This window comes from Diadema setosum, chromosome 11 (assembly GCF_964275005.1).
Source record: "Diadema setosum chromosome 11, eeDiaSeto1, whole genome shotgun sequence".
NCBI lineage: Eukaryota > Metazoa > Echinodermata > Echinoidea > Diadematoida > Diadematidae > Diadema > Diadema setosum.
In genome coordinates, this window is record NC_092695.1 from 17,792,418 (window position 1) to 17,936,596 (window position 144,179).

At 38.9% G+C, this 144,179-nt stretch overlaps 7 protein-coding genes across 8 annotated transcripts in view; 4 read left to right on the forward strand and 3 right to left on the reverse strand.

Annotated features, from left to right (window-relative positions):
* Positions 1 to 1,105, forward strand: part of LOC140234646 (small ubiquitin-related modifier 3-like) — a 9,743-nt gene extending 8,638 nt beyond the window's left edge. Inside the window, exon 5 of the mRNA XM_072314679.1 lies at positions 1 to 1,105. This exon is cut by the window's left edge and continues 2,163 nt beyond it. The gene's annotated coding sequence lies outside the window, so the exon portion shown is untranslated.
* A 1,847-nt stretch (positions 1,106 to 2,952) lies between these two features.
* Positions 2,953 to 7,174, reverse strand: LOC140235079 (uncharacterized). Of its 2 annotated transcripts, none has more exons than XM_072315116.1 (3): positions 7,070 to 7,174; positions 6,185 to 6,376; positions 2,953 to 4,616 (listed from the first exon to the last, which is right to left on the reverse strand). In XM_072315116.1, exons 2-3 carry the CDS (start codon positions 6,271 to 6,273, stop codon positions 4,301 to 4,303), a joined length of 405 nt encoding a protein of 134 aa, XP_072171217.1. In that variant the 5' UTR covers positions 6,274 to 6,376; positions 7,070 to 7,174; the 3' UTR covers positions 2,953 to 4,300. The 2 variants fall into 2 exon arrangements, with proteins under 2 accessions (XP_072171217.1, XP_072171218.1); XM_072315117.1 differs by having other exon boundaries at positions 6,185 to 6,389; positions 7,070 to 7,141.
* A 28,129-nt stretch (positions 7,175 to 35,303) lies between these two features.
* On the forward strand, positions 35,304 to 45,698 carry LOC140235326 (medium-chain acyl-CoA ligase ACSF2, mitochondrial-like). The gene is made up of 8 exons (XM_072315351.1): positions 35,304 to 35,409; positions 36,192 to 36,340; positions 41,286 to 41,454; positions 42,138 to 42,242; positions 42,845 to 42,996; positions 44,334 to 44,475; positions 44,822 to 44,932; positions 45,579 to 45,698. Exons 1-8 carry the CDS (start codon positions 35,389 to 35,391, stop codon positions 45,696 to 45,698), a joined length of 969 nt encoding a protein of 322 aa, XP_072171452.1. The 5' UTR covers positions 35,304 to 35,388.
* A 7,909-nt stretch (positions 45,699 to 53,607) lies between these two features.
* On the reverse strand, positions 53,608 to 81,696 carry LOC140235327 (medium-chain acyl-CoA ligase ACSF2, mitochondrial-like). Its single transcript, XM_072315352.1, has 11 exons — positions 81,688 to 81,696; positions 78,964 to 79,082; positions 77,861 to 78,026; positions 61,869 to 61,964; positions 61,197 to 61,345; positions 60,318 to 60,486; positions 58,958 to 59,065; positions 56,640 to 56,791; positions 55,605 to 55,746; positions 54,759 to 54,869; positions 53,608 to 53,727 (listed from the first exon to the last, which is right to left on the reverse strand). Exons 1-11 carry the CDS (start codon positions 81,694 to 81,696, stop codon positions 53,608 to 53,610), a joined length of 1,341 nt encoding a protein of 446 aa, XP_072171453.1.
* A 15,749-nt stretch (positions 81,697 to 97,445) lies between these two features.
* On the reverse strand, positions 97,446 to 114,707 carry LOC140235328 (medium-chain acyl-CoA ligase ACSF2, mitochondrial-like). Its single transcript, XM_072315353.1, has 13 exons — positions 114,694 to 114,707; positions 112,981 to 113,161; positions 111,110 to 111,292; positions 109,238 to 109,356; positions 108,279 to 108,447; positions 105,899 to 105,994; positions 102,891 to 103,039; positions 102,418 to 102,586; positions 101,936 to 102,043; positions 100,911 to 101,062; positions 99,906 to 100,047; positions 97,973 to 98,083; positions 97,446 to 97,568 (listed from the first exon to the last, which is right to left on the reverse strand). Exons 1-13 carry the CDS (start codon positions 114,705 to 114,707, stop codon positions 97,446 to 97,448), a joined length of 1,716 nt encoding a protein of 571 aa, XP_072171454.1.
* A 9,381-nt stretch (positions 114,708 to 124,088) lies between these two features.
* Positions 124,089 to 125,435, forward strand: LOC140235152 (lengsin-like). The gene has a single exon (XM_072315188.1). It carries the CDS (start codon positions 124,089 to 124,091, stop codon positions 125,433 to 125,435), a length of 1,347 nt encoding a protein of 448 aa, XP_072171289.1.
* Positions 125,436 to 132,369: 6,934 nt separating this feature from the next.
* On the forward strand, positions 132,370 to 135,298 carry LOC140235133 (lengsin-like). Its single transcript, XM_072315172.1, has 2 exons — positions 132,370 to 132,397; positions 133,913 to 135,298. The coding sequence occupies exon 2, from the start codon at positions 133,952 to 133,954 to the stop codon at positions 135,296 to 135,298; it is 1,347 nt and encodes a 448-aa protein (XP_072171273.1). The 5' UTR covers positions 132,370 to 132,397; positions 133,913 to 133,951.
* The last annotated feature ends 8,881 nt before the right edge of the window (positions 135,299 to 144,179 follow it).

The following is a 144,179-nucleotide window of genomic DNA, read 5'->3' on the forward strand; positions in this document are numbered from 1 at the left end:
CAGTGGTCACAGTTAGTGTAATTCTGATAAAACTGAAGTTATGCACCAAGTTGTGTGAAATTATTTTGGCCTATTGATTGTATATGTGCCGTTTTCCATAAGTTGCACATTGTATATGCAGAGAGTCGTTGAGAAAGAAGAAGAAAAACGATGTAACATATTTTACATATCATAACATAATGAAACTGTAATAAGTACCGTAGATTTCATGTACAATCAATATCTACCTTTGTTGCTTTGTAGGTATTTGCAATTACTTGACAATGCACATATTATGAATAGACGTACAATACACTTGCAACATTTGGCAATTTTTTTTTTTTTTCCCCTCTCATGAGACTATGACTTCATTTAAGCGAGGGTAAGTAATGCGTAGCACATACACAGTTTGACATTTTGCCTGGTTTAGTGATGCATTTATGTTGTATACGTGTTGTCATATTTGTAGAAGAGCTCCCCCACTAGGGAAGAAATAATGTTTTGAAAATTCGGGAGAGTCATGTAATTCTGCTCTGAGATTTTTCTTCATAGTGAATGCAACACCCCTTTCATCAGTCCATTCGTACCCCCTGCAGAGCTGCCAAGTCACCTGATTCTGCAGGGGGTGCCCTGTACAGAATTAGCTGCATCTTTGTTTCCTCATGAAAGAATATTACAGCCTCCCCCATATAGGAGTGATTTTTGTCAGTTGACATACATGTAGCACATAAGAATCTCCCCGATTGTTCTTTGGCATCTCTCTGATTTCGACATGTTAATGGTGGCAGCTGTGCCTCGTGATCGATGCAGAGAAGTACAGTAGCTCATCAAAGGAATATCAAGCCTATTGCAAAGAAACAATAAATTTTATCATAGTCACTTGTAGCAAACAATAGATAAAAAAACAAAGACCAATAACAACAAGTCAATTGGTATTTTTTGTTGTTGTTTGGAGACAATCTCTTATTCTCAGTAGAGTCTGTGCAGTATTGATTCAGTCATTAAAATGAGTCCAGTTTGTGTTCACATGAAATTAAGTCAACTGACCAAGTTAGAATAGTTTTGTGTATTTTAGTTTAGAAAACTATTGTTGCATGTTCTAATAAAGTGAAATTCTGTATTTTAATCGTTCCAAACAAAGATGTTTTAGTGTTCAGAGGTCTAGATGTCTACTCTCTCCATAGAATGAATTGTGAGAGGAGAGTATTATATGCATGTTTTGGCGTTTATGTTTATGTCAGTGCGTGTGTGTTGTGTGTGTGTGTGCATGTGTGTGTGTGTGTGTGTGTATGCGTGTGTGTGTATGTGTGTGTGTATGTGTGTGTCTCGGGCTACCTTGTGCGGGTATCACAATCAGCATGAGCCAACAAGCCTTGGGCTACTACATGGATGACGGCAAGGGTATGAGCAGTGATATTGGTGATGCTGTATTTATTTTAACATCTACAAAACATTTCCACGTAGGGATCTGTGGCTAAAAAAGGTGCTTTGAGTGAAACGTGGCGGTAAATTTGATCAATGATGCTTGATTTGTGAAGCAAGACGTACAACTTGTTGAATGGAACTTGATTTTTATTTTTAATTGTAACATAAATACGAACAAGACCAATTCATGCTTGAACAGATGTACACATATTAAGCAGCCCCCCTCTTTTTTTCTTGTGGACCTACATGTCACGATTACAAAATTATAAATATACAACATGTATAACTCATATAAAGCGAGAAACTGAGAAATATGAAGTCTGCTTGATGCTGGGGGAGGCTTCATGAAAAAATACATTAGAAGTGCATTTATTCCTTTCTTGACTTTACAAAAGAATACAAACGGTCTCCCTGACTTGATAGTTACGTGTACATCCTGTTGAGATGCGTGCAACAAGAAAAACACAAGTACATTTACATGTATCTTAGTAGCCTTCTGGAATGTCTCCAATTCTGTGTGAGTCTTGACAGCCCTGCACTGCCTGCAGATAGATAATGGGATACACTTTCAAAAACAGAAACAAACAAACAAACAAACAAGCAAGCAAGCAAACAAACAAACAAACTGATTTTTGCATTACGTTAGACCTTTCTTTCTTTTCTTCTCTTTTTTTATGCCTCCTGTCATTTAGCAGCATATCTCCGGAATTTACATTATTATGTGCAAAGACAGTGAAATAAACTGAACAAACATATCGGTGCTCGATTTTGTTGCGCATCGTAGAGGAAGTCCATCGACTGACTAATTTCCTTTGTATTGACCATTTCATTGACTTTCAGTCATTTACTTCAATCGACTGAAAACAAAACATTCACATGCCTTGTCATTGTCGTCATAAATTATTAGGAAAGTATGTATCTTGTTCCACGTTTAGCGTCAAAACTGCTGATTAGATTTTGATTTTTTGTTTTTGTTTTATCACAAGCAAATACATTGTAAATGCTTTATCACATGACATCGTACACTGAGATATTAAGACGGCGATAATGATGATGGTTTTCTCGTTGAACTTCGCACTCGTGCCTTCACCAGAGCATCATTATTACATGTAGCCGTAACAGTAGCAGTCTCTATAGGTACTGTACGTATATACATCAGCCAGTATTACTGTCAATTGTACAAAGCTTTATAATAATCACATGGGGAGAAACACGAGCGCTGTCATTTTAACAGAACAGAGACCATATTGTGACCTGTTGTGAGAGGCACGCTTACCCATGGTCTTTCTTGTTCGACAGAGGTTTATAATACAAATACATGTACTGCCATATACTAGCAAGCCTACTACTACTACTAACCTATTACTACTTTATAGGCCCTATTACTACTATACTACACGCGTACTACTATTACTACTACTGCTGATGCTGCTGCTACTACTATATACTACTACTACTACTACTACTACTACTACTACTACTACTACTACTACTACTACTACAAATACTACTACTACTACTACTACTACTACTACTACTACTACTACTACTACTCACTACTAATACTACTCATGCTGATACTACACCACGTCCTCTACCTTTACTAAAAATGTAGTAGGCCTATTGATAGTACGAAATCCAAGGACTGCCGAACCCGGTAAAGAGTAGGGGAATGGCTTGGACCCCCCCCCCCACCCCTTTAAGAAAATGGCTGTAAAAAAAAAAAGGAAGAAAAAAGTACATCTCAAATTAGGATGACCCTTTAAAATCTAACCTTGTCGTGGATTTAGTACTGAGATATTCCCCTCCTCCAATATCCCTCTTTGGCTGGCCGGTCAGCCCCGAATATTCAAAACGTTTAAAAACCAAAAGACATCTGTACTCGAACAACTCCATCCCCCTCCCTCTTCAGTAGGAGCGTATACATGTAGTTGGGCGGTAACGGGCGGCAAACCAGCCCAGACTGGTGTAACGTTTTGTATCCATCACTTCGTGGTGATAGGCATTATAGATGTTGGGACTTTCTTCATGGATGTCCTGCGTCATTTCCAAAGGTGGATAGAAGTGCAGTAACAATCCCTGACACGCACGTTTGCATTGGGCACACTATAGTTTGTCTGATCCGTCAGATATTGTGATGATTCGTGGATGGGCTTGACAGATTGGTACATTGTATGTGACTATAAGTCTGCTTGTTGAGGAATCTAAAGAATCAATGTTTGGACGGCAAGTAGATGTAACCCCCACCCCCCCCCCCCCCCCCGACCCCGATCTGTCGGCGTTGCGGGATCTTGAGATCAGTTTTCTGTCTCAAGAGTGAAGGGTCATGGCCAAGGCATAACTTCCACAAACGAAGGGTTCATGTATGCGCAAATTGGTTTCCCTGAATCAACTCTGCCTAGATGCATATTAACAGAATATACGTGATTTTAAAGCGAAAAAAAAACCCACAAAACAACACACACACACACACACAAAAAAAAAAACACACACCAAAAACTTAAAGCAAAAGTGCTGTAAGGGCACCATCCTTCTCAGGAACTGTAATGCATTCAAAAGAGAGAAACAGTGAATGCGCGAATGAATAGATGTAGGCCTACTTGTGTAAATAGTTTGATAGATACAATGTACATTGATAGGCAGATAAATAGATAAATAATTTATACATTATATAAACGAATAAACATACATGCAACAAATTGAATTGTAAATCAAAATATGAGTTGCGTGATGGACGATAGTCACATCGTTCCCAGAGCAGAATGTGTTCATCTTTCATCGCAGGGGATCCCCCGAGATCATGCTAACCACGCCCCTATAAAAGGCAACAATGAACATGACATACATCGCAAGAATGACAACCTGCTCGCACCACGCGAGTGTCCGGTGAACCTCTTCAGATTTCGGATTCCAGTTCAGAGTCTCTCTTCCGGCGCTTCTGCTCGAGGTTTTCCCCGCCAGTGTAGCCGGCAACCGTCGCTGATGTCGGCGCTTTCGTGGCGCAGCTCCGCGCCAGCGGCGTTCGAAGGGGAAAGCAGCGTTCCACCACCTCTCCGGCGGGTTTCCATGGTGGTCGACGGTCTGGAAAATCGCCATACTCGTCTCCCACCGAGCAGACGACGAAGTCCCTGTCCTCGGACAGACGTAGAGGGCGTTTACCCCGCCTAGGGTGGAGATGAGGCGCCCACTTGTTGAAAAGCATCGACTCAAACCTTTGGGATATGAGGACATAAATTTGACAAGACAATTTGTCAACTTACTGTATCACAATCTTATCAACACCGTTATCATCATCAATCATAATCATCATCGTCTTTACATCCATTGTTCATATTAGCAGTGTCACCTTCGCTATAATTTTCTGCTATGGGATAGTTCTCATTCCAAAGTGACATATTTGAAAACACAAAAAGAAGAAAAACAGCAGCAGCAGCAACAACAACAACAATGAAACGAAACAAACAGCCAGGAACAATAAAATGCCTAAGAAATGAGCAAAGAATAAATAGGCGAGAGCAACCATTTTAGATCATTGATTTATGTTTTACCGTGGGAAAGGCATTTAGTGAATAGATAAACATTAGAATTGCCTGTTTGAAAATAGTTGTTGTTGTTATTTTAAAGGAAGAAAGAAGAGATAAAGAAAATTTGAAAATAGATCACAGCATTTTTTTTTTGAGCATTGACATGTTACATGACATAATGACAATCTATTTTTACCCTCCTGATCTGGTGAAAGCCCTAATGTGTAATTTTCAATTTTAGAAAGTTATGTTGATAATGATTATAACCTCTTGTCTTTCCGTATGACTGTGATATTAAATAAGCTGTGATTTACCCCGGATGCATAATATAAAAATCATAAAAGCTGCTTCACTTTATAGGCAGGTCAGGCCCCTTGGAAGATTTGTATAATAATTCTGCTTGCCACTCAAACTCGCATATAAAAGGAGTATATTTATCGAAATTCACACGGAAGGACGTAATTGTTGTGAAGTTCAACCGATTCCGTAGTCTGTCAATCTAAGGATAATGCTCTCCGAGTTCAAGTTGACCCCTCGCCCCCCCCCCCCAAAAAAAAAATCAAAGTCAAGTCAAACATACGGAATTAAGAGAGGAAGTTACACTAGTGAGTTACATAAAGCGCAGATAAACTTTAAATAGAATAAAAAAAGCGATACTGAACATGAACAAAATGCATATAGAAATCTATTCAAATTATAGATAGGGTGATCTATAATAACATCGATTTTTTTTGTTTTTGTTTTTTGCAAAATTAATGAATTCAACTTAATTCTATTCGTAGAATTGGATTTCACATTAAAGTGATGGTATAGTTTTTGTTGAGACGAGGATTCAGGTTCTAACTCTGCGAAATAAAACACTTATAGGACTATTTGAAATAGTAAAGCGCATAGATATACAATGAGCATAGATCTACAATTATTCTTAGAGAAATTCAAAGTTTACTTGAAAAAAAAAAACGGTTTTGAAATGGCTGAGATATCCAAAAACAAAGCAAACAAAGTGGTCCTAGTAATAAGTTAGGGTGGGTCCTTATAGGACTTCTTTGTTTTGGAGTATCTCAGCAATTTGAAAACCGATTTTCATGAAATAAACTTTTAATTTCTCTTAGAATTGTATGCTCTTTAATATTTCATATAGACCAATAAGTAGTGTTTAATTATTCGCAATAAGTTGAAACCTAAATCCCCATTTCAACCAAAACTATACTATCCCTTTAAGTTTATATATGGCTGTGTATACGTCCAAACCTCACCTGTTTCCAATGCCTAAACTTTCTTTAATCGCCCGCTCTTGACAGGCCATACAGCTTTCCAAATACAAGTTGATATCGTCTCCACCCATATAGGATCGAGTATGTTTGATCGCCCTCTCTTATTATGGTAAGCTCAGCAGCTCTTTCAGGAGGGAACGTCGCTGATTAAGGCATGGTTATGGTACGGTACGACTGCAATGGTACACTCAGGTTGAGGATAATATAGAAAGAGCGAAAGAAAGGGGGGACAAAGAGATAGTGGTTAGATTTATATGATACAGGACGTATTCCGACATTTACAGCAACTGTTTATCCCCTTCTTTCAAAAAGTATAGATATAATAGTAAAACCACCATGCGCTGTTTATGAGCCTAGCATGCACTGATATGGTGTGAGCATGCACTACAGTGAACTGCTGGGAGGACATACTACAGGCTATAGAGTTCTATGAACAGTCCTAATTATCAATAGACTACGTGTGCAGCGAATAACTGCTTTTGCCCTCTAGCGGAGCTGAAGATGCTGCATCTCTTCCAACATTAGACAATAATATCATCAATTGGCAATAAAGATCTTGCAGTAAACGTCTAATAATCACGAACATAATAAAATTCATGAAAATACATAGAGCTACACTACAGATGAATATAATCAGCGTCATAAAAATGACCAAAACGTTGTACCCTCGGTATGATGGAAAAGTTATGATGAAGGTAACCCCTAGAATCTATATGACGTACGATTTGTGAAAAAAAAAAAGGACAGCGAGTTGTACGCGCTTTGATGCTTTTATGATAACTCCAAAGAAAGCGATCTTCCTTTTAAAACCTTTACGGAAATCATTTACACAGCGGTAGAGAGGTAGACAGTGGAGTTTGTACTCACCATGCAAAATTCCAATAACGGAGTTTCCATCAATAGCGGATCACAGTTGTTGCCATTTCATCTAAACCGATCGCAGAGTGACTATCAAACTGTAGATGAACGAAAATGACAATATAAATAAAAGGCGCGCATTTCCTCACAGATCAATTTATTTGCGCATAGCAACGTCTGCGCGACCGCACGCTGAAAGCTGTCTTCTGACACGCGTACAGCTAGGTAGCGCATCCCTTTTTTTTTTGGCTTTATTTGCTTTCTGTGACGTCATAGGAAACACTTGACAAGCGTCTGTAAAATGCTAGCTCACAATCTCATGTCCTACAAAATGCTGATGTTGCTTCTTGAACTCTCAGTGGCTTTTGAACTTGACATTGTTTCAGCGCCATCTGTGGGATCATTTCGAAACCGTCTAATGGTTGATCACAGGGGCTAGTTTTTTTCGTCAAATTTTCTATGTGCTTGTAAATATCTGTAAATAAATTGTATTATAATGTAAATAGCACCAGTCTGCAAGAATCTTCACCGAAGGAGGCAGACTTAATCAGAAGAAGAAGGATTGATGAGATGCATGAATACAAAACATGAACCCCATCCCACCGCAAAGCAAAGAAGAAAAAAGTCATGACGTAACATTCATTTGTCTAGAAATTAGCTCACGGGGTTTAGTCAAATGCGTACGCGGGCGCACGGCGCAAGTTTCCTATAGAGACCTTTATGCACCTTTAAGGCACAGAACTCGTACAGTTCTGTGCTTTAAGGTCACGGAAGTTCGCCTTAAAAACTTGCTCTCGGTAATTGATCGTTCTGTTAAGAAGGTGCATCGCATTCTGTTACGATTTCGTCATAATGTGATCTACTCGGCAAAGAATGAACCCAGTTTGGACGTTAGGGCACCTACGGGTCCCTTCACTTCAAGGGAAATTCCATCCCGATAGCTCCCGATGCTGTTGCTCTCAATGAAAACAGAGCATTCAGAGAAATGGATCAGAGAAAATGAAGGAAACCAACAATAAAAAACAAAACAAAACAAAAAAAAAATTTCTCCTGAGAAAACATTTCTCCAGGTCTGTTCTTGAGTAATGAGTTTCTTTCCAAAAGAGATAGAATGTAAATTACTGTTCCCAACTGGAATCGCAAAGGCTTAATAATGAATCCTTTGGAAAAGTCTACAGGTGTGAGAAGTCAAATGAAAAAGTGTGCGAGTCATTGCAGGTCTCCTCTTTCTTCTGGTGTAGCGCCCTCACATTCGACATATTCGACGTTTGTTTAACTGCCAACATCTCGGGAGTTGTCCAAACTTCGAGGTTGTCCAAAGGTCGACTCGTTAGTTGTCTGGGATCACGTCAAGAAATAATACAAACAAGGTATATTTGGAGTGGGCATGGCTCTCCTGTTGCTGACGAGTGTGTCTAAGTTGTTATTACGGCGAAATGGAGGTGTTGTGCTTAGTGCGACTCGGCCATGTCTTCTGCGGATCGGCCTTGGGAACCCAGAGAAAGACAGGTATAGGTAACCACGGGACAAAAAATAATGTTTATGAGTGTTCAGTATCATAGATTACGTATAGATTACGTGTGTATGCACTTCGGTGAGTGTGTGTTTCTGATAAGTTTGGCTCCGCGTCGGGGCTGGGGATGAAACCAGAAACTAACGCAAGGTGGCCTATGGATTGCTCACTGCGTTTTCACAATAAATTTGTGTACACAGTACGGTAAAGGCCAAGCGCCTCCTAATCGATATCGTGCAAAACATCCATCAAAAACACAGAAAGTTGAACCTTATCGCCTTGAACTCCACTAAATTATTTTAGGGAAAATGTCAGTTTATGTTCGTGCTTACTTGAATAAGCAGAGTAATATATAAAGAGGCAAGTAAACGGTTAAAAAGATGAGATATTCAATAGGCATCGAACTGAAAGCAATTCATGTTCTTACGAATCATACTATTGGTCTCAATCACGCGTGGAAATTGAATGTGTTGCTGATGTCATCGCTGGATACAAATCATCAGTAAACATTTCCCGAGTACCGCAGTTCACCTTCCACACATTCTTGTATAGACCAAGGTATTACCCAAGACTAAACATAACGAACCTGGGAATCTTTGGGGGATCTCCAGGAGGGCATGTTGTCCATTTGTATATTCCGTCTAATTGAGCTATAATAGCCACAAAGTTTGTAGTAAATTAAAATTGACCATCAATTAATATTCAAAAAAAAAGAAGATCAAGTGTGAAAATTGGTCCCCAGTTTGATCCCAAACCCGAGGGGGCCCACACTTGGATCTGCCGTAAACAAACTTGAAAGTAGGGCCTACATATACTATTAACATGGCCCACTATATAAAGTATTTTTTAGTTAGGTTTTCCACCACCATTACCAAATCTGAACCTCCGAGTCATAAGATCGTCACAATTTATATTGAAATGCAATTGATTTCTGCTTAACTCATTATAACGCATATAGGCACCATATCAAACGCTCAATGAACAATAATAATCTCTTAACTGACAACACACTCATGTACCAAGTAGAAATTTGCTCTGACACACGAGACAACATTGAGCTGAATAGCAGCTATTCATTACAATATAAAGATATTATTATGATACCTATGATATATCGTTTGGGATAGGTACATGTATAGTTATCACATTTCATCTTTCCATAAAATTTGAATTTTGAGTTGGTGGATTAACAAGATGATACAAGCAAAGCCTGTGCGAAAGAGTCAAACTGAAACAAAATGAGAGGGCAATCTTTGGAAAAAACTTTTTTTGATCATCGCTGTTATATCTATTGTGTGATGCCTATGTCACATGAAAAGTAAAGGAAATAATAAATAAACCATTACAGAGCCATTCACAAACGTAATTTCTTCATATTTTGTTCCTTCAGCAAATTACAGCCAAGAAAACTCCATTATATTATCCACCGGTATTATTGTTAATTGAAATTGGAACAAAAAAACAAACAAACAAACAAACAAACAAACTAGAAATGTCGCTATGGCGACTGGTATGCCTCCGCCATAATGCATGATTCTCCTAATAGGTCTATAGTACATGTGGACAATGTGTGATTACATTTTCACAAAATTGGCAAAATATTAAAATGACATGTTTGTCACAAATGTATCGAATGTTCACCTTCCTTGACCTATGTTTAATTGGATGAATAGGAGAGCATGTATTTGGGGATTTAAGAACTTTGACTTGACTTTGACCCTTTCATAAGTTTACGCACTTATTTAATTTTCAAGGTATGGAGAAAAAGTGCAATTTCTGTATTGAACAGTAAAGTGTTATCATTTTCATCTGGCCTTTGATTCATAAGAGAATCACTGTCAGACAGAACATACACAAATATGTACTATTTCAAGACAACTTGAGAAACTTCCCAGATATGGAGAAAGAAGTAAGTTCAGCACTTTCACTTGATCTTTGACCTTTTGACCTTTGACCTTCTTAGCAAAAAAAAAAAAAAAATCCCAGAGAATCTCTAGTGGGTTATACATGCATACATCAAATTTTAAAAAATAATCCTGCTGGCATTGCATAAATTTCCTTTATTCTCTTTGCGGATGACTCAAATTTATTTTTTTCGCACAATAATCCTCTTACTCTTGTAAATACAATAAACTCTGAATTAGAAAATGTCGCCCAATGGATAAAGGCAAATAAATTATCTCTCAATCTTCAAAAAACAAAATATATGTTTTTTAGCAACTCTATAGAAAAACCACCTGTTGACGTTTTTGATGGGACTCCACTGGAAATTGTTTCCCATATTACATTTCTGGGAATAACAGTTGATAATAAGCTTTCATGGAAATTCCATATTGATAGTATATGTAAAATTATTTCAAGAAATATTGGTTTAATCAACAAGGTTAAATTTTGTCTTCCTTTGTCGTCCCTTATTACATTATATTCATCTCTCATATTGCCGTACTTAAATTATGGTATTCTTGCTTGGGCAAATACATATCAAACATTCTTAGATAAATTACTTTTATTACAAAAGAAGTCACTCCGTATTATATGTCATACTGCATTTCTGTCTCATACCGACCCGTTATTTTTTGAAAACAAACTATTGAAAATCAAGGATTTGTATCTGTATAACCTAGGACAATTTATGTTTAATTATGAAAAAAAAAATCTTCCAAATATATTTGAAACAATGTTTCCAAGAAATCAGTCCGTTCACAATTACCCAACAAGGCGTTCGAATGAGTTTCATTTGCCCTTTTTCAGAACTCTGCTGGCTCAGAACACCTTTATTTACGATGGGCCAAAGTTTTGGAACTCACTTCCTAATTATATTGTAACAGCACGAACTTTGAATTCTTTCAAGAATAAATTGAAATTATTTTTATTGAAATCTTATAACATATTACCGGACTAGGTTTGTTTCATTAACTCAATTAAGTTATCACTTATCTTATATATATATATATATATATATATATATGCATTAATCATTACATATCAACTATTTTCTATCATGAGAGTAAAATAACCTGTCGAATATAAGTTCTCCTTAAATATGACAGTCATCGAACAATGCATCATTGTGTCTATTCTTTGTTTTCTTTGTTTTCAATATGTCCGCTCTTTTGTATAAGTTTTTCGGGTATATGTACCAATCCTTTTATTCACAATATCATTCAAGGGTGCGTCTTATTACTCCTATACATCCTGGAAATCTGTTTGCTTGTGTCCACGATGGCGTGTGTTGCAGTTTCATTTTCTTTTGTTTCCCTTTTCTCTTTTTTTCGTTCTTTCCTGTTATTTCATTTCATGTCAGTTGACATTGGTTTCTTTGATTTTGTTTCATATATTTGTTTGTAGTTTCATGAAGCCATTATTTGCTTTTTATGTATTTCTGAGGGTCCCATATCGTACAAGCTTGGCTTTTTAGTGGGACCCTCCATTTCCATTCCATCAGTGTAATATGCATATGTATATACCTTATAAATGCAATTATGTCGTTAATCATCATCACATGTATCTTGTTGATGTACGTTTATCGAAATTACTACAAATTTGTTTTGTTTATGCATTGAACATAATTTCTCCTGTTTATTTAATGGAAATGAAGTTGAACTTGAACTTGAACATAAATATAAGGAAAATAGTAAAATTTTGAAGTATTGCCCTTGACCTTTGACCCCTGACCTTTGACCCCATGAACCCCAAATTCAATAGATAACCACTGCCAGTCAGTACATGCATATATATACTTTGTTCCATAAAAATACCTTGAACAATTTCCAAGATACAGAGAAAAAAGTGAAATTTTAACATTTTAATTGACCATTTGACCTTAATCGGGTAATACATGTATACACTAAGTTTCAAGAAAATATCTTCAGGCATTGCATAGATACGAGGGAAATAGTGAAATTTTAAGCATTTGACCTTGACCTTTTGACCTTTGACCTTGAGCATGTGCACCTAAAAGTTGATAGGCACAACTTCATCCCCTAATGCACATACATGCAAAGTTTCATTAGGATACCTCAAAAGGTTTTGATAGTTACCCTGTCCACAAAATTCATTACGGACGGACGGAAGGACGGACGGAAGGACGGACGGAATGACGGACGGACGGACAACCCGAAAACATAATGCCTCCGGCACCACTTCGTGGCGGAGGCATAAAAAAAAAACACGGAAAATCTGACTGACATTGTTGTTAGTTTACGGTTGCCATGGCAAACAGATATATCGGACATAGCTAAATTATATATCAAAATGTTTGCAATAAGATTTTAGAAGAAAAGTCACTAAATTTGGTTGAAATTGAGTGGAGTATGTAGGATTGGCAAATGAAAATATGGTAGGAGGCACAGTGTGCCCCCCCCCGCACTTGGGCTTTAATCAAAGGTTTAACACAGTTAATCTGTGGGACTCTGACGTGTTTTTGCATCTGGGATTCAAAGGCTGTTAATTAATACATGCGAAAAAAAGAAATACAGCTGTAACTGATCCAACGTATGATAAGTCCGTGAGAAGTTTAGTCAACACCGTTTTGATCCTCTTGAGATATTGGATGCATTGAATTAAAAAAAAAATGTTTTGTCCATTAAACACGTGATCTACATGTATGTTGCCTCTCCCAATAGAATGTTCACATTCTTCGATACAATGTTTACCTAAATACCAAACAACCTGAAAAAACCTTCATTTTGCTTTGTCTGCAAGAGGTACATTGTAAACTTTATGATTATTTATAAACAGAAGAGGAAAAGGAAAACATGCGTCAGATCTATGTTGTTGTAGTTAATAAGTTGTATACATTTTCAATATCGTACGGCTTTCTCAAATTGGTGGAATGACATTATCTTATTTGAGATGATAGGGGTAAACTGGCAACAACACCCCAATTTCTGTGGCAATTAAATCCGCTTGGAGTAAAAGATAAGCATAAAAACATGGCTTACTTATACAAAATTTTTCATTTACGATACGAACGTCAACAATGCGATTAATCTTCCTGACTATATTTGGTATTAATCACAACGTCACCACACTTTGTCACGGAAAAGTCCACCCAAATATGTGCGTGGATTAATGCAGCAATTCGGTTTGAGAGTTGGACAATCCGTTGAAAAGTCATGAATTTTTAAAGTTACTGGATGAGAAGACTACAACAGTTTGTGACGTCACTGCAGGAACGATAAAAAGAAAACAGAGTCCAACATATTTTCATATTTCTAGCAAAAAAAAAAAAAAAAAACCCACTTGACTTATACCTCTTTTCAAAAAGCAGTGGGAACGATATTACCCGTAAAATGTGTCAGCAATAAGTCGAGGAAAATTAATGTGTGCTTTTCATTAAAAAAAAAAAATGTTTTCTCTCTATGTCTTGCCTTAGACTCTCACAGCACAGATCAGCCTCAGGTCTGAGCTACTATAGGGCTGGTCACGAAGGTTTTGATCGTCTTTCGCAAAAGACGATTGCTGACGTCTTGGAAAAGACTACGGAGGCGCATCCCGATCGCGAGTTCGTGGTGTTCTCCGCAGACCAGGCTCGACGGACCTTCCGACAGTTCAAAGATGAGGTAATCTAAATATGGACCCTATATCTTTGTTTGCATCTCTTTTAATTAATTTTTTTGCTTGAACTCGTTCTTCAAGCGCTTGTGCGTTTAGCACAATGGTATATAATACTATTTTACACGGATGTATAACAAAACGTCCGAAAGCAATCATTTTAAGAAACACAATTTGATCTTCCTCTTCCTTCTCATTTTTCTCGGTCCACTACATAGGTAATCTCCTCCTGTTTTTCATTCCACGCTTACTTTACCCTTCCTCTTTCTCTCGTCTAGTTTTTATTACTGTGTCTGTATGTGTGTAGGCCTACTTCGTCTCTGTCTTCCTTTACCTTTTTTGTCTCGTTTTTATCTGTTTTAATAACTAGACATCTTTTTTTTTTGGATGAGGGGATACAGGCTACAAGCTCTGCTTTATAGCAATTCCCTCCATTTCCAACCGTTTTTTCTTTACTAATGTCATGATATTTACGAAACTGTATCACTGTATCACATAGTTTGTTTTTCATTGCCTTCATATCAGTTTAAGATAATGTTATTTTTACCTCCCTTATGGAAAGAACACAGTGTTTCACCACACTATGTAACACAGTGTGGCACACAGTGTCTAACACAGTGAGGAACACAATATGTAAAACAGTGTCGAACACATGTGTTTAATATGTGATTTGGGACGTGTGGTTACACTGTGTATTTACCACAGCGTGAAACACAGCGTCACCACACTGCAACATAGCGTTACCACATGGTCCAAAACACATATTAAATACACTGTGAATCAAACCACAGTCTCACACACTGTGTCCACAGGGTTATAACCACATAGTCCATTTTACTGTGGTAGTAAACACATAATCCACTACACTTTGTTATTCACTACATAGCCTACCACACTACGGTATTCACCACATAATAATAATAATAATAATAATAGTGAGACTCTTATAAAGCGCACATTTCTACCTAAAAAAGATACTCAAGGCGCTACAGAACAGAGTACATATTGTGTCACGTTACAACAGTATCACAGAAACTAAGACAATAAACCAACAAACAATAGGCCTATATACGTACACATACTATACATACAGGTATACAATATTGTTAATCTAAATTGAAAATATATGTCTTGAGATTCTTTTTGAAACCATCAATGGAAGATGCTTCTCTAAGAGATTTTGGTAGGCCATTCCATAGTTTTGAGCCCATATATGAAAAAGCCCGATCCCCCCAATTATGCTTGATTCGAGGTACCTGTAATTTTAGCGAGTTTGATGAACGGAGATTACATAGTCTACCACACAGTGGTAGTCACCACATAGTTCACCACACTATGGTATTCACCACACAGTCTACCACACTGTGGCAGTCACCACATATTCCACCACAGTACATTGTGATAGTCACCACCATAGTCATCAGGTGTATCAGTACACATGACACCACATAGTCATCAGGGTTATCAATATTTGTAATGCATGAAGGCACCGTTACTGACTAGATAACACTGTTATTGAATATGAAATTACCTTTTCATAACAAAAATTATGACATTGGGTATAACACAACATTATTAGACAATAGTGCAAAGGAAATCCCATCATAAATACTTCGAATTTAGAAGTATTTTATGAATTTTCTAAAATTTAGGTTGCTTTTTATGAATATTCAGGAGCTATGCAAAAATCTGTACCGCAGGAATACCACAGGAATACCACAGGAATACCACAGAAATACCACATGAAGTATCACATGCTATACCCCAGCACTCCCATTTAATAGGTAATACTGTAGGAGTATAGGACAGGTTAAGTACTGCTTAAATTAATTGTCATATTTCACAGCATAACTTACCTTTTAATGAGATTCTGGAATATGCGTTCTGTTTTGTTTTTGCTTTGTTTTTTTATTCCAGTTGGTACTACTAAGTATGTGGTACTGCTGTTGTATAGCATGTCAAGCAAAAAAAAAAAAGAACCACAAGAATATCCTGTGACATTTTTCTGTAATTAAAGTGTACAAGAAAGCAATTGTAAACACAGTATGAATCCATGCTACTGAATATTCTCGGCACACTACGAGAAGAAATTATTGTGTGCAAGTAACGGGCAATGAAATGGCATTTGTACATGGTTTTGGAAGATGATTGTGATGCCTTTGCTCTCATTAAGTATGTAGAGCATGATGGCCCACTTGTAAAGAATAGAGACAGGGAGAGCCATGCTGATGCTGGACACATCAGAGTAGTGAAACGTGTGACCAATAGATTGTATGCAATACCTCCTGGTGAAATCGTAGGAAAGCATGTGATTTTTGAGAGAAAAAGGGAAGTTATAACATGTCACTTTTTGTTCTCTTTCCACAACTACAGATAACCCTGGTATTACATCATTTCTAGTGTTTGATGTTATGCATCCGTAAACAGTATTAACGCAACTCTAAATGCATGATTTATTCATCTGAGGGTTAAATAAATGACATGTATAGGTCATATTCTCAACTGAAATTAGAAAAATGTATAAGTATTGAACATTCGCAACTACTGTGTACTTATTGTGTTGTATATTGTCTAGCCATAAGTCATTGGTTTCTTACTTTATTGGATAGTAAGACCAGTTAAGTGGCTTTACAAACTTGATTAAAACTCTGGGGAGTACATGTAATCTGATACATAAATATACATTTATTAATAAACTACAATACTTGAATCCTTTGACCACACTGGTAAAATGCTCCCCCCCACCATTAGAACCAGAAATAGCCTGGTTTTATAATGATTAACATGCCATGTGGTAGTACAAGATCTGAAATCCCATACTGACAATACTATAGCAAAGGTCAATATACACCACAGTGTGGTAAACATGAGTCATTGTGTGTCAAAGTAGTAGATGTTTAAAAAAAAAAAGTTTACGCTTTTGATTGTGAATAACTGAAAACCCATGAAAATATAACTTTCCACAAATTTACACAGTAGGTAGCTAATATAGGCATAGAATCTTGTTGTATGCTATTTCCTGAAATATTTTGAAACAGTACCCACCAAAATTGTGCGTTTTTCAACGGCTACCTAGTGTGTAAGCTTGAGGAAAGTTAATTTCATTATTTTTTAGTTATTCAAAAAAAGATGTAGTGGTTTTTTTTTTTCCTGAACATCTAGTAAGTGGATATTATTGTGTTAAATCAATTGTGATCCGCTACAACAAAAGGTTCCTAAAGTCGCTGACGGCTGAGCCGAGAAAATCGAGTTTGAAGTCACATCATCAAAATTGGTCGAAACCAGTGAATTTCTGTTTTTGGCATAATTTTGTAGTCTAATTTTTGGCCTACAATCTGCCGAATTTCGAAGCTAAATGATAAAAGGAAAGGCAAGAGATCAGCGTTTTTCTAAGCCATGATTTTCCGACTTTCAACGAAACAGAAATGTGTCCGAAGATTTGGATTTAGCGCCCCAGCTAGACTCCGCCCCAAGCAACGAAAGAGTGATCTTATTGGTCAGTGCGTGGCATCCTGATTACTGATTGGTCGTGCTTAGAACGCTGGCGCTAAGCTTGAATGAACATCGCGGAAGTCGCAAGGAGCATGTCTGCTAATATCAAGCGGTGAAAACTGTCTTGCCTCCCCTTGATCATGATAGCGTCGGAAGGAAAACTTTGAAGGCGTTTTTCTTGAAACTCTGATTTCCTCACCCACTTGACATGCGCTGATAAAATCATCGATATCTCCGCAACCGAGTACTTTTATGAGTTGTGGTATATATGAAATCAAAGAAGAAGAGTAAGGAAATAATGTGATGTCAGTTTCAGAAAGATGTCCTATGCCGACTTTCGGATCCTTTTGTTGTAGCGGGTCACAATTATCTGAAATCCCACTGTGTAACAACATTAAGGGCACAGGAGTACACATATTTCAATATATACCACACAGTGTGTTTAGTATGCCAAGTATGTGGAGATGATGTAGGTGAATGATCTGAAACCCACAAAGTGACAACACCGAGCACAGGGTTTACACATAGTTCAATATATACCACACTGTGGTAAGCACAAGTCACAGTGTCCGGTATACCAAGTCTGTGTAGATTATATGGTAAATAAATGATCTGAAATCCCACAGTATGACAACACTATCAACACAGTGTTTCCACATAGTTCAAAATACACCACACTGTGTCAAACATGATTCACAGTGTGTTTAGTATTTCATCTATGTGGGGATTGTGTGGTAAACCACTTAAACTGAAATACCAGACTGTGGTAGCATTATGAACACAGGGCTTACACATACAATGTAGTTCGATACATACCACACTGTGGTATATGTGTGCCACTCTGTGTTCAGTATGCCAATAATGTGGTTCACTATGTGATCTGAAATCTCACACCGTGACAACGCTGTGACCACATGGTTAGCACATTGTTTACACATAGTCAACTATGTGAACACACTGTCGTAACGCTATACCACACTGTGGTATATGTGTGCCACTCTGTGTTCGGTATGCCAATTATGTGGTACACTATGTGATCTCAAATACCACACTGTGACAACGCTGTGACCACGTGTTTAACACATTGTTTACACATAGTCAACTATGTGAACACACTGTGGTAACACTGTGTTTGTTCCATAAGGGCTTCATTATCATTTGACGTCTATGTACAGCTGTGGGCGGGATGAAATCGTCATGTGTGTTTGCATGGATGTCTGTCCTTAGATCGAGGTATATTACATCCACCCTCTGGTTGATTTTAACATTGATTATAAAATCATAGTGCCTTTACAAAAGAACCATTATGACGCTGCATGATCGCCCCATACGGTTTTAAATGGCATTCTCAGTTGCAGAGGAACAAAAGGAGACCGCTAGCGTTACGAGTAATCTTTTGCTCGATGAAAAGTTTACTCAATGAAAAGAAAAAAAAAAAGATATAAATCTTCGACGCTTTTGTGATATTCCGATTCTGAAAACATCTGATCACACAATACATTATAGAGTACACGTTCAAGTTGATGCGTATACAATGCTTGGGATGTGAATTCCATTAGGTTAGCAATCATAATCATGCCCATGCATGAACAGCGTTTACGGTCACTACACTTATTTTCAGACATTCTCGCATTGTTCAAGGCTGATGGGGGGGGGGGGAGGTTGCATTACATAGTATTGCGTACCCCTTTCCTTTGCAAACAAACCGAGAAAGGTAACCTGTCGATATTCATTATGAACAACATGAAAACGGGTTTAGGAGCGAGGCGAGTTAACAATGCAGTCACACACAGACTACAGACACCTTTAGGGCTCCTTGCGAAAAAGCTTTCATATTTTCATCTATTCATCTATCTATCTATCTATCTATCTATCTAATATAATATCTATTTATCTGTCTACCTATCTATCTATTTATCTATCTACTATTTATCTATCATAGGGAGGGAGTTGGAGAATCAGAAAGTCATGATAACTCTAAATGTCATGATAACTAAAAGTCATGATAACTCTAAAAGAACTCTAAGATATTGTCAACGTTACCGATGACATTGAGGAAGCCTTCGAAAAGGGCTACAAGGCAGGCGTGATCTTAGTGGACCTCACAGCTGCTTACGACACGGTATGGCACCAGGGTCTTACCCTGAAGCTACTTCACACCGTTCCTGACCGTCATCTCGTGCGGTTTATCTGCAATGTCATCTCTAACCGCAGCTTTAAAGCCCCCTCACACCTGAGCGAATAGGGGGACGAAGGGGGACGAATGGGGAAAACGCACGAAATGCGCGCGAATTCAACGATTTCAAATAAAATTGCCTTCAAATCATCCGATTATAAACTAAAGTCAAATATGATTAACGAACGGTAAGCGAAGGATAAATATGACATGCGAAGGATAGCGATTTTTCGGTTCACTTCTCTGAGTAAATTGCGGCCAAAGGCGAGCGAAGGGTTGATATGACCCGATAACACGAACGAACAATGAGCAATGATTTGATATGGCGTGCGATTGGAAACGAAGACAAAAGAATATAGATCAGGCGTTCTCGTACGTGTGTGTGCGCTCCTCGGGGAGTATAAAAGCGACCAGGTCAGTCCAGATTTCAGTGCGGCCAGAGAAATCATCTCCGCAACATTTACATTTAAAGGACGTCAAAGATAAACAGTAAAATCAGCCGGAAGATTCCAGTATTTTTGGCACTGTAAATATTAATGTTTTTTTTTTCGCAAAAATTGTGCGAGTACGTGGAACACTGTAAAAACATCGGTGTTAGATTTAACACCATGGGTGTTAAATCTAACACCGATCAAACTTCAATAGAGGACCACACCCACAGGTGTAGAAAATGCACTGTGATGGTGTTGAAAAGTGTTCACTTGACACTTGTGGTGTTAATTTGACACTGTACCTCGTGTTATTTTGACACTGTACTGGTGTTAATTCAAAAATGACACCACGGTGTTGATTTGATATTTGTTGGTGTTAATATCAATGGTTTAACACCCGTCCAGCTTCAATAAGAGACCACACCAGCTGGTGTTACTGTGGTGTAAATTTATTTTCACATTTTTTTCAAAAATCTAGTACTTTAATGTAAAATTCTTGATCGTCTTGTTTAAATTAAAAATCAACAAGAAGTGCAGTTACTAAGAAACTCTTCAAAAACAGTTTTATATTTGGAAATGACACCCGGAGGTGTTAATTTAACACCATAAATGAGCACCGAAAATTTAACACCAGCTCGGTGTTCACTATTTAACACCGGACTTTTTGCAGTGAAGGTGATAGTCATCACGATGACGAGCTGGGTAGATATGAAAAGAGTTATTTCTTATGAACATAAGTGCGAAAATGTCAGGAAGCTCATCAATTGAAAATTTATACATAAAAATACCAACATTATAATGAAACAAATTTTTATATAGTTTGTATTTTTTGCAAGAGATTTTAAAAAGTACAGTTATGAATATTTTATGATAATCAGTGGCACATAAATCTGTAACGCTGGATGCATCTGGAAGGGATATAGGTTAGGGCGGTCCGCGGACTACAGTTATTTAGTTAACTTGCCCAATGCCTGGCAGCCCTGTCAGGTGCATTCAGTGTTACGGTATTTTTGTGTTATTGTATTGATTGATTGTTTTGAGCTTTGTAATTGATTATGTATTGCACGTTTCCTGCCAAATAAAATAATAATGATAATAATAATAATAATAATAATAATAATAATAATAATAATAATAATAATGATAATAATAATAATGAAATCAATCAGTTTCAGATTTTTGCTTCTACACAAAAGATCATTTGTGTGAAATAAATATCCAATATTATTAATTATTCTTAAAGCACAATTTTGAAGAAGAAAAAGGGTATCAAGCAAAAACTGAAATGAATTGCCCCAATTGCTATCATTTAACAAAAAAAAAAAATAGATATTGAAACAGTAACAATGGAGGTGAGGTGATAACAAATCTGACGTACCCCTAAACTGACTCGACCTACCCCCTTTCCCCTATTGTATCATACCTACCACCAACATCGCACGAGATAAATTTGTAGTCACTGTCCACTATAGCCAACAGGATTATACTAAAAAGCCCATGTAGTTGCAGCATAGCGAGCCGGACAGAGGAGGCTTTCTGATGGCCACATGCTTGCCATCAATAGCTGCCACACAGTGGGGAAAATTCCACGGCTTGTAGAATCCACCTCCAGCAAGTTGTTTCCACCCATCAGGGGTTGAAGGGGCTGTCATGACTTCATCTGCATACTCGTCACATATGGCCTGACACACTTCCCTGGCCACTACACATAGGGCGTTTTCAGGCACCCTCCACCCGTACTGCATGCAAGTGGCATGTCAGAGTACTTGGTGCCAGACACAAGATGATGGAGAGTAGCTGCCAACTTGAGACCTTCTTCCAGCGGCTCCCTGTACCAGGTGTACTGCCTCCTGATTCTTCCTCTGACCCTCTCCAGGATTTCATCGTAGAGTTCAGGGGGCATGCAGAGAAATTTCTTGAAAGTCGAAGGGTCTTCTCTTCGGAGCTCAACCAAGTCGTAGATTCCAAAAGCCCTTCTTCTGGCAGGGTTCAGCCACGTCCTTCTCCAGATACGACGTCGTCTGAAGCCTCGTCTCCATCTGAAGCGGCCTCTGATGAACTGGTGTAGGTTCAGCAGTTTGTATAATATCATTCTGAGCCATTGCCAGCAAATATTGGACTCTGAGGCGGGCTGCATCTTCCATTTTTCTGAAGATACTTTGAAACTTTCAGGTGGAATGTTTATAAAAATATATGAGTTGCGTGGTGAGTGGCTGGTCACATAGAGCAGCTCAGCATTCGCCAATTTTTTCGTCAGGTCATTCGCTCGTATTCGTATCACTTCGCAATCCATAGTTTGTCATAGTATCTCTTAGACTTGCCTTCGTGTATGCATCGCCTTTCAAATTTAGTAAAAGTCAATCTTAGTTTCCCTTCGCATAGAAGATGGCAAGCGAAAATACGTTTGTCATAGTATCTTCGTTTCTATGCGCAAGTCATAGTTAGTCATCGTGTTGCTTCGTTTAGAGTTCTTTCGAGATCGGTCCACCTTGGCAAAAGCGCGATGAGGGACTATGCGTGACAATAGCACACGAACGATAAACGAACGATTACCGCAGACTAAATAAGAGACGCGAATGACAGACGATTTTTCAATTCGTCGGGAAATTTTAAACATGTTCAAAAATCCCGTGCGAATTTGAATAATCGCAACTGTTAGTTCAGAAGGTGTACGAACCCAAACACGAAGGGTAAATATGACTTACTATCAATTACCATTGAAAACGATTTTTCCAAAAATGCCTTTCGCCAGCCATCGCAAGTCATATTTCAGGCAATTCGCTCAGGTGTGAGGGGGCCTTTATATGCTGAAGACAAGCGATGGGCAGGTCAGCCGATTGCGCCGTCTAAAAAATGGGGTCCCCCAGGGCTCAGTTCTGGCTCCAACACTCTTCAACATCTACCTCAGTGATCTCCCCTCAACCTCATCGTCCAAGTACGCCTATGCAGATGACCTTGCACTCCTGTACTCTGGCAGAAACTGGAAAACGGTTGAGAACACACTGTCAAATGACATGGATGCTCTCGCCAAGTATCTGAGGACATGGAGACTAAGACTGAGCTACGCAAAAACCACTGCGACACCCTTTACCTTGAACACAAAGGAAGCTCAAAGACAGCTTACAGTCAAGCTGGATGGCTCAACACTCCCGAACAACCCCACCCCGACTTACCTCGGGGTGAAACTGGATAGGCAACTCACCTTCAAACAGCACATCGAGGCACTACGTGGCAAAGTGACATCAAGGAACAACCTTTTACGCCGCCTTGCTGGTTCTTCCTGGGGAGCCCACACAAGCACTCTCCGAACAGGTGCCCTCGCACTCGTCTATAGTGCTGCAGAATATGCTGCCCCAGCCAGTGGCGTATCTAGGGGGGGCAAGGGGGGCACGTGCCCCGGGCGCCACTCCTTGGTGGCGCAAAAAAACGGGAAAAAAAAACGAAGAAGAAGAAGAAAAAAAAAGCGAAGAAAAAGAAGAAGGAAAAAAAAAAGAAAAGGAGAAGAAGAAGAAGAAGAAGAAGAAAAAAAAAAACCTCGCCCGGAAGGGGGGGGGGGAGGGAGAATGGTGGGGGGGGGGGCAGAAAACCAACTCAAACAAGATAAAAACAAAACATGATGATGACGCGGACAAAATGACAATGTTTATTGTGTTCACACAAAAATTCCATGTTCTGTGAGCTGAAATACAAAAATTTTCGGCTCGCTCGCTGCGCTCGCTCGCCAAAATTTATATAAAAAGGAAGGTAAGAACAAAACGTGAAGATGACAAAATGACAGTGTCTATTGTGTTCACACATATCATTTTATATTTAGCAGGCAAAATGTTTCACGGAGCAGCGGCTGCAATTTCGTTCTGAAGCGATCACCAATTGGATCAAAAGAAGGCGCCAACGGTTTCGAACATACGGGGGGGGGGGGGGGGCGCAAAAACCCCCGAATCAAACAAGATAACAACAAAACGTAATGATGACGCGGAAATATACAAATTTCGGCTCACTCGCTCGTACTAATTCAGAGTATTTTTTTCAAGTCCTCATTTTGTTGGTATAAATCGTATGATCTATAAGGCCGTCACTATATCTTGATTAGAATTGTAAGATTTAATAAGCAAAAAATGACAAGAGTTTCATGATTCGTAAGCTAAAATACAAAAAAATTCTGCTCGCTCGTTGCGCTCGCTCGCCAAAATTTGTATAAAAAAAGAGAAAAAGATAAGAACAAAACGTGACGATGACGCGGACAAAATGATAATGTCTATTGTGTTCACTCATGTCATTTTATATTTAGCAGGAAAAATGTTACACGGAGCAGCGACTGCAATTTCATTCGTTCTGAAGCGATCGCCGATTGGATCAAAAGAGGACGCCAACGGTTTCGAACATACGGGGGAGGGGGGCGCAAAAAAAAATCAAAAAAGATAAGAAAAAAACGTAATGATGACGCAGAAATATACAAATATCGGCTCACTCGCTCGTACTAATTTAGAGAATTTTTTCAAGTCCTCAGTTTGTTGGTATAAATCGTTATCTATAAGGTCGTCACTATAATTGTGAGATTTAATAAGCAAAAAATGACAAGAATTCCATGTTTTGTAAGCTGAAATACAAAAATTTTCGGCTCGCTCGCTGCGCTCGCTCGCCAGAATTTATATAAAAAAAGATAAGAACAATACGTGATGATGACGAGGACATACAGAAATTTCAGCTCAATCGCGCGCACTAATTTAGAGTATTTTTTAAAGTCCTCAGTTTTTTGGTATAAATCGTTATCTATAAGGCCGTCACTATATGTTGATTAGAATTGTAAGATTTGGTAAGCAAAAAATGACAAGAATTCCATGTTTTGTAAGCTGAAATACAAAAGTTTTCGGCTCGCTCGCTGCGCTCGCTCGCCAAAATCTATCAAAATTCATTATATTTAAATCACCCTCAAAAGGTCCCTTTTAAGTGCTTGAAAAAGCATCATGTGGACTTTGTTTAAGTCCCTACCGGGATGGTGGTGGGGTTGAACACTTTTTCAGAAATTAGGGGCGCAATTTTCGTGCTTGCCCCGGGCGCCGTTTTCCCTAGATACGCCACTGGCCCCAGCATGGTGTAGGAGTTCCCATGTCAACAAACTGGATGCTGCTCTCAACGACACCATGAGAATAGTCAACGGTTGCCTACGACCAACCCCAGTGAAATACCTCCCTGTCCTCTCTGGAATTGCCCCACCTGCACTCCGTAGAGAACACCACATGGCCATTCTGGTGAAGAAGGCTCTTCCAGACACCTCACACCTCCTACATGCTCGCGTCCAGAGCCCAAAACCTCACCCGCCAACGCCTACGCTCTCGTCGACCCTTCAGCCGTCATGCAAAATCACTAGGAACCTCCAACTTCAACCTTATGGAGAAATGGCAACATGATTGGCAAGAGACAACAAAGCCCACACAGTTCACCATCCATGGCATAACCATCCCACCAGGAGCTGATCTCCCTCGTAGAGAGTGGGTCACCCTGAACCGCCTCCGCACTGGAGTAGGTCGCTTCGGGGCCAACATGCATCGCTGGGGCCTCAGTTCCTCAGCAGCTTGTCTGTGTGGTGCACCTGAGCAGACAGCGGACCACATCCTGCTCGAATGTACCGAGCTCGGACCACCTCTAGGATCCCACACTAACCTGACCAACCCATGCCCAGCAATAATTATTGTGGAATGGCTGCGGCACCTCCAAGACGTAGCATAGCAGCAGGTCTCATACGCAAGAAGAAGAGAAGGCTTCGTTTGCATCTTGTATATAGCTGGAATTCGCTTTGCTGACAGGAGCTGTTGTATAGTCAGGTAAACCTCGGTCAAACATCGGGGTTATCACGAACAGAAAACATAATACAAGGGTAGTGCGCTTAAACTATCTATGGAGTGATGATCAAAATCTGGACCCTCCAATGATATCCCTTCTAGATGATTACATTACTGGATAATATGAACTTGGTTCATGATCTTTGCCAATTTCGGATTTCAATATTTTTTTCAGCTTTTGCCAGGTGGACCAGGCCTCCGAGACCAGAATTAACCAGAACCTTATATACCCACTGCGTCTGGGAACACGTACGTTGGGTCCAAAGTCTAATATTCGATCCTAAATCTAGGTCACGAAGTGTTCGGAATATAATGGGGAGGGAGGTATAGAAATTCTACCTTTTGTTCTGCCTCTCTGTTTGCAAGTTCAACTCACAAGACCTGAATACTTGAATTTCAATGCAAAACCAGAACACTATTATCATGGGAGAGAAATGTCGGCGACAATTTATTCCTTGTAATTTGTTTAAGCATGCAACAAACAAATGTTTTTATGCAACTTTTGAAATGAATTAAACTGAATTGCTGAAACTGCACTAGTCTTACACTCGAGACATAGTGAACAGTTTCAGCACGTTTGTTTTCATTATTTCACTTGACATCTATACAATATACTAAGTACCCCAATATATACAAACACGCAAGATACAAAGTATGATATAAAGCGGGTCATGATTATAACTGAAAGTGTGTCGGCATTTTATGTACATAAAAGACAATTCTCTATAACATGTGAAATATGAAGGAACGTCAAAAGCAAAACTTGTAACCGCAGGTTCCAGGAAAAAAATACTAATATAAATTTGCTTTGCAGTGGAGATAGGGCACAAAGTACTAATGAGGAAACTATATGAAAGCTAAAATAGCAAGGTATAAAGGGCACAAGAAGTAAAAGAAAGGAGAAAGAAAAAGAAAAAAAAAAACAAAAGAAAAAGCATAAGAACTGAGTGAAAAAATATAGTAATATAGCATAAAATACCCAAGTATAGGAGCATGATTATCTAGAATCTAGTTCATAACGAGTTCAAAGTATGAGTAGTATAAGTGTAATGATTACTAAGGAGCATAGAAACGCTGGAACCAGAGGTAAAGCAAGCGTATTACACTGCAAATTGATCCACCCTGCATTGAAAGAGGATAATGTAAAATTACATGTTAAATGATTCTAATCAGGCAATATAGATACTCATTAAGTAGCATTAATTGGATGAGGCAGAAGAAACTACATAAGCGTATAATAGGAAAATGCTATATAGCTGTCTGAACCATCATGCGGCGGTCGAGGCACGTATACCGCAGTCAGTCTCAGAGAAGTATACCCGGACCATGAATTGAATAGACCTACACACAGAGGTATGCAGCTTGTGCATAATACTTATAGGCCTATATCATGTATATGGAACAAAATAATGTGTGCATTGTTTGTTTTCATATAGAGCCTACAATGTACTAGAAAAAAAACTGAACCAACTGTATTGCTTAGCAGATGTGCAAGTGGAAGAATTTGTCATTCGCCCATAAAATTATAGTGTACATGGTGTATGTAGTGGTCACAGCAATGCCATACGTGCAGCAATTACCATTAGAAAACGCATGAATTTCTGAGCAGGCTGATGACATGAATGTAACGCATTATAAACAAGGCTCTAAAGTCTATACTTGGTATAGCACAGATGTCACCTCCGGCAAAAAGAATTGATTAATTGATTAAATTTATTGCCACTTCATGGAGTGAAACGCCCTGATCAGCAAAGCTGGTTTCCATAGGGGTCCGCATACATGCATAAATAACAGTAAAGTGCAAAAAAAAAAAAAAAAAATACAGCTTAAATAAAAACAAATCATGTATACACAACAATGTCATATAGAGTGACACAAGACACAAAGAACAAGCTTAGATTCAAACGTAAAATACATATAACACAGCTATATATGGCATAGCAGTTCACATTTTCAATAATAGATTGAAAATTTTGATTCCATTACAATCCCCTAACATAAACAAATAATATATAATACACTGCATACCATTACATGAATATAGATTTAAAAGTACATCAAACAGCAATAAGTAAAAATCACGCAGCAAGTATACAACAACAGACAATAAACCTTTCAAAAGACATGATACTAAATTAATCTGAATAAAGCAAAATACACATAATAACAACAAAATTTCAGTTTAACATCTGAGCAATCATGAAATAAAAACGTAATAAATCAAACATAGTTATGGAGCAATAAAATATTTTCAGTTACAGATTACGTATCGCTTAAATGCCTCAAATGACATGGACGAAGTTACCGATCTTTTAATCTTGTTCCACAGTTTAGTGCCTCTATAGTAATATTATGCGTACCTATATACGCTTGCAGTAATTGCTTTAGGAAGCTTCAGTTGAAAATAGCCAGATCGTGTACTGTAACTTAAGTGTCACGAGGAATAAAGAGTTAACTGATGCACGGGGACCAATCTGCCTGACGGCTCTGCAAAGAGAATAAGCTAATATTGTTTGGACCTCAAAGGTCAAGATGTAGACAAGTCGTTTGTGACATTTCTTAGGGAACGGTTTTGGAGAACCTGTAATTAATCACAGTCTACGTTGCAATAGTTAGAATGTGACTATCATAGATTTATAGAAGAACAACAAAACACGGAAATCAGTCATATTACGTGCTCTAAGAAGATATTTTTCTTAATGAAGGTAATCAACGTGGACGTTCCATTGCAGATTCTCATCTATCACTACTCCCAGATACAATGTATTTACATGTATCGGTTCCCTGAATTACATAATATTATTATCAATGAGTACATTCATAGTCCTGGCATTTGGTTCAATTTTCTTTAGACGTAATGGTGTACGAAGAAATATAAGTTCACACTTGTTCTCATTCAGGAATAGTTGGTTATCCAATAACCACAGTGCGATATACCGAAACAAGGTCTTCATTAATTAACCGTTTAACAATGTCATCGGATTTCTTTGCAGAACAAAATAAACAAGGGTCATATTCGCGAAGTGACAATTCACTATACTTAACAGCAGAAGGCAATTCATTCACTTTGATAAGGAAAAGAGGACAGGTACAAACAGGACTCCCTGTGGTACACCACAGTTTATACTTTCCTTATCTGAAACCAAGGTACATTGTGACCGGTTCGACAGATAATTTTCAAACCATCTTACAGCATTTTCATCAGAACCATTCTTTTTTAATTTTTGAGTCAATATACAATGTTTTACTGTGTCAAAAGCCTTTTTTTTAAATATATCATTACTACCTCAACAATATTACCAGAGTCAATGGTATAAAACCACTTTTCTGTTGCATTTAACAATGCCTCTTGGGTGGAGTGCTTCGGACGAAAGCCAAATTGTTTATCTGTAAGAAAGTGGTTTTCAATCAGTAAGTCTGAAGTTGGTCATAAGCAACTTTCTCTATGATCTTGGCAAAAATCGGGGTAACAGAAATAGGTCTATAATTGCTAATGTTACCACTGCTGCCTCCCTTGTAAACAGGTGTAACACGAGCCTCCATCCATTCATCCAGTATTGTGCCCTTTTGTATTGCGGATTGGTTTATCAAAAAAGTTTGGTTTATCAAAAAGATTGGTTCTAAATCTTATAGTATGCAGCTATTCAAATTCATGAAATTCTTCCGTCGAGACGCTATAAGGATTAGAACCAACACTTGCTGTCGGGCGAAAGCTCGGTGGTCTAGTGGAGATGATGCCTGTTCGGTGATCGTGAGGTCGTAGGTTCGAATCCTGCTCGAGGATGTACGCCCATGATTTTTTATCATGGCTACTACTAAAACACTGATCAATTCAGTGCTTACTTACGTCGATGTAGGGCAATTTGTCAATCAGTTGCAAACTGGAGATTGTGTTGCACCAAACAATATGTGCACATAATAATCATCAAGAGCGCCAAGCGCAAGGTGACGTCCACTTGCGGGACCGCCTTGTCGCAGCAATTATTTTTTATTTTATTTATTACAATTATATATTTATTTCTTATTTTAATCATTTTTCATTTTTGAAATCTACTAGTTATTTGATGAAACTTGAGTTGGGCGGGAGAAACACTGCTAGAGCTTGAGAAATTCAAACTCAAGTGGGAGCGAGCGAGAGATTTTGAGAAAATGGCCTTAAAGCAAGAGAGCTGGATTCTCTGTGAACAGTGATGTATTGTTGAATTTCTTTTGTTTTGTTTTGTTGAGAGCTTCATTGAATGGAAACTAAATCATTTTATTGTATATTATCATACATTATTAATGGTCAAAGTCAATACGTTTTCTATGTACAGAATCGATATATATGACAATGTTGTCAATAATTCAACGTTGCAATAGCTTTTGCCCATCAACAGTTGCTGCTTGTAAAGTCTCAGTTGAATCTTATACACTTTGTTATAAATACATATTGTTTCGTGTGTGTTGGAAGGTTGACCGCCTCGCCCTCGGCCTGGTTCGCATCGGGGTACGCCACGGAGACCGGGTGGGAATCTGGGGACCCAACACCCTGGAGTGGCTACACACACAGTATGCTGTGGCGTCCATAGGCGCCATCTTGGTCAATATCAACCCGGCTTGTCGGCCAGCTGAACTTCGACAAATGGCATCTCAGGTATCATGGAAAAGGGTTGGACAGAACTGCAGCAATTAATGAACAAGTCTGTCTTTAATCAGTCTGGATCCCGGCGTGTTACTTATTGCAAACCTGTTATAGATTACACTAATTGCAGCAACGGCAACTATGCGAATTAAAGTGCAAATCATAACATGATCAAGTTGAGGTTGATTATAAGGATAAAACCTTGACGAACGGAATCGTTCATATTTTCATCAAAATCGTACGAGAATTTAGAGAGTCTCCGAATTTGAAACTACAGTTGTTTTCACGAGACACTATTAGCGCAATCACACGTAGAGAATTGTATAGGAGAGGTGATAATGCCATGCATCACCAAACATATCGACCATCTTTGAAAATCAGTGAATATGTTAACGGCATGCAGCTAGACTACACCGGTCCCGCCGATTAGGAAATGTATGATTCCAACCGATTTTATTGTTTCATGGAAACGTGTTGAATTCAAGAATTTCATCACAGTTTTCTTTATGTCCGATTTCGAAGAAACCTCTGATTAATTATACTGTATTGATTTAAGTCAAAGTGAACAAGGTGCGGAATTCCACTCCAGTGCAAATGAAGCAATTGTTATATTCGTGATTATTTCGATGTGAGTAATACATTCAAATAAACTGAAGCTGTAAAAAAGTCGTAATTACGCAGTGCGATCAGAGAACTACATGTATCACATGCATAAAATACAAAAATAAACGTTTACAATTTACGTTAACGTTTACGGTATACTACCAACTTGAGTGAGAATGTATGCACCAGGAATCATAACGATATGGTGATCATTTCAAAATAAAAAGTATTCCCTCAGCTAATAACAGCACTCGGTAATCGTATTAACATAAGTCTAGATCTATGTACGTGACTTTTTAAATTCTCTTCGTGTTCTATCTCCATATTATGATTCCTTTAAGCCTACAACTTTTTACCATAGCATTCACTTTAACATAATCACTTCTTGTAGGCTGGAGTACAGACCATCGTCTCAGCATCATCGTACAAGACGCAAGAATACTATGACATCATGGCTGAAGTCGTTCCAGAAATATCATCCGCTACCCCAGGGAAAATACGGAGTCAAGAGTATATCCTCCCCTATACCTCTCCATCTCCCTTCTAGCTCTTTACCTCTTCTCTCTCTCTCTCTCTCTTTCGTTCTCTTTTTGTTATTCGTTTAAGAAGAACGTATTGACGATACCCGCGGCAACGAGTAACGATGCTCGCAATTGCCTTGATGACAATTGCCTTACTGCGGCGTTATGTTTACGTGCATAAAATGTCCTATTTGAATAGGAATGGCGACTACAAGAAGAATTTGCACTTTCGCAAAACCGGGGTTTAGGTAGAGCGGGAAATAGCTCCATCAATTCTAATCCCGTATCACTGTTTGCTCAAATCTATGCTTCATTCCTCACGAGTGCTGTCTAAGTAATATGTCATACGGGTTCATTAATTCTAACAACTCCATAGATATTTTTTACATAAAAAAATATGGACATTAAGTTCACCCAGATAGCCTCTAATTCACCGGTCTCAGAATTTTTGTATTCTGCTCGTCGTAAAAAGACAAGGCAATAGTGCTTTTCATTATAGTGTAATTTCAAGGGGCGGATCCAGGAATTCCGTAAAGGAATAACAAAACTAAAAAAAAAAAAAGGGGGGGGGGGACACGCATCCCCATTTTTTCTTTTTATTTCTTTTGTTTTGACAAAAAAAAAATAAAGAGGCTGGCGTGCGCCCAATGCGTCCTCCTCTGGATCCGCCACTGATGTTATTGTTCTAAGTTACAGAAAGTTCTTCAAAAGACATCTAGTTTGTTCTGTAAACGCTTTCAAAGATGTATACCATGTCAAATCTCTCAGATGCGATAACGTAATGACAGATGTACACAATTTATAAGCTTAATCTTGATTCGGAAAATGTGACCAAAATTTACGATTTTTTTTTCCTTTTGCGGGAGGGGTTCATGGCATCATCATCATTTTCATATATTTTTTTATCATATTTTATTTTCCATTCTTATACGGCTGAAGTTTCATAACATTTGTAAGTTTGTAAGTAAAGGATCGTGACTATTCGAATTCATGAAATTCTTCCATCGAGAGGTTTTTATGCAACTGATTGACAAACTGCCCTACATCGACGTAAATAAGCACTGAATTGATCAGGGTTGTATAGCCATGATAATTACGCAGTACCCGCTGCATGCTATAATGATTACAACCAACACTTGCTGTCTGGCGGGAGCTCGGTGGTCCAGTAGAGATGACGCCTGTCCGGAAATCAGGAGGTCGTAGGTTCGAATCCTGCTCGAGTACGTATATACGCCCACGATTCCTTTTATCATGGCTACTTTTACAACACTGATCAATTCAGTGCTTATTTACGTCGAGGTAGGGCAATTTGTCAATTAGGTGCATAAAGTATTATGACTGTATAATGTCTTTATAGATCGACATGGCAATGATACATGGATTATTCTTCTGTATTTTTCTATAGATTGCCTGATTTGCGGAGCGTGATCATGTACGGAGGAGAGAAGCGTCCTGGCACTTACGTCATGGATGACGTAATGTCTGTGGGGTCCGACCAGGAGACCAAGATACTTAGAGAGTGTCGGAGTGTCAGTCGATGCAGCGATCCGAGCAACATCATATTTACATCGGTACATTACTTTAAAATGTTCCCTTATAATAATTATATTTTGTGAATGGAATTGTGTAGTAGCTTGATGGTTGCTGTAGGGGGAGGTGAGAGTGTCTCTCCCACATCGATCCCGATTTTTGTACAGTATGAATGATCCGCCCGTATGTATGTTGCAAATATAAGTTGAATAAACACGAGATGCTGGTAAAAATTCATGGATTACCAGGCGGATCATGAGTTGTTCTCCACCAGTCACTAGGAGTTTTTGCAGTTATTTACAGTACTCTCTTTTGGTAGTGGGTCAACAGTGTAATGCGTCACTTTCCCCATTGGTAGTAATTAAAGAACAGAAGGCGAAAGTGGAAAATAACATTGTTCAGTAGTAGCTGGTCGCGTTTCACTTCTGGATCCAGTTGGTCCAAACCCAGGCAGAACCCGTCTCTGCTGCAGCTCTGCAAACATGCATCCTTATTCTCTCCGCTTGTAAAACCCAAATCATGAAACCACTTATGCAATGATCGAGCGACAAACCCGCGACAGCCAACCTCAAATGGAAAACAAGAGACCTTCTAACCTCTGAACACTCTGCTGCCAGCTCAGAATATCTTGTAATAGTCAATATTGTCCTCCCGTGGAACAGTCAGTTCTCCAAGATCGAGCACCCCCTTGACCGACTTAGCCCACAATACTATATCTGGACACAGATGTGTGAGCACCACATACTGTGGGAAACCGTATCCTTCCCGTCCAGATCAGCTTTGACCTGCCAGTCGCCAGCTGATGACAGGATCGATGCTATAGGGTGACTGTTTCTTGGTATCACTCTTGGCTTTGCCCATTGCTAAACAAAATCTATCTGGAGCCTAGCAACACCAGAGATACCATTTATGGAATTGGGGCTAGTCATTCTCTTTAGTCTCTATATAAATGATCTCCAAGACTCGATCGTGCCTCCATTTGTACATCCAAGACTGAACTCGCAGACACTCAGAATACGCTGGAGGATTCCTCTTCCTCAACACCAACACATTTGTTAGGTCCATTGTACCACTTGTGAAGGTTGACTGGAGTGGAAAAAAAAGCTCATGACTTGATTGAACAAGGAAAGAGTTTCGGAGTGGCTCCATTTGCCATAATACAGATCATGTCAAGTTCTTGGGTTCTGATGAATGTATAAGCAGGGAGGCATGCCCCCCTGGTAATGAGTGTGGTGGTCAATCTCCTGCATGTTTGTTAGGTCTATGGTATGTGCAGGGAGGTGCCTGGTATGTGTAAGTGCAGGGAGGTGAGACATCACCTTCTAAAAATACGTAACACAAGACAATGGAATCTGCCCCGGCCGTCCCGGTCCGAGCAGTAAATCAGTCGGTTAGTGGTCGGGTTGCCGGTCATCCTGGGGGGAGGCCCGAATATTGGTAGTTCACGATACATCATAGTGGATACCCGCGGGTCAGCACATTTTAATTTAACTGTGACTGTGTTATTTTGTTATTTTTCTTTTTCTTCTTTTTTTTTCTCTCTTTTGTTTCTTTCTTATGTCTTATTTTTCAGTGCTTTTGTTGCGTCAAGTGTGTTTATACCTATTTTTGTACATATGTTATTATTGTTCAATAAAAACATTAAAAAAAAAGTTCTTGGGTTCTACTGCTGCTCTGGCTAATCTCTTCTCCTCCTCAGCCTCTCGAATCTCCTGCAAGACAGGGCCACATTGCTCCTTGACTGAAGCTGTTGACCACCTCTTGAACGAAACAACCTGTTTGGGTTGCATCATTTATTTCCTTTTACTGTAATGCCCACACACTTACATACCCTTTGTGTGTGTGCGTGTGTCTGGGTGTGTGTCTGTGTGCGCGTGTGCGTGCGCGTATAATTATGAATGACTAACACAGATCTATGCCCTCCTCCCTCCATGCATCTCATCCAGCTTCTCTTTTTGCGTTGTATATAGGGTACCACCGGACTGCCTAAGGGTGCTACACTGACACATTACAACGCTGTGAACAGTGTGTATCATTTGGGACGAATGTTGCAATTTGACAAGTTTGTGAGTTCCTCTACTTCATTTTCTGTTTTCTGTCGTCCAAATATTTCCTTTGTCGAAATTTCACATTAAAGTTAGCACAACGACATGGATTCCAATTTACTCCATCAAAAATTTTTTCGTCCTGTGTTACCCATTGAGTCCTAATCATAAACGTCATCTCAAGTAAACGAAGTATAAATTGGAGCATAGAAAGAATAAGACTTCAATAATGAATAATTTGTATCTAATTTCATAAACACTTTTACCTTCTTCATGGCGTAAAAATGTCACTTGATTCTTTTACATCACTGATTAACACTATACTTGAATGACTTGTTCGAACCACGCCGATTGTTTTTACATGCCATTTTTATTTATTTGTTTTTTTGTTTGTTTGTTTCCCCACTCATTTTCCCCCGTCGCTTTATACTTACATTTCACGACGCTCATGTTCAGTAATTACTGTATTTACGAATTACCTTATTATTGTTGAGCAGGCATATTTGCAGTTTGTAATATTTATGCACGCATCGACTTCATGATACTAGTAATTTGAGAAGTCTCACTCGTACCACGAAAGTACACCTTTGCCAGGCAGTGAGAATGATAAACTGAAAAAATAAAAACATCAGGAATCACGAGAAAACAATGAGGACCTACTGCTTCATTGTGTCTTTATCTTGGCCAGGCCATGTAATGAGGTGTTTATTCTACACGATGACACTCGCATTACTATAGATTGACTTTGAAAGAGAAAAATCCACAACTTGCCATTTCCCTTCTTTGTTTCAAAACCATGCAAGGCTCATACAGCATGCTGCACTGTCCCCTTTACCCACCTTCTTGGTACCATGATGACGTCACTATGTCATGTGACCTTCGGTGTGCACTCTGTGGTTCCGTCACCAGGCTTTGACCCAGAGGCGACGATCAAGGCGATTGACGACAAAAGGTTCGATTTGCTGTGCCGTTCCATCGTAGCTCTTCACTGCACATCAATTAAGAATCCGTGGATACTGAATTTCAACAAAATATATTCGTTGTATTCGGTTTGAATGATAATAATGATAATAATAATAATAATAATAATAATAATAATAATAACAATAATAATAATGATAATAAAAATAATACCATTTTTTCAAGCGCTTAGGGTTTACTCTAACAGTGCAAATACACATACCACTTACTGTAGTACCTTTCAACAAAGATTTTGTTTACAAAACTATCAATTACCACTTGTAACTGTAAGTACAATCAATTCAACTCAACTCTTCCCAAGAACTGAATTGGATCGGTGGCGAAAACGTTATGCTGTGCAGCCTGTGCAAGCGATATACCTTTATCACAACAGCTTTAGCACACCACGTCATGGGTAGGTCCTGACTTGACCAACAGCCCTACCTCTGCTCGTTCCGCCGTTTCACCTGCTAACTTTGTTTTTTGTTTGTTTTTTATTGTTCCATATTCCACATTTCAAGAAATACATAAAATATAAACATCACAATACAAAAGCCTGGATGAATTGTCAAGTACAGCTTATAAGACAATAAAACATGTGAAATATGAGGAATCTACATAGAAGCATTGCTTGTAGGGTGTAGATTCCCAGATGCGGATGTGAGATTATTTCTTACTTGGTATATGTAATTAAAGGAATGACAATTTGTGAATTGGAGAAATATAATCGCCAAAAAGTAAAAAGAAAAAGAAAAAAACAAAGAAAACAATGTCCGCGGCACAAGACTTCTTGAGAGTTGCGTGATCACCCGAGCGAGGTACAAGTCAGATGCAGTGTACAATAGCAGAGATACCAAATGTGTACAAAGGAAGTTCAGGAGATAATACATGTACAGAAATCACGAGCGAGGCACATGTTACATAATCGATAATGTCAGTAATGTGAAGCATGATCAGAGAATGTCGAGGAGGATTGAAGAATAGCTATAGATATGAATTCAGAAAAACTAGTTTAAGTTTATGCTTAAATGAATAGAGAGACTGGGATTGGATTATTTCTCTATCCAACTCATTCCAAAATTTAGGTCCTGTAGTGGTTATTGTTTTTAAAGCAGATACGGTCCGTACAGGAGAAAGATGAAAAGAATCTTTTTGTCTAGTAGGGTAAGAATGAACTTCAGTATTTTTGACGAACATCGAAGAAAACACATCAGGGAGACCACCTGAGTTTAACTGATACATAAATGACCCGATATTGAAATGATATAAATCCTGGATTTTAAGTGTTCTACTGGAAAAGAATAAGACATTAGTGTGTTCCAAAAATGTGGCGAAGTTAATTATCCGTATAGCTCTTTTCTGTATCAGTAATAAAGAATTGAGTCTAGTTGTACAGCAGTTTCCCCATGCCAGGATTCCATAACCTATATAAGGCAAAAATAGAGTAGAATACAATGAATGGAGAACATGTTTAGGAAAATACTGTTTTAACTTATACATAACACCTACATTTTTGGATAGTAATTTACGCAATGAATCAACATGAACTTTCCATGTCAACTTACAATCAATATAAAGACCAAGGAATTTTATATATTCCACCTGGTTCAATTCCACGTCGTTAACAACCAACTTACCCGGTAAAATATTGATTATATTGCTAAAAACCATAAATTTTGTCTTGGTCAAATTCAATGACAATTTATTAGCCTTAATCCACTTAGATACTGATTTTAATTCAGTATTAATGGTATTCAGTAAAACATGAGGGTTTCGATTTGAGTAAAAAATGCTGGTGTCATCGGCAAAAAGTAGAAAATAGAGCAGAGAGGACGAACTGCGAAAGTCATTCATATAAAGAATAAACAATAAAGGACCTAAAAGGGATCTAAAGGACCTAAAAGGGAACTGTGTCTCCCTTAAAGGTGCAAAGTCCTGTACTGACCTTCACTTTACCTATCAAACACCATCACAATAACTTCAACATTGCTCTGCATCATACCTCATTGCTAATCTGATCCTACCATTCAATTTCACCATATGGGTCGGACATCTTCCACCGCGACCACCCTACCCAATGCTCTCTTTCTGAACACTCCTACTCGAAGAGCCTCTGTAACATACTCATTTTTATATCCAAAGTGTTCAAAGTATCAACACTCGTAGCAATACATCACCACGATGGCGACTGTCCTCGATCCGCGACGGCGAAGTCGACTTGCTGCTCTCCTATAATGTCGTCGGTATTCGGAGTGCTGTTCCACGGGCGCGAGGCGTTGAGACTGCCAGCTCGACGGATGACTTCTAGGGAGCTCTTCATCGTTATAGGTACCGCGGTCATCTCCTGTCTTACTCCAGCCTATTAACCCGTGTCATCAGTGGCGCCTCAAAGTTACAAATGTAGGACTGCTGTTACAAACTCGCTGCTACAACTCTGGCAGCGTTGGTATCAGGGTCCAGAGAGTCAAACCATTTCTCTCGGGTTGCAGTGACTGGCATGCCCTGGTAGTCTGCCTCTAAACTTCCAGTCGAGATACAGGCTCAATACGTTATGAAATACAAAACTATCAGGCAGGTTTATGGCTGGTCTACGACGCACAACTGTCTTCTCCGGCAGCTGTCAAGGATGTGGCAATGATCACTACTAGTCTACTACTGTCTGTAAAGTTTGAACTTCAGGGTCCTGTTTCATTAAGCTGTTCATAAAGTTGCCCACGGCTTAACGAACGACTTATATGGCAAATCAAGTGGGTTTCCTAATCATTGTTAATTTCGATAGCTAAAGTTGAAATTTGCAGATGATGATAAGCATTTTTACATGTTAAAACACACGTATTTAGTTGAAAGCGTGTTTTTGCCCCAATTTATATGAAATATTGACGTGCAGTTAAAACGTAAGGGAAAAAATGGGCACACATATTTGCACTTTATATTCCTATCGTTCGTAAAGTCATGCGTAACTTTACTAACAGCTTTATGAAATAGGGCCAAGAACTCTCGTTTTAGACGTACAAAAGAAATGGATTCCTCATTCTTTTCATCCGTGGACATGTTGTGTACTCGACGCATCTTATTTGACATTCATATAATTATTATGTCCACGTTCTCTCTATGGATACGCACTCGAGTGAACTTGTTGCCTCTCCATGGATGAGGGAACTAAAAAAAAAAAAGCACCATTAATGGCCGTTACGACACCTGTTCCCTGCTTCATTCCAGTAATTTTTCCTGTCGCCACCTTTCCTATTACAAAACAGAGGCAAAAAGGGCAAATTTCTCCTCCCAAACAAATGAGTTGAGTTGAGTTGAGTTGAGTTTATTAACAACATACATGTGGATATGATAACATGATAACATGAAATTCTATAGGGTAAGATACAATAACATGAAAAATTTTTATGAGAATACAATGCTTTTGTACAAGGTTCTTACAGCTATGCAAGCATATATTTTACACACTTATATTTATCTTACATTAGAATACATGTGGTGTAATAGATTTAGTTTCGTTGTGATACATTTATCACTGAAAAGGCAAAGAGTATGAATAAGTATGTAATGTAGAAATATGCATAGACAAAGGTTCTGAAAAAAAAATAGAAAAACAGAAGATAATGTTGTTAAAGGGGGAACCAAAAGTTAGCACAAGTGCTAGTCGAGAATGGATCTCCCATTATAGCTACATGTACATTTATTTAAGCTGCTTATTGCAAGGTCTACTCTTTTAAAGTAACTGTACTATAAAAGTACATTAAACTAAGCACTGAGTATTCTTTTCTTCACTAAACTTCATTTAACAAGTGCTTTTTTAGGTTTCTTCGAAATGAAGATCTTGTTCTTTCCTCCTGAATATTTTTGGGCAAACTATTCCAAAACTTTGACCCGACAAAAGATATAGAAAATGTACCATGTGTCGTTTTACATTAAATAAATACAATCTCATTCTCACTGTAACACGGTTTAGCTGGCATTATCGAGAATTTGTCATGTTTTCAGAATCAGGATTTTTTTAAATTTTTTTATTTTTATTTAATTTTTTTTACTGATGTCTGTATGCATGAAATGGAAAAAGAATGTTGTGAGGCTTATAGCTTTATAGTGCCTGATTTTTCATGTAGACCAATTCGGTTTGGGTAGTGCTTTTAATGGTAATTTCTAACTGGTGGCTTCAAGACGTATGCTAAGATGATTTATGCACTGACATAGCAACGCACCTGGCTCATTTCATAAGCCATTGAAAGTGTTTTTGATCTTCTATGGAAGCCCCCAGTTATGGCCGCCATAAGGTACAGTGCTCTGAAGTCGGATTCATCTATAGTCAGCCGCATATGATGATGGTCCCCTGCATTTCATTTTTATCATTTCCTATTGCTTCCTTTTATATATAATATTCGTTCTTGAAAAAAAAAATGTATGTATGATCCAAACGTTACGAATATTAGCTCTGTAAATGACTATGTAAGTATTTTGTTGATTTGTTGATTTGTATTGATTTTGAAATGCAGAAATAAAAACTGAACTGAACTGAACTGATATCTTTGCCAGATAAATATAATCTCTTCATGTTATTTCCTTATGTCTGAAGCTGTGTAGATGTTACAAAATTTTTGTGCTAATTCGGCATCCTTTTCCTTTCCTTCTATCCCTTTTCCTTTTCATCTTCTTTGTGTTTTCTCCGCCTATAATCATTTTCTTAATTTTTTCATATCTTCACTCCTCACTTCGACTTTTTGCAGGTCTTTCTCTTTAATCTCCAAGTGATCTGCCCCCTCCCGGCCTCTCCCATCTCTCTCTCTCTATCTCTCTCTCTATCTATCTATCTATCTATCTATCTATCTATCTATCCATCTATACATCTAGAAGATTATGTCATGCACTTATCTATCTATCTATTTGTATATACATTCATGTCTGCACATGTACGTCCTCCCACATAGGTGCACTCTAATCTATGGCACTCCAGCAATGTACGTAGCACTCTTCAGTCACGAAGCGATCACCCGACGAGACGTGTCGGGTGTCAGGACAATGATAATTGGCGCCTCCCCAACTCCACCCGAACTCATTCACCAGGCCAAGGGCATTTTAAGACCCGAAGAAATCGTGGTGAGTGGAAGAAAAATGAGCATTGACTCTTCAAGTGCCCAATAGGTGCCTACTCGCCTAAAAACTTACGGGGAATTATTATAAGAGCCTTCTCTTCTGTTGCTCCACGTCTGTGGAACTCTCTTACCAATTCAACTTCGGAATTGTAGCAACCTTTACCTTAATCTCAGGGGCGGATCCAGGAATTCCTGAAAGGGGAGGCGCCTTTAGGAAATGAAAGGGGGCGCATGTGCCCTCACCCCCATTTTCCCTTTTATTTTCTTGTTTTTACCAAAAAAAAAAAAAAAAAAAAAAGAGGGGGCGCGTGCCCAGTGCGCCCCTCTGAATCCGCCACTGAATCTGAACCGTATGATTTTTTTTTCCAGCAGCTTTATAAATGATTAATATGTGACATAATATTGTGGGAGCCGAGCACCTTTAAATGATCCATAGATAAATGTCGCTGTAGAAATGCTGTGCATCATCAGGACTATCATGATGGCAAGTTCGGCATTTCATTTCGTGACCTTTCATTACAAGTTCTTCCAGTCCAGATTTACTTTTTTTTTTTTTTACCACGATTATTTTGGCTTCATCTAACAGCAGGCGATGAGCTAGTGATTTGCCATCATCGTTGATAGCAGTTCTGACTATCCAGTTGATCAGTAACTGTTGGTTGTTTTGTTTTCTTTTTCCTATTTTAGACCGCTTATGGCATAACCGAGACATGTGGGGTCTCGATAAGTAGACCCGATGACCCGGAAGAGAAACGTATCTACACCGTTGGAAAGGTGTTGCCACACGTAGAGGTGTGTACTTCAGTTATTTGAATACATAAATTATGTTCATACTTGTACTTACTTCCTTGTAGGATTGTAGTTAGTATTTATGATATGTTCGATAAACATAATGTATATATCGGTGTAGAATACAGGTAATATATTAATAGGTTATGTATTCTATATAATATTATGTTCCCTCTCTTTCTCAGGCAAATTGTTTTATTGTTTCGTTTGACTATTAGGCCCTACTACTATTTATTGCTCACAATGGGACTACATTCTACAAGCTAGGCTTTTTTTAGCGATTCCCTCCATTTCCGAAATCTTCTCCTTGATACGATTCAGTTACAGTTTGCCTATGTATTTCCATAAACTAGGTTTTGTTCTATTGTAAAAAAAAAAAAAAAAAATAGGAGCTGCATTGATTTCGCTTTAATATACAAAAGTCACATTGTACTCATTTTTTTTTTTGTACACTGTATATACAAATGTTATATTGTACTCTATACTTTTGTCGGAAATGAAATGAAATAAAATGAAATTGGTTTACCGATGATGATGCGAGCAAGGAGCAAGCCATCACACATCCAACAGTTTAATATTCTTTTTCATGTTACACATACATGTAGGTGAAGATTGTAGACCTCGATTCCAGAGAGATCGTCCCACTGGGTTCCAAGGGAGAAATATGCATCAGGGGCTACAACGTGATGAAGGGATACTGGGGACAGGAGGAGAAAACTAGAGAGGTTATTGACTCCGACAATTGGTATCTAACAGGGTAAGAACAAGATGTCAATCGTTCACTTATAAGAAAACTGTGACTCGGATGGTCGGTCATGGGTCTTGTGTATTACCTTCAATATTCTGGGGAAATATAAAATGAATTGTAAGACAAAAGATGATGAAGCTCTAAAAGGGTTATCACGTGTACCCTTCGAAGACAAATTGTAGCTTTGAAAAGGTATCATCAAGTTAGAAGTAATATCTTCCGTGCAAAGCAGCGAACGAAGTAGTCATTTTGCTAAGGTATTCTTTGTTTATTATGAATGCTCTTGTGACGATAATGATACACCACCCGACGACTGTGTTTGTGAACAGTTAAGTTTGATATAGAATGTCCACGGACACTTGAAAATTTGAAATTTTGAAAAATAAAAATAAATAAAAAATAAAAAATTTGAAAAATAATCACTTATGTTTCTTTCTTGCAATACAATGTATGATTACTTTAGGTCCTCAATTGTTATAATCTTTTTATTTCACTATGTTCTACTTACCTTATTTTCTGTTACAAAATGAAGTGAAACATATGTTTTTTGTTGAAAAATGAAATAAACTTTGAACTTTGAACTTTGAACTTTGAAAATAAGGTATCTTGAGAATACTGGTCAGTAAATGGGTATTTAGTATCCAGCTTTTGTGAATCAAAACTGTATATGGGTTAGTGAAATACCGGTTAGTGATTGGCTAAACACAGTCACGTGATGGAGGCACATTGGTTATATTCGCCCATGGGCAGAACATTTTTGTAATGTTTTCCAATGGGGAACATTTTCACGTAACAAAATGACAAACGATACCAAACGATTGAACGATCATAATTATTTTTAACGCAATCGATAGGATAAATTTGCCTATTCCATACAATGTGAAAAAGCAGATGACCGATTATTGTAATGCATACGAAAGTGTGATATTTTGACTAACCCCTGTAATGTAGCAGATGATGAACTTTTGTTGTCGGGAACATGTACCAAACGTTCCACCCTCAGGATTTGAAATGCTATTTCGGGAGGTTATATTATGTCCCTCGACTTCGTCTCGGGACTTGTAACCTCCCTCAATAGCATTTCAAACCCTTCGGGATGAACATTCGGTTATGTTCCCTCCCCAGCCAGTCATCATCTATATAATGTTTAAACTGTATGTTTAAACTGAGAGTGATGATACCGCATATGAATAATATGAGGATAACACACGTTGTAATATAAAATCCATAGTAATTTATGGACAGATACGAATGCTAATCATTTAAAAAAAAGGGGGGAAATCGATGATTATGTCGGGGAGTGACCAGGAAATAAAGAGTAAAAGAAGTTTGTTTGCCACCACCAGGGACATCGGTACACTTGACAAAGATGGCTACTGCCAAATCGTAGGTCGCAGCAAGGAAATGATCAACCGAGGTGGAGTGAAAGTCTTTCCGTCAGAGGTCGAAGATATTCTTGTAAAGCATCCAAAAGTCGCTGCAGCGCAGGTGAGATGTTCCATGTATATTTGACCAGTATGCACACAATATAGGGCCTACTGTTTTTACCATTTATCCCGTGAAAACTTACACGCACACACGCACATACACACAATAGCAATAGATTCAGGTTCTAAGTACATAAGGCCTATAACATGTCCTTTTATTTTGCTGATAGCGCTTGATGACGATCAGTTTAGTTCTAACACCCAGAAGGACTCGATAGCTCCCAACGATATTGCGCCATCACCCTTTCACATCATGCAATTAACATGGTTGTTACAGCGATATAGGACTCCATTTTCGACTAGTCTTAGTGGTTTAGTGTACCATACTGCTTTGATATCCATCACAGGTAATTGGTGTTCCGCACAAGAACTACGGAGAAGCTGTGTGTGCAGTGTTAATACTGAAGGCTGGAATGGAAACTACAGCGGAAGAGGTCAAGACGTTTTGCAAAGGAAAGGTACGACCTTGTCTTAAAACATGACCTTGATATAGCTGGATGTCGCGGCCATGTGCGGTGTACATATTCTTTCTGAAGGGGATAGGGATGGTTCATATTATCATGCATTGAACACTGATATTACGATTATTGCTATCAGACAGAAGTCTATCAGCGATGATTTTTTTTTTCTGTATTTGTTGACTGTTAATTTGATAACAAATCGATCCTTTGACCCCTGCCCTTGTGTTCTTTTCCAACAAAGACCTCTCTCTCTGCCTCTCTCTTCCTCTCTTTCTTTTTCTCTCTTTCACCATTGTCATGTTTACAAAGCGATATGATCGATTGCTTTCAGTCGCATGTAGCCTTCTTCCCAGATAGAAATGAAGACAAGAGGACGAGGGAATAGAGCCTGTAGAAAAGCCTGTAAAAAAAGAAAAAAGAGAATTACTAAATACGAAGGGGTGGAAAGAGAGAGAGGAGATTGACAGTGAAAAAAAAAATAGGGAGGATGAATTTCACAAGCATTAGACAGTGATGCTTCAGTGGAAATAAAGAGGAAACTACGTTACTGAATAAGTCATTGTGAATTGCATCTTGCGTCTGTGCAACGAACTTTCACTTTTACAATGCCGATTGATGCATGTCGCTTTTACTGTCTTGTCAGATTTCATACTACAAGATACCGACCTACGTCAGATTCGTGGAGGCATATCCGATGACAGCTTCAGGAAAAGTACAAAAAAATCAACTGCAAGAAGAACTAAAGGACATCGCGCTGGATTGAATCAGGATAGACCTGTCAAATCTTTTCGATCATCACAGTAAAATTCATTACGAAGGCCTTACAGAAAGCAATAAAATAATTTCTTCAGCGCTGCATGACATGCTCTGCGCTAGACAAAGTCGGCACTCGCCGCCATTTTTTTTACAAGCTGTGTAACGAAAATGGTGGTCCATTCATGACTAATGTTCTGTCAGACTTCTGTAGTAAGATATGACAAGAACTTTCAGAGACAAACGAAAGAACGAGCCCCTTCAAGAAGACGTTGAAGTGTTAACAGTTCATAGACTCCACCAGTCATAAATGAATTACGGAAAAAACAAAAACATTCAGCTGTCGTTCCTCGCATGAAATGCCTTTTATGCACTTTCGCGAACCATTTTTGACCCTCCTGTAAGGCCGATCTCCCCCTCGCCTTTTCTTTCTCCCACTTAACATTTCTAGTGTCTCCCGGTGACACAGATTACAAATCGTAAATGGTCACGAGTGTGATGGAAAGAAATTGCTCTCGATGCCCAATGCGAAATTACAAAATAAAAACCATTCACTATTTGTTTTATACAGCACATTGGAAGATAACGAGTATAGACGAATCGAATATCCGAATATCTTGTACAATAATACTTGTAATATTTCAGGAAAGATGAGCAAATGGTGAGTGGAACAGTTACGTGTATATGAACTGAGGAGCGATCGATTGAAAGTAAGATTTTGTTGTAGCTGATTGAGTGGGAGGTGCAAAACAATATACGGTTAATTCCGAATTGAAAAAGTAAGTCAGTGGATAAGAGCTAATAAATTATCACTTAATCTCCAGAAAACTAAGTATATACTTTTTAGTAATAGTATAGAAGATTTAGGCACAGGTATTATTTTTGATGACACTTTGTTAGAACGAGTATCTCAAATACAATTCCTTGGTATCACAGTGGACGATAAACTTTCGTGGAGGCCGCATATTACAAACATTTGTACAATAATTTCACGCAATATTGGTATTATTAATAGACTCAAGTTTCATATTCCATTGTCCTCTTTGTTGACGTTGCATTTTTCTCTAATTTTACCTTATCTTAATTATGGACTCTTAGCGTGGGGTAGTGCCCATCAAAATACTGGATAAACTGCTGTTATTACAAAAAAAAAAGGTTATTCGTATTATTTGTGGCGTCTCGCCACGTTCCCATACAGAGCTATTATTTACTAAATATAAGATTTTGAAAATTAAAGATTTGTATTTTTTTTTTCAACTTGGTCAGCTAATGTTTAATTACAATGTAAATACACTTCCCAGTATTTTCAATTCAATGTTCCCTCGGAACCAGTCTTTTCATAATTATCCCACTAGACAATCTAATGAGTTTCATTTACCTAAGAGTTCTCCTACGAACTTTATTGGCTCAGAATACATTTATGACCGGTCCTAGATATTGGAACTCACTAAGCTGCGAAATAAAAAATTCCCCATCTTTGTATTCTTTTAAGCGCAAGTTGAAATCTTTTCTATTAAATCCTCCCTGATATGCTTTTCTTTCATTAGCTATAGATTCGTCAACCTCAGGGTTCATCATCCATCCATCCACCAATCATTCAACCACTGAATTCATTATTACGTAATGAAGTAGCCATCTCAATCCTTGGACAGCTGCATGCAGCGTCAACTCTATGAAGCACATTCTCTTCCATCCCCTGTTCCATTTCCCTTGTACAGCGTGTAGGCATTCTCTCATTCTCTCTTTTTCTTTCTTTCCTTCCATTCTTTTCATCTATTCTGGCAAATTGTGTCATGTCGTTGTGTTTCTCCTGTTTTCTCCCGTCCTGTTGCATATCATATTTGTGACAAGTGTTTGTAAATAAGTAATTCATAAGTTTTATGAGTGGTTCTCAATATTGAGTATACAAGCTTTGCTTTTCAGTGAACCTCTCTATTCTTTTTTTTTTTCCCAACTGAAGCATGACTTTGTATTAATTTTTTGCCAGTATGCGCTCTTATGTTTATCGATATCATTTATCTATTGCAAAGGCAAATGTTTTTGTTTATGATGTAATACCTGATTTATCTTGTGTAATGATTTGTTGGAAAAAGAAGAATGAAAATAAATGAATTGAATTGAATATATATTGTGACGTCAGAGGAGTGCGATGGTGCAAATCTAAGTTTGATTAAATCAGGGGAATACTTTAATGTAAATGGATGACATCATGATCATCGTGAGCTGTCCAAACTGGTTCGACAAAACAAAAAGTGTACACTAAACATCGAGAGCATGTAGAGATAACGTCTGGAGAATGTCACGTGATACGTGGGGTCCAATTGGGAAGCTTCATTTTTTTCCCCGAGTATTGTAGAGTCACAGGATGCTACAAAAACAAGCAGTATTCTAAATAAGGTTAATGCCTTTTATTTTTCTGCAACCTGTAATCCAGTGGAATTATTTCTCGAAATGTCAATAATAAATGAAGTGTAATTCAAGCTTTATTCTTAGTTGAGTTGGATGAAAGGTGATTGTATCCTTCTGAATTTTACGGATAAAATTGTAAAGCGACATTATCGGGAAATCAAAGTACGGACTTTTTTTCTTTTGCTCGTAATGTACTTATTTTATCATGCAGTATAGTAACAGTGAGTCTGTTAATTCTTGAATTTTTGCTCGTAATTCATTTTGCTCAAGAATTATGACATCATTTGAAATCAATATAAGTCTTTTTCTGGGGTTTTAATGCATATACTCGTATGGCTGAATTACACGTATTTTGCACATGTAAAATCTCTAAAAACATTAGACAATACACACATCATTCAAGTGTAGGTAGCTTATTTCAAGTGTAGGTAACTTTATTTCATAATTCGCGTTGTCACCATTGCATTCATGATATGTTTGTGTGTGCGTATGACATTTTTCCATGTAATGGTTATACAAAGGTAGAAAAGAGAAATCATGACAATGTACTCCCTGACCGATCATCATGTAATACGCAGTAGCGTCTTCCTTCACTCCAATGCCCTATCACAGAAGAAGTACTGTATTAGCCAGATTTATGCATAATAAAATACTGTCATGCTGTTATATTTGGATTTGTATAAGGTTCAGAATAAATTGTATAAACCGAAATAATCATTGTGACTGGAGTTCTTCTTCGTCACGAAGCGCTATCACATCTGTGAACATAGAGTTTATTATTGAGCTTAACAAATAAACAGATAACCAAACATTGAATATTCTTGTGAAAGCATCACAGCATTCAAACTGCCAGCGACCATGTACTACGTACATGCCCAGAACGCGATTACTGTACTAAATATACCCCAGACATGGAAGCTTTCAGCATTTCTGCGTATCAGAATAGTGTGATGAAGTATAAGGGAATGAGATGGAAATCTTTACAGCTTCCACGCGGCATGTCAAAATCACACATCTTTCCTCCCTTCAACCAGAACGTCAGTTTTAACCACATGATTATTTAGGAATGATTGAAACTAAACGGAAGACATAATACGATATAGTAAGAATATTTACAAGATCACAACGAAAACAACGGTCAAAACAAAGTCTATCAAAAGTTATTACACAACAGTGCTCATGTGCTGTTTAAATAACTTCAAACAACCGGAGACATTTGAAAATTGCGCATGTATAGATATTAATAGTATACTCACACTTTAAGGTTACTTGTATTTGTCTGCATTTACGCATCACAGTAGAGATATAAATGTGTAAAATAATACGATTGCACCCGTATAACTGAGTTTAATTCCATTTCATATCTGAAAACCGTTCATCAGTGTATCTGCAATAATACACGTTTGATTTGACTCCATGGAAATGGTTGCAAATATTACCTGAGGGAATAATACCTGCGACAAAAAAAGAAAAAGAAAAAAAAAGGCAGAACATAGACTAACAATACATCTTTCTCACACGTGAAACTGTTACTACATAAATAGTTCTGTCAGTCCAGTTTTTGATCTATTGTAGAACTCTATGACAGACATGAAATGATTATATCGATACATAATTTACATAATTATGTAAAAATACATGGTGACTGGAATTTTTCCGCACCTCACGCAATCTGCATCTGCCGTAATAACGTTGCCCTTCATTGAAACTTGACGAAGTCAACCGACCTGAGGACTGACAATAATTTACCCCCTCTCCAGAAAGAAAACATCCTCCAATATTTTTCTATATACCCATAACGCCAAATTGCATCATCATTTGATTTGAATCAGACTAGTATCAACGGCGTAAATCCGTACTGAGGAGTGGGGGGGGGGGGGGGGATGGTCACCATCACCACGATACAAGCCCATACCGGACCGGGGGGGGGGGGGGGGAAAGAAGCTTGGTGCCCCCCCCCCACAACACACTTTACAGGGACCGGATGTCCCACTCTTTTGCATGAAATATAAAGTGGGAGGAAAGTGGCAGCAAAAATATGAAGACTTTTTGTTCTTGTTGCTTTTTTTTTTTTGCTTGTCAGATGACTTTCGGCGGAGAATCAGACCTTAAAAGTATGAAGACATTTTTTTTTTTCTAAATATCTGTGAGAGGGAGCGGAGCGACCGAACGGGGGGAGGGTGTGTAGGGGGGGGGGGGGTATCCCTCTCCCACACGAGGAAGATTTTGCATTTTCAGACCTGAAATTCAGCGATCTGGTGCACACTTTTGGTGAAAATTTTATTTTCTTTTCTTAAAAGAAAAATAAGAAAATGAAATATTCACAATATATTATTGAAAGACTCGTGGTATTTCAGCTCTTGCTCCGCCTGTGCGACATCACTGTGAAGGCCTACTAAATAATGGGGCCTATCACCGGCGTAGACAGGATTTGACCTATCGGAGGAGCGGTTATGTGAGGGAGCGAAGCAAACGGGGGGGGGGGGTATAAATCTTTTTGCATTGAAAATTTTGACATTTTACAGTCCAAAAACTGCCGTTTGTAGCTATATTTTCGCTTTGGAAATTAAGGGGGGCGCACCAGGTGCAACTGCTGTCAATCACTGGCAGCAACATCAGGAGAATGGCCGCTATTTGATAGCGATTAAATGCGAGCGAGCTTGAAAATTTTGACATTCTACAGTCTAAAAACTGCCGTTTGTCGCTATACTTTTTCGCTTTGGAAATTAAGAGGGGCCGCGCCGGGCGCAACTGCTGTCAATCACTGGCAGCAACATCAGGAGAATGGCATAGCGGTGGTCAAATGCGAGCGAGCGGAGCGAGCGAGCTTGAAAGTTTTGACATTTTACAGTCCAAAGACTGCCGTTTGTGGCTGTATTTTTTCGCTTTGGAAATTAAGGGAGACACACCGGGCAAAATTGCCGGCAATTACTGGCAGCAACATCAGAGAATAGCATAACGAATAAATGCGAGCGAGCGAAGCGAGTGAGCTTGAAAATTTTGATATTTTACAGTCCCCCAAACTGTCCTTTGTGGCTGTATTTTTTCGCTTGGGAAATAAAGGGGGCGCACCGGGCGAAAACTGCTGGCAATTACTCGCAACAACATCAGGAGAATGGCAGAATGATTAAATGCGAGCGAGCGAAGCGAGCGAGCTTCAAAATTTTCACATTTTACAGTCCAAAAACTACCGTTCGTAGTTATATTTTTCGCTTTGGAAATTAAGGGGGATCGCACCGGGCGCAACTGCTGTCAATCACTGGCAGCAACATCAGGAGAATGGCATAACGATTAAATGCGAGCGAGCGGAGCGAGCGAGCTTGAAATTTCTGACATTTTAGAGTCTAAAAACTGCCGTTTGTAGCTATACTTTTTTGCTTTGAAAATTAAGGGGAGCCGCACCGGCGCAACTGCTGGCAATCACTGGCAGCAACATCAGGAGAATGGCATAGCGGTTAAATGCGAGCGAGCGGAGCGAGCGAGCTTGAAAATTTTGACATTTTACAGTCCAAAGACTGCCGTTTGTGGCTGTATTATTTCACTTCGGAAATAAAGGGGAACGCACCGGACGAAAACTGCTGGCAATACAACTACCGTTCGTAGCTATATTTTTCGCTTTGGAAATTAAGGGGGGCGCACCGGGCGCAACTGCTGTCAATCACTGGCAGCAACATCAGGAGAATGGCATAATGATTGAATGCGAGCGAGCTTCAAAATTTTCACATTTTACAGTCCCAAAACTGCCGTTCGTAGCTATATTTTTCACTTTGGAAATTGAGGGGGGCGCACCGGCCGAAAACTGCTGTCAGTCACTGGCAGCAACATCAGGAGAATGGCATTATGGTTGAATGCGAGCGAACGGAGCGAGTGAGCTTTAAAATTTTGATATTTTACACTCCAAAAACTGCCATTTGTAGCTATATTTTTCGCTTTTGTTTGTCCCACTTTTATGGAGAACCATCCCCCCCCCGATCGACGCCTCTGCATATGAGGGTGCTTTTGTTAAGTGAAAGATCTGCTGCACACTCTTTGATGAATTAGGCATATATACGTCAATGTCAAAAGTGTACAAAGTTTATCGAAAGGGATCCTGTATAGCGGAGCTTTTGCATGCTTATGATTGCAATACAATGATCTGGTGCATAGTTCTGGGGATATTTGGACAATTTTCCATTAAGAAAGTTCGAGATTTGTCCTCATCTCGGGAATTGCTTGGGGGATAAATGATTTGTCAGCCTAAACACTTCCAAAGGGGCGGGGCAAGTGCCCCTTTGCCCCCCCCCCCCCGAGATAGATTTGACGCCCCTGATCTTCCCTGGGAATGCCCATAGATGTATCCTGACTGAATAATCAGTCACTGTCGTTTCTCAGGAATGATTCAGGAAATGGAGGGGGTTCAATTATGACGATATAGTTTTTGTTATTGTTTGTTTGTTTGTTTGTTTGTTTGTTTTCGTACATATTTTGCAGATGGTCCCCAGTTACTCGCGTCATAGCATGTTTACATGTAGGCCTATACTATTTGACGTTGTCAACGTCTGAGCCATACCTTACAGTGACCAGTGACTGTAGGTCGATGTTACTTTCTTCGCGAGCGAGCGAAGCGAGCGAGCGCTTGAAAAAATTATGTATACATTTTCCTACAAGATAGAATACTGTTCAGCTATGTTACCTGTCTGAAGGTCGGCGTACAAACGTCATGCAATAATTATGTCAAAATTGTTACAATCACATTTCTGCTTCCTCCATTTTTTTCCTCAAAATTCAGGGGGGGATGATTGTACAGGCCATCCCCCCCTCCTCCATTTCAGGGGGGATATATCCCCCCATCCCCCCGGGATTTACGCCCATGACTAGCATAAATTCATGGCAAAAAAAGTTTCACATCATGTATATACTTAAAAGTTAGAGTTTGGCAAGCTTTGAACGTGACCTTTGACCTTTCATTCCTGCTATGGCGGGCGACGAATTGTTCTAGTATTCATTGCTATTCTTCTTACGAGATAACACTCCCTATGGAAATTCCTAACCATTCGTCGAAGTTATTGCTCCAGGAAGACCTTACAGTGCAGTGACCTTTGATCTGACATCACCACCATACTCGCACTTATCATTGTCATTTCATTAATTCGTGCTCTTTCCAACTTACATTACTAATTAATATTTCTAGCTTAAGCAGTGACTGGAAAGAACTTGCAAATGACCTTTCATCATGGAAATGCTTGTCTTTTGATATCTACAGCTGAGATCGTCATATTGGCCTTTGAAGGATATCGCCGAAAATCTAATCAGGGCATCTGTAACATCCTGCAGATGCCTTGGACAGAAGTACCATGCAAATTAGTGGAATGTTTTTCTTAATAAATCGCAATAACGGGATTTGGGAGGCATGGACGGAGAGACAACCCATAAACATTATGTATTCGGCATCCTTGGCATAAAATGACACGACCCTCCCTTTGGTTGTCATGACTGCTGCATTAAAACTTTTTTTTCTTCTTTTGACGAAGTCATTCTTCAGCGATGTGCTTCCACTGCTCCCTCAGCTTGAACTTCTGGATCTTGCCGGACACGGTCATCGGGTATTCCTGGACGAAGCGTATGTACCGCGGGATTTTGTAGTGTGAGATCTGGTGGGATGGAGTAATAACGGTTATAGACATCAATATCCGATCAGGGAACAATTAGTGACGCCAATAAAATTGAATTTGTCTTACGCCGTCACAATTAGTGGTGTCACAATTGGCGTCACAATAAGTGACACCAATAAAATTGAATTTTGTCTTACGCCATTAAGTGCATGGGTGTGATGCACTTAACGGCGTAAGGATCTGTATCGACAACAACATTTGTTATTGGAAATATAATTTCATTTCAATTGAATTGAATTTACAAATTGTACATGGAAACTTTAGCAAATCCACCGGAGTCTTGGTTGTCTTGCCTTTTTGCCTTAGCCTTATAGAAAACAAAATCCAATCTTAAAATTGTATACATATTCTTGTAAGGAAGAGAGAAACAGAAAAAGCAGCGCAAAATGATCAAAATCCGATATGAAATAAGGAAGTTACGGGAATTCTAAAACTAACAATTTCTCGAAGAACATTTCTGGACAAGTGGTTATGAATATTCCAATCAGCAAGTTGACGATGTCATGCTCTAACAATTTCTTATTCATTTCGAATACAGACATGACAAAAATCTCATATTTCAGCTGTATAAATATAAATCAATGATGATTATGATAATGAATAACACTTATATAGGGCTTGTACTGATGTTTCTAAAATGTGCCTTAAAACCACCAAAAATAAAAAGGAACAGTTATATTAATATACATCATGGTACGGATCATGCTTTTACTTTTATTAGCTAAAAATAATATTTTTCCAATTTTCATATATAATATACATGAAAAATTGTGACGTCATCAACACTCTCATTAGAATATTCACAAGGACTGGCCAAAAAATGTTTTCCCAAAATGTGCAAAATTTCACAATGCCATATTTTCCTTATTTTTTTTTTTATCCGTTGTTTGTCATTTTTGTATCGCTCTTTAGGGAATATCTTTCTCTTTCTTTTGAAATTAATTTAGTTTTGGGGTGGATTTCCTCTTCAGTGAGGCGAGATCAAATACCACTACATAACGTCAACGAACCTTTCCTTTACAGAAGACCTTGATGTCCTCAGCAGTGGTGTCTTCCCCTGGTTTAAGTTTAACAATCGCACACACTTCCTCCCCCATATAGCTATCCGGTATGCCGATCACCTGGAAAAAAGTCAATAACGGTGTAACCCAACGTTTCCTCTTCAAAAATACAAAAAGTACACCAAAAAACAGACAAACATACACACAAACATACATGATACAACACGTGAGTACGTTGCATAGGTCATATACGACAATGAATGCTTATTGGATTTTATCTTGCATTGTGAAGTTTGAATGTTGACAAGAAAGATAATTGCTTTATTCTACTTTCTTGAAAAATACTTCACATGTTTTACCGTGTGAGCTACCATGTCATCGCAAACTTTACGCATGTGAACGCTTAAAAGAATGTATAGTTTTGGTCGAGGTATTGAGCTTTAGGTTTCCTACTTTTTTTATGAGATAATGACAAACCTCTTATGAAATAAGAAAGAGCGTACAAGTATTAATGAGGAATTCAAAGTTTATTTGATGAACATATGTTTTGAAATGGCTGAGATATTCTGAGACAGAGGTCCTAATAAAAGGTGGGACCTACTTTTTATCAGGGCCATTTTATTTCAGCTTGCGTTTTGATATCTCGGCAGTTTCAATGCTGTCTATTGACATATTACAAATGAGAAAAATAGAAGTGGAATCATAACTGTCATAGATGAACAAGAAAGGATGAACAGCGCAGGTTTTCAAAGAGTGAGATGGAATAAAAAATAATATCTATTCCGGATTTTATATACCAAACATGTCACGTGTTGCTTTTCAAAAACTTTTTCTTTTTTAATGTATATCTCTTACCTGTACTTCCTGGACGGCTGGATGAGTGTAGATGAAATTTTCAATCTCCGTGGCGTAGATGTTGACTCCTCCTCGAGTGATCATGTCCTTGATGCGTCCAACAATCCTAAGGTATCCCTCACTGTCCATACTACCAACATCACTGAGAGGAAAAGAAGTCGAGTATTATGTATCATGGTCTTCGTATGCACCCACATATTTATTTTCGTGAGGGCTGGTTGTCTTGATGTCCCCTACAATGCACTCAAGTTGAACTTACTGATCTCGTTTGGTCGGGCCATTGGCTATTGACGCTTCAACATGCGAGAAGGCGCCTTTTCCACACTCATCCAGGAGCCTTCTCCCAACTCACTCAGGCGCATTGTTCAACAAGAGATTGTAAGAGGATGTATTCCTAAAACTCGTCTAGGCTCCTCGGTTGTCTTGGAGAGATTCTTTTAATTACCCTTTGCAATATTTTGTAGGTCCTCACCGATGTTCCGTTAGTATATACAAGGTGTTATATGACATCTCGAAACCAAACGGGCTAAGAATTACTTACAGTAACTGTTGTAAAGTGCAAAAGTGCTCCAGAGTCGACTCTCTACACCATCTGGTTCTAAGTTTCATTTCTGGTAGGTTTAGCATACACTCTGTGACAATTCCTTTTCCCCTAAACACTCGATCTACTTTGACCAAGGTGTACCAAGAAGGAACAGGCTCGCCTAGTACTTCCTTCGGTGTACAAAATGGATCGTACATGCAATACTGCGATTATTTCCGTATGATTATTGGCGGAACCTAATGGGAGACCTCAGAACTTACTCAGGTATATTTGTGAGCTAAAATTTTGACTAAACCATGAAATACTGATAACCCTATGTCTAACACAGTCGGATTGAGAGAGTGCCAACTTTCATCTATGTCCAAAAGGCACGGCCAACACCACCTCTTAAGTTGTGGGGATTCAGAAAATGCTTGGTGAAGCCCGTCTATGCCAACTTCTTACTAAACACTAACTTCAAGCTTGCTCTCCTTCTCCTGATATGACCTTACCCAGTGTGCAACCAATTTTCGGCGTCAATGACCTCTCTTGTCTTTGCCTCCTCTCTCCAGTATCCCGCCATGACGGCATAGCCCCTCACGCACACCTCACCTGGCGACCCCACGGGAACCGTCTTCTGTGTTTCAGGATCTATGATCTTCATCTGCGCAGAATTGAAGTAGGGCAAACGTTATCCCGTTGTGGTTATATTAGACATAGGCTTACTAATCGATCGATTGATGGATATCATTTAAACTTTTATTAGTCTACCAGCTCAGAAATTCTTGTAGAACGGATTCTGAGCAACAGAGATAAACTGACCATATTCTTCGATCAGGCAGAAATTGATAAACAGCATTAATGAAACTAGAAATGTCGCTATGGCGACTGATGCCTCCGCCATAATGCATGATTCTCCCAATAGGTGTATGGTACAATGTCTTCACAATGTGTTATGACAGTTTCACAAAACTGACAAAATATTGAAATGACAGGTTTGTCAGAAATATATTGAATGTTCACTTTCCTTGAACTAGGTTTGCTATAATTGTCTAAGAGTGCAGGTACCTGTATTTGGGGAATTGAGAACTTTTACTTGACTTCTGACCTACCCTTTTATAAGTTTATGCATTGAGTAATTTTCAAGGTATGAAGAAAGAGTGTAATTACAGTATAAAATATATAGATATTGCATTTAAACCTGACCTTTGACCCTTAACCTTTGACCCTTAACCTTTGACCTTCTGGCTGGAAATTTCTCAGAGTATCTCCATTAGGGAATACATGTATATATCAAGTTTTAGTTTTAAAAATAATAATGTAAGCATTGCATGTACTAGTATATGAGGGAAATAGTAACATTTTGAGGAGTTGACCTTGACCTTTGACCCCCTGACTAGTGACCCATGACCCCTACATTCCCTAGAAAATCCCTGCCAGTCAGTACATGTGTATGTACCAAGTTCCATGAAGATACATTGAACCATTTGCAAGAAAAGTGAAATTGTAACATATTCACCTAACCTTTGACCTTTTGACCTTTGACCTTATGACATGAAACTCTCTCTGGAGAATCTTTATGCAGTAGTACATGTCTACAATAAGTTTCAAGATAATACCTTCGGGCATTGCATGGATATGGGGGAAATAGCAATGTTTTTAGCATTTGACCTTGACCTTATGACCTTTGACCTCTTGCCAATGTCACTAAAATCTACTCAACTAATTGCCCCATCATACATCATCCTTGGACCAAGTTTGGTGAAAGCTGCTTCATCCAGTTTAGAGTTATCACGTAAACAGATAAATTTTAGGATTTGACCTTGATCTTTGACCTTTGACCTCTGTCGAATTTCACTCAAAACCTAATCAGGTAATTGTCCCATCATACATCATCCTCAGACAAATTTTGGTGAAATTTGCTGAATCCAGTCTTGAGTTATCGCGTAAACAGATACAATTTAATGATTTGACCTTGACCTTTGACCTTTGACCTTTGGCCGATTTCACCCAAATCTAATCAATTAATTGCCCCATCATACTTTATACTTGAACCAAATTTGGTAAAATTCCAGTCAATATTACTCAAGTTATCGCGTAAACGAATGCGGACGGACGTACGTACGGACGTACGGACGTACGGACGGACGGACGGACAACCCGAAAACATAATGCCTCCGGCACCACTTCGTGGCGGAGGCATAAAAAAATGTTATTGAATGTGTCTGGAAGTTCAGTGTCTACATGGATTTAGAGTTGGTTAGGCTTACGTTGCCCCTCTAAAAGGACGCTAATAAAAGACTATGTTGTCTAGCTTCTTGTGCTTTTCTTGGGATCATTGCACGAGACCTACACCCACGGGTCAAACGGCCCTCGAGTTCGACTTTGAAAAAAAAAAAAGGTTCATTGAGTCATACAGCCCACGAATCACACAAGACCCACGAGTTCGACACTAGGCAGACAAGGCGCACGAGTTCGACATTAAGCAAAAGCTATACGAGTTCGACATTACAATCATCAAGGAGCTTAATGTGTTGGTCTCGTAAGACTTAAATGTTTGCTTAGTATCGAACTTATGGGCCGTGTTTGCCTAGTGTCGGACTCATGGAACTTAATTGCTTTAGTGTCGAACTCATGGGCTGTATGACCTGTGGGCTGTATGACTCATGGGCTGTCTGACTCGTGGGCTGTCTGATTCGTGGGTGTCGCACTCGTGACGTGCGTCCCTTTTCTTCAGCTATATTTATGTTATACAGCTTATTGCATTGCGGAATTGCTATGTCTAAAGGCCTATCTAAAGCTCTACAGTCTACAGAACCACCATACAAACCTCCAGGTAGGGTAACAGTTTCCCAACTGTGTAGACACATTTCTCTTCTGTGTCACTGCGTGTTGTCATCGTTACCATTGGTGAAGTTTCTGTCAACCCGTAGGCACTCTGGATGTATGAAGCCAAACAAGGGACTGTTAAGTGTCTGTTATAAGACTGCAAGCATGAATTAGCGAGTAAGAAGGTAAGTAAGGGGATATAAACGGATATAATTAGTCCCCACTGGGTCGTGACCATCTGAGTCATGTGAAATGAGGGATCGACTTTAGCTGGCATTCGATGGCATCAATATTATTCCATAATTACTTTTTTTTTTGTTCCCGCCTTACTGATATTTCCGACACAGGCGAAACACAATATCGTAAAATATTAATAGCTGGATCCGACTCCATTCAGCGACACAATTTTCGATAACTGCCCGAACTGCCCGAAATTATATAATAATAATAATAATAATAATAATAATAATAATAATAATAATGGTAATAATGATGAAAATAATAATGATAATCATAATTAGTTGTAATCATTATTACAACATGTATACCTGTATCTATACATATATATACTCTCGTTACACACACTACTAAGATGCGACGGCCCAGGGGTTTAGCAGCTGAAGATACACGTCTCACATTATTAAAAATATATATATATATATATATATATATATGTGTGTGTGTGTGTGTGTGTGTGTGTGTGTGTGTGTGTGTGTGTGTGTGCCTTCTCCACATAGAGCACTCTATGCGAAGATAGCCCTCACAAAGTGTACGTATCTATATATCAAAATATAAATAAATGAATGAATGGATATAAATAAATAAATAATATAATGTCTTCATGGTTCAAGCCAAATCATCTTTCTCTTACATTGATGTCATATATTGTGACACTAATGTATTTGCTTTAAGAGGGCAGGTGTGCAATGATGTGATTTCAATATTTTCTGGTAACGATAGATTAAGTTCGTTTTGAAATTTCACGATTGTGACCATTTTCTTCGCGTTATACTTTCAAGTACTCTTCTATTGACAGAATTATTAAAGGTAATCTATTATTACCTTTTTGTCTGCCTAAAACTATAATGTTTTATTTGAATACTCAACGAATTGAAAATCAATTATCAAAGAACTCCTTAGGATTCATGTATTGCATCATCTGACATATGAATTCTGTGAATCCATCTTTTATAAAGTTTTAAATTATTAGACATAGGACCTTAGTAAAGTGTGACTCCATCTTTAAGCAACATTATCATTTGAAGCTATGACCCATATTTGCTCTAAAGCAGAAAACCAAAAACATTCTCATATGAACAAGACATGAAATAGGAGGGGGTGGGGGAGGAGGGAAATGTTACCATGATTTCTTCCAGCCCCATGACCTTCCTAGCCTCCACCAGGGTCTCGGGGGGTATTGGCGATGCTCCGACGAAGACGGATCTCAGACTGGTGACGTCATAGCGACTGATCCACACATGGTTCAGGACAGCGATGAACATCGTCGGTACACCGAACATCATCGTGCACCTGATCGACAAGGGAAGGTATAGTACTGAGACGAGTGTTGGCCTTATGACCATTATATCATCGGTGTACTATGCTCTTATACTGACAATCGCCTGGCTGGAAAAGTTCGGAAGCCGATGAGTCTAGTTCAATAAGGCTAATCAAATACTGAACTGCGATGATTCGCAGCCTAAATTATGTCTGCGCCATTCTATTTCTAGGGTAATGACTAGCAGTAGCACGAGATTTCACAGTACTCATACTAGCTACGTTCAGACGGTGGTACTCAACCTCGAGGAAAGCTGACCTCGATGATAAGTTCTATGAGGAGCCAAGTGTCGCACGGTTGATATCTTTACGAAATCAGTCATTTTGTCGATGAAATGACTGATTTCGTAACGAAATCGATAGTGCGACACTTTGCACTCCATAGAACTTATCTTCGAGGTTAACTATCCTCGAGGTTAAGAATCACCGTCTGAACGTATCTAATGTAAACTGTTTTGAATAAGGCAATGTATTCTGTAATGATAAACAGAGCAAAAGCAGTGTCTCCTATACAGTTCTAGGCAATTGCCATGTTGTGTCTCGTCGACTTCGGACGATTAAAAAGCGCACATTTCAGTATAAGTATATGTGAAGGGAGAAGGGTCATAAAGTGTTATAATGTAACAAAAAATATAATACAACAACAACAACAAAAAACACAACAACAATAACAACAACAATACCTTTCATCGTTGATAGCCTTGATGGTTGGTCCTGCATGGAAACTTGGGGATGGAATCACCATTTTTCGACCAAACAAAACGTGGAATAGTGATATATTATTTGTGCCAAATATGTGTGCGAAAGGAACCGGTGCACAAGATATGTGATCCTGTTAGATGAAAAATGAGGTAGGAAGTATAAACCTTGATTATCTATACGCTTTTATCAATGAAATGTAACTAAGAGACGAAATGAAACACACACACAAAAAAATAGTTTAATGAATCAAAACAATTGTAATTAATTAAAATGTTCATATCAACACTGTTTTACGGACTGCATACTCGTCACCTTTAATGAATCAAAGCAATTGTTATTAATTGAAGTGTTCATATTAACACTGTTTTATGGACTGCAAACTCGTCACCTTTAATGAATCAAAGCAATTGTAATTAATTGAAGTGTTCATAATTATTAACACTGTTTTATAGACTGCAAAGTCGTCACCTTTGATGAATCAAACAAATTGTAATTAATTGAAGTGCTCATATTAACACTGTTTTATAGACTGCAAACTCGTCACCTTTGATGAATCAAAGAAATTGTAATTAATTGAGGTGTTCATATTAACACTGTTTTATGGACTGCTGCAAACTCGTCACCAACTCAGCGCTTGTCTCACGATTACTCACGATTTTGTCAAAACTCATTCTCAGGCCAGCATGATGCATGCTGTTGATACACTGGAAGTGAGTTAGAACCACTCCTTTCGGTGCCCCAGTGGTTCCCTGAAAGGCAACAGTAAGAGATCACCTAAATCAACAAGCATTCTCCAGATTTATACTCGCATAGGCAGTGGCGTATCTAGGGGGGGGGGGGGCAAGGGGGGCACGTGCCCCGGGCGCCACTCCTTGGGGGCGCAAAAAAAAAAAGAAAAAAGAAAAAAAAAAGAAAAAAAGAAGAAGAAAAAAAAAGGGGGGAAAAAACGAAGAAGAAGAAGAAAAAAAGAAAAGGAGAAGAAGAAGGAAAAAAAAAAAACTCGCCTGGAAGGGGGGAGGGAGAGTGGTGGGGGGGGGGGCAGAAAACCAAATCAAACAAGATAAAAACAAAACATGATGACGCGGACAAAATGACAATGTTTATTGTGTTCACACAAAAATTCCATGTTCTGCGAGCTGAAATACAAAAATTTTCGGCTCGCTCGCTGCGCTCGCTCGCCAAAATTTATATAAAAGAGAAGGTAAGACCAAAAGGTAAGAACAAAACGTGATGATGACAAAATGACAGTGTCTATTGTGTTCACACATGTCATTTTATATTTAGCAGGCAAAATGTTTCACGGAGCAGCGGCTGCAATTTCTTTCGTTCTGAAGCGATCGCCAATTGGATCAAAAGAAGGCGCCAACGGTTTCGAACATACGGGGGGGGGGGGCGCACAAAAAACCCCGAATCAAACAAGATAACAACAAAACGTAATGATGACGCGGAAATATACAAATTTCTGCTCACTCGCTCGTACTAATTTAGAGTATTTTTTCAAGTTCTCAGTTTGTTGGTATAAATCGTTATCTATAAAGCTATCACTATATCTTGATTAGAATTGTAAGATTTAATAAGCAAAAAATGACAAGAGTTTCATGATTTGTAAGCTGAAATACAAAAATTTTCGGCTCGCTCGCTGCGCTCGCTCGCCAAAATTTGTACACAAAAAGAGAAGAAGATAAGAACAAAACGTGACGATGACGCGGACAAAATGATAATGTCTATTGTGTTCACTCATGTCGTTTTATATTTAGCAGGAAAAATGTTACACGGAGCAGCGACTGCAATATCATTCGCTCTGAAGCGATCGCCGATTGGATCAAAAGAGGACGCCAACGGTTTCGAACATACGGCGGAGGGGGTCGCAAAAAAAGAAAATTAAAAAAGATAAGAAAAAACGTAATGATGACGCAGAAATAAACAAATTTTGGCTCACTCGCTCGTACTAATTTAGAGTATTTTTTTCAAGTCCTCAGTTTGTTGGTATAAATCGTTATCTATAAGGTCGTCACTAAAATTGTGAGATTTAATAAGCAAAAAATGACAAGAATTCCATGTTTTGTAAGCTGAAATACAAAAATTTTCGGCTCGCTCGCTGCGCTCGCTCGCCAAAAATTATATAAAAAAAAGATAAGAACAATACGTGATGATGACGAGGACATATACAAATTTCAGCTCACTAATTTAGAGTATTTTTTAAAGTCCTCAGTTTGTTTGGTAAAAATCGTTATCTATAAGGCCATCACTACCGGTATTATCTTGATTAGAATTGTAAGATTTGGTAAGCAAAAAATGACAAGAATTCCATGTTTTGTAAGCTGAAATACAAAAATTTTCGGCTCGCTCGCTGCGCTCGCTCGCCAAAATCTATCAAAATTCATTACATTTAAATCACCCTCAAAAGATCCCTTTTAAGTGCTTGAAAAAGCATCATGTAAACTTTGTTTAAAGTCCCTACCGGGATGGTGTTGGGGTCGAACACTTTTTCAGAAATTAGGGACGCAATTTTCGTGCTTGCCCCGGGCGCCGTTTTCCCTAGATACGCCACTGCGCATAGGTAAGCCCACACTCGTGATTGAAGTAAACATAAAGCTTCCTTTCAATGCAGAAACGTCAATACTGGTGATTGGTGCAATCATTATTACAATGATAAGGTACAATTATAAAATGATTATGCTTGTGAAAGTGACAGCTTTATGATTTATTGTCAAACGTCAAGACCGGTGAAGGATTTTTCCATTTTTTTTCTTACAATACGACAGTGATTTGGTACAATATGATTAGGCTTGTGAAAGTGCAGGCTTTGTGATTTATTATAGAGGAGGTCATTAGCGTTGGACTATAAGAAACTCATGAATCGATTTACAGCGGGGTGTCGAGGAAAGTTTCACTGTTGATCTGATGTGCATTATACGAGCAGAGATGTTAACTTGAAACGGGTCTTGAATCATGGAAAAAAAAATGTCCACCTGCAATTTTATGAAAAAAGAGAAATCTATCTTCAAACTGAATTATGTCACTTCTGTTTTTTTTTATGTGGACTTACTATTACCCAAGTAGCAAGCCCATGTGGGACCCAGATGGGTGCCACATTCTTTGACACATGGGCCCATATGAGCAAACCATCTGGGGCCCTAAGGCACCTGCACCCAAGAATCATATGGGACCCATTTGGACAAGCCCATATAAGGCAAATGGGGCCCAGATGGGACCCATGTCGCTGATTATCAAACTGGGCATAACATGGGCTATGCCACATGGGCAGCATATAAGTTCTATAAGGGGCCCATGTGGGTCCCATATTCTTTGATACAAGGGCCCCATGGGCAAAAATTCTGGGGCCCTAATTAGGCATCTGCACCCAAGAATTACATGGGACCCATATGGGTAAGCCCACATAAGGAAAATATTAGCTTTTCTTGGAAAAAGAATGGGTTGATTAGGGCATACTACTCGTACGTGTGTACAAGCACACTCTGGGATTGTGCCCTAATCCTAATCCTATCCTAATCCTAATGTCCTACCCCTAACGGCCTACGTAGCCAATCCTACCCAATAGCATGCCCATGGTCTATAATCGCATACGGTTCCCGTAGACTTGATCATACCAAGAATGGCCCAAGCCAATGCTTATACATCCGTTTCCCAGGGCCTTTGGGTTTCATATTAGCTTTAAAATATCCTACCCAGAATGGCGTGCCCATCTTAATCCGACATGGGTCCCATACATGCTTATTTTATGGCCACTATGGTCCCATAAAGACTTCTTCCAGGAATGTCATACCCATGCTAATCCCATATAGGTCCCGTATTGGATTTAACATATCCTACCCAGAATGACATGCCCATGCATATCCTACATTGGTCCCATATTGGCTTGAAGATATCTTACCCTTTATGACATGCCCATACCCTTCCCATGTGGGTCCCATGTGGGCTTAAAATATCCTCCCGGAATGGCATGTCAATGCTTATCCTACATGGGTCCCATATAGACTTGAGAATATCCTATAGTAAACCCAGAATGTCATGCCAGTGCTAATCCCATATGCATGCCGTAAGGCATTAAACATACCTCACCAAGAATGTCATGCCCATACCATTCCCATATGGGTCCCATATTGGCTGTACCGCATCCTACCAAGAATGGCATGCCCATGCTTTTCCCGTATGGGTCCAATTTGTGATTGACCACATCCTAACCAGATTGGCATGCCCATACCATTCCCATATGAGCCCCATTGGGCTTTACCATATCCTACCCAGAATGGCATGCCCATATGTTGATCCGATATGGGTCCCATATAGGTTTAAATATTTCTTTCACGGAATATCATACCCGCGGTAATCCCATGTGGGTCCAATATGTCCTTGAACATATCCTACCCAGAATTGCATGCCCATGCTTACCCCATATGGGTTCCATAGGGGCTTGAACATATCCTACCCAGAATGACATGCCCGCGCATATCCCGTATGGGTCCCATATGAGATAGAACATAATACCCAGAATGGCATGCCCATGCTTATCCCATATGGGTCCAATATGGCTTGAACATATCGGGTCTAGGAACAGTACCCCCTGGAAAACCACCCTCCGGATAACTACCACCCGGATAATTACCCCCAGGAAAATTCCCCCTAGGGCAACTACCCCCCGGACAACTACCCTCCAGGGCAATTACCCTCCAGGGTAATTACCCCCTAGGAAAACTACCCCCGGACAACTACCCTCCTAGGGCAATCACCCCCAGGGCAATTCCCCCTTAGGAAAACTACCCCCTGGATAACTACCCCTCGGATAACTATCCCTGGATAACTACCGCCCCCCGGATAACTACCCCCTGGATAACTACCCCCCGGAGAACTACCCCCTGGGTAACTACCCCCGGAGAACTACCCTCTGGATAACTACCCCCCGGAGAACTACCCCCCTGGGTAACTACCCCCCGGAGAACTACCCCCTGGGTAACTACCCCCCGGATAACTACCCCCAGATAACTACCCCCGGATATTTACCCCCCGGATAATTACCCCCCGGATAATTACCCTCCGGATAACTACCCCCCACATAATTACCACCAGGATAATTATCCCCAGGTTAACTACCCCCTCCTCCGATAACTAGACCCCAGATATCTTCCACCCGATAACTATCCCCTCCGATAACTTCCCATGGATGATTACCGCGGATAAGTAGGCCTACAACTCCCCCTCCCCTATAAAACTATCAAAAGGAAAATTACCCCCAGGACAGTGCACCACGTCAATTACCCCCTGGATAACTACCTCCCGGGTCATTGCCCCCCCCCCCCAACTCTTACTTTTAATAAAAAGAATATTATTACTACAGGAAACGAAGTTCTTTGTATCATTTGCCAGGAATGACGGAGATGCCATACTGATACTTCATCTTATGAAAACAACATTTTAAGGATTTACGATTTGTATCGTTTGCATTTAGGACGATTTATGTACAAGCTTAATTTCTCCCTTCTGTATTTTGATTCTATGTTCATCAAAAACGAAACTGTCCCTGCATATCCTACCCGGTAATCCAGTAAATGTCAATGCCTTTAACCAAAACTATTTTCGCTAAATCTGTATTTTCTTTTACTGTTCCGAAATTTCGGATTTCTCTTGATAGTAGTATAAAAGAAGTTTTAAGTTTGAATGCCTTTACCATTGAACTAAAGACATTTTGAAGAAATGTTACACTTCACTTTTTGCAATATTTTTTTTTTTAACCACAATCGTCTATCGTTTACCACAACTCCATGTAACACTTCTTTATTTTGAGGAGCTTATATCTCATGCCTCACGTGCCCTGGTTTTGACCCATCATCTTCCTCTTCCCTCTCGCTTTTCTCTGTCCATGTACCGTGAAGGTAGTCTGTTCCTGTCATTCATTACTCACCTTTCCTCTTTCTCTCATTACAAGGGATTTATCTCGTGTGTGTTCATGTGCAGTGCACTCCCGTTATGACGAAATGCTCAGGACCGGCGTTCGTTTTTTTTTGTTTTTTTTCGTTTTAACGAAATATCGTTATAACCGAACAAATACAATATGCAATGTATAACGAAAAGAAGGAAACCACGTATGAAAAAAAAATATGTTTGTTGAATCCTCATCATACTCTGAAAAGCTATGTGAAATGGGAGAGTACCTTGTTAATTTCGTTTAAATATTACATTTTAAAAAGAGCATAAAGTTGTTTGTGTTGTCACACATGTGTAGAAAATGACGGCGTAGGATTTGGTTACAGTTCGCTATTCCAAAGGTTCTTTTCTTACTTAAGTACGTTACTCCGAAGACTCCTTATTCCGAAGTTTCGCCATTCCCGGGATTCCGATGGTTTGTTTATCTGAAGGTTCGCATTTCCGAAGAATCATTATTCCGAAAGTTCATAATTTAGATTAAAATAACATATTGTTCATTATCCGAAGGTTCGTTGATCTGAAAATGAAATGAGGTTCGTCATTCTGAAGGTTAATTATAAATCAAAAAAATGAGAAAGGTTCTTACTCCGAAGGCTCCTTATTCCGAAGTTTCGCCATTCCCGGGATTCCGATGGTTTGTTTATCTGAAGGTTCGTATTTCCGAAGAATCATTATTCCGAAAGTTCATAATTTAGATTAAAACAATATATTGTTCATTTTCCGAGGGTTCGTTGATCTGAAAATGAAATGAGGTTCGTCATTCTGAAGGTTAATTATAAATCAAAAAATGAGAAAGGTTCACTATTCAGAAAGTCCGTTGTTCCGAAGGCTTTTTCATCCGAAAATGAAATAAGGTTCGTTATTCCGAAGAAAGTTTGTTAATGAAAAAAAAAAATGAGAAAGGTTAGTTATTTCGAAGATTTGTTTATCTTAAGACGATTATAAGGACTGCAATTCTTAAGTTTTGTTAGTGTACTCACCTTTTTCCACCATGGATTAACGATTCTTTTTGTAATGTTCCGATTAACGAACGTTTTGAATTCCTATCATTTTCGGACTAACGCACCGTATAAGAATAAGAATAAGAACCATATTTTATTATCGGATTAACGAACCTTTGGAATAACGCTAGAATGTGCTAAATATTTCATTTCTGAACTATTACGGACATTTAGTTGTATCAGAATCTGTGTGTTTTGTATTAAAGGACTTCGGAACAATGAAACAAACCTTATCTGAATTCAGATTATTGTATTACAATAACGCAAGTTCCCCTCGGAAACTGTGCGTGATACACGGAGTGAACATACAATGATGTGAAGCGTTCGCTCATGCATGCAGAGACGCTATAAAAATGCTTGTTCCGCTACGCATTTTCGAATGCGATCCGCATTTCGTTGTTTTTCTTTGTCAGTGGCGCTCAGAAAAGACTTCGTGATCAGGAAATTTTGTTATAACCGTCTTCGTTATAAGCGAATTTTGTACCATAGACTTTAATTTTGGGACCAGAAGTTTTGCTTCGTTATAACGAAATTTCGTCATAACCGTGTTCGTTGTAACGGGAGTACACTGTATCTTTATTTGTGTACTTCGTCTCTGTCTTAATTTGCTTTCTTTGGATTGTTTCATCAATTTTGTAACTGTTTTACTATTATACCGTTAACGCTCATTTCAGAATTGCCCTTCTGCATAATTGGGCATTAACAACGAGTATATCAAGGATGCGGGAAGAGATTGTCACATCCTTTGTATGATCACCGCAGAGCATTACCTCCCTTGACAATTACTCCTTATTAAAATTAGGCTCCAAACAATCACCCCTCTTGCAATAACTCCCCCCCCCCCGGAAAATTACTTCTCTCATTGTCATTTTCGAACAACGTTTGCTATTTGAATTGAAAAAAACAACATATTTTTTCATATCGTCTGGTTTTGGTCGAGACCTAACTTCAGGTTTTTAACATCTTTTGGGTGAGATAATTAGAAACCCCTTACGAAATATAAAAGAGCATGTTATTTCAAGGGGGATTCAAGTTTTGGTGAAAAAAAATTGTCTTAAAATGGCCGGGATAAAACAGAGCAGCCCTAATGTAAAAAGGATTCTGTCAACAGCAACTCTCTAGATCTATTCAAAACGGGTGCAGGACAAAAGACTTCGTTAACAACTAGGGGTGTTTTGTAAAAAAAAAAGAAAAAAAAAAGAAAGAAAATACCGTTAAACTCGTAATATTTTACTCTTTCTAATCAGACTAGCTTTTATTTGAACTGGATTTCCCCTTAAAGTGTCGAGAGCATTTAATTTGAAAACTAGCACAATTCTACTTGTATGTAAAATAAGCTGTAATTTTATTCAAATGACAGATTAGGGCACCGTTTGATAAAAGTTGCCAGTTATGACATCTTGTTAGTCTCTAATAATTTCAATAAAACCATGGGTTCTGCTTGATTGATAAGCTCGAGTCACTGACTTGTTACCATGGACCTGCTTTGATCGACCTACAACAATTGGTAATTGTGTGGAACTGACAGCTTGTCAGGACTGATAACTTTCATAAAACCGTGCCCGGATCCTATTAGAAACTATGGCTGAACATCGAAGGGTCCCTCGCTAATGTTAAGGGAATAAGAATTACAGTGAAAGCAACTCTCCTTTTCTTATGTTTATCGTCTAATGTGTTATACTGGTAGAAAATGACAAGCCAAAAGAGTAAATGATGACAGTGAAAGAGAAAGGTGCATTTATGTAGGGCCTACATGAGCTTAGTCTTGTGATATGGTGTTATGAACTTATGGAAAAATTACAACGGGTGTATGGTAACTTTCGGGGGGGGGGGGAGGGTTGTCCAGTGGGTAAGTATCAGAAGGGGGCGGGGGGGGGGTTCGGGGTATGGTTATGGGGGGGGGGGGGTTATCTCGGGGTGGTAATCCGGGTGGTAGTTATCGTGGTGGTAGTTATGCGGGGGTAGTTATCCGGGTGGTAGTTATCCTGGGGGTAGTTATCCGGGGGGTAGTTACCCAGGGGGTAGTTCTTCGGGGGGTAGTTATCCAGGGGGTAGTTATCCGGGGGTAGTTAACTGGGGGTAGTTCTCCGGGGGGTAGTTATCCAGGGGGTAGTTATCCGGGTGGTAGTTATCTGGGGGGTAGTTATCCGGGGGTAGTCATCCAGGGGGTAGTTACCCAGGGGGTAGTTATCCGGGGGTAGATGTCCTAGAGGTAATTGCCCTTGGGGGTAGTTGCCCTAGGAGGGTAGATGACCGGGTGGTAGTTGTCCTAGGGGGTAATGGCCCTGGAGGGTGATTGCCCTAGGAGGGTAGTTGTCCGGGGGGTAGTTGCCCTGGGGGGGGGGGGGGGATAGACCTGGGGGTAATTATCCGGGTGGTAGTTATCCGGAGGGTAGTTGCCCAGGGGGGTAAGTGCCCGGATAAGGAGCATATCCTACCCAGAATGGCATGCCCATGCTTTTCCCATATGGGTCCTAAGACCACATCCTAACCAGATTGGCACGCTCATGCCAATCCCATGTGGGTTCTATGTGGGCCAGCATTCGTCCCGTGTGTCAAAATCTATATGGGCCCCACATGGGGTATATTGGAAACCCCACATCCATCATCCCACATCATTCCCAAATGGGGCCCACATGGGCTTCCTACTTGGGTAGTGGTTACTAATGGAAGTACTTAATGCTTGTGCGCATGTTTCTACATGACCCACGGTTTAAAGTCCTCTCCAAAGGGCTAGGCCACGGGAATAAATACGTTGTCTTGGGGCATAAACCCTGTTGACAGGGAACCCCAACCGTAGGGACCTTACAATATTGATGGTCCGTTGTAGTTTCTTTGACATGAGGCATAATAATGTCATTTTCAGAAACATGGTTAGATGGTACAATAAGTTCGAATATGGTTCAGCTTTATGGTTACAAACTTGAAAGGAAAGATCGTGATCAATACGGAGGCGGAGTGTGTTGTTTTATTCGTGAAAATATTCCTTACGTAAGAAGGTATGATTTAGAAAAAATTGATCTTGAACTCTTATGGATATAAGTGAAGCCCAGGAAACGAGGCTAGTCTCTTTGTTGGGATAGCCTATAGAAAACCTAGTTGCCAAACGTCTTTCTTTGATCTGTTAGAAGAAAGCCTCAATCGTGTGTCTTCAATCTCGGAGAGAATCATCCTATTGGGAGACTTTAATTGTAACATGTCTACGGTAAATCCACTCTCCAAAAGGCTGACAGAGCTGAGTGGATTGGTGGGATTATTTCGGTGTATTCAGCAACCCACCAGGGTTACTCCCAACAGCAGTACACTTATAGACTTGATTTTTGTGTCGCAGTCATTAGGGGAACTTCATTGCGGTGTACACTCACTCGGATTAAGTGACCACTCCCTAGTGTATGTAGTAACAAAGTCAAATCCTCAACAGTCGAAACCTACGACCTCGTCTTTTCGTTCTTTTCGATTTTTTTTTCATCAACATGCCTTTCTCAGTGATTTGGCTGCTGTTAAATGGAATAGATTGTGGCCCCAAAATGCAAATGTTGACCTGAAATGGTGTAAATTCCATGAAGTGTTTTCAGACATGTGCAATAAACATGCACCCTATGTTACAGTTCGTAAAAAGCAAAAGGGATCGCCATGGATAAATGAGCAATATATTAACATAGCAAGGGAACGTGATTTTAATAAGAGAAAACATGGTGAAACTAAGGAAATGGCATTTTGGGGAAAATATAAATATTACAGAAATAAAGCAAATAATTTTAATAAAAGTTAAAAAGGGTGTATTATCGCGATGCATTATCAGACAGTGGTAATGATATGAGGAAAAGATGGAAAGTGCTTAAAGATTTATTGCCAAATAAGAAAGTATGTGATGAGTCAAATGTATGTATTGACGGTGAACCAACTGATGATTTTTATAGGATTGCAACAGAGTTCAATGTTATGTTCAGTAATGTTAGCAAATTATGTTGTAGTAATAATGACAAGAATGATAAAAATCAGCAACGGCAAAAGTGTTTGAATTATATAAACCGTGCACGATCTTTTTTTTTCTTTTGATGAAATAAGTACGGATTTTGTTCAAAGAGAATTACAGAAGCTAGACTGTACAAAATATGTTGGGTTGGATGAACTTCATCCTAAACTTTTGAAAATAAGCGCTCACCTGATAGCCTCACCTTTAGCGCATATTTTTAATCAATCGTTAGAAACGGGAGTGTTTACCCGCTCATTTAAGCTTGCTAAAATTATACCTGTACCAAAAAATAAGTTTGTGAGTGACATACGCAATTATCGTCCTATCTCACTCTTATCCACTGCAGCAAAAATCTTCGAAAAAGCAGTCCACTCGCAACTCTTTAGTTACTTGGATGAAGGCGAGCTGTTGACGGAGCGCCGATCAGGTTTTAGACCCAGTCACTCAACCAAAACATGTTTAATAGAGATTAGTGACTTTTTGTCTGATAACCTTGACAAAGGCAATGTGGTTGGGGCAGTCTTTTTAGACTTAAAAAAGGCCTTCGATGTCATACCCCATGACCTGCTTTTGCTGAAATTGTCCTACTTCGGCATAGACAAAACTGAACTAAAGTGGTTTGAATCTTACGTAATAGGGAGAGAGCAATGCGTTTCTTTTAAAGGCAAAGAGATCCGAATTTCTCCCCGTTCATACAAGAGTCCCACAGGGTTCAATACTAGGGCCACTGCTCTTTTGTATGTTCATCAATGATGTTCCTAACTTAAAGGGATTGTACAGTACTGGTTGAGGTGGCAGGGGCGTCACCAGTTTTTTTTTTTCAAGGGGGGTGCGTTTTGACACTAGATGTAACGAGATTTTTTGAACGGACATTCTTTTGGAATTCAGGAAGCTCTCAATCCCCAGACTTTTAGGGTTTTTTAGGGAAACCAAGCGGGGAAAGGGCACCGGCGTAGCTAGGATTTCATCTTTTTTGGGGGAAGGGAGGAGGCTGTTAGTATGCGAGGGAGCGAAGCGACCGAGCCCGAGCGAACGGAGCGAGCAAGGGGGGGGGGGGGGTGGGAGGGGGTTGTACCCCCTCCCACGGTGAGAACTTTTTGCATTTGATGTTGTAAATGATGCAATTTGATGCATGTTTTGCTTGTTTTATTGAATTAAAACAGTCCCACTTGTTTAAGGTAGCAGTATATTTTGATGTAGATTATTACTGAACAATTTGCCTATAGAATAGTGTCATCCAAATAAACTTCCTGTTTTAATATTTACCCTGAATATCACGAACGCGACCAAACAAGAGCGAGCTGAGGGAGCGATGGGAGTGAGCAAGGGGGAGAGTGTGTGAGGGGATGTTCCCCTCCCACGGTGAGAAGTTTTTGCATATTGATGTTGTAAATGGTGCAATTTGATGCATGTTTTTGCTTGTTTTATCAACTTAAAACAGTCCCACTTGTTTAAAGTAACAATATATTTTGATGTAGATTATGGTTGAACAATTTGCCTATAAAATATTATCATCAAAATAAATTTTCTGTTTCAATATTATCATTAACGCGACGAAACAGCGAGCGGAATGAGCGAGGGGGAGGGTGTGTGGGAGGGTGTGTTCCCCTCCCACGGTGAAAACTTTTTGCATTTTGATGTTGTAAATGGTGCAATTTGATGCAGGTTTTGCGTGTTTTATCGAATTGAAACAGTCCTACTTGTTTAAGGTATAGCAGTACATTTTGATATAAATTGTTAATGAACAATTTGCCTATAGAATAGTATCATCCAAAGAAACTTCCTGTTTTAATATTTACACTGAATATCATGGCCGCGACCAAACAAGAGCGAGCGGAGTGAGCAAGGGGGAGGGTGTGGGAGGGGGTGTCTTCCTCCCACGATGAGAAGTTTTTGGATATTGATGTTGTAAATGGCGCAATTTGATGCATGTTTTTGCTTGTTTTATCGACTGGAAACAGTCCCACTTGTTTAAAGTAGCAGTATATTTTGATGTAGATTATGCAATGGTTGAACAATTATTTGCCTATAGAATAGTACCATCCAAATAATTTTCCTGTTTTAATATTTACACTCAATATCATAAACGCGACAAAACAAGAGCGAGTGAAAGAGTGTTTTATCGACTTGAAACAGTCCCACTTGTTTAAGGTAGCAGTACATTTTGATATAAATTGTTAATGAACAATTTGCCTATAAAATGATATAATTTAAATAAACTTCTTGTATTAACTTACACTGATGTCAAGAACGCGACCGAGCCCGAGCAAGCGGAGCTAGCGAGGGGAAGGGTATGGGAGCGGGTTGTCCCCCTCCCATGGTGTGGTGAGAACTTTTTGAATTTTGATGTTGTAAATGGTGCGATTTGATGCAGGTTTTTGCGTGTTTAATCGACTTGAAACAGTCCCACTAAGGTAGCAGTACATTTTGATGTAAATCATTATTAAATAATTTGCCTATAAAATGGTGTAATTTAAATAAACTTAATTCTTACACTGAATATCATGAACGTTGTTTGTTAAGCAATCAAACAGAAAAAAAAAAAGAATGCACACGAGGGTGTACATGAGGGTCATTTCACATTATTTCTCCTCCCAAACGAAGATGATTTTGTATTTTCAGACCTGAAATTCAGCGATCTGGTGCAAACTTTTGGTCAAATACAACTGTACTTGAATTTGTTGCAGCCCCCTCCCCAAAATAATAATTTAAACAAACATTTTTTTTTTTCCGTTGAAGTGTTAATGGCTCTTATTCCGAGTGTGCATCATCTCTGTATAAGTACAAAGTATAGTAAGGTGCTAGGGGAGGATTTGGGAGGGGGATACCCCCTCCCGCTCGACGGAGCTTTTGAGTTTTTAGAACTGAAACAAAGCGATCTGAAGCACACTTTTTGTGGAAACCGGAAATTGTCATTCCCCATAGTGTACTAAGTCTATAGAATTGACAAGGCAATGGGAGGGTGGTAAGATACCTCTCCCATATTCGATTCAAATCCCCGGTCAAAATCTTTGGGGGGGGGGGGGGGGGAGGGGGGACTGCTCCATCGCCCCCCCCCCCCTCCTTGGCTACGCCATTGGGAAAGGGTTAATAATTCAATTGAAAGAAGATAATATCCCCTCCCCCACGACGGAACTTTTGCATTTTATTTTTAATCAAGTAAAGTGACAGATTTGGTGCATACTTTCGATTAAACATTTGTAAATCTGTCAATCTATAGGTGTATCAAGTCCATGGAAAAAAAAGACCGAACGGGGGAAAGTGTGGGAAGAAGTATCCCCCTCCCACACGAGAGAGACTTTGCTTTTTTAGAACTGAAATTCAGCAATCTGCCATCTGGTGCACACCTTTGGAGAAATAATTGGACAGATTTCTAACAAAAAAGCAAGAAAATCTTCTCATCTCGGGAATTACAATTATGTGGGATGGGGAAGATATGGTGGCTTGCCCCTCGAACATCTTATGGAGGCAACTTTTTTTCTGTCAAAAAGCAAAAAAAAAAAAAAAAATCTCAACTCACTAATTATTAATTATGGCGGGGGGGGGGGGGCAAAATGATAATATGCTTGTCCTTCCAATGTTTTTAAGGGGGTAAACTTTTTTTTTTCTGGCAAAAAAGCAAGAAAATCTTCTCGTCTCGGGAATTATGGGGGGTGGATGGGCAAAATGATATACTTGCCCCTCCATTTTCTTTTTTTAATGAGGTTAAGGCTCGCACTTGGGCTCGCATTATCAATATGGATTGGTCAGAAGTAACGTGCTGTACATAGACCCTATACTTGTAAGTATAGCACACGTACATGCAAACGTGTACGTGCTCCGTACCGTACGGATGTACAGTACGGTCGATAAATAGTAAACCCTGTAGAATACTCGTAGATACACTATGTATAAAATCAGTGTTGACAGAGCCCAGGATGGGAATTATTTTTGCCTACGATTTTGTTGTCCCTGTTGGAAAAAAAAGTAAAAAAAAAAAAGAATAATTACTATTTAGCGTCCGGCGTTTAGGTTGCTCGCAGACTGAAGAGGTAATTTTTTTTTTTTGGTCTGAAGGGGGGGGGGGGGGGTGCGTCCGCACCCAACGCATCCCCCTGGTGACGCCCATGGGTGGGGATTCATGCTTTGAACATTCCTAAGTGAGATAATGAAAAGCCTTTTATGAAATATGAAAGAGCATGTAATTTCAAAAAGGATTCAACGTTTATTTGATGAAAATTGGTTTTCAAATGGCCGAGATATCCAAAAAAGTGCTAATAATAAAAGGCGACATGCCACAACTTTATTAGGATCTCTTTGTTTCACTTTGTTTTTGGATATCTCAGCCATTTCAAAACCGATTTTCATCAAATAAACTTTTGATACCCCTTAGAACTGCATGCTCTTTGACATCTCATAGAGTGGTTTCTGAATATCTCGCAAAGCGTTAAAAGCTAAATCCTCACCTCGACCAGAAATGTACACACCCTTTAAACTTTAGTACTTCGACTAAAGTATCTCTCTATGCAGACGACACGGCAATATTTCACCCAGGACATGATGCTTATAAAATACAGGAACAACTCCAAGTAGACACTCTACTCCTCAGTAAATGGTTTTCAGATAATGGTATGATTGTTAATTTAGAAAAAACGAAAGTTATGATATTCAGACCTCGCCGAGGAAAACAGAGACATTCTTTTCAAATTTGTGTGAATAGCAGGCCTTTGGAAACTGCAACGAGAATCAAACACCTTGGGGTAATCTTTGAACAAACTCTTGACTGGTCTCCCCACATCGATGAAGTAGTCATGAAAATTTCTCGTTCAATTGTATGTATACGAAGAATCAAATCGTGTTTGACACGTGAAATCATGAATCAGTTGTATTTTTCTTTCATACTTCCACATATTGATTACTGTTGTGCTGTATGGGGGTCACTAACTATACACAGCCTTGTCGCTGTACACAAGTGTAAGTCGCGACACAGCGTCTGGTCGGGCTAGGGGGTCACTAACAAAGACAAATTTAAATAGATTGCAACGCTGTCAGAACAAGTATGCTCGTGTAGTATTGAAGAGAGTAATTGGAGGTTATTACATGTCAGCGCAAGCTCTTACTCATACTCTCAAATGGCAGTCAGTTGAACAAAGAATTCAATATCATTACTGTGTCCTGGTGTACAAATTATTACACAATTTAGCCCCAACGTACATAGTCAAACTTGTGACCAAACGCCATACTACTTATACCACTCGATATGCCCTTTCTTGACAATTACATATACCCAAACCTAGAACTGAATAATATAAGAAATGCTCCTTCACATTATGCTGCAAGCAAATCGTTTAATGAGTTACCCATTTTTATTCAAACAGCCTCCTCATTGCAAACATTTATTCATCAATCTCTCATTTGATATAAACCCTTTACACTAGCTATGAATTATTCAAATATCTATTTTCTCTGCTCGTTTTATGTTCTTTCTTATGTGTTTTATGTTCTTACGAACCGATTGTTCTTTAGCTGTATCATATCTATGTTCGTTTTGTTCTTGTTTTTTTTATTGTGTTCACATGCAATGTAAGGTATATCAACGCAGGGCTCCCTTGTGAAGCAGGCCTTTGTGGCACTGAATGGGACTACCCTGCTTTTAAAGAAGACTTGATAAATAAATAAATAAATAAATAAATAAATAAATAAATAAATAAATAAATAAAAATAAATAGTCTTCTTGTACACTTACAGATGTGAAAATCATGTTGCTTGTGTCATCGCATCCAAGCTTGCTCCTGCATGCCTTTAAAACCTTCATGTCTTCATCCCTCCCCATCGATATGACGTCATCCATGACATAGACTCCTGGTCGCTTTTCTCCTCCATACATTACCACAGATTCCATGTCAGGCAGTCTAGATACATAAACGCAGAAGTCATAAAAGGATGGTACAGTATTGGTGGAGATGAGAACTGGGCTTTTAACTTTTTGCGAGATACCAAGAAAACACTTATGAAATAGTACAGAGCATACCACTTTAAGAGGAATTCAAAGTTTATTTGATGAAAATCGGGTTTGGAACAACTGAAAAATCCAAAAACAAAGTAAAACAAAGCGATCGTAATAAAGTGTGGGTCCCACACTTGTTAGAATCACTTTGTTTGGACATCTCAGCCATTTCAAAACCAATTCTCATCAAATAAACGTTGAATACCTCATGGAATTACATGCTCTTTCATATTTCATAAGATGTTTCTCATTACCTCACCAAAAAATTTTAGAAACCTGAAATTAGGTCTCGACCAAAACTATACAATCCCTTTAAACCTCCATTATGACAGTCTAGCATTGTATCGGAGAGTTGTCAAGATAGTAATGATCTTACAGATTAAAAAGATAGATATAGATGGTACATTCTCTCATGTATCTAACGAAAAGAGCTGTTCCGCGGGAAAATTTGATTGCTTAAGAAACATCTTCAAACGAGCTTCAATCCTTATCTCCGATAGTGCTGCCTCGTTGAGACTATCATTCAATCGTAATTCAGCAGTAGCAGTAAACGTAACATTGATATGTCCATCAGATCTTAGGAAGAAAATGTTATGATTATTGTATCATTCGATCTGTTTTCATCTATCTCTTCACGGGTCAGACTTTGATAGCTATAAGTTGGTTAGCTATCTTTTGGCCTCAGTCTTTCACTGCATTAACATATATATTATATTCGCCAAGCAAGACTCAGTTGCTCCCAGATGGAAAAAAAAAATGCAGTCATAAACACACACGTGCGCGCGCGCACACACACACATACATACACACACACACACACACACACACACTCACGTACTTACTGAGGGCTCTGCAACTTTCCCGCCAACGACGAAGTAATGGATGGACAAATTTCAGCGATCATTTCGTAGTAGTCCTGTGTCAGGAACGATGATGCAGACACCAGCGTCTTCACACCTGCCTAAGTGTGTGATATAATGAACAGTCTCATGGGACTCTAAATCGGATTTATGCAAGTGTAATGACGTTTGAGTACATAAAGACTTGGGCTTTATTCAGCCCCTAAGACTTAAAGCAACTCAAGCGAGACAACTCAACATTAAAGAACAATCGATGGACCATTTGTATTTTTTGTTTCAGGAGTGAAAGGAAAGTTGGTTCTGCCCTGGTTTTAGCACAGGTCTTGTGTAACATCCCCCCCCCCCCTGAAAAACAAACAAACATACAACAATCCCCAAAACAGCAAAACAGTATCACGAATAGACATAATAGACGGAGATCTTCTCAATACAGCGTCTACCTTAATTGTGGATTGGTGACACGCGCCCTGAATGTATATAAGACCCCGTTTACAGTGCGAGGCTCGGCCGCGGCCGAGCCCTCCTTCATTTCAGTGTACACGCGCAAAAGGCCAAATGCGAGGCCAAAATTGGCCTCGCATTTGGCCACGCTCTGGAGGTGGGCTCTTCTTGGTGTAAACGCAAACTGGGCCAAATGCGCGGCCAATTTTAGTCTGACTTCCAGACCCTCTGCCGTACTATTTCGCTATTCACGATATTAACCCCCTCAACGTCGAAAACTACTATAGTTTAAGGTGGTTTTGTCCTGCAAAGGATTTTTCCTTCGGCAAAGGCCTTTGCCCGAACGGCGAGTTCGTCGCCACGGAATCCAGTTGGCAAAGGGTCTGAAAACCAGACTATATCAAATTGCGTTTGTTTACAAGCAGAGCGCCACTACGACAAAATATTGAAAAGCGCGGCCGATCCATAGAGCTGTGTTTAGTACGTATAATAAAGCTCTATGGGCCGATCCCAGCAGTGTAAACGGACAAAATTGCGAGGCTCGGCCGCGCAATTGAGCCCGGCCCCGCACTGTTAACGGGGTCTTAGACCCCGTTTACAGTGCGGGGCCGGGCTCGGCCGCGGCTTGGCCGCGGCCGAGCCCGGCCTCAATTGCGCGGCCGAGCCTCGCAATTTTGTCCGTTTACACTGCTGGGCTCGGCCGCGCTTTTAATTCAAACCATTCAATATTTTGTCGTAGTGGCGCTCTGCTTGTAAACAAACGCAATTTGGTATAGCCTGGTTTTCAAACCCTTTGCCAACTGGATTCCGTGGCGACGAAGTCGCCGTTCGGGCAAAGGCCTTTGCCGAAGGAAAAATCCTTTGCAGGACAAAACCACCCTAAACTATACTAGTTTTCCACGTTGAGGGGGTTAATATCGTGAATAGCGAAATAGTACGGGCAGAGGGTCTGGAAGCCAGACTAAAACTGGCCGCGCATTTGGCCCAGTTTGCGCTTACACCAAGAAGAGGCCGGGCTCGGCCGCGGCTCGGCCGTGGCCGAGACCACCTCCAGAGCGAGGCCAAATGCGAGGCCAATTTTGGCCTCGCATTTGGCCTTTTGCGCGTTTACACTGAAGCGGGGCTGGGCTCGGCCGCGGCTCGCCGCGGCCGAGCCCGGCCTTAATTGCGCGGCCGAGCCTCGCAATTTTGTCCGTTTACACTGCTGGGCTCGGCCGCGCTTTAGATTCAAACCTTTCATTATTTGGTCGTAGTGGCGCTCTGCTTGTAAACTAACGCAATTTGGTATTGTCTGGTCTTCAGACCCTTTGCCAACTGAATTCCGTGGCGACGAAGTCGCCGTTCGGGCAAAGGCCTTTGCCGAAGGAAAAAATCCTTTGCAGGACAAAACCATCTTAAACTATACTAGTTTTCGACGTTGAGGGGGTTGATATCCTGAACAGCGAAAGATACAGGCAGAGGGTTTGGAAGCCAGACTAAAACTGGCCGCGCAATTGGCCGCGCATTTGGCCCAGTTTGCGTTTACACCAAGAAAAGGCCGGGCTCGGCCGCGGCTCGGCCGCGGCCGAGACCACCTCCAGAGCGAGGCCAAATGCGAGGCCAATTTTGGCCTCGCATTTGGCCTTTTGCGCGTTTACACTGAAGCGGGGCTGGACTCGGCCGCGGCCGAGCCGCGGCCGAGCCTCGCACTGTAAACGGGGTCCTAGTCGCATTCTTGACGGGACGAACGACGAACTCGTCATTGTTTCAAATTTATTCATTGGTCTATCTAGTCCTACTTATGTATTTATTTATCATCTATTGATTGATTGATTTTTTTTATTCATATATCTAGCTCTATAGGTTCTTTTTTTTTTTTTCTGAGGGATATTTCCTGGCCCTGGGTCTGAAATTTATCTTTCTTCGCGTTCAAAAACAACACTGTACGTCACACTGATACGACTACACTTTTAACATAACCGTTGTAGCGTTTTCGGATAGAGTTGATTGTTAACGTGTTATTCACTCGATGCTAAAATTGGCCGAGGCCATGCAGTATAACATGTTCACCGTGGCGTCTACGTAACATAGCTGAATATTACATTCTACTTATTCCATCAATGTTTGGTAGGCGGTTTAGAAGGACGACATGTCAGCATGATTGAAGTAAGCCATGATTGACTTATGGATCGGCTGCAAGTACCACTTAGTCTTGAAAGGTTACAAATTGGAAGAGTATATTCCAAAGATTTTATCAACATGTAAACCTCGTACACATCCTTTCACCTTGGCCATGATGTGATGTAATTCAGCTGGCCGACACGCCGCGTTGATATTGACCAAGATGGCGCCTATAGACGCCACAGCATACTGTGTGTGTAGCCACTCAATGGTGTTGGGTCCCCAGATTCCCACCCGGTCACCGTGGCGTACCCCGATGCGAACCAGGCCGAGGGCAAGCCTGTCAACCTTTACACACAATGCGAGTACAATGAAAAAGAAAAGAAAAGAAAAAACACGTTACAAATGGAAATTCCGCCAGGATAAAATGTGCATTCATGGCAGTGTATGAACGTGTCCTGTTTACCATGAATACAGATTTAGCCCATTAGGTTTGTTAGATATATTTTGTGCCTCTGTGCTTTTTAGACGTAGGACAATATCTTTCGGGGGAATTGTAGGAAAGACGAATTACATTGTATTTCTGTTTGCAGTTGCAGCCGAACAACATTATCTAAAACTGATACGAAGAAACCCCCTCCCCACCCCCTCTGTAACCTCTTCATTGCTTTGGGCAAATTGTGGAGTATGAATAGACTGTCATCAAAGTAAGTCGAATTTGATATTTCTTTACTTAGACATTCTACACGTCAAGAACGCAAAGGCACCTAGGTATGTTCTCTGCCGAGTGCATGTAAAGTGTTCGTGTATTCCAATGAGAGACTGATTATGCTCCCATAAAATCAAACGAGTTCCTTCTTGCCCTATCCATTTGTATTCTTTTTGTCTTTCCATCCATCTGTCTGCACTCCATTCATCTCCCTACACATGTAACCATTTCATCTTCTGAACAAAGTATCAGCTGTTGTCCTTGTGAGGTGTTGGTTGTCTAACCTCTGTGATCGGAAAACCTGTTAGAATCGAACCAGGAATTAAACATTCATACTGGCAGAAATGAAAATATTCGTAAAGGGTGCCATTGTCTCAATGGTTGCATTGCAATAAAGAAGGGATTTCGTGTTTTTATTTTAATCAGAGTTTTAAAGAACACTTGCCAGCTGCCTTTTTAGTTTTACTTCTGAAAATACAGGACATCATAGGAATCGACATAAACATATAAAACAATACAGTCATACAGATTTCATGTCATGGATTGGGAAGTGAGCGAAATCATGCCACCCGTCACTTTCCTTACCTCCCCTTTGAAACGTCTGAAGGTCCTTCGTTCATTGTCCGCAGAAAATACGACACACTCCCTGTCGGGGTACTTCTCTGTAGTCTCATCTAAGACGTCCGGAATAGTTTTCCTCAGTAATTTCGCAGAACAGCTGTCTGGTGATGCTCGGCAGTAACTAAGACTGGTCTCCGTTCTTCTCCCACTAGAACTAAATACCAATAAAAGTATCGAAATTTAGACTTTTCGCTCCCGTGTAAATTCATATTTAATGTTTTTTCTTCTTTCAAAACAACATATAATTTGACAGGTCCTGCTGGAACATAGCTTGGATGGATCTTATTCGCACCTACAATCACCCTGCATTCAATTTTCTCCTTGATTTTTAAGATAACGGCATTTTAAGTGTATCGCGGTCACCTGTCATCCTAATCCACTAATTTTCCAATGCGTAAAGCAGTACGTGTGAAAAAAATGTCGTCGGCATATACGCGATGTTGAATGGCGTGTCCCAGCCGGTCAACAGGACCTACTGTGGTCAAGGACATGCTCTGTAATGTCAATGTATTTTCCAGAACATGGATGATAATGACCATCCGTTCTTTGGACTTTGGGCAGAGGAGGTGAGAACTTCAAGACGGACTAATCAGTTTGCACAGTATATACAAGTATCACCACTAATACTGTTGCGTCTCTGGGGTTTTACTCCCGAAAGATCGACAGTCCTGTAAATGCGTACAAGCTAAACAAAATTTGGTGGTATACGATTTGCCTAAAAGATTAAACAGCTAACAGTATCGTAGTGAAATGTTATCACGATTATGTGATACCTGTCTCGTGCAAAGTTTTAAAAAAATTATTCTCAGGCAATGGTATCAAGACACAGATCAATAGAATTTGTCACTGGATGCTGACGCGGTGGCAAAACAAAAGTGTGCAAACCCAGTTTACAAACTGTCGTCATTTTTTTTTTTTTTTTTGCACCAGTGTTTGTATGTAGTGTACATGGCCAATGGCGCCGGTGCGGGGAGGGGGCAGGTTGGGGAGGGGGCAGGTTGGGGAGGGGGGGGGGGGGCACTTGCCTTTCCAAATAAATTTTTTTTGGGGGCAAAACAAGTTTTTGCACCCCCAAGTGCCCCCTGTGACAAATAATTAATCAATTATTTAAAGACCAAAGTGAATAATAAAGACAGCTTTCTTGTCTAAAAGTTGTCAATTTCATAACTGAAAATGCACAATTTTACATCTATACACTAATATTTACTTATGAGTAAATTTAGTTTTTTAGCTGGTAGCCTCTCGTCCTCGAGTATGCCCCCAGAAACACACCTTTAGTAAACCTCACATTTTCCCTCTCTTCTATGCTTTTTAGCAATATAAGAATAATTTTTATTGTTCGAACAATGCGATCACGTTCAAGCTTTTAACGAATACATTTCAGACGAATTTCAAAGTAAAGTGGCTCTCTCGCTCTGCCCATACATATAGTAAAATGAACAGTTTTCATAAGTTATGATAGTCCTTCGCAGTGATTTTTGTTTTACTACGTTTAATTCCCTAGAAGTTTGAATCTCACTGACACCGTCACATAATGTACCCCCCTATGTTATAATCGCAGTCCTTCACACTATTTCTTTTTTTTTGCCATGTTTAATTCCCTAGAAAATTGCTTTTTAATGCTCTGTAAACGCGACTTTTACACTCTGTTTTTACAAAAAGTCCCTACCGTGATACCCCCCTCCCACACCCTCCCCTGCTCGGTCGCTTCGCTCCCTCGCCGAGGATCTCACACCGTCACATAATGTACCCCCCTATGTTATAATTGTAGTCCTTCACACTATTTCTTTTTTTGCCATGTTTAATTCCCTAGAAAATTGCTTTCTAATGCTCTATAAACGCGACTTTTGCACTCTGTTTTTACGAAAAGTCCCATACCGTGGGAGGGGGTATCCCCCCTCCCACACCCTCCCCCCCCCCGCTCGGTTGCTTCACTCCCTCGCCGAGGATCTCACACCGTCACAAAAAAATATACCCCGTATGTTATAATCATAGTCCTTTGCACTAATTTTTTCACAATGTTCAATTTTATGGGAATTTGCTTTTAAATGCTCTATAAACGCGACTTTTTTACTCTGTTTTTCAAAAAGTCTCTACCGTGGGAGGGGGTATCTCCCACACCCTCCCCCTGCTCGGTCGCTTCGCTCCCTCGCCGAGGATCTCACACCGTCACATATAAATGTATATATATATATATATATATATATATATATATATATATGTTATATTCATAGTCTTTCGCACTAATTTTTTCCACTATGTTCAATTTCCTAGAAATTTACTTTTAAATGCTCTATAAACGCGACTTTTGTACTCTGTTTTTACAAATGTCCTTACCGTGGGAGGAGGATATCTCCCCTCAAACACCCTCCCCCGCTCGGTCGATTTTCTTACTCGCCGAGGATCTTACACCGTCACATAAAATGTACCCTCGTATGTTATGATCGTAGTCCTTCGCACTAATTTTGTTTCACTATGTGTAATTTCCTAGAAATTTGCTTTTAAAATGCTCTATATAAACGCGACTTTTGTACTCTGTTTTTACAAAAAATCCTTACCGTGGGAGGAGGGTATACCCCTCCCACACCCTCCCCCGCTCGGTCGATTCTCTCCCTCGCCGAGGAACTTACACCGTCACATAAAATAATGTACCCCCGTATGTTATAATCGTAGTCCTTCGCACTAATTTTGTCTCACTATGTGTAATTTCCTAGAAATTTGCTTTTAAAATGCTCTATAAACGCGACTTTTATACTCTGCTGTTTTTTTTTTTTAACAAAAAGTCACCATAGTGGTGTCCCCGCTCCCCGCTCGGTCGCTTCGCTCTCTCGCCGAAGATTTTCACACCGTCACATAATGTGCCCCCGTCGAGATTTTGCCCCCTCCCCCCCCCCAAAAAAAAAAAAAATTCTGGCTAGCTTGGCGAACTACATTTCAGCAGGGTGGTGTGAAAACATCTTCCAGCCTTTTCCAAAGTATACCCATGGCTTATACGTTCCGTACTGTAATTTGTAGGAAGGTGTATGCCCGACAATGAATTTACATTTCAAATGGGAATCACATTGCGTGCTGTGGCATGATCGGAAGACAAGTGTAGCGCACGGAGAAACAAGTAGAGCTGTTTGCAATGAACTTTAACGCGCGATTTAGCATTCAGTGGATGTTAACCAGGCAGTGTTGAATGATGGATGCTTAAAGGGAACCACTCTCTTACCTTTGTGCTGGATGGGCTAGTAAGTTGGAAATTCGAACGCGGCAAGGCAGCCCGATTCCTGTTATCCTTCTCCCAAGTACAGGGCCGAATGTTGATCTTAAAAATGTTTCAGCCATCGCCATACTGTGCTGCACGTCCACATGCCTCGATATGCAATCTTTCACAGGGCCGGACACTGCGGTCTGCAGATAAACTGCGAAGCTCCAAAGCTAGATCTCTGTTGATATAATTATGCACTTCTGTGTGCTTCCGCTCGATGAATAAGGTAAAGACACCGGTGCCATCTCTAATCAAATTATATTTGTTGTAGCGTATTCACGTGCAAGGGCATCGATTCTGCATGATTGGGGGATTGGGGCAGGGGGTAGTATAGGCCTAGGCAAGGGGGGGGGGGGGGGAGTTGGGGGCAGTGGGGCAGTTACCTCTCAATAAGCATTTCGAAATACATGTACAGCTGTACATAAAAATGCTTCATTATTCGGTTTCCCGCGCGATCGTAAGACTAGTACGTAATTGATCATTGCGCTCTTCTGATTGCAAAATACAGGATCTGGTAATTTTCGAACCAGGTTACACTCTCATGCACTCTTTCTCACTGAAAGGCATGAAAAAAATTTTCTCACCCAGGTGCAGATGAACAGTTTTGTATGCCAGGTCATGGTCGGTCATAATCCTAGGAAGTGAAGATGGACACGGTCGTGGATATCTGTCACTACTTCATTCACTGCTTTTTTTGTCACTGCACCCGCTGGCGCCGGTGAGCGCCATTCACGCCCATAAAGATATAGCCTTTAAACAAGGCGACTCGCTCTGCGTGCCCCCGTATAGCGCGTTTACCCCACAAACCTGTTGGCCGGTGTCACAGTCGATCCGTTCCGGGTTCCGGGGGAACCGATATACTGGTCGAATCCAGTCGATTAGTTCCGCGGAACGAATATACCGCACAATAGGCCGTACGCAGAAACGTTCCGCAACCGCCGATCCTATCCGGGTTGTGCGAGTAGGCCTCATTAAAAACAAAATAATATCTGTGTATTGTGGATGCTGATACCAAACCAAAAAAATCTAAGAAAGCTATTTCTTCATTTTTTAAATGATATTAAGGACAAACCTATTTTTACGTTCTGATAATTTCCCTTTAAATGAATCATATTATAACCTCGTACAAGTAGCGCCTACAATGTATTAGCTAAATAGCATGCACAAATACGTACGAGTCGATCATCTGGAGCCGTTGCGCAGACAGTGTACGATTAGCCTTTATTTATAGACAAAACTTCAAAGAACAGTTCAACGAAAGAGCATGATAATACTATAGTTATAGGTCCTACATTTATAAGAGACTGCTTGAAGTGGGAAGGAAGAGAGAGGGAGGTTTTGCTGATAGGGTACAGCAAGGATAAACATGTTTTGTTTTTTTTCGGTGAGCTTTGTTCTGATAAGAAAATTATTGTTCAGCTGTACTTCAAAACAAAAAAAGAATTTTGGTCTAATAGTCTGCAAACAAATTGTTAATGTGTATGCCGTGTATGCAGGGGACTAAATGGAGCTATGCATTTGGATTTCATTTCAATTATCTATTTTATTCTCATTTTTCTTTCAACAAAACATAACACAAAGTAAATCAAAAATGCAAACATAAGCAAGTATACATTACAAAGTATGACATTCAATGGTAATTAACAAACTAATAAAGATATGCACACATACTGGTATTACAAAGTTATGTTTGCAGGGTAAAAATGAGAACTAAGAGGTCCACTAAAAAGCGTTGGTTGTAGATTTTAGACCACTCTAAAATATCTTCAAAAATACTTATCATAATTACAAGTGCGTAATTATGCATAATGCAAAAGATAAGACAAAATGAAAGAAACAACAGAGACACAACAACGTGACATGACTAAACTGAGGGGAATATACGAATGAAAGGATTAGAGCAAAAACAAAATTAAAGGAAGGAGAGAGAGAGAGAGAGAGAGTGCCTACACGCTGAACAGGATAAACGGAAGAGGAGATTTATCGATTGATTACTTAAATTGTCCACTCTGGAAATTCTTTATACATTGGATATCGCAACAAAATTTACATTCAATACATCACAGGTACACCACAATCAGACAGTACAAAATGAAACTCACTCACATTAACATACATTGACGTATGCACCATAATAACAATACATTAACCCGACACTTACAACTACATGTATACAAAAACTATTGATATACAGCTGTATACGAATTGAATTGAACTGAATTGAATTTATTTATTTATGGATACATGGATTAAAATTTCTTTATTTTAAGCTGTTGATGTAAAGCTATTATAACTCGAGATGAATAAAATTTTCCTTTGTTTACTTTTCTCCTTATTTTTCTCCTTCGCACTCTAAATCTCTTCTTTATTCTTTATTTTTTATTCTGTGTTGTTTTTTTCTCTCTTTGTTAGCCTACCGCTTTTACCCTTTTTACTTTTTATCTAAAAAGATGCCATTTTGGGGTACATTAAGCCATATTTCTGTCTGTTTCCTGTCGATTCATGTTATACATGTAGTTTATTATAGCTGTTTTTCATTTTCTTATCTCTTTCAATTTCTGTCTATCCCATCGCCACTATTGGCTTCACACCTTTTACATGTGCATATAATATGTGTTTCCATTAAAAATGTATGTACATATATAAATGAAACTTAATGTTTACGAAGAGAAAATGTAACTTTTTTTTATGGAACACCAGATTTCGGACATAGGTGCACTGTTTGGATATTCAAGTTATAGGGTATCACTAGAAGTCAGAAAATTTACGTGAGTTTGTGATATATGACCCCATATTTTGCATGCACTCTACGATGTACAGGCATGCTAACCCGGAAACATTACACTGCACATTACTTGAATATGAGACCATTCTGAAGCAAATAATTTTCACAGAACAAAAATGCACTCTTAAATGAATCCCCCAAGGATTGGAACAATCATCCCCCAGCATTCCCACTGATTCCCGATCATCAGTTACAAGCCATCCCCTTTTAACAGAAGATATTTGTGGGGGCCTCAGTCCCTATCATGGAGAGGGAAGACATTCAAGATTGAACGGATGGTACAGTGTTGACTATAAGGTGGTGTTCAGAATAAACAATGAGAAACCTGCAATACTAAACAGCAGTAAATTCTTTTAGGAATTCAGAGTTCATTTTACACAAATTAGCTTCAAATTGCTGAGATATATGTAGCTACAGTGCGTACAAAAAAGCAACAAGATTCATTTCGAATTTGTGAAGATGGTGTTTACTTTACTCCAAAGTAAGTAGCAACATCATAAAGCCATATAATCTCCTCTTTCCAATGACATCTTATTTATTCTTACACGGTCACGGATGGCTGAGTTTCAGTTAGTGAGACCAGCATAAATCCTTTTTAATTCACTTTTTTTTTTTAATGTTCAGACTGGTGAGACATACCTAGGGCCCTTCTTCTTTGAAAACAACCGCAACGAAAATGGATGCTTACAAATTCTAAATTAACATGTGATTCCTGAATTAATGGAAAATTTTCCTGTGCAACAAAGGGGTGTGTTCAGACGCCTATGATGGGCACAGGATAGCGCACCAGCCCATCGACTAGTTGCAGTAAGAAACAGATTGGCTGAGGTATTTGGAAATCGGGTGATTGCCTTGTATCATGGTGTGCAGCCATTGGCCACCAGAATCTCTGGATCTGACTTCTTGCAATTTTTCCCCCTTTGGGGTTATCTCAAGAGCAAAGTGTTCATTACCCTTCAACCTGACATTGCAACTCTGAGACAAAGAATCACTGAATTTGAAGCTCTACGCCATCAAGCCACAATGATTCGCAGAGTTGTGCGTGAGATGTAGAAAAGAGCTAATCTCTGTGTGGGAAGGAATGGTGGCCATGTTGAGGGGCATGGGATGTAATGTTAAAAAGAGATATCCGAAAAAACAATGGTAAGTTGTGGTTATTAATTTCATTATTCCATTAATTTGTTAAGTTAATTTCTGATAAGGTGCATTGATTCTTGCAGGGTCTAAACTTGGTCCCAAGTCCAATTTACCCATTGTCTAAAAAGAATGATTACTTATGCCATCCATGACCGTGTATGCATAAATAATTATCATTTTGAAGAGGAGTATCATATGGTTTTAAGATGTTGCTACTCACTTTGGTGTAAAGTTAACACAATCTTCACAAATTTGAAATCAAATCTTGTTGCGGTTTTTTTTTTATTCGCATTGTATAAACAAAGAGACCCTAATTAAAGGATGGACCCACCTTATCTGCCCACTACACATGTCTTTTTTTCAGTATAAAACCGATTTTGTATAATGTACTTTCAATTTCTCTTAGAATCGTACGCTCTCTATTTCAAATGTGCTTTCTAATTACAAGTCTTGCAAAACGTTAAATTTTCAATCGCCCATCTCAACAAAAACTATACTGTATCTCTTTAGAATACCCTTCCTGTTTGAAGTAATCTCTGTGTATAGATAGACCGCCTCCCCAATAGAGAGAGAGAAAAAAAAAAACACACACACACACATTCATATGCACATACACACGGACACAACATATAATAAAGACAACTTAACACACAAAAACAAAATTCATCGCGTCATTTTTAGTTGTTACAACTGAAAAAATAATGAACCAAACGAACATGCATGTATGACGTTGACGACCATATTGGTCGTTATATCGCACTAAAATGATTAGACTCTGTGCCCTGAAAATAGACATTAAAATGAAGGTGGACTATTTGAGCCCATAGTATGTTTAATATGAAGGTCCTTGTATTACAGTAGTTAACATGAAGCATGCCGAACATCCCAATTACAGTTACTCATTCGGTTATTCTGTTCAAAATGATTCAAATCAGAGAGAGGTTGGCATGTTCAACGTCACATCGTGCAGAACTCTACAGAGCAGAGTTCTGTGACTGTACCATGGCCACCATGACGACGAAAGAGATAAGGAAGGGGAAAAAGGAATCGCTTTGTAGTCCGGGTTTCAAATTGGCAACTTTGTTCGGTTGGCTGGTCAGAGAGATTTGGAGAAGTTCATTGGCTGTAGAGGGAGACTGGAAGAGTACATTTCACTGAAGGGGTGTTTCCCCATTACCACTTTGTATACATTGTACGGTAGAGACCCGGAACGAATCGGCGGTGGGGGATCTTATCGGCGGTGAGGCAAAAATCCCGCCGATTGGATCTGGGGGATCTTATATACCGGCCACAGTCCGCCGATAAGTTCCGGCGGAACTTATCGACTGGCCGGAACGGATCGCCTGTGACACCGGCGAACAGGTTTGTGGGGTAAACGCGCTATACGGGGGCACGCAGAGCGAGTCGCCTTGTTTAAAGGCTAATAAAGATATTGATAGGCACTATCTACGGTACGTGTACTAGTACGCAGTTAAAGGGACAGTCCAGACGATTTTCATAATTTCACATCATGTAGTACATAAATCGACAACTCCCTGTATAGATTTGTGGAATTTATTGTGGTTCTTGAGCAGAGAAACAATACTTTGAAAAACGTTAAACAAATTACACTGAACAAGGATGATGACATAGAAGGCTCACATATTTCAGAAATGATAGCAGTGTAATTCCAATAACAATACCGCTTGCTTGCAAGTTCACCTGTCTGTAATCTATGCATGCCTTCTTCTTTTGTTCTGCTTCCTTGAGCCCCAACTCATGCATTTTTATGGTGACTCTGCCATGTCATCATCCTTGTTCATTGCAATTTGTTCTATTTTTTGAAAATATTCTTATTCTTCATCCCAATTATCACAAATTCTGAAACTCTGTCCTCAGAATAACTAATTTATAGTTGTACAAATGTAAAAATCTGAGAATCACCCGGAGGTCTCCTTTAAGACTCACACGTCGAACTGGATTTGACGGATTCCATGATTAATCTGTACACATTTATTCTCCTTCATATCCATTTTCCTTAAGCTGTAGAGTGAATTTTCCAAACATTCCACCCAATGTGGAACCCCCATTCACCCCCATCTCTACCCGAAAAAAGAAAAAATCCTGCCTACGGCCACGGACACAATGTTTTGCATGCGCGTCACATAGTCACAGAGTCAAAAAACAAATCCCCGTTGTAGAATTTCCCGCTACGAGGGGACCGAGTACTTTCTATACTTATTATAAATCCAAACTGGTCGAGTATACGACGGACGGTATCCGTTGAGGGCACCACTTTTTTTTTTTTGTACCTTGGCATGAGAGAGAACCAGCACCTTCAACACACCATACCAATATTTATTTTTGCACAGTCGTAACGTTGTTCATCAAACCTTTTGTATCATGAGAGGTTTTTTTTTTTTTTTTTTTTTTTTTCGTACAAATCCATCGCCTGTTGTTCACGACGGGCAGGAATATGCTGGTATGTTTTTAGCTCGACTGAACAATTTATAAGGCTATGGCTTGAAAGCCACAGGAAGTGCTTGTCTTTCCCTTTCATACAGCTGTTGGCACTGATATTCTGTTATGTGAATGTTAGCAGCTGTAGATATAACCTTGACACACAATGACTGAGGTTGTTAAACATTTTCGTTGGTGACAAGTCGTTTGTTTCCGATATGTACTCTATTCTTCGGAGAAAGAATAATGCTCACACCATATCGTTATACGCCAATATCTCCATGGGTCATACTTAAGAGAAGGTGTGTGTGTGCGTGTGTGTGTAAAAGAGGTAAAATATTGAAAATTATGACGTCTTATAGAAGAAACAGTCGAAAATCGTATTGATAAAGAAATCAGGAATTGCTCTTTACCGTGGAAATACAATGAAATTCTATGAAGGTTGCTCATGGGACCCTTTTGATATTTCTGCAGAACGTATACGCTTGCTATTTGACCTAATTAACACTGGTAAATTCCGCTATGGCACACCCTTCATCTTTAATCCAATAAACATCGCTAAAATGTTAAGAAATACAGTATTCTGAGGTATCACAATGGCTGAAAAAAAGCATAGGCCCGAATTCACGAAGGTGGTACAATATTGAAACCATTGTGTGCAGGGCTCACACGGGTAAATAATTCCCCATAGAGACGTGTGTTAAAATTCAAATTCAAAAAATTCTTTGAAATAGCTGGGAGAAATGAAGCATTTCATCTTCACTAACCTGGACAAGTGAGATTAATCCTTTCATCCATCAAATTCCCAAGGCGGGTTATTCAGCTCAAACTCTGTCCAAGGGTCCGCAAAGCCAGACTACGAGTTCTTTTCACTCAAAATATCACCTATTTTCTGTACATGCATCCAATGAAACATACCGGTAGTCCCTTCAAATCCCATGAGAAAAGCTTTCATCCTCCAACAAAAATGCAGTTTGTAGAGGAATTCATACTCAATATCTGCAGCTATTCAGTTTTTTCCAAACTGCATTATTGATTTTTAATCAATTTTTCTTCACTTATTTTGGTATCTTTGGTACAAATTTGTGAAGGGGTCTGGGACATTCCATTTATTTACAAGTGTGAGCCCTAAACCATGGACAATTTGTATGGAGCGCCAAGTGTCGCATGGCCTATTTTGTTACGAAATCAGTCGTTTCGTCGACAAAATGACCATTTCGTTGATGAAATGTTGTCATTTTGTACGAAATGATCATTTTGTCGACGAAATGACTGATTTCCTAACGAAATAGGCCATGCGACACTTCGCGCACCACACAAATTGTCCATGGTTTAAACCATGGTTTCAATTGTACCACCTTCGTGAATTCGGGCCAATGCGTCTCAAGTATCGTATAAAATTACGAAGAAAATGTCCTGACGTATGACAAGGACGCAAGGACGCAGCATGTACATAGTAAAATGGCGCCCCATGGGATCATTCCATCAAGTAGCTCTCTGCGGTACGAATTGAGCCGACACAAAATTAACTAGAGGGCTCACACGGGTAAATAATTCCCCATAGAGACGTGTGTTATAATTCAAAATTAAAAAAAAATTATGTAAAATAGCTGGGAGAAATGAGGTGTTTCATCTTCGGTAACCTGAAAAAGTTAGGTAGACCTATAACCTTTCATCCATCAATTTCCAGGGGGGGGGGGGTTCTTCAGCTCAAACTCTGTCCAAGGGTTCGCAAAGCAAGACTATAACGAGTTCTTTTTACTAAAAAATCACATATTTTCTGTACATGCCCCCAATCAAATTTATAGTCCCTTCAAATTCCATGAGAAAAGCTTTCATCTTCTAATCAAAATGCAGTTTGTAAAGGAATTCATACTCAATATCTACAGCTATTCCGTTTCCGCCAAACTGCCTTTTGTAATTTTAATTATTTTTTTTCTTCATTTATTTTAATATCTTTGGTACGATTTTGTGATGCGGTCAGAGATATTCCATTGTATTTACCGGTGTGAGCCCTATAACCGACCGTGCAAACTCAGACGACGCGAGGTCGATTTTGATGAACGATAATGTGCATGCGCAAAACAATTTTCCCCTCTCATGCCTCTGAACATCTGCGTCGCGAAAATCTAACGCTCCCTATACCACTCTTCTTTAGCAAGAATGTCGAATCATTTGAGAAATTGGGAGGTAAGTGATTGTTTTCTTGAGTGAGACGACACGAAAGCGGCAAGTGTGTGTCACAGCATATGTTATATACACTTAAATCAAACTGGTCTGAGGTTTACGAATTAAAACGTCTTCGAACAATATCGCTGGTACAGAAAAAGGGGATTAAAGAAATCGTATAGTTTTGGTTAAGACCTAATTTCAGGTTTCTAACATTTTTTGATGAGATAAAGAGAAACCTCTTATGAAATATGAAGGAGCATGTAATTCTATGAGGAATTCAAAGTTTACTTTGATGAAAATTGGTTTTGAAATGGCTGAGATATCCAAAAAAGAGCGATTCTAATAAAGTGTGGTACCCACACTTTATTTGTTTTACTTTGTTTTTGGATGTTTCAGTCATTCCAAACCCGATTTTCATCAAATAATCTTTGAATTCCTCTTCAAATGGTATGCTCTGTACTATTTCTTGGTGTCGCGCAAAAAGTGAAAAGCCCAGTTCTCATCTCCATCAATACTGTACCACCCCTTTAAAATGAAAAGTCGTTAGTTTGAATTTACAATGTATTGTCTCACCTGTCTAAAGCGGCCACCCAAGGGAGACGAAATTAGTGGCCGTTATAGACAGGTAGCCGCCATAGACAGAGTCGTTTACATGTGTTTTCTCTTGGGGGAATTGTGTTTAATGGTCGCATATGGCAGGTGGCCGCTATAGACTTCGGTCGCTATATAGACAGGTTTGACTGTATATCAACCACGCTGTTTCGCACTGAGGGATACCTGCAGACAAGTACATCACATACTTAGCTGAGAGGAGAACATAGAGGAAAGAGACATGCATACTGAAATGCCATTGCCAAGACAGATATGATATTGTACAAGAACACATTTTCGTATAAAGGGAGTCTGTTATAATGGAATGAATACTTCTAGTATCATCCGTAGAGAGCTTCAAGGGACATTCACAGTGTGAGTACGCCATACGCACATCGTCAAAGTCCGCGATTGTTGTGAAAACTGTTATAATCGTGACATTATGATACTGATGCGAGAAAGCACATACAGGTATGTTACGCATTGATGCTATAGTGGACAAGTCCATGATAGTCTTGAATTTTCCCAGTGATCTCTTCACGATCTCACCCATCAGGCCTTCGCGGCTATACGGTGAGTTTTTCACCGACGAGGAATCTGTGCACTGTATAGTATCCCCTTTGGCAGGAACCTCATGAGAAGTCGTGCTATCTATTATACACACAGTGAATCGCCATGTCGATCAGTTCTGGCTAGTGGTGGGGTATGGTCCTCTCAGTTAAAGATTTGCACATTTTAGACAAACAAAACAAAACAAAAATATATACCGTATGATCCGTCGTTAATTTTCCTCGAATGCTAGTCTTTGTTGATGATGACAAGCATGCAGGTAGCATGCAGTCAACGCTCCCGGCTGTTTTACGATCATTATAATTTTATGTTGGATCTGGTGTCGATGCTGTCTTTTGCTTGGACAGTGTTTACAACTCAAAAAGCGTTCGTTTTCATCAACATCAACCAACAGAAAGCTGGTCCAAGGGTTGTCAGACTCTCCATATGCAAACTGGATTCCAGCCTTCATAAACTACCAACTGTACTTTATAGACGGATGAGTTGAGTAGCTAAATGCTAACTCCTCGGGGAAACACTTTTTAAAATTGTTTTTGAATTTAGGGCCAAGTGCATTTTCATAGACTTAACTTCTGTTCGTTGTATTTTTTATGTAAAAAAAAAAAACTAAACAAACAAAACATCGAAAACATGGCATTTATTCAAACTGCATAAGAGTGTACCGGTAAGACATAACACGATCAAAACTGACATTTGACATTACTGGCAAGCCTATTCTATAAGTCTTTTTTTTTAATCAATTGGACAATACACCCTCCTACATTTCGGCGAGTCAAAGATTACATTTTGTATTCCGTCCCCAAATAACTGAGTCTTAACGTAAAACTGACTGAATTTGTAGAGATATGGCAGCTACACTGAACAAATCAGACAAACATTTTAATCTTGATGGTTATCATTTTGTTATCTCATGCCTGTTTACAACTGGATGGAGTCTGAAAAACAAAGTCAACTATCACGCAAAGAATTATGAATATTCACAAGTTATATTGATCGTTTAGTTTTGTCACAATCTAATAGACTCATCGACACCGCAATGTCAAGTATTAGGCCAAGCAGTGGGACGTCAAAACGTAGTTTTCTGAAGATGACTATTTCATCGAAATGCATAGTAGACCAGCGGGGCACAGAGAGGGAAGAGGATAAGGGACTTTTTGAGGGACATGATATGTGGGGCAGCTCAAACACGTACGCCTCCAGCACCTCTGGAAAAGCTGCAGGTTCGTATAGTTACGCACGACTTTACGAACGATATGGCAAGCCTAGTGGGTTTCCTAATCATTGTTAATTTCAATAGCTAAAGTTGAAATTTGCAGATGATAATGATCATTCTTACATGTTAAAACAAATTTTCAGTTGAAAGTGGTCGCCCCAATGTGTAGCTGGAGTATTGATATGAAGTCTTACTTTGTTGTAAAAGTAAGGGAAAAATGGGCAAACATATTGGCACTTTATAATTCCGGTCACTCGTAAAGTCATGCTTAACTTTACGAACAGCTTTATGAAGCAGGGCCCAGTTATATCGAATGAAACTTGCGTTTGTTGATCATAACCATGATTAAATAAAGTTTGATGGCGTTTGTAATCATTACAAAATAAGTTATCAACGGAGCATCAGCCATCTTGAATCATTCTTCCAAGAAACGTCACTCCTCCGCTGCTGTGGCCTTCCACTGCTCTCTCAGCACGAACTTCTGGATTTTGCCGGACACGGTCATCGGGTATTCCCGGACGAAGCGGATGTATCGCGGGATTTTGTAGTGTGAAATCTGGCGGGATGAGAAAGTATGAACATCACTTATTGTCGCGCAAGTATTCAACAAGAAACAAACAACTTGAACGATTTTCATTCAATCTTTTCTTTTTTCTTTTTACTATAATTTTGCCTAAGATTACTATAGTATACCAAGATTTCAAGATATGGATATGATAAAACACACGATTAAATGAATAATTATTGCAATAAGTAGGTTCGGCTGAAATCTTATGTAAGTTTGCGAATATGGCATTCAGATAGCTTGCCGGTGTCAATTGCTTGACTTCGCAAATCCGAAACAAGCTCACTGGATTCCCGAGATTGTAATGCGTTTTTTTTTTTTCATAAAACTAGGGATAGCTGTAATGATAAGGCACGTCACTGGATATCCATAATTAAAACATTGATAAACATTACCTTGTCTTTACAGAAGACTTTGAGGTCTTCTACCGTAGTCTCCATTCCAGGCTTGAGTTGAACAAACGCACACACCTCCTCTCCCATGTAGCTATCCGGTACTCCAACCACCTTAGCATGTCAAGATTAATGATAATAACAGTAGAAATTGACGCGTGACAGCAATTTACATTTTGAATGAGTATGATTACAAAGATATTTTAACAGATCATTCCTCTGGATTAATAATCATATTTCATTCGTTGACTTTTGAACACACTCTGCACACACACACACACACACACAACAGAAGTAACTGAAACAATACATGTGTATTTTACAGTACACTGAGCGCCAGGATGGATAACCTAGGTGTGAATAAATGCAGACCTGGATGACTGTAATTACAAGTGTATCCCTTCTATCTCATAGTAAAAATGCACACATGGCAATATAATGAGATACTGAATATTGTACGCCGCTTATATAATCAGTTTATGATACAAGCTGAGCTATCCGTGGAGTTCTCACACATCCATAGTGGGAAATCACACATTATATTTATTATGCTGAACGGCAATGAGTACTTTGAACGTATAATCTAAGATATTGGGAGGATGAACAGCATGACATGAATTACAAGGCAGGTACATTAATCTCAGAAGTGCTTTGGTCAATGGTGACTTTTAAGCCATGTGGTTGAGACTTTGGCAATCTTGGAAAGGTGCAAATGTCACTTTTAACAACGATATTGGATTTGCTATATTCAATGGAACTCAAAGATATTTTTAAATCCTTGTATAACGCAGTTATCAATTTCTTCGCCCAATCTGATCGTCAATTACATCTAAATAATCAAGTGAAATATCGAGAGTAAAATACAGAGCGATAAAGAAAAATAGAAAGAAAGAGAGTGATATATGGTGAGAGCGGGAGGGAGAGAAAATTAGAGAGAGATGAGTAATATTCCTGCCTTCACTGTTATGTGAACTCAATTGCACACCAACGTACAGCAAGACAGCATGCCCTCTAGTGGTCTATCGGAGACAACCATTACCGTGAGAGTTCGGAACACTGATATCTTCCTAGAGAGATCAGTGGTTCGGAAACGAGAACAACGATTTTGAGAATAACACCCCACGTGTTTATATCATCAACAGAAAACTCAATGGGGGCCAAGTTAAAAAAAGAAAATGGGTATCTTTAGTAAATAGCAAGGAAGTTTTATACATCGCCTTTCGATGATGTTATGGCAATCAAGATACGGTGATCTAAAGCATATCTGTAGTATGATAATCGCTTGCAGTTCCTCCACTTTTTCAGGGCATTTCAGCCATACATAGTGAATTCGTGTTCGTGCCAATTCAAATTCATGCAAGCAAGAATATACATTAAAATTTTCACCTGGACCATGAACTGCATAGGCAGTGTACGCACGACAAGTAAGGAATGTTATCAACCGATATTACTGAAGGAAAAATAAAGCCTCAAAATTGTCATTCTATGATGTGCATTATTTGTTTTATAAAATGATGACGAAGGCAGTCTTCACACGATGATACACTGAAGTACCTCGTGCTGAAAGGGGGAAAGTGCCCTTAACCCATGTAGAGCGATGTCGAAATCATCACATTCACCAATAAGCTGTTTTAGAAACAGAGTTCAAGACCTTCTCCCTACCAGCTTAATCCACAAGAATGACATGACATCAGCCCTCAACGACATAGATTCTCGCTATCATACTCCCTTGCTAATAGTTATTCATCAAGTTGGTAGAGAAGAGAGGTTTGTTCTCTGCTGTACACAAGAAAACAAACACACACGGAAAGCCGGGAATTATCAACACAACTTCAGGAAAGAAGGCAAGCATCTTTTTTTTTTTTTTTTTTTTGCTTTCATTTTTCTTTTTCAGATCATGATATAGTTATGCTCCATACATCATGATAAGTCTCACCTGCACTTCCTGAACGGCTGGATGAGTGTGAATGAAATTTTCAATCTCTGTAGGGTAGATGTTGACCCCTCCTCGAATAATCATGTCCTTGGTGCGCCCAATGATCCTGCAGTATCCAGCATCGTCCAGAGTTCCAATATCGCTACAAAGAGAGGCATTACAGATGTACCCAAGGAGGCTCGGACATGATTGATTGATTGATTGATTGATTGATTGATTGATTGCTTGATTGATTGATTGATTGATTGATTGATTGATCGATCGATTGATTGATTTGAATTGATTTGAGCTGGGAAGAGTCGATCATCGAAAGGACTTGTTGTCTACCGTCCCTTCAACTCTCTGTGAAACTAGACACCGATCTCCTTAAACTTGTCGTGACGTTTACAAATTTTTCATTTGCATCGTCATCCGTGACTATTCCTTTATTTAGATAGAGCCAAGTTAATATGTTCAGTTGTTACCGATCTTCTTCATAATCTTATTAGAAATGCATGTTAAAGGCACATTTCGAATCACACAAAAATATTAATGAGATGTAGAAAGGGAAACTCAACGCAGTTCTCGCCACATGGAATGCCTGATGTAGAGGGAGTTTAAAAAGAATAGAGAAAAGAATCACACAAGTTTGTGGAATAGGTAGGCCTGTAAACATCCTGTGATGAGGGACACTTTCACACACAGAGACACGGGTACGAACGAAGAGCGCACATGATATACATACAAACACAATACTAGTAGATATGCACTCGGAAGACAGGCAGCCCGGTATACATTAAGAAAAGTGGACGAATGTCTGGAGAAATTTTTCCTTTACAGATCGACCTACAGACATATAGCTGCCACAGACAGACAGACAGACAGACAGGCAAGGAGAATACTGGAAATGCAAATGAAAGCATTAGTCTATCCGTACTCCTGCTCCTATCATCCGCTGAAAATTTTCATCTGGATCCATCAACTCCCCTCGAAACATTTCCGCTTTGGTATTGGCAATCAACTTACCCTGTGTGATACCAGTTCTCGTTGTCAATGACCTCTCTTGTCCTTGCCTCCTCTCTCCAGTATCCCGCCATGACGGCATAGCCCCTCACGCACACCTCACCTGGCGACCCCACGGGAACCGTCTTCTGTGTTTCAGGATCTATGATCTTCACCTGAAAAAATTTTTTTTCTTTAATATTATGAATGTTAACTATATGCCTGAATGCATGCATAAATAACTTAACATCACAATATCAACATAATCTATGTACGCATGCATGTAGCAGAATATTCCATGTGTAATCTCTCTCTTATGCAAGGTTGTGTGTGCACGCTTGCTATACTTGTGAGTATACCGTTGTACCGATGATTCAGAACAAATATGACAAAACTATCATATTACGCTGAATAAAACGCATTTTGCCTTTGATAGGGGAAACTACAAGATTGCATAGTCATCATCTGTTACTATACACCATGCACGAAAATTCACGTGATTTTGTCACGCGGTTTCCTTGGCATATTCATCAGTTCATCATCTGTAACTATACACCATGCACGAAAATTCACGTGATTTTGTCACGCGGTTTCCTAGAATGAGCATATTCTGAAAAGAAATTAATCATAATACGTTTGGTAGCCTTAAGTTTGACTTTGTACGACGGCTATAATTGGTAGCATGTCCCATGCACAGAGAGCGTTGTTAATCATCACATTTAGTACTCACAGCTGAATTAACTGACATGCTAACGGAGTTTAGACAAACATGGCAGCTGTAAACGGTTTCTTGAAAAACAGGGTGTTGGCATGTGATGTGAATGTGCTTCTGTTGCAGTTTTTATCTTTAAAAAAAAAGAGCAGCACAGTGTGCAAAGTAAACTGCAACTCCATGGATTATCTGTATTTGATATTGATACCAAACAAGGAAGCAAAAACAATCAAACAGGTAGCAAGGTAACAATGTCGTTAGTACTATCTTTTTTTTTTCTTTCCATTTGATGAGATCACAGATAGAGAACTAACAGAGTTTTACTTCAAATGATTACCTCTAGATGGGGTAAAACTTTTCCGACGGTGTTGACACGTTGGTCCTCTGAGTCGTGCGGTGTGCTGAGCGAGATGATAGGAGAAGTTTCCGTTATACCGTAGGCACTCTGGATACATCAATGCAGAACAAGAAAAAAATAGTTGGTCATGCGAATGGGTGTACGTCACGACCTCTAAACCCACGAGTCATACTGCCTACGCGTCATACAGCTTACGAGACAAACACTGATTGAACAAGGCTCCCCGAGCTCTACAGGTCATTGGATAACCCCATGCGAAACACCATAGTGACACTGACGTTGCTTTACCTTAATGGGGGGGGGGGGGGGGGATGGCGAGTCAAATGTCAGCGACATGAGTGCAATATCATTAACCGGGTTTTGTTCACAGCCTGATCTTTGTTCTATTTTCGTCGATGTGATCACGAATCATCAAAATATCTTCCACCAATGATACTGGATTAGACAGAAGACAAACTAACCACTAGCTCTTCCAGTCCCATGGCGTCTGTGGCCTGCCTCATGGTCTCCGGCGGTATCGGCGATGCTCCGACGAAGATCGACCTCACACTGGTGATGTCGTATCGATTGCTCCATTCGTGGTTGAGGAGGGCGATGAACATCGTGGGAACACCATAAAACATCGTGCACCTATATCAAGCATTTGCAGGGAGCGTGGGTTGTCGGAAAGAGTTTAACTCATAACAACTAATTTTGAAAGTCATGGCCTTCAAATGGCGTAGTATACATGCACTACCTTTGAGTAGTGAAGGAGGTAAAGAAGCACATACGTCGTCGTACACAATAGAAAAAACCCAAACACACACACACATATAATATGTAATTATATAGATAGATATATAGATAGAGAGAAAGGAAGAGAAAGTGAAGAAGGGGGGGGGGGGAGGGAGAGGGAGGGGGAGAGAAATGAGATGAAGAAAAACGCCTATAGTACCTTTCATCGTTGATGGCCTTAATGACTGGCCCTGGCTGAAAACTTGGAGATGGTATCACCAGCTTGAGACCGAACAGGACATGAGCTAGTGAGATGATCACTGTGCCAAATATGTGTGATAACGGTACCGCGGCACACGATGTATGTCTCTGCATAGGAAGTGCATATAGAAAAACTACCATCAGACTACACGTTAACGGATAAAATAATGTCATGTAATACTGATTATGAGCAAGACCTTTGGACACAAAGGTTATCTATAATGTTACAAGTTTAAACGATTCCCAAGACAACGAATTTAGAATGTATAGAACTACGCAAAGATTTGCAAAGTATATCTGTTTGATTTGATTTGATTTGATTTGATTTCATTTTATTCAATTTCCGACGAAATTATACAATATGACATTTTGCATATGAATAAAGTAAAGTACAATGTGACTTTTGCATATTCAAATGAGATTTAAATGAACGTCATTTGTTTACAATGAGACAAAACATACTTTAGATGAAGAAATGCATGGACAAACTGTAACTGAATCGTAACAAAGAAAAAAAGTCGGAAATGGAGGGGACTGCTAAAAAGCCTAGCTTGGTTGAATGCAGTCCCCTCATGAGAAGTAAATTGTAGTAATAATCAAACGAAACGATAAGACATATTGCTTGGGGAAACAGAACATAAAACAAATACGCACAGACAGAAACAAAGCAGCTCTCATACATACGCGTGGAAAGCATAAACAGGAGGTCAAAGGTCAGAAAAGGGACAGGAAGAGGAGGACAGGGAAAGAAGCAAAGGAGGAAGAGTTCAAGGGTCGATGCCAAAGCACATGAGACTATAGTCTTACCGAGATATGGACTATATGAATAATGTGTTATAACGATTATGAAATAAATTAAACAAAGTTAAAGACGTTAAAGCAAAGAAATAAATTAGCGGCTTTCAAAAATGAAAGTCCCCAGTGATATAAGAATGAATAAAGAACTCCTTTAATTTAAAAGTAAAGGTGTTAAAGCTTAGAGCTTCTTTCATGCTGCTATCAAAAGGAATTGCAGAGTTTAGGTCCGGCAAAGGAGAATATACATTTTGTAAAAATCGTCCTAGACAGGGGTAAATGAAATTCGTTTGATTGTCTAGTGGGATATGAAAGTACAGTTTTATTTTGAATAAACATGGCATTAATCACAAAAGGAAGGGAATAATTTATTAATTTGTACATAATCTGTCCTAAATCTAAACAACACAAATCCTTAATTTTTAAAATATTATTTTGATGAAACAAGTCATTCGTATATGACATCTCCACGATTCTCTACAAACAATACGAAGAGTTTTTTTCTGCAATAATATTCTTTCTAGATACGAGGAATAAGTGTTACCCCAGGCGAGAATGGCATAATTCAAATAGGGTAAAATAAAAAATGAGCATAACATTAATAAAACATTTTTGGGAAAATAAAATTCAACTTTATTGATTACGCCGATATTTCTAGAGATTGTACGGCAAATAGAATCAATATGCAAATTCCAGGTGAGGTTATTATCAAGAAACAAACCTAAAAATTTAATTGAGGAAACTTCTTCTGTGCCTATATTATCCTGGAAAATGTTCTGGGGTAATTTTTCCAAAGAATCACTAAAAAGCATTCATTCAGTTTTTTGAAGATTAATTGAAAATTTGTTAGCTCTTGTCCAGAAAAGTAATTTATCTAACTCGATATTCAACCGTATCAATCAATAACTCAGGATCAGAGGTAGAAAAAACACATTTGAATCATCAGCAAATAATAAAAACGTAATAAAAAGGAAAGAATACTTGATGAATTTTCTATATCATTGATATAGAGAACAAATAAAAGTGGACCAAGTAAACTTCCATGCGTGAGCGGAACACCACAAGTGATATTGTGCATAACAGATATATGGCCATTTATATAAACAAATTGTCTGCGATTAGTAAGGTAATTCCTGAACCACTCCAAGGCCGTACCTCGAATACCATAACGGGATAATTTGCAAAGATGTATTTTGGGGTCGATGGTAGTCGATGGTATCGAAGGCCTTGGAGAAGTCCGGGAATACACCTATAGTATGATAACCTTTATCAACAGCTTTAGAGACTTTATCAAGGAAGGTAAGGACTGCATGAGATTTGTTGTGTTCTTGCCGAAAACTAAATTGATTATGAGAAACGACATTATGTTTATTAAGAAAATCCAAAGTCTGGAGTAAACAACTTCTTCGAATAATTTAGAAATAGTGGATAAGAAGGGATCAACAATAAAATTTATGGTATTTCTTAAAAGAACATTATCAATATCATCAGAGCCAGCACTTCTCTTACTCTTTAAATTCCGAACTATATCAATTAGTTCGTTCCTGTGTGTGATGGGAGAAAAAAAAAAGAGCTGGAATTAGGAGTTTGTAAAAAATCAACAAATAACTTTTAGGAATGTGGGATCTTTTGGGCAAGATTATTTCCTATTTGTAAAAAAAATACTGATTAAAGATATCAGCTAAAGACCTTCGATCAGCAGTTGTGAGATCATTATGTTTGATTGTAGTAATACGAGGTGTTTCCTTGTTTCTATTAATGGGTGTATCAATAACTTTCCAAGTATTTTTCATATCATGTTAATAAAAATGTATTCAGCTTTGTTTCACATTACGTAGGGAGATGTTATTTGTAGAATTTTAGCGAGCTTTTTTGGTTTCTAAGATCACATCTGACCCATGAATTGGTAATATATTCTATTAACTGAACATTCCTATCTATCTCTCAATAAAAAAAAAAATGCAAAATCTGGAAATCTTCTTTTTACTTCATGTATACATTTTTACCTCAACTTATATTTCTTTGAAATATCATGTTAACAATGATGATTTTTTTTTCTTTTACAGCAGAAATATCCAAATGACAGGTCAATGAGCATTGGGAAGAGAGAAAAGAATAACATACGGGGAAGGAATACCACCCATTCGAGATTAGATTTTCTTTTAAACTCACGATCTTGTCCAGGCGCATCCTTAGACCAGTGTGATAAATATTGTTGACAGTCTTGAAGTGCGTAGTTAATACTCCTTTTGGTAAACCAGTTGTTCCCTAAAAGTTGCCACAGGGATGAATTAAAAGACTGTGAAAAAGTGATTTGCAATGCGTCAGTAAATTTGCATGAAATACGTGTGAAAATGGTATACTTCATTTTCCTTCATGACATTATTTTATTTCCAAGTATGGTGCAAAAATAAACTACATAAAACTTAACACTTGCTGCACCTAATGAACTGATGTACGAAGCAATGTATTAAAACAAAAAACACGACAAATGCACCCCATTCACATAATATGTGGATTAGAAAGTAAGAATGAATTTTTCTGCAGTAAGAATTTTTCTGCATTTGAAATGTAAACCTATAAACGAGAAATCTAATGGTAAAGTTCAACACAAAGTAATCACAGATCTCTACACATATCACATATTGTAAGCATCTGTCGATAAGGCAGAGGAAGAAAGTTAATGAAAAGCTACATACAGAAGAAATCTCAACGTTGATTGATGTAACTAATCTACATTGATCTATATTTGATTGATCTACACTAGATTGTGTTTTGTGTGTGTTAATTGTGTCCATACCACTATACCGTATGTCCCCCCAAAAAATTACAACGGGACCCTCCGCAACGATAACTTTAGAAATAGTGAATCAATCCAAATACAATTTCAGGGTATGAAACTATAATTTATTATCCACATCTTACAGGAAACCACATCCGATTCGCTTCAGTTGCCAAAGAGACATGCAGATTTTTTTTTGTTTTGTTTTGTAGAGCATGTCAGGAATATCCCTTCCCTCCAAGTTCCTGTCCATTGTGTTCACACATTATGAAGTTCCAAGAGCATCCAAGTGCTAAACTTGGATGCTCACACCCGTGACATGCCCGTGACATCAGACCATGATATATCTCTGTGACCATTTATCCAAATTGAATGGGGTCTTCTGCAAAATATAGGTAAGATGTTATATTTTTAGTCCCTGAAATAGCATTCAGATAGTTTAGTCATATTGGAAGTGATCAATGCGGAAATCCGATTGTTTTTTTTTTTTTTGGTCATACTGTACAAGCGGGAGGTACTTCGTACTTTCAGTTCGAAGCACCATTATTTTGAACAGTTTGAATACAAAAAGCACGTTTCAAAACCTGAAAAAAAAATCTGGGCAAAAAATAGGAGTTTGTTTCATGTAGCAAAAATACGCAGAAGAATAGTTATGATGGACTACCCAGTCATTTCAAGATTGTTATCTCGTGATTAGAGTGAATACAGGATTGTTTTCATACGACAAGAAGCGTATTATGATGGATTAGAAGATTGTTTTCAAGTGATTACTGAAGAAGATTGGTATCAAGAAAAAACAATCGTTTCGAAAGATTAGACAATTACGATCAAATGAGGACACTTGCATACAGAAAGCTCTGCTGCGAAGGTTTAACACCCTATTTCACTTATTCAGGAGGAGCGCAATAAACTACCATTGTGCATATTTTAACAAGTCGTGGTGAAATTTATGCTGATTTGGAAATGATTTTGAGAACAGAAAGTGAACCTTTTGGATACTCAAGTCTTGATAATGTGGTATAATTTAGTTTGTGGGGACGAAAACTCATCAATGCAGACTCTTAAAATGCCATGCCTTCTTTTTCAAACACAAACAAAATTACAGATACCATGATACTTAGATGGCAAGACATAAGCTAAATACATACCATAATACAAGGTGCAATGTAATACGATATAATTTAAGCGATAGAAGAAACAATATAGTCATATGCTCTTAAAAGTGATATCAATATATTTTCACGTAATAATGTTATTAATCTCTTGGAAAATAGTCATTGAAAATCACATGAGAGCGCCATCAAAAGCAGTTGCTTGAGTTTTAAATTCGTCTCGGAAAACCAAAGTGTAGAGACTTCAAAAGCATAAATGAAGTATATCAGATCTTGAATGAAAAGATAATCAACAAACATCATCTGGCACTGATTGTGAATGGAATGTTCAACTATATGTTATACATTCTATAAATTTTGTATTCAATACCTTCACTATTTTAAATCTTTAACTTTATAACGATACGATAAAATATATTCCTCTTTATGACTACGAATGGAAACATTACAAAACATTGCAAGGGCACATAAGGAGGAAGCAAGGATGGCGAGCAGATACCATTACTCTCCAAAATCTCCCTGACTGAATTAAAATAAAACAGAAGAAAACCATGCGAGGGAAAGTTTGTTCACCTCAGAGCAACAGATTTATATCCACTCTAAACAATTCCTTTACAATTACTGTTTTATCAAAACAATTTTACTTCAATTCGCTTACCGATGTGAAAATCATATTACTCGGGTCGTCGCAGTGAAGCCTGTTCCTGCATTCCTTTAGAATCTTATTGCTTTCGTCATCACTCCCCATCGTCATGACGTCATCCATGAGGTAAACTCCTGGTCGCTTTGCTCCACCGTACATGACGACTGATTCTAAGTCTGGGAGTCTGGACACGGAAGCGAAATAAAATCATGATAAATTATACAAAAAAGTGTTGTCATATCTCACAATACACATCACCACTCAAACAATAATCTAACTGTTTTGATAACCAAAGTTTAAGCACGATATTTTCCCAAATTCGAACAACTGAAATGAGGTTCTACTCTGGTCGTGTTGGTAATTTCTTGAAGTGTACAGCTGGAAACAATTTCTACTATAATCATTTCGTGACAGGGCTGATTAACAAACTAATCAGTTCCAATAAAAACAACTCAACGGAAGAATTTCACGCATTTGGAAGTCATTATGATATTGAAGTAGTATTCATTCACTGATGTTCTCTCCCTATTTTTTTTACCTAAATAATATAGTAAAAAAAAAAGAGCCACAAAACTTAAAGGGATGGTACAGTATTGGTGGAGATGAGAATTGGGCTTTTAACTTTTTGCGAGATACCAAGAAAACACTTATGATATAGTACAGAGCATACCATTTTAAGAGGAATTTGGCATGACTAAAACATCCAAAAACAAAGAAAAACATAGTGATCGTAAAAAGTGTGGGTCCAACACTGTATTAGAATCGCTCTTTTTTGGATATCTCAGCCATTTCAAAACCAATTTTCATCAAATGTTGAATTCCTCATAGAATTACATGCTCTTTCATATTTGATAAGAGGTTTCTCATTATCTTACCGAAAAATGTTGGAAACCTGAAATTAGGTCTCAACCAAAACTATACTATCCCTTTAACATTATGTCTGGGAATGCTAATTCAATTCTCAAACTACTTACTGAGGGCTCTGTAACTTTCCCGGCAATGATGAAGTAATGGATGGACAAATTTCAGCGATCATATCGTAGTAGTCTTGTGTCAAGAACGATGATGCGGACACCAGTGTCTTCATGCCTGCCTGTCACGTTATGCAAGAGTTGCGTATCGACATCATGCTCATTATAGCTTGTGTTACGTATTATTAATGCTATCTTTATTTCCCCCATTCATTCATCGCAGCCTCAGGCTAAATTACAAAAGATTTTACAAAATATGTATAAAGTATCATATAAATATAAAAAGGTGAAATTACATAGTACAGATAACATATATAGACAAGCTTATATAAAACAAATACAATGCAATATTGCGTTAGTAAAACATAAATAATTGTTATCACTTCAGTTTATATAGAATAAACAAGGAAAACGTAATACAAATATGTCCAAAAGAATGCAGGATACTAATTTTGATAAATATAAAAATGTGAAACTCGTAAACAATACAAACTGTATAAAAATACTATAAACATAAAGAAGGGTATGATGTGATACATTTCATTTTCAATATGCCAAAAAGAAAATACCAAAAACAGGAAATGGCAGTTACTATGTACAGAAAAATGAGTGGGAGAAATGTCATAAATCATAAAAGAAATGATAGCAAAATTGATATATCAAATAAATTACTGATCAAAACATTACTTCAAATTATTCAAAATTGTTAAACTGTAAGTTACGACATGATGATGCATTGCAGAAACAAAATACAATGGAAATAAATAAAAATAGATATGTCGCTATTGTGAGTGGTATATGCCTCAGCCACATCGCTCGGTTCCCCCAACAGATCTATAATATGTCTTAACAATGCGGAATGACAGATTTACACAACAAAGATCATATAAATTAGAAATATCACTGAAGGTGATTAACACCCCGCTCCAGCAGCTCAGACTCCTATGAGAACCAGGGTTTGTCGGGTACAAACACAAAGGGCATTTTACATGCACAAATACACCAATAGATCTTCATACACACCAAATTTGAAAGTTTGATACGACAATGTGTGGGTACCACGGCAAAGCTGTTTTTTCTGATGCTAACACAGTACAATGTGTGAACAGTCTAACTTGTCCTAAGACTGTCTTGAAAATGACATCTCGGTCTAAAATTCGCTTTTGTGGCAATCCAAGGCTACTTTGTGCTGACGGAACCATCAATCGATTGTATAATTTATGACCTTTGAGTGAGTAGCATAGAGCAGAATTATCACCTTTTGTATTCTATTGCCGAGTGAAGAGACATGGATGTTGAGGCCTTTGGAAAACACGTTATACATTCTTACCAAAGCTTTTCCAAACATCGAGTGCTTTAACTTGTTACATCTACTCGTCTGGTGCCAACATGCCATTTATTTACATGGAATTGTTACGAACATTAGAATAACTGTAAACCTTTTCCATGCCTATACGTCTGAATTCAAGAACTACAGGAAGCTATCAGAAGACAACGGGTACAAATAAAAATAGTTGGGGGGAGGGGTGTTGATAGTTGTAAAGACATTTATTATACGCAGGCACTCTACGGATGGAAATATACAGCAAATATGACTTAAGTTAGGTGTAAGCTACGTGTCAAACACAAGCATCATAATGCAAACATTCTGAAATAAAAGTCTTGTAAGAAGTACGACGTTGTGAGATTGATCTTTCTGCTGTGCTAAACAGGTATGTGTCCCTTGAGATTAGACTTTAGTATTCAGGTTGCCAATATTCAGGGAGCACCACAGTGTAGGTTGATGAGAATTGGGCTAATCCTTTTTTTAATCCATTTTTTTTTTGGGGGGGGGGGGCGGGGGGAGGGATGCCCTTTTTTGGCACATTTATTTACCGTGGTCATGATGTGATGTAATTCGGAAGGTCGACATGCCGCGTTGACATTGACCAAGATGGCGCCTATAGACGCCACAGCATACTGTGTGTGTAGCCACTCCAGGGTGTTGGGTCCCCAGATTCCCACCCGGTCTCCGTGGCGTATCCCGATGCGAACAAGGCCGAGGGCAAGCCTGTCAACCTTTCAGAGAACACATAAAAATATTAACGTGGATTGATAGCTGACAACCAATACTATAGACCTGTTGGTATGTCCCAAAAAAATTACAATCGGATTTTTGCATTGATAACTTCCAATATGAGTAAATTGTCCGAATGCTTTTTTAGGGTCTAAAAATAAAACATCTTACCAATACTTTGCAGAAAACCCCATTCAATTTGGTTAAGTGATCACAGAGAAATGTGAATCGTTGTGAAGCATGTGATTCTTAAAAGTTTAGGACTTGGATGTCCTTGGAACTGCATATTAATGTGTGAACACGATGGACAGAACTTGGAGGGAAGGGATTCCTGACATGCTCTACAAAAAAATCCTCATTTATAGTTTCATACCCTGAAGTTGCATTTAGATTGATTCACTATTTTTAAAGTCATCATTGCGGAGGTCCCGTTGTAATTTTTTTTTGAACATACGGAATAAGCGTTTAACATGTCTACAGATTGCAATTTGACACACAAATAACTTGCATATCAGGGTAACATTGAATCATATTTGAACTAAACTCAATATGTCGTTAACCTACGATGAAGCAATATATTCAATGCAAATTCATCAGTTACAACCTGAAGATTTCAAGCACACTGGGAACACTATACGAATACAGCCTCTTCCTGCTCTGTTTCCTTAAACGGTGCAACTAAAGAGAGAAAATGAAAGATAATTAGTAAGTGAACTTACCGTCGATAACTCACTAACTTTACGTCATAAACTCTATGGCCCGAATTCACGAAGGTGGTACAAATGAAACCATGGTTTAAACCATGGACAAAAACCATAATGCGCCAAGTGTCGCACGGAATATTTCGTTACGAAATTGGTCATTTCGTCGACAAAATGACCGTTTCGTTAACGAAATTATCATTTCGTGGACGAAATGTTCATTTAGTTACAAAATGTTGTCATTTCGTTACAAAATAATCATTTCACCGATGAAATGACTGATTTCGTAACGAAATATTCCATGCCACACTTGGCGCTCCATGGTTTTTGTCCATGGTTTAAACCATGGTTTTATTTGTACCACCTTCGTGAATTCGGGCCTTTAGGTTGAAACAAAGATTGGGTGTGATATGGTAGGACTGCAATCATGCACAATTCGAAAGTGTCTTTTGTCCTTGCCAATCCTTCAAGGTAAAGGGAAACAAATTCTAAGAAATCAGAAAACACCCCGTATTTAAGATTTCTGCTTTCTGTTCGCTCCATCTAACTTACAATCACTTCGACTGAATACAATTTATGATTTGTATGAATTTCCTCTCATCCTAAGACTGTTTTTCATTGTACAGGAGTGATGGCACTCGTTAAGCTACTGTCGTCATCAATAAAATAAAACAGATTGAAAAGTTGCTGTAATCGTCACACACCAACCTTTTGTCAGCTTTTCTCCTGCTCCACCTCGTCATTACCTTCATCATGTTTTCTTTAATACGTGTTTGCTATTTCATTCTTCGAATTACTCTAAATGGTTTAACGAAGAAAATAAAGATAAAGCTGATTGAATTCTTTTCGTAAGAAATAAATTCATATCTTTCCAATCCAATTCCACTATGTCCACAACCAATTTGCGACATAAATGCATTTTCATTATGGTTTGGGATGTGTGCAATATACAGATATCAGAAACAGTTTCATCGCTTCTTTTCGTTTACCTCATCTTTGAATTGTCTGAAAGTCCTTCGCACATGATCAGAGGAAAAGACGACGAAGTGACTGTCAGGACGATTTCGCACGGTCTCGTCCAAGACATCGGGAATAGTTTTCCTTATAAAGCTGCTGTCTTCTGCAACTTTGTAGTAGCTGAGACTAGCACAGGTTCTTCTCCAGCAAGATCTGCAAATAGGTGATGATGAATAAACGAGAAGTCTCTTACGACTATAATAGAGCCATAATTTAAGGATGATAGATTTTTTTTAAAGGATTGCCATAGAACTGTAGAAGGATTTGTGTACTGGTAACAACTCTTGTTACAGTTCCACAAGACGTAGGGCAAATGTGTTTTTGAACGTCAAAACTTTAATGATTTGAAGACAACCATCTTGTTTATTTGATTTCGTAGAATATGATAGCACCTTGAGTCGAATTTTTCAAAACGACATGGTGATAATGATGATAATGTTAATTGTTTATTCATTTTATATCAACGACAATACATCGCAGCTTCGCTGCCGCCTTGAAGGCTTACTTTGCTTAAGTTGGGAGGTCATCTTACAGGTGATACTTCAAAAAAAAAACTATATAAGAAAAGTAACAGAAGTGGAGGAGGAGATGGAGGAGCAGGAAAACTGAAAATTTGAAAAGAGCAAAAGGTGTGTAAGCAAAATAATTAGACATGGGACAATAATAAATACTAATGACAACAAATTACAATTGTACCACTGAAAAAGAGATGGATCTTGACCTGTTATTATGCGCCTTCTTTTTATAGGCAACGTAATTGTGACGTCTTGTTCTCATATATCATTCGCTATAGACCGATTCAAGTGACTGTTCATGGAAGTGCGCCCTCTTAAGGCGACGCCATAACTGGGGGCCAAACAGGCCGGGTCGGCAAGCGCCCTGCGTGCGTGGCAAGGTTGCCAGCGGAAGCCAGTGCTTTTACCACCCGGTGCCAGCCGGCCAGCTAGCTATCTCTGGCGCGGGCAGCGATCGACGCATCTGGATTTGTGACAACTATAGAGTCTACTTTTTTTTTTCGTTAGCTAATTAATAAAATTAAACAACTTATACCGACTATGAGCGAATGGGTAGATGGCGTATACGGCTGTAGCCCAAACTTGAACTTCAAGGTAAATATCGGTACGATCCGTGAGTGTTTGTAGACTCTATTTCTGTTGCGATGACCTGGGTACTCGCGTGTAAGCCCCGTCACTACATCTATTCACATTTGTGTAAGAGGATAGAAACACCTGGGGAGAACTATGGCTAGGCGCAGACAGACGTCTAGATAGTGAGCCTAGACTGTTGAGCAGTTAACTGATATAATTAAATACAAATAAGGAATCAGAATCTTGAGCTAGATAGTAGATATGGCGCTATCAATTAGTAATAATATCAGTTAACTTAAACCTTTTTAGGCTTTTCTCGGACCAGCGGGGTAGAGTCTGTCTAACGTTTTTTTAGATCTTGTCTAGAATTCTAGCCAACAGTCCAGACTAGATCTAGACCCGTCTAGACCTATTGACTTCTAGAACCCTAGCTACATCCTATATCATTTTCGGTTGTCACTAACTTCCGGCAGGCCTAACTAAGTACACCAAACTGAAGGCAAATCTAGGCGTTTCTAAGCCGTATTAACTAAAGAAGTTAATTTACGTTGCCTGATGTCAACAACCAAAAATTCTACTGTTTAAGGTCTAAGTAACCTTGCATTTAACATCGCGCTAACGCCTAAAATTATAATCTACAAAAGTGATTTTCAAATCAAACTTTCTAACTATGAATTATGCTTATGAAACGGATGTTTGCCACCATTCATAGCAGTTTAATATCTATAAGTATCACTTTATCAAAAATTAAAATTATCAAATTCAGAGTTCCAGGACCATGTTGAATATGGTCAATTTAATGCTGAACGCTTAGTGAAGAAGTAAAAATTTACAATATAAGAATTTTTTACACATCTTGAAACATTCATTTGGCAGTAGTGTAGGCTTTAAAATGTTTGTCATATAGTATAACCAGGAAGTGTATTCTAACTTTGGTAAGTATTGCACCAAGCATTTAAAAAAAAATAAAAAAATGAATTATCAAAATCTTTGATCTGAACTTGTCTTCTAAAATGAACAACTTTATTTTACGAATATGAATATGCAGTGATTAAGCCTAGGCCTATATCAAATAGAGAATCTATTAGGCATAGGCCAAAGTTTGTTTCGAAAATCTGTGCATTTTTTATACCGCTGTGTTTATTCATGCGTCAGTAGTGTCTGAATTTCACACACTGACGTGCAGCTTCCATTTCCGGTTTTTCGCCTGTCATTTGTGCACCCAAACAACTGCACAATATGTGTTTGTTTGTTTTTTTCTGATCCTTTGAAGCTTTCATTTTAGATCGATATGTCTGAATTACTCAATCTATCCAAAAGAAAGGCATTAGATGCCGCTGAATGACTTTTCCACAGTGAGTAAAACAATCACAATTTTAGCGCGGCGGTCGCCGACCCAGCGGCCGCCGGCGGCGCATGCGGCCGCGCCCGGCTAACTATGCGCGATGGGTACGCTGGGCTGCTAGCTAGCTGCAAGTGCAACTCGCTGGCGGGTAGCTAGCTCGCTGGGAGCCCCCCGTTGGCTCCCAGTTATGGCGGCCGTTATAGCGCCGCTAGCGGCGGTAGGTGAATAGGCCATCGAAATTGAAACGGTCTATATCCTCATTAGGAAGTCAGGGTCATATTTGAACAAAATTCAGCGCAAACAAGCTTGCGGTCAAGGGTGACAACTATTGAATACGAACTACGAAGGTGATTGTAAGTGAGCCCCTCAAAGCCATGTCAATGACTTAGCATACTGTGACCAATTAGAGCTATTCGCAATGGTATCGATACCAGTGGTTAGTTTCCACAATATTTGATTGAAGTTCCCGGTTTTGTAGTATAGAGGAGCAAGTAGATCTTGCAAACATTGTAGTTAAAATGTGGCAGCTAACATATCAGTAAGATATAAAAGAATGAATAGTAGCTGCTTGCGCTTGCTGCGTAAGTGATTTAGAATCAGAGCATTGCCAGCTATATAAAGTCCGTCATAATATAAATGTCACGTAATATTTAGTTTAATGTACATGTATTAAAGAGTTGACTATTCAACGTGTAGGTCCCATTTGATGGATTTAGTGTCATGGTAAGATATCATTTCCTATCATATTGTATACATGCGCAAACACAACTGCACCTCCTAAGTGTTTTGTTTGTGCAGGGCCCCTTTATGACACATCGCAGATGATTTGTAAAATATAAGCCATGGCCATTTTACCTTGGGGTAATATCAATGTCATATGCCAGTTTCCTGAATATTGTTCCTTATGATTTGATTGAATGACCAATTTGTCCATTTGTTAGTGTATAACATCAATTTACGTAAACTATATTTCATGATTGGTATATAGTAATATCAAGCCTTCGAACAAAGTTTGAAATCTTGGTGTTGTTTATGACTCAAATCTGACATTCAAAGACCACATTTCATATGTATCCCAATCTGTAAGATTTCATTTGCGTAACCTGGGCTCAATTCGGAGATATTTAACTATATCAGCAGCAGAAAAACTGATGCATGCTCTTATTTCGTCTCGTCTAAGTCTAAGTAAACTGCAACGTCTTTAGAATTTGCCGCTAGATTACTTACTTTCAAGAAGAAAACTGTGCATACTACTCCAATACTTCGGTCCCTACACTGGCTTCCTGTAGGAAAACGTATTAACTTCAAGATTCTTCTTCTTGTTTACCGTACATTGCACAAATTTGCCCCTGTCTACTTTCAAAATACTCTTCATCTTCACCAACCACCACGCAATCTCCGTTCATCAAACTCGCTAAAATTACAGGTACCTCGAATCAAGCATAATTGGGGGGATCGGGTTTTTTCATATATGGGCCCAAAACTATGGAATGGCCTACCAAAATCCCTTAGAGAAGCATCTTCCATTGATGGTTTCAAAAAGAATCTCAAGACATATATTTTCAATTTAAATTAACAATATTGTATACCTGTATGTATAGTATGTGTACGTATATAGGCCTATTGTTTGTTGGTTTATTGTCTTATTATTTTCTGTGATACTGTTGTAACGTGACACATTATGTACTCTGTTCTATAGCGCCTTGAGTATCTTTTTTAGGTAGAAATGTGCGCTTTATAAGAGTCTCATCACTATTATTATATATTCATGATTATACACATATTTACTTTTTGTCCAACGTCCAATGTCTGATTACATATGGTAACTTGTTTGTTACGATATATCAACATTGCGAAAATGAAGAAAACATATCAAATCAAATCAAATTATATCAAATGTGGCCATTATTAGTTATGCAGATGAAGGTCAAAGTGCATTTGACTCGAATCCAAAGAACTCATTCCCAAGCAGCAAATGGTTGACTGTTCAATGTGGGCAAGTGAGTGTGTATGTGTATTATTATATTTTCCCATATAAAATGTACTCACGGTTCAGCGAATAGTGCCTGTAGGTATTAACATTGTTAGCTTAATCTTTATTTGTATTTCTTGTAGTCTAAAATAGTTGCTATTTATAATAATCATTTGCTTGTTACCTGCTGTACATTTAACCCTATAAAGCCCAAGCTATTTTGACCCCTTCCAGGCTCAAGGGGGGGGGGGGGGGGGCACATTGTGCCCCCCCTATATAACTTCTTTATTATATGATGTATGACCGTCATATTTGGCACGTGGGTAGAGCAACTCATACTCTACATGACCCAACATTCGAAATTTCCCAAGGTCATCCACTGAGGGCGCTATTTACCAAAATATAAAGAAATACATAGGAAATACGCTAAAATCATGTTTTTTCTTTGTATTTCTTTATCCCCAGTATATATGTTTTTATTTTATATCAATCGTTTTCATATTTACCACAAAGGAAAAGCAAGTCAACTTTCACTATTTGTTATGGTTGAAATTTCTCAAGGTCAACATGTGGGGGCGCTATTCATTACAATACGAAAAAATATATGAAACCTATCATGTATTGCTTGGAATGGGTACATAATATTGGCATCACATTTCATATTTCAAAAATATTGAAATTTTGAGTTTCAAGATTGATAATATGATATACAAATGATATTACTGGCAAAGCTTGTGTGAAAATAACACAAAATAAAAGGGTAGTCTTTGGAAAATGCTGTATTTTCGATTATTTCTATTATATCTATTGTTTGATGCCTATGTCATATAAAAAATAAAGGAAATAATAAGAAGACCATTTCAGGGTAATTCACAACCATAATTACTTCACAATTTGGTCCTTCAGCAAATTGCAGCCAAGAAAACCACCATTTCATCCATTATTATATTGTTAACTGAACTTGGAACGGAAAATCATGCAAAATCTGACGAACATGGTTGTCAGTTTATGGTTGCCATGGCAACCAACAATATTGGACATAGCTAAATTATACATCAAAATGTTTGTAATAAGATTTTAGGAAAAGTCACCAAATTTGGTTGAAATCAGGTGAAGGGTGTAGGAGTGGCAAATGAAAATATGGTGGGGGGCACAATGTGCCCCCCTTGGGCTTTATAGGGTTAACAGCTATGTTTTAGCTGTAAATGAATCGTGTGAATAGATTTTGGATAATATTTATTCATTGCTAGTTACGTATTACGTTTTGAGTGAGCCAGGTTTTACAAGCCCTGCTTTTCAGTGGACTACATGTACTTTCGTTGCATGCATTGCTGTCCTTGATTATTCTACTTAATTAGACATCAGCGTACAATATTCAATAATGTACTTTTCAATCCACACAACATTTAATATCTATGACATATTGACAAAATGTGATTTGTGTAATTTTCTCCTTTTTTTTGCAATATGTTTCACTTTTATTGGATGGAAATTAATGATAATGAATTATATTGAATTGAATTGATTTGAATTGAATTGAATTGAATTGAATTGAATAGGATTGACTTGAATAGTTTGTCGATGAAGGGAGTATGGTGAATGGAAGAGTTCCGTTATGCATATTTGGATAGCGAAAGAGGATCGAATTTCTCTCTGAGTTTGGTCCAAAATTTGAAAACTGTGTCTGAAAGGCAATGTCTTGTCCTTGAAAACATTGGTTTCATGCCATCTTATGCATCATAATTTTCCTGTGATGCAATTTCTGTTTTGTATTTTTGTTTTTGCAATGTTTGACAACAAATATAGCATACATGTACATCGTCTGTTGATTGAATACAATGCAGTTACGATACAGATGATGTCAATGGTGATGAGCGACCATGAGCAGGTGTGATCGCAGAGAACGAATTTTGGGCTCGAAGGTTATCGATAGTTAGACAGATAGTATTACTCTATTTTTGACTTTCTTTCTCTGAGATTTTGAAAGTGTTTTATCCTAACACAGGAATATTTGAAAACAGACGTTTAGATTATTGCTCAATGATAGAAATGGACAATGTCTAATTACAGAATAGAATGCTTATATTCTTTTGATGCTGAACCGTGATCTCAAATTTTGAAAAAAAAAAAACACCAAAAAAACATTTTGCAATGATCGAATGGTTCCGCATTTTCTACGCTTTTAATCAAACGGCATGTGTACATCAGTATACCTATTTGGTTCAAAATTCTTTAACCATAATGTACCCATAAACTTATTGCCCCCCTTTTCTACCTAGAAAGTAATCTTTGAAATGATAATATTTTTGATACCAGGGACTGCGAGAATAATCAAATATCTCATGAAATTAAAGGTCATATTATGAAAATAACACCTCTTGAGTTTATTCACTCGCGACTTATTTGAATAATTATGCTTTTCCTTTGGCATTAAAACGAAAGGGGAAACATGTGACCGAGTTTTGTGTATAAGGAAACCAGTAGAGACTCAGTATAGAGAATCAGTAGCAGCTGCAGCAACAGCCACAAATGCAAAGGCATCACGTCATCGTGACAAACAAACGTCACAGGTTTATTCTGGCTATCTTCGTGTACAGAGGCTTGAAGTACCGCATATATAGATGAATAATTCCAGTACCTCACCGCCCTACCTCTTCACTGATGGCGCCAAGACGTTCGAAACCAGACGTTTCTGCCACCTCGATCCCGTTCCAACTAGCAGACTGAAATTCTTCGTAGGAAAACACCTGGCTAAAGACATATTCATGTCATACGTGCCGGCTGATCTATAGCGGACGAATAAATTTGGGTCAGAAAAAGCAATGATCTGGTGCAAATTTAAGAACAGTTCCACTGTGGGGACTGGTGTTCGTGAGAGAAAATGTTGCCGTGCATTTTCGTGTCATTATTTTATATTTGTCTTTTTAAGAGGTTTCTGTCTATATATTCTTTTATCTCGTCATACAACGCGTTACGAGGGCGACTTTGACGCCCTTCCACCCACAAAGATATCTTGATGAAATGTGCCAAAGTTCCAAGTTCACGTCTCTTTAAATGATAAATAGGCCTGCTTCTTTCTAAAAAGTCAACATTTATCTCATTCTTCAATAATAGTTAAATTATAGATAAAAGAAACCGTGATATTTGCGAAACTCACCGTTTGGTAATTAAGACTGAGTATAGGGAAGAAATTAGAAAATTCATTATCAAGGAAAATACTAAATACAATTATACTGTGCCTCGACCCTTTGGCCCATGAGGAAAGAATGCACTTCCTGAAACTGTCTCTAGTTATACATGCTTATAGTTGTTGTGGTTTTTTTTTTCAAAATAAACGTCAGAGTAGCTATCACACAGAAAAAGGAAAATGCTTTTTACCCCATCAGGAACTGATGGGCATATATTACAATACGATGGTCACAACTTTTCCTAGTATATTTTGTTTCATAAAAGGTAGTAATGCACTCTGATAAAACTTTGTGAGCAGGTGAATGGACAATCTGTAGGCTATTACACCATCAATCCTTTAATTTGCAAATGTTACCGTAGCTGTTAGCATTGTCACATGAGGGGGGATGTGGAACTCTAAATGTCCCTTATTTTATTTCATGTCCAATTTACATATTTTTTTTTTTGTCAGTGATTCCCAATGACAAAATAATTTAATCTCATCCGATCAGATGCAATAATCTAAATAGTTTAAAACACTTGTCAGTGACTGACATGTTTCATGAAACGCTGTTCAGAATAATTAGAAAAAAAGGGGGATACCCCCCTCCCCCCACGCCTTGGACTGCCAAGTGAAAATGTGCCGTGCACAAAACGCCATCATATGTCCATACCCACGCTGCAGTGCGTTCCTAGCACTGCCTCAGGTTCAGCCCAACGCAACGTTGCAAGAGTTGGCGTAATTATGTGGGGTGAATATTTTTTTTTTTAATTATTATTCTTGCTTGTCAACCGATTTGGCGAGAGAATTGTCATTGGGTCAATCTCCCTCCCAAACATAAGAAAAAAAAAAACCGTCTTTAATGCCTTGATCCGTCCCTGATCCTTGAGATAAATGATTTGCCTCCCGAATGTCAGGGCTGAAAAAATGTGCCCCCTCGTTGGAGTTTCTAACTCTATGTCTACACAATATGCAGTGCCCTGTCTGGGGGAAAACTGCATCATAATGTGTAAAAGAAAATCACAGTCAAGGAACAATAAATTGTATCAAAAGAGGAAATGCAACGTGTATCGTTCCTCGCACTGCATGTTGAAAAAATATGGGAGGGATAGCTGCCCACCCCACACCCTTTACCCTATGTCACGTCGCCCTTCATCCCACCTCTTTTGGAACTGTTCCACTCGAGGAAAGGTAATGATAAGGTAACCTAACCTCTGACTTGAGCAAAATATACGTCATGGTGGTCGATATTCATGACAACTGGTCACGTATACGACTTTGATAAGGCACTTATTTGAAACGGGAAATGTGAAAATGTCGAGTCAGGTAATATTTTAAAAGAAATGTTTTCGTTTAAAAGTCAAATCAAATGTGTCAAATCAAATCTGATTTGACACACCCTCGTATTTCTCCTCCTTATTAATGTTTATAAAAATGGAAACTCTTTGCATAAATGCATAAAATCACACCCACACAAGCGCAAATTTTACACCACAAACATCAACATTCAGAATTTACAATGATATTACATTAAAGTTGATATTGATAAAGTTAATGTTGATAAACTTGAAATTACATTTAATAGGGTTGATATTACATGTAGCGTTATTGCAAATGGCATGGACGCAGTGAGATCATGAGGTATGGCCAAAACAATCCCACAAGGCACAGTGAGAGGAAAGAGGGCAAAAGGAAGACCTACGAAGAGATGGGAAGACAACATACGAGACTGGACAGGCCTAAGATTGAGAGAGGCACAGAAGAAGGCAGAGGAGAGGGAGGGATAGAGGAAACTGGCTGCGAAGTCTTCTGTGGCGCCCCCAACGGTCTTCTCGACTACAGGAGATGTAAGATAGATAAAGATGTAATTGCATTTAGGCATGATGCAGCACACACACACACACACACACACACACAAACACACACTGACATGAAATCGATGATACATTGATTTTATTCTATCAGAGCACACAGCCCGAAGCCTACATTTGCACACACGTAAGAAAGGAATTTTATTCCCATAATCTGTCGTTTTGCCTTAGGAATACATGCCCTCTAAAGCATGTAAATACACATGTATGTAACCGTAGTATAGTAATGCAAATGTAATGATGAGGCTCCATCCAAATCAAGCTCCGCTTATGGATGACAATGTCTCATATATTGTTTCCTCCCTTGTTAACGCATGATCGTCTGAACAGGAACAGTGTCGTTAGAGAGTCACGATTCCTGTATTACATTGTATTGTTTAATTTAGGAGCCGAGGAAATTGTTGAGAGATAGCAACGCATGCTTTGTGATAGCAGTTTCAAAGGTCAAGTGCATGAAGATTCGCCGTTTCTTCATGGTCAGCTGCCATCGTAAAATATCCTTTCTGCACGTACAATTCTGGAAGTTGCCATAATGCCATCAATTTATTACACTTGTATGATTTCAGCTCCATTGAAAGATCAAAATCCTTTCCAAAAACAATTTTCTTTTGCCGCAGATATTAATATTTAAATTGTGTGTGTGTGTGTGTGTGTGTGACTGCGGAAAGGCGCAACAATGCACTAAGTTTAGCAGCGCCTCATGTAACGTAAGATATACCACTTAAGCTCGTTTCAGTTATTTGCGTACGATTGTGCGCTCTTTACCAACACACAATGTTTATTGACCGTTGAGGGGGCTGTCCATGCCTAAAGGCAACACACTGTACTTGGCGAATGTAAGGTTAATCCAATGCAGCAGATAATTTTTCAGGACGAACGAATGAGGTACTCCCTTGGACTGTGTCGGATCAATTCCCCATTGGCACAGAAAAACTCTATTCATTTTCGAAGACGTTGTTCAGTCGACGAATCAGAAGGTAACATGCTTTGGATATTACATATGCTTTCTCTTAACAGTACTCTACAAGACAAGGGGGAGGAACTTGTACACAATTCTAGAGGATTTGACGATACTACGAATACTGAACAGCACATATTATCAACTTGTAATCTTTTTCGTGCACTTCTACCTTTTTCTGAGGACCCAGAATAAATGTCTCAGAATTTTCAACTAAAGTCACCATGTTGTGAAGATATTCAACTTTATAATTACCCTAATGTCATTTGTATTACTGCTTATTTGGTTCTTTTGGGACATGTGACTTAAAATAATTTGTGCTTTCAGTTATTCATGTACAATGTAATATTGTTGCAGTCTGCATTGTGGTCGAGACATTTTTGTGTACTTCGCAATTATTAAACTACAACCCTTTTTGGAGTTGGCGTAAGAGCACACGTTAAAACCAGTGAGATATTGCAGGAATTAATAGTCACGTTATAAACACAAATTCAACGTTCACAAATTGTAATAAAACCCCCAAACAATCCATATGCATTTACACAAGCGTTTAACAAACTTTTTACGAGATGGTCAGATCGTACGACTGTCTTACTGAAATGACTGAAGATTAAAAGAAAATCAGTATTAGCCATCATGTCCTCATATTTCCACCTCAGGTTCCAAACTCACTTGCAATGGATGACATCATATCTCAGCTTGATAAGAATGGCGTCACAATCGTCCGTTTCGAGCAAGCAACTCAGTACGGCATACCCGTATGCCGGGCAATGCCCGCGAAGTATTTCAAGGGAGTCGCTGTCAACGGTCTCAATTTTGCCAAGTGCTTCCTAGCATTCGATCCGAGAGGCGATATATTTGAAAACAGTGGGTACGGAACGGAAATCCAAATAGCGGACTGTCATGTAGCTCCTGACTTGAACACATTTACGATTCTCCCCTGGTTGAATAAGACCGCCAGAGTCTTGGTGGACAGTGAGAAGAACGGACAGAAAATTCCAGCGTACCCACGAGATGTAGCAAGACGTCAGCTTGACCGCTTGTCTGACTTTGGTCTGTCCCTTTGGTCAGCCCATGAACATGAATTCTTCCTCGTGAAGAGAGACACCAAGGAGCCCGTAGACAATCAAATGTACGCCTACTCCACGCTTCGCCTTTCTGCCTATGAGGACTTTATCCAGCAGGCTGTGGTCGACTTACCCAAAGCAGGGGTCGATGTCGAATGCATCGTCAGTGAGGCAAACCGGGGTCATGTAGAGATCACCTACAGACCCGAGTTTGGGTTAAAAGCTGCCGATACAGCTCATACTTTCAAATCAGGAATCAAAGAAATCGCTTTGAAACATAATTACATTGCATCATTCATGTCCAAACCATGGCCTGACAAGACAGGCAGCTCAGCTCATTTTTGCCATTCACTGTGGGATGAAACAGGAGTCATTCCCAAACTATACGATGCTTCCAGTTCAACTGGCCTGTCAGAAATTGGAGAGTACTGGGTGGCAGGACTCCTGGCTCACGCTAGGGCTATATCAGTTTTGATGGCACCTACAGTCAATTGCTTGAAGAGATTCAAGCGTCATTCTTTTGCCCCCTATAACGCTACCTGGGGTCCAGACAACCGCACCTGCGCCATCCGAGTCAAGATCCAGGGAGAGAAAGGGACTTACATCGAAAATCGACTTGGTGCGTCAGGTTGCAATCCCTATATAAGTATGGCGGCCACCATTGCAGCAGGATTGGACGGAATTGTCAGTAAGCTACTCTTACCCAAAGGAATAGACGGGGCGAGCAGTGCGTATGATGACGAATACGTTCCGCCACTGACACCAGCACTGCCAGACAACATGGAGGAGGCTGTGGAAGCTCTGTTAGCTGATGAGGTGATCACGTCTGCACTGGGAGAAGAGTTCATGAAGTTCTTTGTTGCCGCCAAAAAGCACGAGATGAAGCTAGAGAAAGAAGCAATAGAGAAGGACAAACTGGAGGAATGGGAAAGAGACTTTTTCTTTTTCATGATGTAGAGGCACTGTGCAGATATGTTGAATTTACTCTCTGATGAATTGTTCTTCAAAGTTGTAATAATAAAATTGTTACTAAAGGTGAGTTAATTGACAATGAGTCTAGAGTTAGGTATACACATGTTGAGGTTTCTCAATTTTATAATCAAATCTTCGTAAGTTTAGTTTGGGACACATGATATACGCACATGGAAGAATCCCGTCAGCGACATGATCGAACCAATAAGATTGCAAACATCGTAAGCCATACGGACACTTTACTCTCATGATGTCTTCAAAATAATATTCCTATGTTCTCGTGCTTTATCTTTTAATTTCCATTCCTGCTAGTCATTTTTCGTGTTTCTCAATGGTAGACAAAAGAAAATCTTTTAATTGAGTCGTTTGCTATGCAAATTTTATCTATTTTGTTTTGTTTTGCTATTTTGTTGAGGAAGTTTCTCTGGCAACTAATCTGCTTAATTCCTAAATGAATTATAACCTGCCAAGGTGACTGAGAAGAATCTTATTTCTCACTAAAAGTTGCTCTTTTGTTGCAGCTTTCTCCCTCACGTTATACAGGTTTAATGAATTTAACCAGTAAATTCAACTTACAAAGATAGGCAGTGAAAGTCAGTGGTAACAAGTCAGTCATGTCAATGGTGATAAGATGATAATATCTGTAGAAAAATTCTCTAGTAAAACGGAGACCGTAAGCACGCCGGCCGATAATGAGGCAATTAAACATTTTTCTCAATTACAACTGTCATGACTGTGTGTCGTATGAAGCAGTAGTATACGTTTGACGAGATGTATAGCACGTCATATTCTTAGTGAACTTAATAGTTTCTGTTGAGTCGTTCAATCATATTCATATCTGACTCAGTCTTGAGAAATTAATTTTGAAGCTGTAACTCATGCATCCTTATCTATCCCGTATTGGACACAGATTAAGATTACCTAAACCAAGAACTGAATATTTGAAGAGATCACTTGAATACAGATATGCCTAGGAATATGATGACCTTCCTTTGGATATAAAGATTTATCCCCCAGTGTTGATGCATTTACATTTAGAATAACTATGCTGTAAGGTTGTTACCCCGTTATTTCAATCTTTATTTGTCAATAATAAAGAATTGTATTGTTATTATAAGCTATGATTTGTTATATTCTCCCCGTTTCTTTCCCTTGTATCCGTTTATCTTTTGTATCAATTGTAATATGCGACTTTTTCACAATTTATGTATTTCATTTTTCATATTTTCAATTTATGTATTTCATATTTTCATATTGTGGTACGTGATGTATTTGTAATTTTGATGTTCTGGACCCAATGGAAGACAAGCGGTGTGACGTTTGCATCGCTGAACATTAGCTATCCAGTCGTTGTCTTTTGTTCCGAAAATTAAAGCAATCAATCAATCAATCATATCCTTTTCTGGAGGTGATTGGACAGAAGAATTTCAAGTTGTTATCATCACTTGATTTCTAAACAGTGCGTTCTTTGTATAAATATGTATAAAAACATTGATGGTTCAGTGGTGAATTACCAAGGGAACTTTACAGACAGGAATCTTACGTTGAATCAGCGTTGAATAATCGTGTCCCTTGGGTAGCCGAAGTCGAACGCACCGGTAAGGATTGTATATTTGTGCAAATTCTTATTTGTTTCATCGGGGTTTCAGCGTTAGTCAGAAAGAGATCGATCACACATATTCGTCGTTTACCCTAAATATTTTCAGATACACTGTACCATGATTGAAGATCAATTATTTTTAATACTCGAGAAGTTTTAACGAGGTACTGAAATATGAAATAAATTGGTAATGCGGATGACAAATTCGCACCATTTGGGTATTCAAATGTCTGTGTCTATATTAAAGATATTAAATACAAGTGACAATCACACTCTTTGTCCTCCCTCCTCAATTTATCTGCTTTGTAGACAAAAAAAAAAATCATACATATGCCTAAAAACCGTTGATATTGCAAAAGACAACCCTTATTCATGTTTAGCATTAACACACTACATTGTGCAAACCATCGACTTGTTAGAGTCCCAATTTGAAAGGATATGATAGCATGTAAAGATTGTCTACTTACCTCACTTACATGAGGATTAGATTTGACTGTGTCATCTTAAAGTTCTTTTAGTACTCTCTATTGGTTCAGCGCCAATGAAACAAGAAAATTGTTTAACGGAACACTTTAATGCATGTCACACCAGCGGGCAATTATCCGTGAAAGTTTAAACAATGCATACCTTATGCACTCTAATCTAAAGTTAAAGACCCAAATTCACGAAGGTGGTACAATTGAAACCATGGTTTATAACATGGACAATTTGTATGGAGCTCCAAGTGTCGCATGGCCTATTTCGTAACGAAATATAGGTCATGCGACACTTGGCGCTCCATACAAATTGTCCCTGGTTTAAACCATGGTTTCAATTGTACCACCTTCGTGAAGTCGAGCCATTCTGTTTTATCACGTTCACGTTGCGAACTTTAAACTAACTAAAGCAATATTACGTTTGCATTGCAGATGTGCTGAAAAAGAAAATGTTTTTTAATAATGATATAACAATCATCTATTCGTCGCCTTTAGTGAAATATGAAACCATAGGCTTAATACACGTATATGTGTATTCGTCCAGTAGTGGACCTACTACTTTTTTTGTTCCTAACAACAAATAATCAGCAAGTGACGAGCAGAACCAAGACTACCTGTGAAAGCATTAGAAAGTTTCGGTTCCTATCAATCAAATTGCTGGATTTTGATATGAGGAAATTCATTAATAATTGCAGTGATCAACATCAAATCCATTCCATTTGAGTAGTACAGGAAGTTTTCTGAGTGATAAAATATGTTTACTGAATGTGAGTTATTGACAATGAGGCTGCCGTTAAGTATCCACCATGTTAAGAACCATTGTTTTTTTAAAATTAAATCGCGTAAGTTTAGTTTTTGTATACACTATTACACGTTTCTTAATTGTCAAAGCACATTTTCCCAGCAGCGACGCGATCAAGCCAATAAGATGGAAAGTTATTTTGCCGAATATCTGAAACTCCTCTTTCGTGATTCCGCACACTATTTTAACTCATCAAGTCTTATACACCACATTATCTTAATTCGCAGATTTTTTTATTTTTTATTTTTACCATTATTGGTGTGTGTGTGTGTGTGTGTGTGTGTGTTTTATAAGGTAGAGAATGTACTAACAGAATCTGTTTAGCATAAAGGGAAGAGGTCAATTGATGTCAAGGGATATTCAGGGATGAGTGAACACATGTCAGACCTTGTTCTGTGTATCATGGCTATACCAAGACCAGTCATTTGAAGAGTAACAGCAAAATCAGAAGCACGGTTATCTGGTCGAATCAAACATAACTCTCCATAAGACACGTCCCGCAGCTTCTAAAGAGTGAAATTGATTGACTGCCAATACTTAGTTATACTGAATAACGAAAATAGTTGGTAAAATCTGCTCAAAGTAATAGCAGAACTCAGAGCACCCCGCCTGGTTCCCCGCCAGGTCATGAGAATGAAGATAAAGTTCTGGGTGTAGCCGATTTCGAAGATGCTGAAACCAAACCTGGCTGATGCAACTTTTGCATTCTTGAGACCTTTGAGATATACAGTGCTTTTAGTTGGTTGTCATTATGGCAGTCATCTTTCATTAGTGTTTTATCGGTGATTTTTCGTTTTTTACAAAGACACCATCCGTATAGTGCGCCCGTCGCCCGAAATATTTACAAGATACCATTAGTGCAGTGGTTATTGATATGAAGTTCATTTGTTTCTAAATCATGAACCTGCAGTAATAAGGTACTGACATATGAAATATATCAGTAATAGGCATAACATGATTTCACACCATTAATTTTAAGTTTCTCTTGTATGTATGTATGTATGTATGTATGTATATATATATATATATAAATATATATATATATATATATATATATATATATATATATATATATATATATATATACAAACCATCACAGAGATATAAATGTTGTGTAAAGCAAGAGAAAAACACTGGAGTTCCTTCCTCTTTGATCTATCTGTTTTGTATACATATGTACATGTCGCTTGAATAAATCGCTCAACGCCTTGGTAATGTTAATGTTGTATAAGAAACCACACTGATAAAACACCAAAACACTTGCTTCGTGCAAACCCTTCTTGTTCAATGCCAAATGTGCAAGGATATAAAAGTATGCGAATGAAGTTCCGTGACCTCAGTTACTGGGTACTAATCGTGTGGTCTTGAAGTTAACTTGTATCCCATATTGAGTTTCTCGTCAGTGAAACGAAATTAAGTTTATATTTCATTTAAAACATAAGAATGGTCAAACGAAACACTTTATATTCTGTTTTAAATGTTTCTCCTAGTAACTGGTGATATTGATCCACCACAATTTGACTGTCATCAGTGATATGTCATTTCTCACCCCACGCATTACATAACAATAAGGGCGTGATGTGTTCAGGGATTAAAGATGTGTTAAACATGATGTCATATTCCTTTTTGCTTGATGCAGTAATGTGGATAACGTCAGCAAATAGTTGGCTTACAAAGTTCTGTTGTGATTATGATGACACATCGTTTCTGTGCAAAAGTCAAGGACGATAATTTCACGTGATATATATGTAATCTACAGACCAGTTTCCTCGTGTTGTATCTCGAAACTCATTCATCCATCATTTCTCTTCTCCTTTTACCACTTACACTTGGATATAACAGTACCATTGTACTGTGGAGCAGGCCCTTAGCAGAAGTTGTAATATAATTTGATTTGCCAAAATCCCATATACACATAGGCAGACAGACAGACAGACACACACACACACACATATATAAATTTGCATGATACTGGCCTCCTCAGTTCTCAAAACAAAAACCATGTTGGGTGACAAGTCTTTTGTTCACGCAAGATCCTCTCTCTGGAACAAGCTTCTTATAGCATTTCATTAGCTAATGACTAAAATTCCTTCTATCGTTCTTTTCTCTTTTTCTCTCTTTTATGCTGTGTGAGAGATTTTTCATGCCCTTTGAGCGTTCAGACTGAGTAGTAAAGGGCATTACTAGTACCTTCCACGTACCCTAACCATTTTTGCGAAAAAACCCCACCCAATTATGTATACAGGGCCGAAATACTGGAACGATCTCCTCGTAGAACTCGCTGGTTGTTTAACATTGTCAGCCTTTAAATACAAATTAAGACAGTACTTATTGAATAATTACATCGCGTAAGTTCATTTAAATTCCTTTCTATCTTGTTTATGAACGTTTTGCTGTTGCGCTTGGTTGTTGTCATGCAATTCAGTTGAGCCTCACTGTCTTTAAATTCCTCTATATACCAGCATTCTCATTCCTACTCTAAAGACGTAGGGACGCGTTTACAGCTGGCTTTGTTGTACTCACTTCATTGCCATACTGGCTGGTAAATCATTTGTGAATTGTTAGTACATTTACATGTTTCCCTTACCAAGATTTGATTTGATTTGATTTGATTTGATTCATTGGTTTTTGTATCATCATTGCACATGCACATTCATGTACAAGCATAAGTATAAGTTTTTCACAGAATATTTTTTCCTTCAATGCCTTTGCACAGCAATGTACAGCAAAATGTACAACAAACATACAATGAATAATACAGTGGGGCTACAGCATAAGCGTGGCTTGATTTGCGTGCAGCCCCCGTATATACTTATTATTATAATATACATCGGAAGGAGAATAGGAGGCAGGGATGACTTGCATAGAGATAGGATAGTTGAAAGGAGAAAGGGAAAGGAGAGGTCTGTCTTCCAACGAGACTTCCAACGTCTCTTTTTGGGACCCAAATGTCAGGTTTTTCTAATTGTTCAAACACCGTTAAACAATTGTTCATACGTCTGAAGCATGTGGTTTGTTTGTTTGTTTGTTTTCCCTATCTGTATTTGAGAACAATTTTCTATATCCTCGGGTATGCTTGACTTTTGTTTCTGTTTTCTATAGTTTGGTCATAATATGTATGTTGCATCCGTGCTCCTTATCTCGATCTTTACACTCGGTTTAGAATTTGGACCTACGCTTAACTAGCTTGCTTCTAAGTAGGTTCCATCATATTTCTTTAGCATTTATACATAAAGCCAAACTTACAAAGATTGACCGCCATGTTCTATGTTTACAATAGTTTATTGTGCATCCTAGCCGGATATTGTGTTTCACTTTACTTTGTTATATTTGATGTATTTTTTTTTTTCACTCAGAAATATGAAAATAAATTGAATTGAATTGAATTGTAAATTTCTCCTATTATCATCAACCTCTTGGTAATTGATGCGCACTAGGGAAGCTCATAAAAAGAAATGACCAAAAGAATCAAACTCTCCATTATATCTCAAAACAAAGTGACAGAGGAGGGGTAGAGCGAATTGAATATTTTTAATATTTTCAATCGAAAAATTTAATTGCACATAAATATATATATATATATATATATATATATATATATATATATATATCAGCACACAAACCATCCTTTCCACATCTCACTGAAATCAAGATGTATACGTCCCTACACACAAAAATTAAATGTTCTCCTGCCTGTAGGTCAAAAGAATAAAAGATACTATCCCGTGCTTTGAATCGAACTTTGATCTGAACGTCATTACTAAAGGAACTACTTTTTAGAAGATTAAATAATCTTCAAAAATAATCACCTTTATCACTTCGTCAATAATATTGACGAGTTAACAATTAACGTCATATTTTTTTCTCTGTCATATTTTTGGATAGCTTTAACAGACAGATAGAGGTCACAGAGGGAAAGCGAATCTCCTCAAGCGTTTAGTCCAAAGGTCAAGTGTCATTTAAAAATAGCACAAACAAATCTTGCCACCGGTTCGTTTCTCGCTTGGCACGCGGCATTTCTGGCGTGCGGGAATGGGAATGTGTATGCGTACAAAATTGCGAAAAGCAGGTGAGTTTGAATCGCTTTCCAGACTCCTCTATTGCTGGTTAAAATGATGATAATGTATGCGTAACACCTTAATGATGGGAAGGTATTTTGTATGGATTTGGAATCAAACAGTCTGTTGCATTGGGCACACCGGCATCGTCGGTTACCCACAAGTTATAGCACGGCAATTGGTATTAGGCGCAACTGTACAACGTCTCAGTTGCGAGGCAATGGCTGAGGTACAATCGCTATCGCAAGCGATACACGTACATGTATGTGTGTGTGGAGAGAGATGGTGATGGCATTGTAATAATGGGGTTCTGGTTCACATGCACGAGGCAAATGAGTAAATGTCGTCTTGGAACCTCCTAGTAGGTAAAGGTTATCAGCTTTTTACCGCCTACAGTACAGACGTATTGAATGCAACAACTATTACTGGTTGTGTACTAATACTATGTACAACTGTATGTATTTATGTATATGTCATGTATATATATATATATATATATATATATATATATGACATCATGTGCCATTACTACTACCCTACCTCTTGGAAAAGTACGAGAACAGATTTTCGACAGTCTTAACAATGACGAAATGTAGTGACATCAGAAAAGGTAGTGATAGCGGTAACGGACACGGACTTCCGATCAACCTCACGTTTCCTCGACACTTCTGTGAAAGTAGGTTACAGACACAATTTAACCCCCCCCCCAAAAAAAAAAATATATATATATATGTATATATCAAAGGTAATGTAAGGGGCAAAAGCAGATTACGAAACAGCACTTCCCATTAGGGTGAAACAGAGCAAGGTCGACCAATCGTTTATCATGACGCTGACATCTTCCATTTTGTTTCATCTTTCCTTTCTGTGGTCCAATGTACATTGATATTTCCATTACTGTAAATCATTTCCTTTTGAAAAAGAATCTCATTGATTGATTCAAAATAAACGAAATACAGATATGAATTTAGACAAATTAAATCACCTGTGTTCATATTACAAGTCCCTGGACAGTTTTGGGATCAATACGGGGTGATACGGCATTTCCTCCTGGTCGACATCGCTCCGGTCTTATTTTCTCAAAGGACTCATGGTTAATGTTAGGGTTGTGATGGGGTTTTAGGTTTAGTTTGAAGTGATATTTAGGATAAGGATAAGGATTAGGGTAAAGTGGGTAGAATTTATGTTTTGCTTAGCTGCTGGAGTTATTGATAGGGATAGGGACGCAGATTATGAGATACTTCATGGGATCAATTGTCGCAAGAGCAAATGTCATGGAATCCTTAAAAGGAAATGTTTCTGTTATATTTTTCATAAGGTGACCATTGAAAATAGCATTACAAATATTCAACTTGGATATTCTAATTTTGTCTTTTTACTTAATTGTTTTTCTGGCTTAACCCACATAAAAACCGTTAAGTTATTGATATACACTGCACGTCTAAGAAGAGATATATTCGCTTATATCTTTCAACCGATAATCATGCTACTATACAAACAGGTTTTATTGCTATTCAATCTTTCAGCATCTGAAGTGGAAAACGAAAAGGAGACACCGCATCGCAATGGATGGCATTTTGGATCTTCTCGAAAAGAACAACATTACTCTGGTACGCTTCGAGCAAATTGATATGTATGGTATATCACAGTGTCGCGCTGTTCCCATCAAACATTTCAAGACGTCGGCGGAGCATGGTGTTAACTTCTCCAAGGGTTTGCTCATATTTGACCCAAGGGGATATCCCTTCGAAAATAGTGGCTATGGAGAAGAAATTCATTACGAAGACTGTCGGGTGTTTCCCGACTTGGACACTTTCGCGATTCTACCTTGGATGAAAAATACAGCTCGTGTGTTGGTGGAGGGTGAGATGAACGGGAAAAAAGTTCCTATATACCCACGAGTTGTTGCAAGACGTCAGCTTGATCGCTTAGCTGACTATGATCTTTCCCTGTGGTCTGCACATGAACATGAGTTTTACGCGGTGAAGACGGATACCATGGAGCCCATCGATCACGAATCGTACGCGTTCTCCTCGCTTCGCCTCTCTGCAGACGAGGACTTTATCCAACAGATCGTGGTTGACCTGCCAAAAGCAGGGGTCGACGTCGAGTGCGTCACGTTCGAGACGTGTGCAGGTCACATGGAGGTCACCTACAGACCAGAGTTTGGGATAAAGGCCGCCGATACAGCTTACACATATAAATTGGGAATCAAGGAAATAGCGTTGAAGCATGGATATGTAGCTAGTTTCATGAGTAAACCATGGCCTCAGGAGCACGGTAGTTCTGCGCATTACTGTCATTCTTTGTGGGATGCAGCAGGAAAGGTCCCCAAACTATATGATGCTTCGAGTTCAACTGGCCTGTCAGAAATTGGAGAGTACTGGGTGGCAGGGCTCCTGGCTCACGCCAGGGCTATATCAGTTTTGATGGCACCTACAGTCAACTGCTTGAAAAGATTCAAGCGTCATTCTTTTGCCCCCTATAACGCTACCTGGGGTCCAGACAACCGCACCTGCGCCATCCGAGTCAAGATTCAGGGAGAGAAAGGGACATACATCGAAAATCGACTTGGTGCGTCAGGTTGCAATCCCTATATAAGTATGGCGGCCACCATTGCAGCAGGATTGGACGGAATTGTCAATAAGCTACCCTTACCCAAAGGAATAGACGGGGCGAGCAGTGCGTATGATGACGAATACGTTCCACCACTGACACCAGCACTGCCAACCAACATGGAGGAGGCTGTGGAAGCTCTGTTAGCTGATGAGGTGATCACGTCTGCATTGGGAGAAGAGTTCATCAAGTGTTTTGTTGCCGCCAAAAAGCACGAGATGAAGCTAGAGAAAGAAGCAATAGAGAAGGACAGACTGGAAGAATGGGAAAGAGAATTTCTCTTCTTTATGATGTAATTTCGTCTCTACAATCACAAGTCATCCGCAATTCAGTGGCAGTTAAACAACATCTAAACTTTAACACTGATGGTAATTCAATGTTTAATAACATTAACTATGGATTAGATGAATCTTGATTGACAAAAGAAGACATGAATGGAAATGATTGTCTTTTCAAAGATTTTTTTTTAATTTGTTGGCTGTGCCAAAGATGGCAAGTAAGAAAGTATTCCTTTACTCACCAAAGATCCAAAAACGAAATTAAAATCAAGTGAAGCTATTTCGAGAGGGGGTTGGGGGCTGCATTCCTTTTGTTAATAATATTGGTATTTTGGCTGTGAGCGACAGATTAAATTAAATTGAATTAAACAGAATTGGATGGAATTAAACTGAAATGAATTCATTTTTCATATTCCACGATAAAGCCAAGGAAAGTCAAATTCGAGACTTATCACTGGACAAAAACATCAAAATCATCAGATTGCTATTCATTGCATGGAAACGTGTAGCTACAAAAATAAATGCAATGATATAAGAGCAGATATACATCGCAAGACTATCTTTATGTAAATGATGAAACCAAGGCGTAAGTCCATTACGAATTATGACGGAACCAACTGAAAGCAATGCTTGTAAATACTAGTCGATTCCTAAGGTTGGATACTTTTCATAGAAAACATGCGAGAAAACAGAACTAAAACAGAACAGATATGAGAATAAAGATATTCAATTTCTGCGCATATTGACAATTAACAAAAATAAAGACAAAAAAGAAAGGTAAAAATGCCATGTTCACTTTACTTGCATATCAGATAGGGACTACCTCCTTTGACTTTTGAGTTAAGAAAAAAAAGAATACAGAGAAGAAAAGATGTCAAAACTAAATTACAATCTATACCTAAATGCCAAAGAATGAAAAAAAGGAAAGTCTGCATTGTCATAAGTATGATGCGTATGAAATGAATTCACTGTCATACTTTTTCAACAGTAAAGATTTTAATTTACTCAATTTTTTTTTCTTAATTTACTTTAATTTTTTATTGTTATGAGAATTTTCGTTCTCTGAATTCAACTTCATTTACGTCATTTACTACATTTGCTCATCGAATTACACATTGTAATGTGAAAGTTGTGGTAACACGTACGTACGTTGCCCCCTACAATTCAACAATAATTGCTATCTTCCTGTAGTCTCACGCATGATTGAATATACATAATATATATATATATATATATATATATATATATATATATATATATATATATATATATATATATTTTAGTTGCTCCGCGTATTGGCAGTACTAGAAATAGCAATAATAATGTCACAACATAGGAATGCATTATATGCTAATCTTGATTTTAATCAAAATCCGAATTTTCGGGGGTCGCCCCCTTCGTCAGGGATGACAGTGCGAATGAATTTTCACAGTGATATACTGTGAAAATTCCTTCGCACTGTCATCCCTGACGAAGGGGGAGGACCCCCGAAAATTCGAATTTGTAATTAAAATCAAGATTGGCATTTAATGCATTCCTCTGTTGTGACATCATTATTGCTATGTACATATATATATATTCACTTTTGAATAATACATGTGGAGAGAGTGACCAATGATGACGTCATCAACTTGATCTTGATTTGGATTTTTTTGAGAGCTTATAATATCCAAGTACATGTACGCTGAAGAAAAATAGAAAAGTTATAGAATATGTGGTACACATTTAGATATTCTTTTGGTCACAATCGTGATGATCAGGGTATTTGAATCATGTTCTCTTTTCTTGTTTTTTTTTTTTGATGATGGAAATAAATAAACTATTGAATTGAATTGAAATATCAATGAATACAAATCAACATGCATTTGTATTACATATATAGGTCTGTTATGGAACATCTGCTTTCATGATAATTTTATTACGTGGTATACCTTTTTTAATTGATAACACGTATGATGTTTTGAATGCATGTTTTATTTTCTTCTCATTGTCACCATAGTTGTGTCAATTATGCATTGTTGTCCTGCCTTATGGCTGTTTCCATTCTCCATTCCTCTCCCTTGTCCTCTTCGTCTGTCATGTCCCATGTCTTTCTTGTTATTGTTACGTAATTCCATGTGTTCACATCCCTGACTATGTCAATGTTGATAGTTATGTACGTCTCTGCCTTCGTCTGTCTCTTTGTCTGTCCCTGTCCTTGTTGTTATCTCTGTTTCTGTATCTTTGTCTCTCATAATTCCGTATATAACTACACGTTACAATATCATTCTTTCATGTTGGGGGCACACTCGCCACAAGTTCTTCACTTTTTAGCGATGTGCCCATTGCATGTTCGCAATATTGCTATAAATTCCACTTACGCATATAGTATTCGTTGGAAATAAAGTGCCACGGACATGGAACTGAAATAAAACTGAAACTGAAACTGAAGCTGAAGCTGAAGCTTTTCTTCTTTATGTACCGTGCCGACCCTTATTTGCCACGAGGTCAGGATGCTATTGACAGAGCTAGAGGGTAAAGTCTAACAGGGTATGCTCTTATTGATTGGTGCAAGATCTTTCCGCTGATCGAAGCCCAGGGTTCTCGGCCTTGTAATCTGCGTATTGATAATCCTCATATTAGAGGACTTGCATGTTTGACAAGGTTAACCACATGATGATAATACATGGACGATTCAAATCATAGTTAGTCACATTGGCGTGGTGATTTTTCTGTCGAGCCATACGCATATTAAACTTTGGAAACATCTTGAATGCCTTTACAATATGGAAAAGAGCATGAATGCTCTTCATACTTGAATATTGTTTACACTATGGTACGGTCATTGGCCCCCTTTTCCTGCCATCAGTTCTGTTGTGCACTCAAACGCCGTTCTCACTCGAAATTTCCTTGTCAATCCAAGTTCTGGTATGAATGGTAATCAATATTCATGAATCAACATGAAACACTTCGAACAACCGCCATCACTGTGGTGCCTCGGATATCGCGGGCTTCTCTCTGTATAGTGCCATCGGGGAGCTATGCGTATACAAGCCCTTTGGATGGCGTTTCGAAATGGTACTGATTTACTGAGGGAGTTTTTTTTTTCTTCTTTTTTTTTTTTGCGCATAGTGTTATCAGGCAGTAGCAAATTAATCTTACGACTCTCCAAACACACAGTGTTATGAGAATCTTCGTTCCATTTACTACATTTGCTACATTTGCTCATCGAATTACACATAGTAATGTGAAAGTTTTGGTAACACGCGCGTTACACAATTCAACAATAATTGCTATCTATCTGTGGTCTCACGCATGATTGAATATACATAATATATATATTATATATGATATATATATACATTATATGCTAATGTATACTATAACGAGGGAGGGAGAGGGGAGGTAATGTCATAACTATGTTTAAGTAGGTATATATAATATATATATATATATATATATATATGTGTGTGTGTGTGTGTGTGTGTGTGTGTGTGTGTGTGTGTGTGTGTGCATGGTGTGTGTGTACATGCACACATTGACAGTTTATATACTTGTATACGCGCGATGTAGCTTTGAGTCTACATTGCGTATTCTATATAGATATTGCATATTTTATCATATTGCATCTTTTTGATGGTCTGAGAGGGCAGCAGCCTCGATGAGAGCCGCCAGTTGACAGCAAGCAAGATGGCCGTTGTAGTGGTAGACGAGATACCCGTCTACCTTTTGGTCAATTATACATTAATTCTGGCAATTCGAAGATGTGATAGTGTTTCCTGAATCATGGAAGAAAATAGTTTACGTACTTTTGATAGATTCTGCAGATGATTGAACCAGCTGATGAATTAATTAGACAATTACTTATCCGGTGGACAAGCGACACTCCTCCTCATCCCCAGTATTTTTCTAAGCTTTGCTTTACGTGGTAAGTCTGAAGGGTTCCCGCCATGTACTATATTCACCGTGTAAAGTCACATGGTTTGGAATTAGTGTTCACGAGGAAGAATATTTGCGGAATGAACTTTGAAACTGTGTTTGTAGGTACCTTAATAGAAGAACGGAAAGAAAAGAAAAGAAAAGAAAAGAAAAGAAAGACAGACAGAAAGAAAGAAAGACAGAAAGAAAGAAAGAAAGAAAGAAAGGGAGGAACAAAATGAGAATACGCAACATCGGCACGTTCACTATACATAAACGCAACCTGATATACAATACTGCATGATCTATGAGGTAGGACCTACACCTTTGCTTGTGTATTGTGCAGTAGCTATTATTTGCTGTACCCCAGGAGGTAGTCTGTGTGAAAACAGGGAGGTGGCCCCACTTCCCTGGTGAAAACATGCAAATACATGCACTTTGCGCAGCGACACCTTGCATCGCCACGCAGTGACAGACAGACAGACACACACACACAGACACACAACAGTATGCTCGCTAACATCACACGCTGGTATGCAAAGGCGATCTCAATTTCGATATATTGAAACTGTACTGCTCATTCATCTTATTTGCACACGTACAGCTGAGAGTAATGAGAGAGATTGAGAGGGAGGAAACTCAAACAGAGAAAGAGAAAAAGAAAGAGAGGGAGAGAGAGAGAGAGGGGGGGGGGGTGTGTAGGGAGCAAAGGAGGGACTGAAAAAAGATGACCCTAACGCAACAAGGACAAACCTCCATCCAGATCCTATAAACATTTAATACATGACGGGTGCGTGATATGAGGAAACCTACAAAATGAACCACGAGGAGGGTGGTAGACATACATATTATACACTGCAACTGGTTCGTGTATACACTGTGTAATACACTTTCTTTCTTTCTTTTTTTTTAACCGGCTAAGCAAATGTGGGACAATTTGATTAGAATTTGACAATTATTCATTGGAATGCCAATAAAGATGACGTTTCAAATTTCGGAAATAAAATTCTCCGGCTTTTAACCCAGGAGGTTGCACGTCACGAGACCGACACCCACGAGTCATACAGCCCACAAGTCATACAACTCACAAGTCATACAGCCCACGAGTCATACAGCTCACAAGTCATACAGCCCACTAGTTATACAGCCCACGAGTTCGACACTGAGTAAATAAAGCCCACGAGTTCGACATCAAGTAAAATAAGCCCACGAGTTATACAGCCCATGAGTTCGACACTACGCACAAAAGGCTCACGAGACCGACACTACGCTTAAAAGGCTCTCGAGACCGACACTAGGCAAACAAAGCTCACGAGACCGACACTAGGCAAAGAAGGCCCACGAGACCGACACAGCGCCACCTATAGACCAATTTGTTGTATAGGGTGTCCACATATGATAGCATAAGGAAGATATGAGAGATGGAAGAGGAGAGTTGCTAGGGGATTACCCCGTCAATTGCCCTCCATCACCCCCTGAACTGTTCAAGATTTTTAATTGTGTTTGTGTGTTTGAGTGTTTGTAAAAAAATATGAACAAAATTCAGTAAAAGTGCATGAGATGTTTCAACATTGATTTAGAAAACGTCAAAACAGCCTCGTTTCCCTTTCTGCAAAACATATACCGGTATACACCTGCTTTATAGAAAAAATAATAAGAATAAATTGATGTGGACATTCATATCAACGAACTAGAATGATACCCAGTTGTGAAATGAAGTTTACAAGAAAATATTTCACACAATGGTGAATGTTGCAGTGCACACTTGCTTTACATGATATGGAAGGGGAGCAGTCATCTGCAAAGGTGCTGATTTAGTACAAATTCACAGAAAATGATATAATCGTCTATTAAGGTAGTTTAAGGATTCGGAAAAAGAAGGTGCATCAATGAAAACAGGATATTCTATTTCATGACAAATGTACCGTTTTTAGGAGAATAATTTTACCAATACAAGCCACAAATCGAAGAGAATCGCTGCGATACAAAACGTCTTCATCATTTGAAATGTCATACATTATAGTTACAGAAAAAAAATTACAAATTGAACTCTAAGCAGGCGGGTCTAAGCAGGAGGATGGGATAACTAATAAGGAATACTTAACTAGTGAGGAGAGAAAGAAAAGGGCGAAAAAAAAAAAACTTACATCCTGTCCACCGTCTATCTAGAAATTGGGAAAGCCTATTAAATAGCACGATGGTATCTAAAATCAAACCATACATCGTTCTTGTCCTGTATTATTTTTTCATACCTATTTTTTTTTTTTTTTTGGGGGGGGGGAGGGGTCCCCATGAAGAGGACAATTTTATTTTAAAAAAAGAGATAATTCGTAACAATGTCGCTCCCCTAGCGTGACAGAACTTCCCTCTAAAAGCCACATTGATGAAGAAATACATAGTCACTTGATGTCTTTGATATGTTGATGGTGCTGTTCAATAAGTTACTATCTCTATCTCTGTCGATAGCATGACGAAATTGCACCCACCAGTATGTAATTTTCCCCTTCATGGAATAGCCTGTACAGGTAATTGACATGTAGATGGCGCTGTTCATCCTGTCGGTCTCATGAGCCTTCTTTGCCTAGTGTCGGTCTCGTGAGCTTTCTTTGCCTAGTGTCGGTCTCGGGAGCCTTCTTTGCCTAGTGTCGGTCTCGGGAGCCTTCTTTGCCTAGTGTCGGTCTCGTGAGCCTTCTTTGCCTAGTGTCGGTCTCGTGAGCCTTCTTTGCCTAGTGTCGGTCTCGTGAGCCTCTTTTGCGTACTGTCGGTCTAGTGAGCCTTTATTGTGCAGTGTCGGTCTCGTGGGCTTTCTTTGCTTACTGTCGGTCTCGTGAGCCTCTTGTGCGTAGTGTCGAACTCATGGGCTGTATAACTCGTGGGCTTATTTTACTTGATGTCGAACTCGTGGGATTTATTTACTCAGTGTCGAACTCGTGGGCTGTATAACTAGTGGGCTGTATGACTTGTGAGCTGTATGACTCGTGGGCTGTATGACTTGTGAGTTGTATGACTTGTGAGCCTTTATTGTGCAGTGTCGGTCTCGTGGGCTTTCTTTGCTTAGTGTCGGTCTCGTGAGCCTCTTGTGCGTAGTGTCGAACTCATGGGCTGTATGTCTCGTGAGCCGTATAACTCATGAGCTGTATGACTCATGGACCTATTTTTGATGTCGGTCTCGTGGACCGTATGACTCGTGGGTGTCGGTCTCGTGGGATGACAACACCCAGGAGACCCATAACGTTCAAGATCAAATCAATCCCTAATCGGGGAGGTTCCTGCACTTCGTTTTGGGACTTGCGCCCTCACTGATAAAAAATCTCCTCGTGGCTCATTGTGCAGGTTTCCTCATACCAACGGCGTAAATCCGTACTGAGGAGTGGGGGGGGGGGGGGGATGATTGGCGATAGTCACCATCACCACGATTACAAACCCATAACCGGACCGGCGCAGCCCTGGGGGGGGGGGGGGGGGGAGAAGCTTGCCCCCCCCCCCCCCCCACACACACACACGCGCACACACTTTACAGGGATCAAATATCCCACTCTTTTCCATGAAAAGTGGGAGGGAAGTGGCAGCAAAAATATGAAGAATTTTTGTTCTTGTTTTTGTGTGTTTGTTTGTTTGTTTTTTTCTTGTCAGCCGACTTTCGGCGGAAAATCAGACCTTAAAAGTATGAAGAGTTTTTTGTTGTTGTTTCTCTTGTCTTTTGATGTTCTTTCTTCTTGACTGACAGGCGATTTTGTCACCCCCCCCCCTTTCAAAAACGTAGCGCAGCCCTGAATAATGCTCAAATAAATTCAATAAAATGCTAATAAGGATATCCATTTCTTGAATAACGTAGTAGATATTTTCCTGTATAGTTATTAATTGTATTCTTGTATTGTATCCCTCCATCGAGGCCTCTGCATATGAGGGAGCGGGGAACCATCCCCCGCCCCCTCCATCGACGCCTCTGCATATGAGGCAGCTTTTGTAAGTGAAAGATCTGCTGCACACTCTTTGATAAATATAAGGAAAGAGTACGAAAGTGTACAAAGTCTATCGAAAAGGACCCAGTAGTGGCTGCTTTTGCATAATATTATGATTGCAATTCAGCAATCCGGTGCATAATTCTGGCGGTAGTTGTCCAATTTTCCATAAAGAATTAAAGTTCGAGATTTGTCCTCATCTCGGGAATTGCTTGGGGGACAAATGATTTGTCTGCCCCAAACATTTCCGTAGGGGCGGGGCAAATGCCCCTTTGCCCCCCCCCCCCCCCCGAGATAGATTCGACGCCCCTGATCATCCCTGGGTATGCCCATAGATGTATCAGATTCATCAACGTTTCAGGAATGATTCAGGAAATGGAGGGGGTTCAATTAGGGCGGTACAGTTTTTGTTATTGTTTGTTTCTTTTCGTACAGAATTTGCAGATGGTCCCGAGTTGCTCGCTTCATAGCATGTTTACATGTAAGCCTATGCTATTTGACGTTGTCAACGTCTGGACCATACCTTATGTCGATATTACTTTCTTCGCGAGCGAGCGCTTGAGAAAATTATGTACACATCCTACAAGATAGAATACTGTTCAGCTCTGCCCACTGTCTGAAGGCGGGCGTACGAACGTCATGCAATGTGCCAAAATTGATACAATCACATTTCTGCTTCCTCCATTTTTTCTCAAATTTCAGGGGGATGATTGTACAGGCCATCCCCCCTCCATTTCAGGGGGGGGGGAATATAATTATCCCCCCATCCCCCCCCCCCCTCCTCCATTTCAGGGGGGGGGGGGAAATATATCCCCCATCCCCCCGGGATTTACGCCCATGCATCATACACTCGTCATGTATTAACTGCTCGTGAATTGAAAGCCAGCATCTTTGAGTACCACATCATAAACTGCTTACTTCTGATTGACCATTCTCTTTCGAGAAGGATGAGCGGCAGAAAATGTACCTGTCTATGTCTGCTTTGTAATGTCGGCTCGAAATACAGCATTGGTTACGATGGCTCGAAAAAAAAAAATCGT

Excerpts from the sequence above, each read along its gene's own strand:
- LOC140235079 (XM_072315116.1), bottom strand. The coding sequence starts at position 6,273 with ATGGGTGGAGACGATATCAACTTGTATTTGGAAAGCTGTATGGCCTGT. Across the intron at positions 4,617-6,184 it reads AGTTTAGGCATTGGAAACAG|GTTTGAGTCGATGCTTTTCA; the intron begins GTGAGGTTTGGA and ends CATATCCCAAAG.
- LOC140235326 (XM_072315351.1), top strand. The coding sequence starts at position 35,389 with ATGTTGCAATTTGACAAGTTT. Across the intron at positions 41,455-42,137 it reads TAAGACCCGAAGAAATCGTG|ACCGCTTATGGCATAACCGA; the intron begins GTGAGTGGAAGA and ends TTCCTATTTTAG. Across the intron at positions 42,997-44,333 it reads GACAATTGGTATCTAACAGG|GGACATCGGTACACTTGACA; the intron begins GTAAGAACAAGA and ends TGCCACCACCAG.
- LOC140235327 (XM_072315352.1), bottom strand. Across the intron at positions 78,027-78,963 it reads GGAAAGTTGCAGAGCCCTCA|ACTGCCTGACATGGAATCTG; the intron begins GTAAGTACGTGA and ends TTATGTATCTAG. Across the intron at positions 61,346-61,868 it reads GAATGAGTTTTGACAAAATC|GATCACATATCTTGTGCACC; the intron begins GTGAGTAATCGT and ends TTCATCTAACAG.
- LOC140235328 (XM_072315353.1), bottom strand. Across the intron at positions 108,448-109,237 it reads GGAAAGTTACAGAGCCCTCA|ACTCCCAGACTTAGAATCAG; the intron begins GTAAGTAGTTTG and ends TTCCGTGTCCAG. Across the intron at positions 103,040-105,898 it reads GGATGCGCCTGGACAAGATC|AGACATACATCGTGTGCCGC; the intron begins GTGAGTTTAAAA and ends CTTCCTATGCAG.
- LOC140235152 (XM_072315188.1), top strand. The coding sequence starts at position 124,089 with ATGGATGACATCATATCTCAGCTTGATAAGAATGGCGTCACAATCGTC.
- LOC140235133 (XM_072315172.1), top strand. The coding sequence starts at position 133,952 with ATGGATGGCATTTTGGATCTTCTCGAAAAGAACAACATTACTCTGGTA.